General features: G+C 43.6%; 3 protein-coding genes, 2 long non-coding RNA genes and 2 pseudogenes across 12 annotated transcripts; 4 read left to right on the plus strand and 3 right to left on the minus strand.

Moving 5' to 3' along the window:
- The first annotated feature begins 311 nt into the window (after positions 1–311).
- On the plus strand, positions 312–9,985 carry LOC108351461 (uncharacterized). Of its 3 annotated transcripts, none has more exons than XR_001838857.3 (3): positions 312–708; positions 1,435–1,544; positions 8,144–9,985. It is a non-coding gene; the product is annotated as an uncharacterized LOC108351461 (long non-coding RNA). The 3 variants fall into 3 exon arrangements; XR_010053713.1 differs by lacking the exon at positions 1,435–1,544 and having other exon boundaries at positions 8,144–8,299; positions 8,406–9,985; XR_005486972.2 differs by lacking the exon at positions 1,435–1,544.
- Positions 5,060–18,120, minus strand: Slc35e3 (solute carrier family 35, member E3). The gene is made up of 5 exons (NM_001134687.1): positions 17,544–18,120; positions 16,609–16,719; positions 12,489–12,647; positions 10,621–10,703; positions 5,060–6,945 (listed from the first exon to the last, which is right to left on the minus strand). The coding sequence occupies exons 1-5, from the start codon at positions 17,943–17,945 to the stop codon at positions 6,759–6,761; spliced, it is 942 nt and encodes a 313-aa protein (NP_001128159.1). The 5' UTR covers positions 17,946–18,120; the 3' UTR covers positions 5,060–6,758.
- Positions 18,121–21,707: 3,587 nt separating this feature from the next.
- Nup107 (nucleoporin 107) lies at positions 21,708–67,148 on the minus strand. Of its 3 annotated transcripts, none has more exons than NM_053830.2 (28): positions 66,232–66,307; positions 64,172–64,263; positions 63,681–63,767; positions 62,463–62,578; positions 60,302–60,446; positions 57,119–57,222; positions 54,296–54,423; positions 53,626–53,674; positions 50,239–50,310; positions 49,760–49,848; positions 49,020–49,098; positions 47,499–47,612; positions 46,401–46,491; positions 45,538–45,614; positions 43,827–43,886; positions 43,157–43,302; positions 42,999–43,047; positions 39,508–39,577; positions 39,096–39,214; positions 37,912–37,950; positions 37,017–37,167; positions 35,384–35,496; positions 34,422–34,524; positions 31,757–31,917; positions 30,642–30,767; positions 30,140–30,253; positions 22,479–22,646; positions 21,708–22,053 (listed from the first exon to the last, which is right to left on the minus strand). In NM_053830.2, the coding sequence occupies exons 1-28, from the start codon at positions 66,237–66,239 to the stop codon at positions 21,946–21,948; spliced, it is 2,778 nt and encodes a 925-aa protein (NP_446282.2). In that variant the 5' UTR covers positions 66,240–66,307; the 3' UTR covers positions 21,708–21,945. The 3 variants fall into 3 exon arrangements, with proteins under 3 accessions (NP_446282.2, XP_063118937.1, XP_063118938.1); XM_063262867.1 differs by lacking the exon at positions 66,232–66,307 and adding an exon at positions 67,000–67,148 and having other exon boundaries at positions 21,710–22,053; XM_063262868.1 differs by lacking the exons at positions 64,172–64,263; positions 66,232–66,307 and having other exon boundaries at positions 21,710–22,053; positions 63,656–63,752.
- Positions 67,149–91,019: 23,871 nt separating this feature from the next.
- Rap1b (RAP1B, member of RAS oncogene family) lies at positions 91,020–124,315 on the minus strand. Of its 4 annotated transcripts, XM_039078357.2 has the most exons (10): positions 124,169–124,307; positions 119,537–119,735; positions 118,299–118,374; positions 101,548–101,629; positions 99,948–100,016; positions 98,526–98,582; positions 97,554–97,694; positions 95,602–95,745; positions 94,514–94,630; positions 91,614–92,930 (listed from the first exon to the last, which is right to left on the minus strand). In XM_039078357.2, the coding sequence occupies exons 4-9, from the start codon at positions 101,602–101,604 to the stop codon at positions 94,544–94,546; spliced, it is 555 nt and encodes a 184-aa protein (XP_038934285.1). In that variant the 5' UTR covers positions 101,605–101,629; positions 118,299–118,374; positions 119,537–119,735; positions 124,169–124,307; the 3' UTR covers positions 91,614–92,930; positions 94,514–94,543. The 4 variants fall into 4 exon arrangements, 3 of the variants coding, with proteins under 3 accessions (NP_001399529.1, NP_599173.2, XP_038934285.1); NM_001412600.1 differs by lacking the exon at positions 119,537–119,735 and having other exon boundaries at positions 91,020–92,930; positions 124,169–124,315; XR_010052940.1 differs by lacking the exons at positions 118,299–118,374; positions 119,537–119,735 and adding an exon at positions 94,170–94,282.
- On the plus strand, positions 108,898–109,351 carry Ndufa13-ps3 (NADH:ubiquinone oxidoreductase subunit A13, pseudogene 3; annotated as a pseudogene).
- A 1,756-nt stretch (positions 124,316–126,071) lies between the features above and the next one.
- On the plus strand, positions 126,072–129,382 carry Sfr1-ps1 (SWI5-dependent homologous recombination repair protein 1, pseudogene 1; annotated as a pseudogene).
- A 7,289-nt stretch (positions 129,383–136,671) lies between these two features.
- Positions 136,672–142,479, plus strand: LOC120093606 (uncharacterized). Its single transcript, XR_005486975.2, has 2 exons — positions 136,672–136,869; positions 142,188–142,479. It is a non-coding gene; the product is annotated as an uncharacterized LOC120093606 (long non-coding RNA).
- The last annotated feature ends 1,700 nt before the right edge of the window (positions 142,480–144,179 follow it).

A 144,179-nucleotide genomic window follows, 5' to 3' on the forward strand; every position in this document is an offset into this window, starting at 1 on the left:
AACTCTGAGTGTATGAACCCTGAGAGAGGTCCAGAGTGAACTCCGTTGTTGACTTGGGCACAGCAAACTAGAGACTCTGAGGCTCAGCTCCAAGCCGTTTCCCACGTGGCACAGGCTCCAGGGAAGCCTTTCTCAGGAGTCCATGAGTGCTTCTGAACGCTTGACCAGTGTGTAAAGTCCAGCGGCAACCACAGCATTCCCCCTCCTACATGATTACGGCCTGAGACTGCACATCCTCTTCCTGTTCCGTATGTAATAAACACACAGGTTCTGGGTTACACAGGTTTAGAACCCCCCCACCCCCACCCCCACCCCCACCCTCACCCCCGGGTTCTGGCTTTACTGTCTGTGTGTCTGGCCTTTCTCCCTTCCCTTGCCCATTTCCAAAGTTCCAGGACCCAAGCTACTGGGGATGCTGCATTCCAGAACAATATGGCGCTGCTGGTAATGAGCCTCAGGCTCGCCATCCCTGAGAGGAGTACTAGGAACAAGCACTGGATGTCTGCCTCACCAGATGCTCTTTAGGAATTCAAAGAATGGCTCTGTATGTGGCTGAAGAGTTCTCTATTCTGTCACTCTGTGACGAAGCAGGACCGCAGGACCCCCATCCCTTAAAGTTCCTCACCCACGCCTGCCGATGTGTGGTGTGTGGATTCTCAAAGAACATGGGCTTTGCGCATGAGGTCAGGCCCCAAGGCACCATGGGAGGTAAGGGGCAGATGGAGACGGAATTGCCTAGATTGTACTTTGTTACCAACAGAAGTACGGCTAAACCCAGTGGATTTCTGCGAATCTGGTTAGGAGGGGCCTCTGTATTAGTCAGGACGAAAGTGATTTTTATCAAAGCCAGAGTATACTCAGCTTATCTGGAGTCAACATCAAAGACAGCATGTGCACTCCTGGGGCTGAATGAACTGGGGTCTGCTCATAAAGATCCACATTCCAGTCTGATGGCTGTGCGTGCACAGTATGCTGGGAGAGGTGGAGTGGGAGGGGCAGATTACTTGGTGACAGTCAGGGAAGTTGTGACTCAAGATGGCTTTGGTCAGGCCAGGCAGGACCCTATAGTCTCCTCATGAAGCTCTTTCCTCCTGTGCTGTTACAGGAATCTAGAGGTCTACTACAATAGGAGCTTCTCCTAACCCCATGCTTCTCGACCTTGCCAGTGCTGCAACCCTTTAATACAGTTCCTCAGGCTGTGGTGACCTCCAGCCATAAAATTAATTTTCATTGCTATTTCATAACTGTCATTTTGCTACTGTTATGAGTTGTAATGTAAATGTCTGGTATGCAGGGAGAGCTGGCGGGCTGACCAACTCACTTACAACCCAGGTCCAGATAAAGGGCTGGACCACCCCAACATCTACCTCGTGAACTGCTAGAGTTCATGAAGGGGCCGGTACCCCAGAACCAAAGCGGACCTTGATGTCACAGGTCAACAACAGGATATCGGGGCAAAGCCCCGGTGAAGATCCAGTATTGATAGTGAAGCAAGCCAGAGGCCTCGAAACAAATCAGTGACTTGTTGGAATGAACATTTGTGAGTAAGTGAACAAAACACTGTAGCTTCCATGGTGCAATTTTCTTTTTTTGGTTTCCTTTTGGGGGGAGGTGGCAAGGGCAGCGGTTAGATACAGAGGGAAGGAGAAATGAGCGGGATTGGGGTGCATGGTGTGAAATTCACAGTAAAGTTTTAAAAATGTTTACGTAGACATTTAAAAAAAACTTATTAAAAACAAAACAAAGAAAACCGAACACAACACCCAGATGCTCAGGGATGTGCCCAAAGCTGCAGGTGACAACTACAGGCACACTCACTAGATAGGACCCTCCTTCCCAACCCGGAACAGGAAGCCTGCAGCCTGGTAGCTAGATGGCTGCCTCAGCCACACTCCTGTCCTGAGTCTTTTCACAGCTCCAGTGCTTCTGGACATCCACGGCTGGCCTGGATGTTTAAGAGTTGAAATGAGGGTTGGAGAGATGGCTCAGTGGTTAAGAGCACCGACTGCTCTTCCTGAGGTCCTGAGTTCAAATCCCAGCAACCACATGGTGGCTCACAACCATCTGTAATGGGATCTGATGCCCTCTTCTGGTGTGTCTGAAGACAGCTACAGTGTAGTTGAATATAACAAATAAATCTTTTTTTTTTTTTTTTTTTTTTTAAGAGTTGAAATGAGGCACAACCAGCCATCTCTGTCCCTTGGATCAAAAGATTCAAGAGTCTTCAACTAACTTTGCTCCTGTTTCACAGATGAGATGGTTCAGGGCCAGCCCTGACTGTAAGACAAGAGAGACTGGCTCACTTAAACTCTTAGAGTAGAATGAATGCTTCAGACAAAAACCCGTGTTTGTCTTTTTTTTTTTTCCCCTCCCTCCCACATTTTTGTTACATATCCCGAGGGCTGGAGATAAGCTCAGCAGCGAACCCTTGCTGCTCTTGAAGAGGACCCCGTTCTTCCCCCAGCATCCACAGGGTGGCTCACAACCCTCAGTAACTCTAGTCACAGGGTGTGGAATGCCCTCTTCCGGCCTCTGTGAGAATTAGCTGTGCTTGTGGTATAGACATCTGTGCGAGCAAAACACTATTGGAATGAACTTTTTTTTTTTTATTCTTACAATTGTGGTCAATGAGTCTCTCCATAATTCTCTAAGATGTGCAGGCTGTGAGGGTTGCCCTTGCTCTTCAGCTTCAGCCAGAGACAGATCTGGAGACCTGCCACTGCCATGGGGACTCCTAGTAGATCTGGGACTGATTTCTGTACCTCCCAGACTGACCGATCAGACCCACCCACCCCTATTCTGCAATGAATGTAGACCTGATTTCTGACTGAAGAAACAGGAAGCTGAAAATGCAGGAGCGGTGCAGGATATTAGGTTGGGAGAGGAAAACCTTAAAAGTTAAACTTTTAGCTGGGTGTTGTGCCTCAGACCTGTAAAGTCTGGAGGTAAAGGCAGGAAAACTGTATCAATCCCAGCTCCATATCGAGGCCAGCCTGGCTCTGTGAGGCCAGTCTCAAAACAAGCGAATTTACCGTGCTGAGTGACTAAGGTTGCTCTGAAATAAATGTTAAGGCATTAGTGATTTTACAACAGGGGGTCTTAAGAGGCATTTTAAAGGGGTTGGGGATTTAGCTCAGTGGTAGGGCGCTTGCCTAGCAAGCGCAAGGCCCTGGGTTCGGTCCCCAGCTCCGAAAAAAAGAAAAAAAAGAGGCATTTTAAAGAACAATGCCCAGGAAAGGCAGCGTTCGGAGAATGGTTTCTTTACAGTCATTACTATTGAGATAATAGTGCACAGAACACATACACAACATCCAGATGTTCACAGGCATGCACAAGGCTGCAGGTAACTAACATAACCCTCAACAACCAGGCTTCTTTCCAACCCAGAAGAGGCAGCCTGAGCTCAGTAGCAAGCGCTAGGTATCACTGGTCTCACTAGGCAGCCCTGAGTAGGTCTAAAATTCTGTATATAGATTAGGGGGACTTTCAATGAAAAGATCCACATTCCTCTGCTTCTGAGTGCTGTGATTAGAGGCATGCACTGCCACACCTGACTCCTACACTTTATCTTAAGGCTCTTTCTTCCTTTCTTTCTTCCTTTCTTTCTTCCTTTCTTTCTTCCTTTCTTTCCTTTCTTTCTCTCTCTCTCTCTCTCTCTCTCTCTCTCTCTCTCTCTCTCTCTGTGTGTGTGTGTGTACTTAGCATTGCAGGCAGACTTAGAGGAACCCAGTAGGTGTCCTCAGTCAAGCTGCCTTGTTGAGAGACCTCTCACAAAAACTGAAGCTAGGCTGGACCAGGGCTTGATGGGTGTTAGCATTCTAGGCTCCACCCCTAGTTACCTGGCAACAGCCCAGTATGTTCCGCCCCACAGGGATCCTCCTGCCTCTCCTTCCCACACAGTACTGGGTTTAAAGGTTTCCAGTCACACCTAGCTTCTATTTTTATATGGCCAGGCTGGACAGCACATGCCTTTAAGGAGGCAGAGTTCAAGGCCAACCTGGTCTGCATGGCTATTTTGCCTGCACTTCTGTCTGTCTGTGTACCATAACTGGTGCTTGTGGAGCCAGGACAGGACATCTATCTCCTGGAACCAGAGTTACGGATGCTTATGAGCTGTCATGTGGATGCTGGGAATTGAACTCAGGACCTCTGGAAGAGCAGCAAATGAGTGCTTTTACCCACTGAGCCATCCTCCAGTCTCCCACACCTGTTTGTTTTTTCCCTTTTTAATGTAGGTGCTAGGAAGTCAAATTTGTTGCTTGGGCAACAAGTATTTTAACCCACTGAACCATCTTCCTATGAGTCCTGCCCACACACTAGTGGCCAAAGGACTTGGAATTTTATTAGAGCTACGGCTTTGCAAGCAGAATGGACTTTGCCAAACACAGATGCCCACTTTCTTCATGGGCTCTAGTATGCAAGACAGAAATGAGAGCAAGGGGTCCTTATCGTTTTTTAGCAAGTTGAAGTTTAGTCATTTGACAAAGAACTACACCCAGCTCAGTTGGCAACAAAAGGACAGTGCTGTCCAGTGTCTGTCCTGGTGCTTGCTCCAGGGCATCGGTGCGTTTTCCTCAGCAATTTTCTTTTCAATTAGACGATAAGTCTTCAAGGTGCAAAAAATGCTTACCAGCCTGTATGGTTCTAATGGTACTGAGTTTATTCATGTATATAAACACACCTTTCCTCATCTTGCTCCCACTGTGTCCCTCATTCCTGCTGACACCAGCCATTTATTATGTCCCCGACACCTACCTACTCAAACCACCCCTGTCCCGGGGCTTATCTGCAGCTAGGATTTGTACCCAGCACAGAACTCAGCTGTTCTTAATGCACAGAAACCCGATGATCCTGTGCTGGAAATACTTTTCATTAGCTTCTGGGAAATTGTTAAACATTAAACACACACAGAAAATGTTCTTGAGCATAATACCGAAGGGCCACAGTGGTAAAGACAGCCACATTCTGCAGTTCTTAGCGTAATAACACAGCTCTGTAAACTGAGAACAATATTTAAGACCATGAGAGCACATGGACTGATACGCGACAGACAATGCCATTCTCCAAAAGTACACATTTAATGAGGCTTTGTACTTTAAATGGGCCAGGAAAAAGATCCTAAACCAGGCACATTTCCTTCCCCCTTAATTGGGTCTCAGTATGTAATTCAGGCTGCCCTGGAAGTCTGTGTGGTCTTCATGGCCAAGGGACTTTAGGCCCACTCAGCTGCCCAAATCCCAGGGTATAGGAGTGTCTCTCTTGCCAGCCTGTTTCCTGATTACTCAAAGAGGTTTTGTTTTGGCAGTGCTGGGGATACAACCCAGGCTTTTTTATTTGGTTAAAAAAAACCCTAAAAACTATCACTACAAAAACAAAACAAAACAAAAACAAAACAAAAAAACCCTAATATATTAAAAGCTACTTCTTTCTGTGAAAGAGAAAATTTGAAATTAAATTTGTTGTCACAAGATGAATCTTTGTCTTAAGCTGTTTTCTCACAGAAAGTGTATGTTTAGAAAACGTTATTATTCCAAGTGATCCGACTCTTCTGAGGTTATCAATGGCGAAACGTCAAGATACTTGAAGGCAGACACACACTTTTGCAATTAAATACCCAGCGCTCTATTGGCTGGAGTCCCCCGTATTCTGTCTGCATCTCAATTAAACATATTCTCAATTCCTCTAACCCTCCCACAACTAGCTAGGTATTAGCTAGTTTTCTACTTCTCTTTCATGTCTCTATTTTTCACCAAGTTTGTGCCCAGAATTTGGATAGCTTTTGCTAATTCAGTCCAGTTCCCAACGACATACAATGTGCCCCACCCACTGCTTTGGTGGACAGAAGGAGCATTGGGAGGGAGGGAGAGGCCGTATCAGGGATCCCTAAAATGAAATGATTGAGCAAGCTGGGGAGGCAGTTACAGGGACAAGAAGGGACCTGCGTGAGGGTGCAAGGCAGGCACCCACCTACCAACACTGTTCTTCCCGCCAGGAAACACTCACTCTCGCGCAGGCAGACTGCACTGTGGAGCTGGCTCTGGGCTCAAGCCAGCCCCACCCTGCCCCGTCTAAGAGGGAAGGGCGGCTTCTAGCAGTTTTCTACTGAAAAGGTGACACTTTCAGAGTCGTAGCTTGTTTTATGATCATGTCCATGACAGCTTGCTTTCTATAAATATTTCAGTTCTAGGCTGAAATAATAAAGAAGCTAGAGGCTAGACGTAGTGGTAGAGTTAAAAGCCAGTTTGGTCTGTGTAGGGAATTCCAGACCAGTCAGGGCGACACAGTGAGATCCAGTCTCAAAACAAGTATGACCACTACCCTGTCTGAAGGACGAAGAACTTCCCGATGGGAAGGCATGGGTGAGGCAGCGGTAGTTTGGCGTGCCCTTCCCCGGGAGGTCACGGACACCGACTGCCACAGCACAGCTGCAGCACTGGAGCGTCCACGTCATTCCAGGGGAACTGAGCTTTCCTGTACTTGAGCATTTCCTTGACGGTGCTGGGGTTTGAGGCCAGGGTCTCATGCGTGTGAGGCAAACACTCGACCACTGAGTGTCAGCTCCAGGTTCATAAAGCCTTTAAAGATAAGCCTGAACCATTTTGGTTTAAAAAAAAAATTAAATCTATAAAAGGTACTAAAAACTCATTATCTGTGAAGAAAATACTTCTTGTACATCAATGACTGAATTCTGCAGGGAGCTTTTCCACGCACTGCTGTTTCTCCTTCTTTTGGTGCCATTTTCTCTTCTCTGTCAAAGCTCAGGGCCGCTGGACCAGCTTACTCTTACTGCCTTCCTGTTCGCTGAGTTTAAAGTGGGTATAGGCGAGGATACCAAACAGTGTGCATAGGATGCCGAGCCCTTGGTTTACCGACAGTGGATCTTTAAATAAGATGTAGCCTCCACACAGGGTGATGCAGAACTTGAAATGTCCGAACATGTTGTAGCTGAGGTGTTCAGGTAAGGAAACAAAGGAGCAGCGAGCTGGACGTTAGGGTCACACAGGCACGCACAACCCTGCACACACACAGCAGCAGCTGCTCCCTGTGGCTGGGAAGAACTTCATACAACTCGGACTCAATGGCTCCCATGCACTTAGAGAATGGACACTTTGGTACGTGCTGGGTAGATCATACTCTCTTAAGGCACAGTTTCAGCAACTGACTGATGCGAAAATGGTGGCACTGCATTACAAATGTGTGTGTACATGTGAGAGTGACGCCATGGAGGCCAGAAGAGACTGCTGAATTCCCCGGGGTTGGAATTATACTCAGGTATGGCCATCCGAAGTGGGTGTTTGTAAGAGCAGGGTGACTGCTGAGCCGTCTCCCTAGCCCAACGCCGTACTTATTTTGTGCTGGACCTAAACTATGTATGCACACTCCAGAGACAAGAGACGGCCTCAAGTGTTCCTGGTGACCTCCAAAGAGGCAGTACAGGGGGAGAAAGGTGTGCAGAGCAAGGTTCAGAGGAAGCGCTTTGCAGATGAGTGTGTGGTTATACTACAGAATGGCATTCTTAATAAACTGTCAGCGGCAATGAGTTGAGGCGTGCCAGGTGGCAGGGAGCTGATGTGATGCGAACTTCCGGTATGCCTGAGATTAGGTGGGCGAGGGAGAGAGGGGCCGAGGGAGCAGCACTGCGCCAGCTGCTGTTAGGTGCTGTTAGGTGCTCTTCCATGAGCACCCTGCCCCCCTCCACTGCGTCCTCTGCGCACATGCACACACAGAGGGGCACAAGTGTGGAGGTCAGAAGACCACTTATGGACCCACCGTGTGGGCCCCAGGGACGGAACTCAGGTCAGGCTTGGTGGAAGGCACACACTTGCTGAGTCATCCTACCAGAGTAACAACAATGGCCAGATGACAGAGTTCAGTCTCTGGGAGCCCAAACGAAAGGGAACTTATTTAACTCCAAAGTTCAGGCTGTTATCTAATATACTACCAGCAATTCATTACTGGGCTAAAGTGTTTTCCCAAGTCACTGTTAATATCAAAAAATAAATCAAATCTCTCTCTCTCTCTCACACACACACACCCTCAGAAATTATTCTCTTGCCATGTTACAGATAATCATTTTTTATATCTAAACTAAAATTATTTTACTCTTCAGATGCATGTTAACAAACCTATGCGTTCTCCCTAGGAACAACTTAGAAGCAGCTACCACTCTGTACCTCAGATTCTCTGCCTCCGCCTATGAACGGGAGGATGATCTTGTGTCTACCTTGTACAGTTGATGTGGATCAAGAAGCAATACCTGCGAAGATTCTAGAATACAGCACGCACCGTCATGCTAATCGTAAGCTACAGGGTCTAACAAGCACCCGTGTGTGGCAGGACCAACCAGCCCTGCAGATGTCATTGCCTCTAATTTCTTAACTGCTTTCCTCTCACTCTCTTTGCAGTGATGGGGACAATGAGCTGACTGAGCCCAACCTTAGGTCCCCGAGTTCCAAAGTGACCTCCCATAACATACTCAGCTTCACAGGAATCAAGGCCCCGGGCGGAGGCCTGGCTGTGCATGACTTTTGTGCACAGGCTCGTTCCTTGGCTTTTATATCTGGGGATGGTGATGCAGGCTTGTGACCCCGGCTCCTGGGAGGATGGAGCAGGAGGACTGGAAGTCAAGGTCATCCTCAGCTACACAGTAAATGAGACCAGCGCAGGGCATAGGAGAGTTCCAGGAAACAAATACGCACCAGAGAGACCCACTCAGCAGCAGCCCTCTAGACAGCCCAGCGCGCCTGCTTGCTGCCTCTTTTCTTTCGCTGGCTTGATGCAGTGGAGTTGGTATCTGAGATCCAGGGGATGTTCCCAGGGATGGTTATCATAATGCAGTCACCACAGTGAGATACTTACTCCTTATCTCAGCTATCTGCTCACAGAAGAAAGGCAAGCAGCAGTGGGGAGGGGTGCTTAGCCCCAAAGACAACAGGTGGAGTGGGGAGTGTGGCTTTTTGCATAATAAAGAGCTGGGGCAGAAAGACCCAGGCAGGAGACTCAGGGTCACTGAAGGAAGGCACAAAGGAGATAGGACAGAGCTGAGAAGCAGGTGGTGGCACTCTTCAGTGGCTCCTCTTAGGAACTACAACAGTGGCAGCTCCAGTTCTCCCTTCTCCAGTCAGGTGTTGCCACACCAGGAAGTGCTCTGGTCAGAACTGTCAGTGGCCTTGCCTCACTAGGTCTGGAAGCGCTAACTGCCAAGTTTCCTCAAACCTGACCATCCGGCACCACTGGACAGTGGTTACTCCTCCTCCTCACATGGACTTCTACCACTCTCCTCTCTATGAATTCTGAAGGTGCAGTTCCCTTGGGTCAGTCTTTTTCCTGACTTGTCTGCGGTAACCTCACCCCTCATCACAGCACTACAGTCACTCAAGACCACCTGTCACTGAGGACGACCTGTGCCCGGACCGTGCTACCTCAACTCTAACTGTACGTCAGGCTTCCTCCAAACTGGCCTACCTCCCTAGACAGCCTCAGCAACACATACAGGACCCGAGCTTATTGCTTCTCAGTCACTGTTCAGGAAACCTGTTGGAGCTACTGGGAAATGTGTTCCGAAGACATCTCTCTCTCTCTCTCTCTCTCTCTGTGTGTGTGTGTGTGTGTGTGTGTGTGTGTGTGTGTGTGTGTGTGTGTGTGTAAGGACATTGCATCCCCTAGAGCCGGGCTTACAAGAACTATGAGCAGCCTATGGTGAATGTTGAGAACTGAATTCAGCTTCTCTGGATGAACAGTAAGCTCCTAACTGCTGGGCCACTCTGCATCTTCACAAACCAGCACTTATACATTAGAAACTGCAGTGGCTGTCTGATGCCTTCCTTCTTTCCACCTTTTCTCGTCCAGTTTTCTCTCATGAGCAAGTCTGCAGACATTTTGACAGTATCCAGCACAAAATTCGTTCTGAGTCCTGGGTTTCTGAGAGAAATTATGATTGTTGTTACTTACTGATATTTGGCAAATAGACTATTTATACTTTTGACTCTCAGTATTTACTTGTCTATATCAGCACAGGTTTTCTTCCCGTTTTTATGAGATCTCAGTCTGTAGCCCAGGCTTCAAACACATGGAGATGTGAAATTACCTGTCGTTATATAAGAGGACAACACTGAAAGTGACTCAAACCTAAGCCTCCACTCCTCCATGCATTCAATAGCTATCACTTGGACCCACTATCAGTAAGTCATGGCGCTAAGTCAGTTTTGATAAAAGAAAAGTCTGTACTACTTAAGAAAATTCCTTTACAAAAAGCAAACTCATTTTCTCAGTTAATGGATTCTGCAGACACTGGAAAGACATTCTTAAATAGCTAAAAACAGGTCTGGAGCGATCAAAGTCTCAGCAGTTAAGACCACCAGCTGCTCTTCCAAAGGACCCAGGTTAGATTCCCAACACCCTTGTGACTCAGTCTTCTATAAACTCAGTTCCAGGGAATCTGATGGCTTCTCTGGTCTCCAAAGGCATCAGGCATGCACATGTGCACAGACATTCATGCAAAACTACGCCCATACTAATGAAATATAACAATAAATAAGTTAAAATAACCAGGCTACTTAGCAAAGGCCATGTACGAGTGTCTCAGATGAGAAACGAAGATCGTATATATGGAAAGGATACGTGACTGGTGATGTGTTCCCAATGATCCAGTAAATCGATAAGTTCACCATGAAAGCGATTACTCCAGACAGCAGCACCATAAGCTGCAAATAAACCACAAGAATCATTGTAACCAGGAACAAATAAGTCTCAATAGGAGTTTCTAAAAATGCACACTTCAGCCATCAAAAACATGATACATGCTGATAATTCCACCCCCCCCCCCCCCCGACAGACACAGACACAAGTTTGAGGTCAGTGTGGCATACAGAGCTCCAGGCCAGTGAGAGACACGTAGTATGAGCATGTCTCAAAACATAAACAAACGAATGAACAAGTTTAGAAAATCAACTTGGAGCCAGGCAGTGGTGGTGCAGACCTTTAATCCCAGCATTTAGGAGGCAGAGACAGACGGATCTCTGAGTTTGAGGTCAGCCTGGTCTACAGAGTGAATTCCAGGACAGCCAGAGCTACAGAGAAAAAAGGAACTGTGCAACAAGCAGTGGGGAACTCTGCAGTGATGACCTGGCTTTAAGGTGGTGTTGGGTGCACATCTGTAATCCCAGCTCGTAGGAAGTACAGGCAGGAGGACCAAGATGCTTTGGCACTGAGTTTGAGGCCAGCCTGGCTATATGATATGCCATCTAAAACAACAAAAACCCCAAACCAAAACAGTGAACCAAAGGGCTAGGAGATGGGCAAGTAAGAGTGCTTCCTGTTCTTCTACAGGCCCAAGCTTACAACCACCTTGTAATTCCAGCTCCAGGGGATCTGAGACCACTGGCCTCCAAGGACCCAGAAACAGACACCAGACTGGAAAATAAATCTTTAAAAATCAAGCAAAGAAACCAGCAGACGGCAGGGCTTTTGGTTTTTTTTTGTTGTTGTTGTTTTTTTTCGGAGCTGGAGACCAAACCCAGGGCCTTGCACTTGCTAGGCAAGCGCTCTACCACTGAGCTAAATCCCCAACCCCAGACAGCAGGGCTTTCAATGTGAATTTCTAGGTTCACTTTTTTTCTTTTTTTTTTTTTTTTTTTTTTTGGTTCTTTTTTTTCGGAGCTGGGGACCGAACCCAGGGCCTTGCGCTTCCTAGGTAAGTGCTCTACCACTGAGCTAAATCCCCAGCCCCTCACTTTTTTTCTTATTCCCTTAAGAAAAGCTTTCTTTTTGTTCTTTCTTTCTTCTAGGTAGAGTTTCTCCTCTCTTGCTCATGCTGGCTTCAACCTCTTGGAGCCATGAACCCCTCTGGCCTCGGTTTTTGAATAGTGGAGACACAGGCACACATCACTGAGCTCAGCAGTAATGAGTTCCCATTAAAAGCAACACATGAACATTTTAGAACAGTCAGAAAACACGGGCAAGCAAACAGTCTGTGGAACAGCTACAATCCAAACCACCAAATCTGCTAATCCTAGGGCATGGATGCTTGCAGATTAATTTCTAATGAAATCATTCATGTTCACTCTTACTTAAACCAAAAATGTTTATTGGATAACTATAATACCAAGGCAGACTTTGTGAGGAATATTGTGTGTACAAAGCTCCTTCCCAGGGGCTGGGGATTTAGCTCAGTGGTTAGAGCGCTTACCTAGGAAGCGCAAGGCCCTGGGTTCGGTCCCCAGCTCCGAAAAAAAGAACCAAAAAAAAAAAAAAAAAAAAAAAAAAAATCAGCCAAAGCTCCTTCCCAGGTGTCCTGGTCTAGGCGACCCCTTCATTTCCACGCGCCTCAGTTCTCCATCTGGAAATAACCCTTGCCTTCCTTAGAGAGCAACCACGGGGATTAAATGTGAGAACAGACTTGAGGCTGTGCTCCCAAATCCACAAACTACACTAGGAAAGGAAAGATGACTGTACCAGTTCAATTAGATACCAGGACAATTAGAACTTACCAAAGCAGAAACTGACCAGGGACCAAATATTCCTCCCTCTGCAAACACTGGCTCAAAGCAGGGCACAGCCACCAGCAGCATGGCCGAAGACATGGGGGCCTGGTAGTAAAGCAGCTGCATGGAGTTCACCTGCAGTTCATGCTGCTTGGCTCCGACCCACTGACGACCGGGAGATAAAACAAGTCAGGTACAAAGAGAAGCATCCTTCGGTCAAAGCAACACAGGGTCAGCGTAGGGGAAGAGGACAAACCTCATGATTCTCTAAGATCTCAAAGGATGGGAGGCATGAGGGCCCTCGGATAAAGGAGCTCTGAACATGGAATGTGTTCATCTACTGACGCTTCTGTGCCTTAGAGAGGACAACAGTAGGTCCCTCCACTCTACTAAATAGCAGGAAGGTGCGGGAACCCATGTGTCAGGGACACCATGGAAACAAGGACGGAATGGAAATTTCCCTGACTCCCAGTGTGTGGCTTTAAAGGTATGCGGACCTCAGAGCCACTTTAAAAACCAATCGGGGCAGAAAACCTTTTTCTCTCCAGAGAACCTTTCTTTGGGTTTGGATTACCCATAAATACACCTGGGTACAATGGGGTAACTGAAAACCCTAGAATGCTGTCTCATTCAGTAAAAAACCTCAGAACTTTATATCCCACGTCCTTAAAAACACTTCACAAATGTGACTAGCGAGAGGCTCTGCCGAGTAGTCACCGACAGCTTCAATCAGGCTTGCCAGGAACAGCCTGGCTTTCGGGACAGCCTCCACAGGCCCATTTCTTAAACCTAGGATTCTGTAACCTACAGCAAGTCTACAGGAATTCACTAAGACCGAAATGCAAAACCAGGAAATGTGAGCCACACTCCTGCCAGCTTTCACTAGGAGTCTTCTGAGACTGTGAAGGACAAAGAACTGATTCTTCCCCAGACTGCTTACAGGAGTACGGCTGTGAGCAAAACCATGAAAGCTTCAGACAGTGCTGGCTCACCTTCTGCCTGTGGTAGCCCCCCTGACTGCCATACAACCATGCTTCTTCCCACACCTTATTTAAGCAGACCCACCCCAAGCCATATTGAAGTACCATCTGACTGACATCTTTTCCTATCTGCAGTCAGAGACAGCTCTGCCCTCTCTCTCCTTGAGCATTTTTAACAAATATTTCAGGTCCTGGGGATAGAACTTGGGGCCTTGTGCATGCTGGGCAGGTACCCCATCACCGACCTCCATCCCTGGTCTCATACCCCGAGTATCCCATAACATCTCAGCCAACACAGCTTCCTGCTTAGTCTGCAGGACCGTGCTTGAGATCAAGCTCCTCCTGACTATGAATGTGCTTCCCTTGTGCTGCCTCCATAGTACTGCTTTCCCCTAGGGACCCAGCTCCTTAACTCTGCCGGTTCCCAGTCAGTCGGGAACACCCCTGCCCCGGTTCTTCACCCTTCTTCTCTCATGTACCCTCCATCGCCGCTAGATTTTTCTTAAGTATGAATTATGATAAGGCCTCTTCCCAATCTAAATGTTCTCCTTTGCTGGCGTCTGCGGAATAAAGACACTTCCTCTGAGCGACAGCAAGACTGTCATCTGGCTTAGCCACTCAGTATGGCCTTCTCACAACACACCTATAGTCCAGCTTCACTAAACACATCAAGGGCTCCCTGATTTCGAACATATTAAAGGACAGGCCTCCAGACTTCACTGCTGAGCAAACTTCTGTGCCGCCCACTTAAATTAACTTCCCCTTTTGTCTAGCTTCCTCATTCCGCGTGCAGAACTGCCATCTCCTCCTCCGTGCTCCTCAGGACTCTCCTCAGCTTGGAGGGACACCACCTAGACTAGCGAGGGACGTGGGCGTCTGCACGAGTGCCTTGAAGGGTCGGGTTACAGCTGCTTTTCCTCACCCGTGAGTCCTCACAGGGAGCATAAAGGAAGCCTTGTCAATTTTTCCAGCCAAGAGCTAAAGATTCCTCTTTCACCTCATCTTACTGCTCCCAGTTGCAGAAAACAGAAAAACCTTAGAAACCCAGCTAGGATACAAGAGGCAGGATTAACTTTAAAAGGAATGTTTTGGTGGGTGTCCACCTGCTGTGACACAGGACCCTTGCCTGTTGGTCTTCAGTCTCTGTGATAAATTTCACTGCAAGCCTCGGGGATGTAAACTCTTTTGATTCTAAGCTTCAGCGATTTAGAAACACTCACGAACAAAAATGGCCACACACACACACCCCTCCCCAAACCACTGAGTGCTGAGAAATGATATTATGTATAAGGAGTAAAAGAAATTCTAATATTTGACAAGTAAATGAGGTGTGGTAACATGTGCCTATACTTTCTTAAAAAGTAAAAGGAGAGGGGTTGGGGATTTAGCTCAGTGGTAGAGCGCTTGCCTAGCAAGCGCAATGCCCTGGGTTTGGTCCCCAGCTCTGAAAAAAAAAAGAAAAAAAAAAAAAAAAGTAAAAGGAGAGGCTAGACATGGTGGCACATGCTCTTAAAGCTAACACTTGGAAGGCAGAAGGATCTCTCTGTGAGTTCAAGGCTAGTCTGGTCTACATAATGAGTTCCAGGCCAGTCAGAACAACATAGCCCTGTTTCAAGAAAAACAAAAACAAACCAAAAAAAAAAACAAAAAAAAAAAAAAAAACCAACAACGAAATAAATCCACAAAAGCAAAACAACTACAATAAAAAGTAAAAAGCAGATCAATGAGACAGCTCAGGGGAGAAAGGTCCCTGCTGCCAAACCTCGCACCCAAAGGTCAGGCCCAGAGACCCAGGTGTTAGGAAGAGAGAACAGGGGCTGGAGAGATGGCTCAGCGGTTAAAAGCACTGACTGCTCTTCCAGAGGTCCTGAGTTCAATTCTCAGCACCACATAGTGTCTCACAACCATTTGTAATGAGATCTGATGCCCTCTGGTGTGTCTGAAGACAGCTACAGTGTACTTATACATAATAAATAAATCTTAAAAAAAAAAAAAAAGAGAGAGAACAGACTCCGTCCCTGAAAGTTGCCTTCTGACCTCTCTGTGCACACAGTGACTGGCTTGTGCATGCACACATGTGTCCATGTGCGTATAAAATAAAGAGTAAAAAAAATAAAAGGTAAGGAGAGCTGGGCGGTATCTGAGTGGTGGCTACTTGGCTATGCAAGGTCTTCAGTTCAACTCTAGGATTGCAACAGCCACAGAAGGCTAAGAAAACGTGGTTGTTGTTTAAGTCGTTAGCTAGCTGGGTGAGGTTTAGCTCAGTATACAGTGCCTGCTTAGAATGCTAGGAGGTTGTGGGTCCGATCTTCAGCCCTCCAACCCCCACCCACCTCACCCAAAGTAGAGTAACAATGTTTCTGGGACAAGAAGACCAGCGAACAGTAAGGTGTTAGTACTGAGCTAACATTCCTAACTAGAACGCCTTCCTTTCTCACCAGTGGATATTTATGAAGCAGAGGTAACATTGGTTACCTGTTGATTCCTCATGCGGGTACACCCAGCATTTCTAGACTGAGGTTTCCAGCATAGAGAGAATACTGTTTCATTGCTCTCTACACCCTGCTATTTCTCCTCAGTACACAGGGCACAAAAAACAGCTTGTTGGCAACTTATGGTAATAAAGTGAATCCGTGAAAAAAAAAAAGTAACTGAATACTGGCTACAGGCAAGGCACTGTGCTTGCACAAGAAGTTAAAAACCTAGAAAATACTCTACTAACATTGACAAATTATCAGAAGCCAATAAGCAAGTTGTAACACCAACACTTCTGAGTTTAAAATATGCACATCACATCTGAATTTTGGAAGTGTGTGTGTTTCATCCGGGTGACTTTAGAATCAGTAAATGACAAGTGAGACCAATGAACTTAGGAAGCAAAACCTTACTGTTCATTTTGTAAAGACTTCCAAGAAGAAAATCCCAAACCCAGGTCTGCCATGAACTACGGGTATCATGCACTTACAAACGGACACTTGGTGAACATCGCACACCCGAGCTTCTGTCTCCTCTGTTCTCTTCACTTTATCAGTTACGCTTTCTTCCCATGTCTATTGCCTCTATACTGCATTTTCTAAACCTTGGGTTACAGCTTCAAAATTTACGAAATCTGATAAAAAGGCACATAAAGGAAAAAAGTTACCAACCACTTGATAAAGGGATGTGACTACCACACCAAGAGCGGCAAACACCATTCCAAGGGAATGAAACTTCACATCGTAATAAGAATTTAGGATTACACCTACAGTAATAGGAATCTGCAAAGAAAAAGAGACAAATGCTGTGAGATTGAATTCAAGAATGATGTCTTACCACACTATCGAAACACACCATGGGACCGGGAGAGGGAGGGGGCATGCGCGGGCGCGCGGGGGGGGGGGGGGGTGTCGGGAACGGGACACTGAATTGTATGTTTTCTTTGGGGAAAATTGCCAACCCTCTACAGACATTCACATATAACTCAACATTTGGAAGAAAATAACGAATCCACAAATTGTGATGTTTAAGGAATCACGACACAGGTAAGTAAATGGACCCCCAAACCAGTACTTAACACATGAACATAAACATGGAAGGAGGAAAGCATTTAAGACCTGAAATAATAAAAACTAGTAAGTGCTAATGTTATTTTAACGAATCTCCTTTTATTTAAACACAAGGCACCCCAGCAGTATGCCGCTGAAGGCATATTCAGAGATATTTTATGCTAAACCACTTCATGTTTATCACATATGGTTCGAATTCCGAAGGGTAGGACTCCTTTTTCCTTTCCAGGTTGAGCTTTCGCAGATATCCTGGCACACTGAACTGTTCCATCTAAGGCGGCTCCCCCTCATCAATCGCAGCTCTTAAAGATATCCTTCGGGAACACACCCTTTTACTAAGAACCGGCGGAGTGTCAAGATGGCTCCTTCCACCCCTCCCCAAATAAGCTAGCTACTTACAGAGCCTGCCTCTTGTGCGGAGTAAAGAATGGGAATGGGTTTCCGGCGCGCCAGACTATAAGCAAGGTGCATTCAATTTTCCCGGGGAGAAAGACAACCAGGCTAAGGGATGCGCTCGCGCAGCTGCAGCTACTCACCAGCGTGAGCTGTATTCTGATGGAGAATCGTTTCTGGTACCAGAAGGTCTGGATGGCTATGATCACCGGCGTCGTCATGGCCTTGGCCAGCTGATAGGTGCCTATGGTGTTGTTCTGCAGAGAAAGGTTGGTGAAGACCACAAAGCCACAGAAGCTGAGGGCCAGGAGGAGGAGCTTGGAGAGCGGCAGACTCTTGGGGGCAAAGATGTCCAGTTTCTGGCAGACGTACAAGCCCAGCCAGGTGACCACGAAGTGCACGAGGGTCAGGCTCATGTTGGGGAAGCCGTGGTGTACATAGATCCATTTGTTGAGGAACACGATGCAGATGGACACCAGCAGGTTGAACAGGAGCCCGGCGGCGATGCGCCCGTTGCCCCGGACCCGGTCGGCCAGCGATGCCATAACGCCCGACGGCTGCGGGGCAGCGCCCTCGGCGGAGCCCGGGCTGTCCAGCCTCCCCACGGGGCTCCCGGCTGCTCTCCGGCTACCCCGGCTCTCCGCCGCTGCGCGCCCGCAGCCTCCCGCCTCACAGTCCGGCCGGAGACAGGCATGCGCCAGCCGGGTCCAAGCCTGCAGCGCCGCGAGGTAAGAGGCCGCCGCCCTCGGAGCCAGTCCACGGCTGCTCCTCCCAGCCACGCCTCCGCGCGACCACGTAACCCCGCCCGTACTTCCGCCGCGCAGGCGCGCTGGGTGTCCCGCCCGGTTGCTTAACTGAGCTGGGAGGGGTCCTTTGGCCTCCCGGTGTGGCCATCTCCCAGCTAACTGGGCAGCATAGATTCCCCTCCAGTTTTACACTCCACGGTGCTGAGCTCTTTTAATCCTCTGCAGAGGGGGAAAGCATTACTTACGGAAAACATTTTAAAATGTCTTTAAAAGTCTAAACACGTAAGAGTGGATGGACAATTGCGGTATACTGTAGATTTAAACATATTTTGGCATATTTGCCTCGAAAAACCACAGAACTTTTTACCCACGAATTTTTTTTAAAAACCTAAGTACATTTTCCTGTATGACCAAGATATTAATTGCACTCCTAAGAAGCTCATTATAGGGGTTGGGGATTTAGCTCAGTGGTAGAGCGCTTGCCTAGCAATCGCAAGGCCCTGGGCTCAGTCCCCAGCTCCGAAACAAAACAAAACAAAACAAAACAAGAAGCTCATTATAGTAGCAAGTATGTAGTTCGGTTTCAAACTTATGGAGTTGGAGGGGACTTCTAAGTTTTGTATTATTATTTGGAAGTGAAAATTTATATTTTGTTTTGTTTTTCCAGACTGGGAACTCATTCTGTGGACCAGGATAGACTCGAACTCAGTATTCACACTGTTACAATATGAGAGGGACTTTTCTCATCTGCAAATGTCAAATACCTTTTGTCTTTCCACACCTATTGAAAACATGGACCCTGCTTTACTATTTACAGGGACCAAATAGAGCAGACTTGGAACTCTCTACAGAGCTAAGGATGACACTGAACAGATTCTCCTGCTCCCACCTGTCAAAGTGTCACATGCCTTGCAACTGGCCTTTTTATTTTGGACACTGTTTCACAGGTTTTTATGATCTATTTGCTTGAGTGTCCGTCCATTTTCTCCGGCGTGCCTGTTATTTCTAATCGGCACTGAAGGAAGCTCCTTGCTTCAGAGGCTCTGTAGATTCTTTGATGACTTTTCCAGTTAATTTTTCTATTAAGAAATTACTCTTTAAAAAAATCACATGTGTATGGATTCCCGTGAGGAGGTCAGAGGATAACTCGCAGGAGTCAGTTCTCTCCTTCCACTGTATGGACTGAATTCATGCTGGGAGCGAGCACCTTTACCAGATGAGTCATGTCAGCTGCCTTCCTCTTTTTTGAATTGTATTTTCTTAGAGAATTGCCCATTTACTTAAATGCCTTGTCTTAGTTGGTGAGGAAAGGGTTTAGTTGGCTTACACTTCCACACTGCTGTTCATCAGTGAAGGAAGTCAGGACAGGAACTCAAACAGGACAGGAACCTGGAGGCAGGAGCTGATGCAGAGGCCATGGAGGGGGTGCTGCTCACTGGCTTGCTCCTCATGGCTTGCTCAGCCTGCTTTCTTATAGAACCCAGGACCACCAGCCCAGGGATGGCACCACCCACAATGGGCTGGTCCCTCCCCCACCAATCACTTATTAAGAAAATGCCTTAAGGCGAATTTCATGGAGACATGTTCTCAGCTGAGGCTCCCCCTTTCAGAGAACTCTGGTTTGTGTGTCCAGTTGTCATAAGAACAGCAGTACCTTCCAACCATTCATCCATTTCATCTATTGTTACTTGAATTTATTTTAAACATTAGTTTTTCAATTTCCTTTGTTGCTTGTGCTGGCTGGTTTTATGTCTACTTGACACAAGCAGGAGCCCATTTGGGAAGAGAGAACCTCAATTAAGAAAATGCTGTCATCAAGTCAGCCAGAAGATAAGCCTGTGGTACATGTTTTTAGTTGATGATTCGTGTGGGAGGGCTCAGCTTCCTGGGAAGTATCATCCTTGGGTTGATGGTTCTGGGTTAGATAAAACAGGCTGACCAAACCATAGAAAGCAAGTAACTGCCAGTAAGCAGTTACTAGAGGGCCTCTGCTTCAGTTCCAGCCCTGAGTTGCCTCGGTGATGGACTGTTAACTAAACATGTAAGGTAAAATAAGCCCTTGGCTCCCCAAGTTTCTAACACAGTAGAAACTCTAGGGCTCTGCTTGCTTAGCCTCGGTCATTCCCTGTCTTCAAAGCTCAGCAGCCATTACTCTTTGCTAGAAAGTTCCACTGTCACCTTCCCCTGGACGTGTGGGTCACCCTCACCTGCTCCCTCAGGAAGAGTCCAGGAAGCCGTGTTTTGGCTAGGTGTGGAGTAGTTTAACTCCCAGCAGGTGGAGGGGAGAGGCCTGTGGATCTCTGCGAGTTCAAAGCCTGGTCTACAGAGTTCACGAGTTCCAGGACAGACAGCTAGGGCTGCAGAGTGATAGCCTGCCTCAGAGGGGTAAGGGAAAGGGCGAGGGTGAGGGTGAGGTGAGGGCTAGCAAGCCCCTGGGAAGTTTACCCTCCTCAGTTGAGTCTCTGTGCTTATGGTTATGGATTCCAGCTGAGAACCTTAGCGTGATTGATAAATGACATTTTTCTCTCAAGTCCCTCCGGCTTGACACATGCCAGGTAAATGTTCCAATTCCCTACATCTCAGGGGTCTTCACCATGACTGCAGTCCTCCTGTCTCAGCCTTTTGAGTGCTGGGGTTACAGACACCTGACAGCATGCCTGGCTTCTGTTTTTCTGAGCACATTCACTTTTACACGCGGGAAGGCCATCCATCTCTAGTGACTTTTGTCTGGGATAAGGTCAGAACCAAAGTTCTTCTGTTACCTACGTGTATACTCAGTTCTGCTACAGTTTTTTGAACACTACGCAAATCTTTTATCTTAAAAAAAATTTAATATAAGGGGAAGTTGAAGGATTAGTATTATAAACAATCCCGTTGTTTAGATTATCCCTATTTTACAACATTGCTTTGGATGTGTAGACTTTAATTTTAAAGCAAACTATTTCAACATGAAGTGCAGATTTTATGACTCTGAACCCTAAATATTTCAGCTTTTATCTCCTAAGAATGAGGGGGTACAGTTCCCACATTGACAGAACTCCAGTGATCACATCTAAGAAAACTAATACTCATTCAACAATGCTGAAAGATTTACACATCACATGTGTGTGACGTATGTGCACATGAGTGAAGCTCTTGCCAGAGGGCTCAGATCCTCTCTTCAGATGGGGTTAGAAGTCACTGGGTTTGCCTCCCATGAGAATGCTAGGCTGTCTGTTCATCCTGTGTGTGCCTGGTGCCCAGAAGCCAAAGGAGGGCACTGGACTTCTGAAACTGGAATTACCGATGGATGTGAACCAAGGTATGTGTGCTGGGGAATGAATCCTGACCCAGTGCTCTAACTGCTGAGCTACCCCTCCAGCTCCATGTTAAAACACTCTTGCTATTCATCCTGAACTTAATATTCAGAAAAATACCCAGTTTTATGATGAGAAATTACTTATCTGGATTGAAAACGAATCTATTCTTTCTTACCTACTCTCTTTAAACATTAATGTCAGGAATTTATGATTATAGGGAAAATATTTCACTTCTTTATTCTATTACATAAGAGAAAACGTATCTATAGAACAAAAAATTTATTTTGTATAATTTCTTTAAAAAATACATAAGGAAATACTGATATAATACAAAATTCAAAAGCCAAAATTTTACATTTTCCCCAAGAATGCCAAAGGAAACAAACAAACAAATAAACCAATAATTACAAATATGTATATCTGACCAAAACCAACCAACTAAGCAACACAGCCAAGCAAGCAGGCATCCTCTTGTAGTCACGGGCGCAGAGAATGGTGAATTATGACTGGATTTCATAGCCGAGCGGGTCAAGCCCCTGGTCTAGGAGCATCAGCGAGGACTCCCTTAACTTCTGCAGCAGTTTCCTTAGTTCTTCCTTAGAAAATACCTGACATTTAAAAAGGAGAAAAAAAAAAACATTAAAAATGAGAATATCGGGGTTGGGGACTTAGCTCAGTGGTAGAGCGCTTGCTTAGCAAGCACAAGGCCCTGGGTTCAGTCCTCAGCTCCGAAAAAAAAAAAAAAAGAGAGAATATTAACTTTTTAAAAAACCTAGTCAATCTTAAGAACCTTTCCTTGAAGCTCTATCTGTCTATGTGGCTCAGAGACCCACCTCCCGCTCCTTCACAGCAGGCTACTTACTTATCTATGCTCAAATGTATGGACACTTTTGAAACTAAGTACACTGAAACTAGAACATTATTTTCAGAAAACGCAAGAACTAAAATATGTAAACAGGGGTTTATTCACAAATATTACCATGCAAGCATATCAAGTGAGTAAAAGTTACACTGCAAATGGTCAGGGACTCACCAGATAGAGCTTGTGGCGCTCAGAGGACACCATGTCGGCCAGCTGCAGGCACTCCTGGTATTGCCCGGTGCTGTGCAGTATGGTGTGAAGCAGGAAGCACAGCATGGGGAGACAGAGCTTTCTCAGCAAAACCATCTGATGAGCTCGTTCCGGGTCTTCCTCAGCGTCCTGCAGACAAGCATCCAGGCTGCAGCTGAACAACTATACGCTATGTACGTTACCCACACAGAAGCCAAGTATAGCTGGCCGGTGTGGGAGCTGACACCTGCCACCCCAAACCTCAGCACCCAGGGAGCCACTGCAGGGGGCACGCGCAGGGTGAGGCAAGCCTGGTCTATACAGCATGCTAGAAAGATCCTGTCTCAAAAACATTAAAACAAAACCAACAAGTAATTAAGTAATTCCACTAGGAATCAACAGATTTAACCAACGGCAAATGAAAATGTCAAGGGAAAGCTGTATCTACATTAAACACGCACACTTTTTATTATTATTATTATTATTATTATTATTATTATTATTATTATTATTATTATTATATTAGCTAAGCAATCCAGTATACAACTGTTTAGATAGCATTTGTGGTAAAGTAGGTATCTGTGATCTGAAAGGAAGTTACAGACCAGGAGGATGTGTGAGGGATTCATGAAAACATCAAACACTCCATTTGCTATGATGAAAGGGAACAGTTTTGTCTCCACCAGGTCCTAGAGTGGCCTAGGCACGTTGAGGGTGGACTACTTAGTCAAAACCAGGAAACACTAAATTTCATTTTCCAAATCTTATCATGCCTATATTTTAAAATGTATGTGTACATTTGTATGTGAGTGGGTACAGGCATACATGTGTGTATAAGTACCAGAGAGTAACCTTGGGTGTCGTCCTCAGGAGCAGTGTCTGTCTCATTTGAGACAGGGACGCTCACTGCTCTGGAACCCACCAATTGGGTTGGACTGCCTTGCCGACAAACGCTGGGTTCCTCCTGTCTTTCCCTCCTTAGTGCTAGCTAGCACTGTAAGGAGAGCTTCTAGGGACCAGATCCAGGTTCTGGAGCTTGAAAGACATTATATACCTGAGCCATCACTCTAGCCTTCATCATACCTACTAAAATATAAAACTGGCAGTGTCAATCATATTATCTGGCCTATCAAACTAGATTTTTTAAAATATTTGTTTATTTTATGTATGTGAGTACACTGCTGCTTTCTTCAGATACACCAGAAGAGGCGTGGGATCCCACTAGAGATGGTTATGAGTGGTTGCTGGAAATTGAACTCAGGATCTGTGGAAGAGCAGCCAGTGCTTTTAACTGCTGAGCCACCTCTCCAGCCCTGATTGCTTTTTTTTTTTAGTAAAATTTTAGGGTCAAAGACATGAGGATGAAGAGAATGTGCCAGAGGAGACTGTGAAACACGACACTGCCAAAGGACCTGCAAATGCACCCAGACTAACGGCCCACAAAAGAACCAGAGGCCGAACATCGTAAGAGTAAAGCAGACAAAACTACCAGCTACTTCCTCAGTCCATTAATGCACGATAACTGTCGTACCCTCATCAGGCCAGCAAGGGTCAAGACAGGGATGGCCGTCTAAGGACTCGGAAGCTTCTAGGAGAATATTTCTTTGCACAGTTTTAAAAAAAATAGAAAATTTTAAAGCGTGAGGCCTTGAATAGTGGTGACTAAGAGAACAGAGACTGTGTCTTAGCTGTTAGGAGCACTGGAGGCTCTTCCAGAGGACCCTAGTGTGATTCCCAACATTCACATGGTGCCCAACAACTTTAACTCCTGTACCAAGGGATCCAATGCCCTCTTCTGTGCACAGGCATACATGCTGGCAACAGGTTCATAGACATGAGATAAAGACTAATTTTAGCAGGGACTGGTAGTGCATGCCTTTAATCCCAGCGATCAGGAGGCAGAAGCAGGAGGATCTCTGAGTTAGAAGCCAGCCTGGTCTACAGAGTAAGTTCTAGGACAGCCAGATCTACACAGGGAAATCTTTCCTTAAAAATAGAGATGGGGAAGGGGCTGGAGAGATGGCTCATTGGTTAAGAGCACTGGCTGGCTGCTGTTTTAGAGATTCTGAATTCAATTCCCAGCAACCACATGGTGGCTCACAACCATCTTTAGGAAGATCTGATGCCCTCTATAGGCAGGCAGGTATATATGCAGCAGAACACTCATACATTAAATAAATAAACTTAAAAAAAAAATCAATGACTATGATTCTTTTCTTTTTTTTTTTTTTGGTTCTTTTTTTCGGAGCTGGGGACCGAACCCAGGGCCTTGCGCTTCCTAGGTAAGCGCTCTACCACTGAGCTAAATCCCCAGCCCCAATGACTATGATTCTTAAAAAAAAAAAAAGAGAGAATGTCAGAGACAGAGAGATATCGGAAGACACTTTGTTACAGCAAAAAACAGTGTCTCCAAATTTTTTTTTTTTTTTTGGTTCTTTTTTTCGGAGCTGGGGACTGAACCCAGGGCCTTGCGCTTCCTAGGTAAGCGCTCTACCACTGAGCTAAATCCCCAGCCCCGTGTCTCCAAATATTAATGGAATCTTTCTAATGAATTATCTAGACAGTAAAATGCAGAAGAAAAAAAAAAAACCTGAAAACCCAACAAACCAGTAGTCTTTCTTTTTTTTTTTTTTGGTTCTTTTTTTCGGAGCTGGGGACCGAACCCAGGGCCTTGCACTTCCTAGGCAAGCGCTCTACCACTGAGTTAAATCCCCAACCCCACCAGTAGTCTTTCTATGCCTGTTGTATTTTCTTATAACAAGTTGGAAAATCAAAGTCATCAAAATCATTTTTTTCTTTTTGTTCTTTTTTTTCGGAGCTGGGGACCGAACCCAGGGCCTTGCGCTTCCAAAATCATTTTTTAAAAGGTACCTAAACACATTAAACTTCCTGAAATAATCTGTAAAGCAAAGAGGGAGGAGCTGGAGCAATGGCTTGGAGGCAGAGACAACATACTGGTGTTAGAGAGGACCCACCATGGAGGCTCACAAACACCTCAGCTCCAGGAATCTGATGCCATCCATCTCCACAGACAACCGCACTCAAACACACACAGCAGCATCACAGACAGGAACACACACACAAACAAATTTATTTTTAGGAACCGCTGGGAGTTGATTGAGTAGAGAACTTACTACCATTTAGTCCCTAGCAGCACAGGAAGCCAAATAAAATGGAGATCCACAGAAGAGCACACAGTGCAGGGTGTAGCTGGACAGCAGCAGCAAAACAAATGAGGAAGCTAACAGTAGCTGCTCCCTTGAGAAACCTCATAAATGAATTTAAGACAGGCACAGAGTAATGGCTGACACTGCGGCACCCCAAAGGCAGAGGGAGGGTAGAGAGTTGTGGTATCAAGGCATGGCTTGGCTGTGTAGACCCAGGGGCTGGGGCTTGGGGGATGGGCTCTCTTCCGATGTTAAGGCTGCACCACTAGGTTAGGAAGCATTTCTGAAGGGTGGACGCAGCAGGAGTGAGGCAACATGAAGGGTTTGGTGATTCTAGCAGTGACAGGGTACCCAGGAAAGGTTTCCACAAGAAAGCATCACTGCCTGTTACCTGCTAACACTGTGCTGAGATACAAATACATAAAACCAAGTATTAAGATGTATACTTAATATACTTCTTAGCTTTAAAATGAAAACACTTGTGTTTTCTCAAGAGAAGGTATCTTCAGAGGTAGACCTAACATGTAATCTAAACACCGGAAGACCTTTCTTATTTAGCTTGGGGACTCCTACATGGAGACCCTAAGGACAGTCTTTCCCTGTGCACAGTGCCTCTGGCTCCTTGACTCCTTTCCACCTCTGAACTGCAGCAGGCTCCCTAGTCTCATCTCACAACTCAGCCCAACAGAGACACAGTCACTCTGTAGTTACCCGCGGTGAAGTCATGCCAGTGTCTAATGCCAGGGATGTACTACAGTACGTAAGGACAGCTGGTCAAGGTGGTGGTGGGGCTGACAGACGTCTGAGCTGGGTTCCAGTCTACAGGTCATGTGCACATAACATGGAGTCTACCTGTGTAAGGGACGGGTGCACTTGTCTAATGCCTCTGTCAGTAACGAGCCTGCAGGAGTCCTACTAGCTTCCTCTTCTTACACATCTAAGAGTTGTGCACTAAACTCAGTACATTTACTGTTTGACCTTTAAAACATTCTCTTTTGGATTAGTTTTGAGGAAGTAAGGAAGACTAGATAATTTCCACTTATTCATATTTTTAAAGATGTATTTTTATTCGTGTGCATGTGCGTGTGTGCGCCACACGTGTACCGCTGCCTGAGGAAGATACGAAAGGGAGTCAGATCCCTGGGAGCTGGGTTTACAGTGGCCGTGAGCTGCCTGACATGAGTGTGGAGGTCCAAGATTGGATCTCAGGAAGGGCTCTGCCCTAACGACTGGGACATCACTCAGAATTCGAGTTCTGATATTTTGCAGCATTTAGATTTTACTTTACTAGCTTAAACATGAATCAGAAGAGAAAGGTGTGGCCTAAGGAACCCACTGAACACTTAAAAATTATGCTGGAAAGTTTTGTTATTAATTTTAGAATTATGAAGTAGACTCTGGCCAGTTGGTGGTCGAGTACGCCTTTAACCCTAACACATGGGAGGCAGAGGCAGGCAGATCTCTGGGCCAGACTGATCTACAGATAAGAGTTCTAGGACAGCCAAGAACACACAAAGAAACCCTGCCTCAAAACAAAACAAAAGAAAAAAAGAAAAGAAAAGAAAAAAGATGAAGTAGCAGGCTCTGAAGTTCTACAGTACTGTGTTTGCTAGCATGTGTAAGGCCTGTGCTCAATCCTCAGTACCACACACAAAAAACCAAAAAAGCTCAGCAGTCAACTCTAAACATAGTTATGAGTAGCAGCAGCAGCAGTCAGAGGCCCTCTCCCTATTAATATTCACTTCTTGTCAGAAGAAAAAAGCTGAAGCAGCAGGAAAATGTAGTGACTAATGAAAGAAAAGGCAATACAGATGCTGTGAGGGGCAGCAGAGGAAAAGTCGCCAGTGCACATGACCTGCAGAACTGAGCAATGTTGACAACTATGTACCAGCTACCTGACATGCAAGATTCCTAGTTCTCTTTAAGTCTGCAGAAGCAAAACTGAGTAACCATTCTGTCCCATCTCAGGATCAGGCCTTGTTGTGGTTTGAGTGTGAAATGTCCTGCTTAGGTTCCATGTGTTTGAGGACTGGTCCCAGTGGGTATAGCTGCTGAGGAATGTTCTGGAACATCTAGGGAGTGGAGGCTTGTTGAAATGTAAGAGGGCGGGTGAGGGCTATAGCCCGACCACACTTTTTTCTAACTACAGACACACCGGCTGCCGCTCCCTCCTGCTGTCATCCGTGCCCCTCAAACTGCAAGTCCAAACACTCTCATTGTCTCCTAGGCCGTCTCTAATTAGGTGTTTGGGCACACACTGGATACCAATGGAGCAAAGCCAGAGGGGAAATATTTAGTTTCCCAGAAAAGAGTCAGGTTTGTAGTATCTGCAGATAGGCCTGGGGTCTAAGAGAACACACCGATCTGACAATGGTGATCTCAGTGAGCAAGAAGGATCAGGGTGGGAGGAAGGGCCAGTCAGGAGAAGAAATGTATCATTTTCTCACCCAGTTAAAGAAATGGCAAACTGTATCAAGATGAGAGGCTGCCAAAGATAAGCAGAAAGACTCCCCCACAGGCCTCAGCACTTCTCCCACCGGCTCTGTACTAAGGTTCTGTCTGACCTCCCCACCCCCCCCACCCCCAGCATTTCTGCTATTTGACAAGACTCTTACACTCTGTCCTCTTGAGCACCCCATGCAGATCCTTCCCAGATAGAAGCAGCCTTGTCTCTCCTCACTGATAGGCTGTGGGTCTGACCCGGGGCCCCATGCCTGTCAAGTTGTTGCCAATGCACTACCCACAGCCCATAGCATCTGAACTGAAAATACAACTTAACTGTGGTTTTCTTCTGACGTTTACATCTCTTGGGGGAAAGGGACACCCTGGACTCCTAAGCCTCCCAAACGCTAGGGTTACAGGCATGTGCCACCAGCCCTGGTTTATGCCATTCAACACTTCTGTAGGCCACTCCTCCTCCAGAGGCGAAAGCCTGTATTTAAGGACGTGCTGAGACACATTCATGGGCAGCCGCCGAGGAGAAGGTACCACAGCTTTGTGTCTTATAGTGTCAGACTACCTGTTTCTAAGTCATGTTAAATACACACCATTAAAAATGTAGGCTCACAGGCTAAGCGCTCAGCGGCTAAGAGCACTGACTGATCTTCCAGAGGTACTGAGTTCAATTCCCAGCAACCACATGGTGGCTCACAACCATCTGTAAGGGATCCAATGCCCTCTTCTGGTGTGTCTGACGACAGCTACAGTGTACTTATATATAATAAATGAATAACTCTAAAAAAAAAAAAATGTAGGCTCAGGGGGGCTGGAGAGATGGCTCGGTGGGTAAGAGCATTTGCTGCTCTTGCAGACGACCCAGGTTCAGTTCCTAGCACCCACGTGGTGGTTCACAATGATCCCTTACTCTAGTTCCAGGAGATGTCTTCCCCTTCTGACCTCTGCACACAATATGAACATATGTGGTGCATATACAAATATGTAGGCAAAGTACTCCTATACAATAAAATAAATATAAATATATCTAATAAAAAATTTTAAAAGATACGTAGACTCAGATTAGGTGGCATTTACCTGTAAATAAGCAGTCAGAAGGATTTCAAGTCAGGGCACCCTGGCACATAGTGAGTTCAAGGCCTGCTTATACTGTATAATAAGACCCTAACTAACTCAACAACTAGGTAAATAAGTGAATAAAAACCAATGGTCTAGAATTTTAAAAACTAGACTCATTTAGTCCAAGTGAACACACTGAATATGAATAGTTTACTAAAGAATCAAATACTTAAGGTTGGAGAGATGGCTCAGCAGTTAAGAGCACGGACTGCTCTTCGGGTGGTAGTGAATTCAATTCCCAGCAACCACATGGTGGCTCACAACCATCTGTTTTGAGATCTGATGCTTTCTTCTGGTCTGTCCGAAGACAGTGACAGTATACTTCTATATAATAAATGAATAAATTTTTTAAAAAGGGGGGTGGAGGGTGCTGGAGATGTGGCTCAGTGGTCAGGAATACTTGCTGCTCTTTATAAGGCCCCAAGTTGAGGTTGGGGATTTAGCTCAGTGGTAGAGCGCTTGCCTAGCAAGCACAAGGCCCTGGGTTCAGTCCCCAGCTCCGAAAAAAAAGAAAAAAAAAAAAATAAGGCCCCAAGTTGGATTCCCAGCACCCACACGCTGTTCACAACCATTTCTAACTCTACTTCCAGGGATCCAATCCTCTTTTCTGGCTTCTGTGGGCACACATGTGGTGTACAGACATACACTTATACACATAAAGTACCTAATAATAAAATATTTAATAAACTTAATTGTGTGTATATTTTATACACATATACATTGATACCATATGAGTCTAATGTGGAGGTCAGAGGACAACTTGCAGAAGTCAGTTCTCTCCACCATTTGAACCCTGGGCGTCAAACTCATGTTGTCAGGCTTGGTGGCAAATGTCTTTACCAGCTGAACCAATCACACTGGCTTGTTAATATTTTTAAAGCTATAACAAAACACACAGCTTACCTCTCTGACATCCACCATCCATCCTCCATCAACAAACAATAAGACGTTGTACATTTTCTCCTTCACATCAGCAGTTAGAGCATCCAAATGTCCTTTCCAAATATTATGATCCATCTGCAGAACAAACACAAGCCAGTTATAATGGACCAAATCAACACATGATGCATGCTTAGAATGTAGACAAGAACATAATTCTTATGAGGTAAATGAATAAATACTATTGTCTAAAGGCGAGTTGCTTGCTTGGCTGCTTGCTCTTACTTTGGTTTTCTGAGTCAGGGTCACAGTGTAGCTCTGGCTGGCCTGGGATTCAGGACACAGAACAGGCTGGCCTTGAACTAGATCAGCCTGGATAAGGACGTGAGCCACATGCCCAGCAGTATTTCTCCTCTACAGCAGCCACGGAAGTCAGAAGGACTCAAAGCAGAAAGTGTAACACGAGTATCCCACTCCAGTCAGAGCACAAATGCTAAAGGCTCATCTCGGACCTGCATTAACTTACCTCGTACTTCTTTTCTTTGTGCTCGTGAGCCACTTTCTCTGTAAAAGTCGCCTGGGACAGCAGTGTAGGTTTCTGAGGAGCCGAATTCATATGTTTAAACCACTCATTGAAGGTTTCATGGGCTTCCTATAATGTGAAGATAAACAAAATGAAAACCATGGTTTTATACTTTGCCTTTTTCATACAGGGTTAGTCTCTAGGCCAGGTTGGTCTGTAACTCACTAGGAAGCCCAGACTGGCCTCAGATTTGTGGCAATGCTCCTGCTTCAGTTGGAGGCCTCCTGCCTGAATGTTGGAGATTACAGAATGATTTCACTTTTGCTGCTCAAAAGTACTAGATCTTAGAAATAATTCTTCCTCAAAAATCATGAATAAGCAAATGTTCTAGGCAGTGACAAATGGCGGCCAAGTGTTGTTTTCGGCATCTACTCTTATCCAGCATGACACTCACCTGTCCGTTCCACTCAAGGAGGTGTGTGCTTTATCTCCCTGTTTAGCCTATTGGCTGTTATAGTCAAAGACAGACGCTGTCCTCAAAAGTAGCCTGACCAGTTTGGTCCACAGCGATCACTTACGTGCTGCATGAACTTTGACTGTGAACACCGTGACTTTTACTCTAGTCCATATGAAGCAGCTGCCTCTGCAAGTCTCTGACAAAAAGCAGAAGCACTACAGTTGACATGATCACAGTCTTAAGACAGTAGCTGCAAGCCTCACATACAGTCCATCCCATTTGGTCAGCAATCAACAGATTCCTGCCATGATAACACCCACTATGAGTGAGTCAGCACTGACTTTAAAGGGGACCTCAGATGGATCTATCACCACCTTTGGAAAAAGTTCTGACTCCCAAGGGCTGGAGAGATGGCTCAGCGGTTTAGAGCCCTTGTTGAACTTCCAGAGGTCCTGAACAGTTCCAAGGACCCACATCAGGCAGCTCACAACTGTCTGTGAGTCCAGCTCTAGGGGATTAGATGCCTCTGGCCTCCAAAAGCACCTGCACATACCCATTTGCAGACATATACCGTTACATAATTAAAAGTAAAAAATTATACAATTTAGTTCAAGAGAGGATCGGGAAAATCACAAAGACTGTGGTTTCTTTTCAGGCTCACCAGATAAGCTCTGATACACAAGTGCTCTCGGATAGCGTTATCATCCTCGGCAGGAAGAGGGCTCTCCATGCCTTGCTCCTCCCACTGATTATAGATTTCTGCGATGGAATCCTGAGGAATTTTCACAAACACTTCTTTTGCAGCTTCATGTTTCTTTAATGCTGTGAAAAAAAATATATACACTTCTGTGTACTGGTAGTTTCTGTTTGTTCTAGTGTCTCTCTACAGAGTCCTGGCTGGCCTTGAACTCCCTAGTGCTGGGATTAAAGGTGTACACCGCCATACCTAGTCTTGTGCTCTGGCTGCTTCTTACTACACCAAGTCACTGATTACAAGTTCTGTTCCAAGTCTCAGACTTCTTCAAAGGTCTTAGTGATCTTTCTATTTAATGGGTTGGCTTTTTCCTAACTCAATGTGACAGGGACACAAAAGCAGTCACTTTCATAGACATCTATGTCTTCAAGAAAGAAATTATATTTCCCAAAGGCTGAGAGCTATGATATTATTTATAATACTACAATTTTACAGTATTATAGTTTTAGAATTTATAATCATTTTCCAGTACTATAATGGAAACTTACTATTAAATGGATTTGGTTTCATAATACAAAGCCTTACGGAGTAACTGGCTCTGCCCCCTGTGGTGGAACTATCAAAACCAAAATGAGCAGGTGATGGCATTCTGTCCGGAAAGCTGTCCACAGCAGGCAGCTGACTAGAAATGGCATCTTCTCACAGACGTGTGCCCTGCTACATAAGTCTTCTCAGCACCAACGGGGAGGCTCAGGATTAGCTAGCTTGTGATAGGACAAAGCCAGAGTTCTACCAGCACATCTTTTAGGAATAGAATCAGAGCAAATTTTATTCTGCTTCCATAATCAGTCAAATAGCTTTTGATCTATGCAACTTAAAAGTTCAAGTCTACCTGGCAAATATGTTTGGAGAGGCACACTAAGCCGTAGCCTCTCAGAGAGACAAAAAAAGCGAAGTTATCTGTGCAAAACCAGAAGGCTTTCTTGGCTGAAGGAACTGTTTTTCAGTCAGTATAAACAAGGGCCTGTGACTCTGAGATTGCAACCCAAGTGGTAAGTGTCCTAACTTCATCCTATTGCTATGACATAGTCTGACAAAAAGGGACACAGGGGAGAGAGGGCCTACGTTAGCTCATATACAAGGCTCATATCTCCAAACAGTCACATCCCAGCCACAGTCAGGAGCAGAGAGACTTGCTTCCCTCAGCTGCATTTCTCTACTGCACTATAGTTCAGGACAGCCTGCCTTTTAAGAGGTGAACTATGCAAATGCCTCTTGATCTCTAAACGACTACATTTGCTTTCTCTTAGTTCCTGTTCCTAGGTTTTCACAAAATTTGGTATCATGGTTTATAAGATGCAGTTTGTGAATTACTAAAATTATAATGCCCTAAGATTAAAATTATAATGGAGTCTCTGATTGTTCATAAAGGAAATTCACTGAAAGTGAGTGACTAGAGGAAACCTCTATAGAGTGTATCTGGATAGGATTCCTGCAGAGCGTGCTCATGTCAGCACCTGAGGTCCAATGCTATACCCTTCTTCGTGGGACCTCTCAGCCTTTTATCTGCACATGTGTGGCCCCCTGGTGCCTGTTTCTCTTTGGAGATATACATAGCAGTTTCTGCTAAAGAACTACTGACTTGGGGCTGTGGCAGTGGCTCAGCGGTTGGGAGCTCTGGCTGCTCCTTTAGAAGATCCAGGTTCAATTTTCAGCACCCACAGGGCAGCTCCCAATTGTCTGTGACTGCAGTCTCAGGTGATCCATGGCAACAGGCATGCATATGCTGCACATATATGCAGGCAAATGTCCATGCACATAAAATAATCTTAAAAACCAACCAAACCAAAAGAACTATTGACTTGAGATCAAGGTGACCTGTGCTTTATAAGTCAAGGAGCTAGCTGAGGGGATGTGTCAGTAGGTAAAGTGCTTTACCCAAAGACCAGAATTCATTACTGGGACCAACATGGTGGAGAGAGAGAAGCTGTAAGTGGTGGGGATAGGTAAGTAAGCTGTCCTCTGCTCTCCATACACGCACCATGGCACGTGCACACTCCCCAACTCGAAACAGTAAGTAAATTAAGAATAAGCTCCTGTCACTGTGATGGGTGAAGGTTAAAACTGTACTCCAATCTCAGGGACTGCGCATGCTGGGGACAACCAGCGCAGGCCTGTAATTATCAACCTGTTCAGTGTTTACTTAATTATTTTCTACCACATGTACGTATGTTCTGCCTACATGTATGCATGCGTACCAGGTATGCACCTGGTGCTCACAGGGGCCAGAAGATCCCCTGGTATTGGAATTATGGATGGTTGTCATCTGCCGTGTGGGTGCTGGGAATTGAACTTGGTTCCTCTCTAAGAGCAACAAACTCTCTTAACTGTGAGTCATCTCCTCCATCCCAGTCAATATTTCCTGAATGAGTGCATGACCATTCTAAAGCTAACTCAGATGGTTTCTCTATGGATCACTGTGGAGGCAACTGCCTGTCCAAGATCAGCCTGAGCCCTGGTCCTGAGGTTGAGCTTACAGTCCTCACCAACTGTTCTACCTTCCCAATAGGTGAAATAAGTGAAAAGTCAAACTCATGAGGATCAGATCAGAAGCTATAAGAGGAAAACCCACCTAAGAACTTCCTCATGATGGCGTTGCCTTGTCTCAGGGCTTCGGCTCTCTGCGCTGGGTCAAACACCAGCCAGTCAATCACATCGATCTTCAAACGGTCCTCCTAGACATTGAAAGTCGAGAAAACCCAGTTTCCTTCAAAGATATTTGCAAATGAGTGGAGCTTATGATGCACTCTAATGAAAACCATGTCCCATATTATACAAAATTATGAGAGGACCAGGCTTCCCTAAGTCTGTTCCCTACTAAACTACAGAAGACAACCTCATTGGCCTACAAGTCTGGAATTAATCACCAGTGTCCCACCAACCTAACTCATCTGGTATGGGGTGCAGGAAACAACCCAGGGCTCACAAACACTAGGCAAGCACTCCAACACCGAGTCACACTCCTGAGCTCTCCAGCATGAAGCCACAGTCCCAGCCCCCGATTGTGTTCCTTCTCAGAGTTCATCTTCCTTCCTAAAGGCTGAAGTCAGCGGCTTTTACAGCACCAGGCAGATACTGATGATCAAAAGTCAACATCAGGTCTGTGCTGAAAAGAAGCCTTCCTTAACACAACTCAGTGTTTCAATAAAACCTTAAAACTGTTGCCAATTTTTGTCACTTAAAAGAGATTGAGGATAGAGAGATGGCTCAGTAGTTGAGAGCACTGGATTGTTTTCCAGAGGTCATGGGTTTGATTCCCAGAATCCACATGGTGACTCACAACTGTCTGTAACTCCCATTCCAAAGGATCTGGTGCCCTCTTCTGGCCCCCTTGGGTACCAACCATGCATAAGTGCACAGACATATGCATGCAAAACACCAATGCACATAAAATATATATTAAAAAAATTTAAAGGCCTTTATGTTCTTTAAAAAGGCGGGCAGAAACCAGTGTTTAAAAGGAAGAAGTTCACCAAGAAACAAGATGATAGACTTAAGTTTCATTAAACTTTCATTTTTCCTCGCTCAAATTACCTCAGTAGTGGCAGTATCCAGGGATGGAGCCAGGTCATGGTGACTGAATTCACCATTATCTTTCTTCCGAATATTTTCAACTACAGTTTTTGTTATAGTCGCAACATCCAAATCTAAGGAATTTTTGGAAACGGCAAAAACCAGAGTAATTATTAATATGAATATTCTTTGAACAGTTATAATATTTGGTAAATTTGGAGTGATTCTTTTTCATATTCTTGGCACTGATGACTGAACAAGCTTTACAGATATTGAATAAGTATTCTGCCACTGAGCTATGTCCCCAGCCCTAAAACAACTTCTTTTTTTTTTTTTAACGATTTATTTATTTATTGTATGTATGTGAGTACACTGTAGCTGTCTTCAGACACATCAGAAGAGGGCATCAGATCCCATTACAGATGGCTGTGAGCCACCATGTGGTTACTGGGAATTGAACTCAGGACCTCTGGAAGAGCAGTCAGTGCTCTTAACCACTGAGCCATCTCTCCAGCCCCTAAAATAACTTCTTAAAGACACATTCCATTAAAGACACATTACATAGGGCCAGTGAGACGGCTCAGCAAGGGAAGTGGCTGGCTCCATCGAGTCTGGTGATTTGAGTTCAATTCCCAGGACCCACGTGCTGGGAGGAGGGCATCACTCCTGTGGGCTATTTTCTAATCTCCACATAGGGACCTTGGAACTTGAACATGTGTGCACTGCTAAAAATTTATTTTAAATATAATACGTATTTTAAGAACACTGCAGAAAATATCACAATTTAAAAATATTCTAGACTGGGTGAGGTGACTGATGCCTGTAATCCCAGCACTTGGTAGGTGAGGAAGGACTACTGAATCTGAGGCTAGCCTGGGCAAATTCCAGGCCAACTTAGGCTACAGAGTAAGACCTTTTCTCTAAAAACAAAAGCAAAAATATAAAATATTTACACAAGTAAAAGTTATTTTCATTTTCTAAAAGAATTTCACTGAGATATTCACTCCTGTTTTTCCCCCTCAAAAGAAATAAGACTTAATACAGGCAAATGCCAAGCGCAAAACGAAAACCTGCCCACAAAGGTCAACTGGGGAGCTGAGAAGACGGCTTAGTGGATAGAGCCTGTGCTACACAAGCATGAGGACCAGAGTTCAAAACCCCAAAGAATGAAAAGCTGGATGCTATAGCCTGAGTGTGAAACAGAACGTCTATGGGCAGATAGAGGCAGAGGCAAGAGAACCCCCAGAAGCCCCTGGGCCAGCTAGCCTGTCTCATCAGCAGGAAAACAACAGAGTTCCCACTTCAAAGCATAGTGGAAGATGGGGGCCAATATCAGAAGTCATTCTCTGACCTTCACCCTTGTGTCAGGACCTCTGGAAGAGCAGCCAGTGCTCTTCACTGCTGAGCCATCTCTCCAGCCCCAAACATAACTTTTTTTTTTTTCTTTTTCTTTTTTTCGGAGCTGGGGACCGAACCCAGGGCTCTACCACTGAGCTAAATCCCCAGCCCCAAACATAACTTTTCACGTGAATAGATATAGGGGATAAATATCACAGAAGTAACTATAAATATTCATTTGAAAAACGATGTAAGATAACTCACTATTTCATGCAATATACACATAAAAAGAGATAACACATAAAACTCTGCTTACCTGCCTCCTTAGCCAGCTCCAGGCACTGGTGCCGCTGCTCACACTCCGTAACACCCTCCAAAAACAAGGCGTATTGGGCAACCGCAAGGTCTTGAGGCAGATGACAGGTATAGAACGCTATGAGGTTTGTGTGCTTCTCATTGATTAACAGCTAAGAAACACAGACAATAAATTAGCAGTGTTTTGAGAAAACCCTGCTTCAAAATTACAACTATATTTAGGAAAGATTCATAGATGTATGCTTCAGATCATAATACTTTTTCTAGAAACAAAGATCTCTATGGGGGTTGGGGATTTAGCTCAGTGGTAGAGCGCTTGCCTAGCAACCGCAAGGCCCTGGGTTCAGTCCTCAGCTCCGAAAAAAACAAACAAACAAACAAACAAACAAACAAACAAACAAACATCTCTATGAAGTCCAGTGGCTTCCAGAGTCCATAGTATTAAAATAGAATCACTTGGGGGCTGGAGATGCTGTGATATTGAGAGCACTTGTGGCTCTCGTAAAGGACCCAGGATTGGTCCCCAGCATCCACACGATGGTCCATAGTCATTCATTACTCCAGGGTTCTCTGTGACCTCTAGTACCATGTACACACACACACACACACACACACACACACACACACACACACATGTGAGCATGTACAAACACACTGCACATACGAACATGCAGGCCTAATACTATACATATAAAATAAATCCATGTTAAAAAAAAAAGTACCATTTTGTTTTTGTTTTCATTAAAATAAAAAAAAATCAAGTTGAGGATTCTAAAAGCTTACCTGGGGGATGGGGATTTAGCTCAGTGGTAGAGTGCTTGCCTAGCAAGCGCAAGACCCTGGGTTCGGTCCCCAGCTCCAAAAAAAAGAAAAGAAAAAAAAAAAAAAAAGCTTACCTGTATATACGTCTTTAGAACTTCAATGGAAACTTCTTCCTTCATAGGAAAGACACAATCCAGTTATTAACATCACTACTTATAGGTACAATAATACAATTTCTAATAAAAGTCTTACTTTTAAATGCATGAAGAAATTTAATATTTACACTACGCGGTAACTGCCCAAACTAAATGCTTATGAATTGCACATACTGCTTCAGTTCACCTACAGAAACAAACAAACAAACAACCAGCTCTTTTAAAACATTTATCTATTATGTTTGCAACTGTGTGTGTGGGGGGTGGAGTCAGTTCTCGTGTTCCATTATGTGGGTTCCAGAGACTGAACTCAAGTCGTGGGGCTTGGTGGCAACCAGTTTTTACCTGCTAAGAGGTCAATGGTCTCATAGCATGCCTCTGTGTGAGGCAGTCCTGTCTGTTTGATGGAGGAAGAAGTCTTAGATACCTAGTATTGCCCAGCAAGCAGTTACTGAGCAAGGATCTGAACTCAAGATCCTCAGTCCAAAGCTACAGCATTCCACTTTCTGTCACTGTGCTTCCTTCCATATGTGCTCTACCACAATGTTATCAAACAATTAGAAAAAGGAAACACAGAAAGGAAAAAGAAAACTATTTCATTCTCACACAGCATTTATTTCGGTTCCATTAGCTTAGCTGGATACCAAGGAGGACTATTTTCTTTAAATCTGGGCAAACCACAGCACTCTCTGGCCATAGACTAGAATCTACAAATCCCTCGAAATGAGTTATCAACAGGTGACCAAATGAGGTGGTCCTGATTGTCAGACGCCATCTAGAAAAGGCCGAAGCACACAAGTGAGTGTTCTGGAGATAGCCCACTGTCCTGCATGGCTGTGATGAGGGAGCTCTGAGAGACTAGGGAGGGCTCAGAGACTTGGTCCCAAGATTGCTTCCTGCTGCTAATACATCCTTTCCTGTCCTGTCACTATTACACAGCTAGCTCTAGCCACAGAATAACGAGAGAGAGCGTGCTAAGTTTCCAGAAGCCTTCAGTTTCTGACTCCAAAACAATAAGAGAGAGTTACAAGACCAGAGACAGCAGTCGTCGGCCTTAGTCCTTCCTCGGCAGTGCCTGTGAAGGCCAGGGCAGGTCTTGGTACCTGATGACAGGTGGCTAACTGCAAGCAGGGAGAGCAGGGAGAGAGGCCCACCGTACTTACTTTGGTCTGCAGTCCCAGGGTGCGGAAAAACAGAATGAGGTGAGTCATAAAACGGAGGAGGTGTCCAGGTAGACTGCTTCTGCTCTTGGACAGCCATTTGCTAAATTCATCCATCAAACCTACAAAGCCATCAAAGCAAAGGTTTGACAGTAAGAAACAATCAGGGGAGCAAGAAGTGTCACCAAGGACACCCCAGGTCATCTACAGTATGAGAATCTCACTGCCAACTCCCAACACAAAGAAGGGTTCAACCCAGATGTGGCCTCCCAGGAACAAGTAAACCTGGTTACATGTTAGGGCGATGTCAGTAAAGGACTAACAGATGTAGTGAGTCTTGTGTGCCACTTCAAGAACGGCTATTCAAAGAGACAAATGAAGAACTCAAGCAAAGTAAAATAAGCCTGTATCTTACCATCAATGTCTCCCAGGATAAGGAATTTCTGGACTACATGGTAATGTTCTTGATTCTCTTCCAGAACTCTCTGAAAAAGAGGTTTACATCGCCATTAGTCTTCTGTGTCCATTCTGAAGAAGGTATTCATTGCTAAATGTCAAATTGTAATGGACATATACAGAGCTGGAAATGAAGGCTTTAGGCAGGTCAAAGAATGGGAAGGGTGATCCTTTAGGACATATACTCACGGCACCCAGACCAGAACAGAGTGATCTAATCTTAGGGACTGTAGTCCTACTTACTTCCTTTTTAAGATGCCCATCTATTTATCCTTTGTGTGCATATACATGTGTATATAGGCACGCATGCCACAGTGCTACTGGAGGTCAGAATACAGCTTGTGGGAGTCCACTGTACCCAAATACATGTGGGTCCTAGAGAGGAAACTCAGTGGTCAGGCTCAGCCCGGAGTCTTCCCATACTGAGCCACGTGTGGGCACAAACTTACTATTCTTTACATTTTATTCCTGTTCATCTTGGCATACCATGGCCAACTAGAATAGAAGGATCTGAGGCCAAAGGCAAAATACATTACAAGATAATCTTTCACACAAGGAGCACCATACAAAATCATTTTGAGGTGATTTTCTGCTACACCTGTCACTGAGAGGAACCAAACACAGTAGTGACCAGACACAGGTGAGTGACGTAGGCAACTGCCGTGCTTCTTTTGAAAAATAGGTCAATTTTTGTGTGCCAAATAAATTTTCTTAGTAGCCAATTGTCTTTTAATGTTTATTTTTGTACATTCAAAGCATTTGCTCTGGCATTTAGCTCTATTAATGGCATAGTTAAGGCTCTAACTCTGCTTCTTCACGCACACGTGCTTGTTCTCATTGCAGCTGGGGCCTGTTTCCCCACACCCACTCCACCTGTGCAGCTGGTCCTTAAGGCATGAGGAAGCACCCTGCTGCTTTTTAGATGGTTGTCATTCCTATTTATGCTTCTACTCAGATTTTTCCCTCAAACACAATCTCCTCAAAGTATTAGGGCTCTTTATTAATTTTATGACTGATATTTTCAAATCGCCTCATTCAAAATTATGTTTTATTTTCCTCATGTCTTTCTGTCTCCCAACAAAGTTCTATTATTGGCTTTATGAGAGTCCTGAAACCCTTGATGAAGTTTATTTCTAGCCTTGTCTGTTGAGCCATTCACTTAAACGAGACTCCTGGGAACAGGGTGCTGCACCCTCTTCTAAGTGGTTATAGCAAGTTCAGATGGCTCTATAACCTGTAAGTTTACCTAGCGACTCTAACACAGTATCTGTAACTCCCTTAGCGTTACCTCATCAGATATATACTGTTGTGTGTCATGTCCCCTATCCCGAGACACTTACTTGTATTTCTGACTTGGTTTTCCCTACTCATACTTTCCAAAAAAATTTATACAGCAGTCATAAACCCTTGGCAGAAAACAGTAATTTCTGTACTGTACAAAGTATATTCATGCAATAATAAAGAAAAATAAAACCCAACAGAAAATAGTTATAGGATATGAACATAGAATTTATAAACAAACAGGGTCTGTAGAGGCAGATCAGCAGTTAAGAGCAATGGCTGCTCTTTCAGAGGACCTGGGTTTGATTCCCAGCATAAGATGGCAGCTAGCAACTATTTACTTTATTTAATTCCAAGGGCTCTGATGCCCTCTCTGACCATCATGGGTGCCGCACAAACGTGGTGCACAGATATACATGCAGGGAAAACACCCACTGATATAAAATACAAAATTAAAACAAAATCTCTTAAAGGTAAGCTTACAAATAGACACAGAGAAACAAGCTCAGCCCCATTCCCTACCCACACCGACGGGCTGGCAGAAGTACAAAGTCGCCATTCAAGACTGGAACGAATGCACAGTTTAATTAACTGCTTGTGGTAGTGTCCATTACTGCAATCTGATGCTTTTCCTGTCTTTCTTTCTTTTAGCTTTAGTTTTAATTGTACAGCATGAAGGCACACTCACTCACACTCTAAGTTATATGTCGTTAACTTAGAAAGCTGAGCCATGGAACCACACACCCGAAGGGAACGTCGGTGTTCTCTAACCCAGCAACACTGTCAGCAGTTTAGAACCAAGTCTTAGGAGACAGCACCAGCAGGAAGCTGACACATCTTCACACAAATACATGTTCTTTACGGTACCAGAATCAATGTGAAAACCTTCTAAAGGGAAACAAAACAAACACACACTTGTTCACCTGATTTGCCATCAGAGAGAGTGGTGGAGGGAGAATGGCTGACAAAGAAGAGTGTATATAGACTGTGAGGAGACCCATCCTGAGAGCTAACTGAAGGAAAAAGCTTTAAAAAAATCAAAAATAAAATGAACATTAAAGCCAGGTATGATGGCACACCTGAAATTTCAGCACCCAGGAGTCTGGGGCAGGAGGATTATCAGGAGTCTGAGGCTAGGTTGGGCTTACAAGTAAGTGCCAGGTAGTTGGAGCTACTCAGTAAGAATACTCAGTTATCTCGGTTTGGGGATTTAGCTCAGTGGTAGAGCGCTTGCCTAGCAAGCGCAAGGCCCTAGGTTCGGTCCTCAGCTCTGGAGAAAAAAAAAAAGAAGAATACTCAGGTATCTCTTAAAAAAAGAAAGAACTAAACAAAAAAGTTGGTTAAAATATAGTAATTAAATTGGAGAGATTACCATTAAATGAAAACATGATCTGAACCTTTCCAGTACTGTACTGCAGCAACCACAGCGCCTAACACTGCACCACAGCACCTAAAACTGCACCCACAGCACCTAACACTGCACCACAGCGCCTAACACTGCACCACAGCGCCTAACACTGCACCACAGCACCTAACACTGCACCACAGCGCCTAACACTGCACCACAGCGCCCTGCAGCACTTACTTGGACTTGAAGGCCATGGAGAAAGATGCAGTGTGTATAAAGATGCAGTGTGGGGGTTGGGGATTTAGCTCAGTGGTAGAGCGCTTGCCTAGCAAGCACAAGGCCCTGGGTTCGGTCCCCAGCTCCGGAAACAAACAAACAAACAAACAAAAAATGATGCAGTGTGTATAAAGATGCAGTGTGTATGTGTTGGTATGGTTACTGTCTGAGGAAATAGGACGAGGGGCTTGGAAGGAGTTACCCAGACCTCACTGGCACACATTAAAATTATTTTATCATTATATACATATAAGTACATATACACATTAGTTACTGGGAAAAAAAAAAACACTAAAAAATGTTTTTCATTGCTTTGAGACATGGTCTCACTACACAGCCCAGCCACTGTAGAAATCATGGCGAGGATCCTGTCAGCCCACTGTGTGCTCGGATTACAACATGGACGGACCACCAGGTCTTGTTCAATAAATGCTCTTTCTGAGGCCTCTTATTTGATAGCAGTGAGGATCCCTTTCAGCTGCACTGTACAACCAGGCAACACTAACTTCATATGCTACATGTAATGGGGTTATGTTAGCATTTACCTTCTTATCAGTGGCTTGAAGCTCTTCAAAAACTTTTTCTAAGGTCCAACTGCAAAGGAGGAAAAAACAAAAAGGGACAGAAATGACAATGTGAAGAGTGCCGTGCAACCAAACTCCCCACAGTGACCACCACTGTGCCCACGCCGAGCTCCACTCACTTCGCTTCCATGTACTCCCGAGGGAGCTCCTCAGTTTCATCTAGGGTCATGACTGAGGTGCGAATCTCCTGCTCCACCAGGCTGTCCACCATCACCCGGAAATAGGCCCACACTGTGTCTTCCCAGGTGTCACAGACCGGAAGGAGCTTGTCATCCATACCAAAAGAGAAACAGATACAGTCAGCAAAAAGAAAGGGAAACCAATTACCCACTGACTACAAACTTTAAACACCATCTTCTGATCACAGGGGACACTGAGAGGTTTAAAGATATATACCAAATAACCTTCACCCCAAAGTAGAACTTTTGAGAAGTTTGTGTGATTAAGACTTTTTCCATATCAAATTCATAGTCACAGGTGTTCTAACATCAAATTCTTGAATCATCGGAGCATGTGTAACAACAGCCGATGAACCGGGAGAATAGAGGGGCTCTGGGGAACATGTGAATGGCCTTGAGCCCAAGCAGCACTGCGCCTCAGCACGGCATTTCTAGACGGACTCTGGGTACAGGAGTCGTCAGGAAATAGGTGCTGTGATTCTTCATGTAAGAGCCAAGCCTACAATCCCAGCATGGAGGAGGCGGGGGTGATAGGGTCATGAGTTCAACCCTACCTGTATTTGATTTTATTCCATAGAAAGACACAGAAAAACATCACCACATTGCATACCTGCTTGAGATTCCCACTGAGTGCTGCATAAATCGCTCTTTCGTATTTATTAAAAAGTTCCTAAAACACAACGAATAAAAAGATTTGAGGTCACTACTCTCCCCAGTGTGTGAGTCTCTTCATAATTCTTCTGGATGGATGCGAGTCCCTTAGTTCTTAAGTGACACTCAGTGAATAGAAATTCATTTGGTGACAGATCTAGGGCGGCAGGAAAGACATTTTATTTTGATAAAATAATCCCAAAATCTTCAGGGAAAGAAATCAACACTAAATCTTAAAAACAGAGAGCACACAGGCTAGTGCAATGGAGGCCCTGGTGACACAGCAGAATTTAACCCACAGAGGCTAGGCAGGAGCTCGCTCTCCTCCAGAGATCTCAGGAGCAGTGCCTTCCCACACTGGCCTGGGGACAGTGCCCAGCTCAGGAGTCCCTGCTTCTCATCCATTCCTCAGCACGGCGGCAGCCGTCACCTCATCCCACTGGAATCTAACAGGCTCCTCGCTGCCTCTGTGACTTCAGTTACTCCATGTTCTTAAACACTCTCACTCTCGATTTTCCGACACCCAATTCAACAAGCAAATTCCAGGTCTTTAAAAAAAAAGTGCCTAGTTTATTATATGACTACATTTATCAACTATTTGACAGATGTAAAAGTCTGCTTTCACTGCCTTTAAAAAACTTTAGTGTGGGGGTTGGGGATTTAGCTCAGTGGTAGAGCGCTTGCCTAGCAAGCACAAGGCCCTGGGTTCGGTCCTCAGCTCCCAGGGGACGGAAAAAAAAAAAAAAAAACAACTTTAGTGTGGAGGGTACGTATGTGCGCCCATGTGCAGAGGTCAGAGGAAAGCTCTGGAGTGCACCCTCTCCCTCCTCCAGTAAGGGCCACCAAGCCTGTGCAACAGTGCTTTTCCTTAGTAAGAGCCACCTCTGGTTCCCATTTTTATTCACTCTCTGCATCACTGATGGCATCTTGAAGCGTTTTCTCGTGACCCACTCGCCCACAAACCTTGAGCCTTCCTGCATTCTGTGGCAACTTTAGGAATATGTTCCTCGTGTCACGCAGGACTGGTGCTTCATCCTGAGCTTTCTTTTTTTTTTTTTTTTTTTTTGGTTCTTTTTTTCGGAGCTGGGGACCGAACCCAGGGCCTTGCGCGCTTCCTAGGTAAGCGCTCTACCACTGAGCTAAATCCCCAGCCCCCATCCTGAGCTTTCTAAGAAGCCTCGCAGGCAGGGGCTGGGGATTTAGCTCAGTGGTGGAGCGCTTACCTAGGAAGCGCAAGGCCCTGGGTTCAGTCCCCAGCTCCGGAAAAAAAAGAACCAAAAAAAAAAAAAAAAAAAAAAAGGAAGCCTTGCAGGCTTCCCACAGCCCTAGCTTCCCAACCTAGGTGTGCACCTTTACCCCTTGAAGTTTCATTCTCAACATCCCAAATGTATTAAGTTCTAATGCGTTCAGTGTGATGTCTTCTGAGAAGCCAGTTGTAAGCTGCGATCCTGGTCTTCTCTAGGCTCATATGCTTCATGCTCAGTGCTTCTGCCTCACAGTGCCATTTAACTCTTAGTAGCTGGTACGTGAGCAATTCTGCTAAGTCATCGAGCCTACTCCCAACCTGATTACAGCCTCTCCCTATGCTACACTGAACACGCACAGCTCCTAGCACACCGTCATTTAATTAAACTGGATGGAAAATAAGTCTCAGTATTTCATCCTCTTACATCTTCAGCCATTCTCCAGCAACTAATCTTCCAGATCCGTCTATATGGATTCCCTTCGACAGGCTCTAGCTCTGTCCCTACAAAACAGAAAAGAGAGAGGCACGGTTTAAATTGAAGCATTTCAGCCCCTTCTAGAAGGCCAGTCTACCAGTCACTGACAGCACACAGAGTCGACTCCAGCTCTCAGACTCAACCCCAGTGAGCACACCTCCATTCACACTGGGGTCGTGGTGCAGCGTGCACACCTCCATTCACACTGGGGTCACGGTGCAGCGTGCATACCTTCAGTCACATTGGGGTCACGGTGCACCGTGCATACCTCCATTCACACTGGGGTCACGGTGCAGCGTGCATACCTCCATTCACACAGGGTCACGGTGCTGCGTGCATACCTTCAGTCATACTCACACTGGGGTCATGGTGCTTCGTGCATACCTCCATTCGCACTGGGTCACAGTGCAGCGTGCATACCTCCATTCACATTCACACTGGGGTCATGGTGCAGCTTGCATACCTCCATTCACACAGGGTCACGGTGCTGCGTGCATACTTTCAGTCATACTCACACTGGGGTCACAGTGCAGCGTGCATACCTCCATTCACATTCACACTGGGGTCATGGTGCAGCGTGCATACCTCCATTCACACTGGGGTCATGGTGCAGCGTGCATACCTCCATTCACACTGGGGTCATGGTGCAGCGTGCATACCTCCATTCACACTGGGGTCATGGTGCAGCTTGCATACCTCCATTCACATTCACACTGGGGTAATGGTCCAGCGTGCAAACCTCCATTCACACTGGGCCACGGTGCAGTGTGCATACCTCCATTCACACTGGGGTCATGGTGCAGCGTGCATACCTCCATTCACGTTGGGGTCGTGGTGCAGCTTCCATCCTTCCAGGGTTGCAGCTCTCCATGCTTGCCCGCACCGTTTACAGAGCCTCTGTGCCTTCAGAAAGCAGAAGGGACTGTCAGTTATATCACTGCTGCAAACTGAAACACACCTGCTTTGTCATGAGGCAAACCCAGTATGACAAGCCTGGCTACCAAGTGGCAGCAACGTCACAGTGGGTAATGGAGGCAACTGGCAATGGTATCCCACTTTTCGGACAAATGCGTGTGGCTGAGGCTGTTCGCTTTCTGTCATGGCTGGGGATCAAACCTGGGCTTCACATGTGTAAGGTGAGCACTTTACCAGCTGAGCTATATCCTGAGCATCTTACTTTTCTAGTAGTTCCTTCTCATGCTAGGCTTGCCATACTTGCTCACTAACATGGCATTTTACTAAAAATAAATGGATTCGATAGACCCTTACTTATGGAATAATAAGTTCTTATAAAAAAATCTGTGGGGTTGGGGATTTAGCTCAGTGGTAGAGCGCTTGCCTAGCAAACCCAAGGCCCTGGGTTCGGTCCCCAGCTCCGAAAAAAAGAAAAAGGAAAAAGAAAAAAAAAACTCTGTAAGTCAGGCAGTAGTGGCGCATGCCTTTGATATTAGCACTCAGGAGGCAGAGAAGCCAGCCTGGTCTACAGAGTGAGTTCCAGGACAGCCAGGATTACACAGAGAAACACTGTCTTAAAAAACAAACAAACAAACAAACAAACAAACAAAACCCCCAAACCAAACAAAACCCCACCTCTATAATTAATCTATTGACACTTTTTAAATCCAACACCCAGGAAATGTGGGAGGCACTGCAGTCCTAAGTGTGTAAGGAGCATCACCAGTGCCAAGCCTAACTAAGCACGAGAAGGAAGGCGGCTGTGACTGGAGTGTCCAGTGCAGTTCTCTATGGAGTAAGGCAGGATCTGCACTGCTGAAGAGCTTGCGAAGAGCTCGGACGTCCCAGCCGTGTGCTCTACTTGGATGTGCCAGGAGAGTAGAGCAGGACACTGGAGACAAGTGCAGCCGCCACAGCTGTACCTGGAAGCCAGTCAGCAGAGTGATACTACTTACCTCCTCGGTCATCCCAGCACGGATTAGAGTGAAGAGGTACTTCAGCAGTCTGACTTCATCTTCTCTGTCCAGATCATCCAGCGGCATTTTCTGTCTAATGGGAGCATCTGGGTCCTGTGGAAACAATCCCCAATAACAACAATTTTTGTTTGATCATTATTTTCTACCTGAGTGGGTCATGCACATGGGGCTAGGGATCCAGTTGGCACAGCTCTACTGCTGAGATCAGAAGCTCGAATGCCAGCCCTACACACTCCTACACACACCATAAAACCACGTGACACGATGAATCTAACTGGTATGGACATATAGAAGTACATGACTTTAATAGTAAAGAGAATGAAGGGTTCCTAACAGGCACATCTGTCTGCTGATCCCCCACCTCAAATAGATTTTGTTGGGCCAACATAGTGCTTGGCTAGTCAAGACGCTAAGCTCAGGTTACCATTACCCGAGCCCAGCAGGTCAGGTCACACTGCTTATTTGAGCTTATTCCCTCACTGTACTTAGACTAGACCTAGAAAATGAACAAATACAAAGGAAAACCCGCAGGACTGTGACTAGAAAACATGGCCCTTCTGAGAACACAAGGCAGGGAAGCTCACTAGGTTCTCAGTTTGAAATTACTCCACAAATAGAGCTGGAAGTATACCTCAGTGGTAGAGAGGCTGTGCAGCACACACATGGGCTCAGTCCTCAGGAGTAAAACACAACCAAACAAATACAACACCCAGCCCTTCAAAGACAACCAAAACAACAAAGCCAACTACACACTAGTCACTAACAAACAAGTAAAAATGTCCCCCCCCAATCCACACACACACACACACACACACACACACACACACACACACACACTAACCAGAAGTTCTGTTCTTACAGAAAACCTGAGTTGGGTTCCCAGCACCCAGGATGGGTGGCTCACACTGCCTGTAACTCCAGGTGGCTCAGTGGCCTCTTCTATTTTGTGCACTCACAAGTGCTCATGTCCCCACATAAATACAAATTAATCTTGAAAAACACATATTTCCACAGAATTTCTAAAACCATTAGTCTTACATACAACTTTTGTGTGTTTTTGAACATTTAGTGACAAATTCACACACACAATCACAATGAATTTCAAACAAAACAATTTTAATGTGACTAAAGGAAAGGATATCACTTATCTTTAAAGTCAACCTTTATTTCCAAGAACACTTACTGTCCTGGCTAGTTTTATGTTAATTGACACAATCTCTAGTCATCTGAAAGGAGGGAGCCTCAGTTGAGGAAAGGCCTCTGTAAGACCCAGCTGTAGGACATTTTCTTAATTAGTGATTAATGGGGAGGACACAACCCAATGTGGGTGGGGCCATCCCTGGGCTGATGTCCTGGGGTTCTATAAGAAAGCAGGCTGAGCAAGCCATGAGGAGCAAGCCAGTGAGCAGCACCCCTCCATGGCCTCTGCACCAGCTGCTGCCTCCAGGATCCTGCCCTGGTGTCTCATCGCAGCAACAGTCACCCTAACTAGGAACTTACCAGCTCAGTGACAAGAGGACGGGTACTTCCTATATAAGACAGCAGCTGCCGCTGTTTTAAGGAGTGGAGTGTATTTTCCCTGAAAAAAAGAAATACAAATTTCCTAAAGGGACAATCTGACTACTTTTTCTAGATAACAAACAACAAAAGAAAACGCACCCCACAAAGTAAACCTGTGTGTTCAAAATAAGGAAAAAACAACAAACAGACAAACAACAACAAAAAACCAAAAAACAACAAATGTAGAATAAAGCACAAAGTCCTAAACCCAGAAAGGCAGTTTGTCTCAGATGAAGGAAGATGGTGAACTTGTTTTCATGCTTTGGTGGCCAATTATAAGCCTGCATCTGTTTTAAGTCTTAGCCTTTCACTGTGTTATTATGTAGTCCTGGATGGTCCGGATCTCACTCTGTAGACCGGCTGGCCTAGACATGAGACTCACTCGCCTCGCCTCCTGGTGCGGGAACTAAAGGTACCAGGTACCACATCTGTCGGCTCCAGCCTGGAAGATGGAGCTGGAGCTCCAGGAGGTTATAAACATCCAACCTGGGTACTGAGAACTGAGCGCAGGGCCTCTGGAGGAGCACAGGTGCTCTGAACCACTGAGCATCTCTCCGGATGCCCACCATCTTCTCAACAGCGTCTCTCTAAGTAGCCCTGGCTAGCCTGGGGTCTCAGGTGTGCACACCACCTCCCGGTATAAAAGTATTCTTAAATAATACAAAGGCTCAGTAACTTACCAATATACTGATTTTGCATAAAACTCAATATTGTCTGAGAAATCTCCAATTTCATCTTTGGCAATGCTCTCTAGCCAATCTACCACCAACTAGGAAAGAAACAAAATAAGAAAGATCACTTTAATTCGGAAATGTCTTATTTTTGGCAGTCCTTCCACCCTTAATCTGAAGTTTCTGATAGCAATAACTTTTTCCAACCATGATGCTTACTTTTTTTTTTTTTTTTGGTTCTTTTTTTTCGGAGCTGGGGACCGAACCCAGGGCCTTGCGCTTCCTAGGTAAGCGCTCTACCACTGAGCTAAATCCCCAGCCCCATGATGCTTACTTTTTAAGATAAACAATGAACAGCATCTCCTTTAGGACTGATGCTGTTTTTAATAGTCTATCCTTGGAGACACAAAGGTTGCTATTTAAAAGTTAAATTAATGACAAATAAGAAAAAAAAATCAGGTGAAGTAATTTAAGAATGCCAGCCGCACCTGGCTCTGTCGGACCAGCGTGTCCCTCTGAAACAGCGCTTCCACAACCGTCTTCTCACTGGCATTGATACCCTGTGACAGAGACAGGAAAGAGAAGAGGACACTCTTAGATGACTTCAAAACCAAGGCCAGCTACAAATGAGCACCTTTAACAACCTGTGTATTCATTTACCCTTTGCTTTATGGGACCTTCTCTAATGATTTTAGACAGAGTCTCACTGGGTAGCCTTGGCTGGCCTGGAGCCCACACAGACCTGCTTGCCTCTGTCTCCCAACTCCTACATTAAAGGTGTGTATCACCATGCCTGGTTGTGTATGTATTCTTTTTTTTTTTTTTTTGGTTCTTTTTTTTTTCAGAGCTGGGGACCGAACCCAGGGCCTTGCGCTTCCTAGGCAAGCGCTCTACCACTGAGCTAAATCCCCAGCCCCATGTGTATGTATTGTTAAAAAAATTTACAGGGGCTGGAGAGATGCCTCAGTGGTTAAGAACACTAACTGCTCTTCCAGCAGACTCAGGTCCAAATCCCAGCACTCACATGACAGCTCACAACTCTCTGTAACTCAAGATCTGACACTCCACACAGACATATGTGCAGGCAAAACACCAATGCACATTAAAAAACAACACCAGAGTTGGGGAGATGGCTCAGTGGTTAAGAGCACTGACTGCTCTTCCAGAGGTCCTGAGTTAAATTCCCAGCAACCACATGGTGGCTCTCAACCATTTGTTATGGGATCCAATGCCCTCTTCTGGTGTGTCTGAAGACAGTGACAGTATACGTAAACAAACCTTTAAAAACAAACAACCCAACACCAACCAAAAAACACACAAGGCACAAAACAAACAAACAACAAAAATCAAGAATAAAAATGATTTATAAAGCTAGGTAGGTGGTGGTGCACTTTCACCATAGCATTTGTGGGGCAGAGACAGGCAGATAGAGCTCTCGAGATTGAGGCCAGCATGGTCTACAGATTGAGCTGCAGGACAGCCGGGGCTACACAGAGAAACCCTCTATTGAAAAACCTAAATAAGTAAATAAAATTTAAACTATACACTGTTTAATAATTTTACCTGACAGATTAGTTTGGATTTTTAAAATTCTGTCTGTGAGCTGGGACACAGCCTAGCATAGTGTTGGCCTGACATGAACGCACCTGCCCAGCACTGTGTGAAAATAACATCTCCCGTTTCCACAGACATTCGAGGGAAATCCACACACGCACATAGAAAGAAGGGAAAGACTGCAGGTTATGGTATGGAGGTTTATGCCTATGGTCTCGGCAGGAAGGCTGATGCAGTAGGAGTGCCAAGAATTCCAGCCACCCAGGCTTACAAGACAAGACCTAGTCCCAAACAAACACACCTCCATCTCCAAATTATACAACAGGTGGTTGTAGTCATGTTACCATGTCAGAAATGAGTATTTCAGAACTTTATTTTCATTTAAAACAGCAGAGGTTAATAGGCAATAAAACCTAAGTGCTACCCAAGGTGTTTGAAACTGACTTTAAAGCAAGGTCAGGGGTACACACCTATAATCCCAGTATTACAGAGTATGAAGTCAGTGTAGGCTACACAGTAACTCCTGGCTAAAATCAAAAGCAGTGGCTGGAGAGATGGCTCAGCAATAAGGAGCACATGCTGCTCTTCCAGAGGACCAGGCATCCTCATGAGGCTCACACCCTAACTCCAGTCCCAGGGCATCCAGCGCCCTCCTCTGACCTCAGCAAGCACCAGACACACATGGTACAGAGCCATACATGCAGGCCAACACATAAATCTCAAAAAATTTTTATTTACAGAAAAATATGAGACCAGTGTAACAGAGTACTTGCTTAACTCTTTAGTAATACTGTGCCTTATGAGTGGGATATATGCTTTATATCCAGAACACTGGGTCTGGAGGGAGGGCTCAGCAGTTAAGCTGCTCTTCTAAAGGACACTGAGTTTGATTTCCACCATCCACCCACACTTGGCTCTTAACTGTCCACCAGAACTCCAGGTCTAGGGAATTCCCGGGAAAACCCCATATGTGGTACACAGACATATATGCCGGTAAAACACTTCCATAAGATGATAGAATAATTTTAAAATTTTGGATCTGGGGTTACACTAGACCTTATTTCAGAAACTAAAACCAAACCAGAAAGGGGTCAGGGGTGTATCTCTGGGGTAGGCGAGAGAAGCCAGTGGCAGTAAGGACAAGTCTGACCCTTGAAGGCATTGCTTTTGGACATTTTTGCTCTTCCTTCAGTGAACAAGTTAATCTGCACATTCTTCAACAAAAAACATACATCAAAAATAAGTTTTTTCTGAACTTGTTTTGTAGAAGTTGCACAATCTTACATACCCAGATTACGAGGATGTTACAGAAATAGATCGAAGTCCTTAAAGTCCTAGATATGTGTGCCTAATAGACCGAGAGGTCCTTATAGAGGTGCACACGACCCATCTTAACGGACACAATGCAGCATTAGGAAAGCTAGCACTGAGATCCATGATGACAATCAATTACAGAAAGCTGTTAACTAAACTAGTTAAAACAACCAAAAACCAAAAATACCACTAACTGCTTCCAGTCCTCTTCCAACTGTCAGCAGACAGAAAACTTCAGTCTCACCAGTGACAAAGAATTTACGTATGAAAATGAGATAGTTGCCTCAGAAATAGAGAAGTAAAATAGTCTGAGACAGTTAAGATGCAATTATATTTTCACATACACATAAAAATAAGGTTGGGGGACAGGAAAAGATAAAATTACAATTGCCCACACACAGATTCATTACTAATGAATTTTTAAAAAGCAAAACAAAAGTCATGTGCTGGGATGCAGCTCTGCCGGTGGGGTTGCCTGGCACTCCTGAGGCCCTTACCGTCCCGGCAGTTTCTGACCAACAGACAGTCTAGGCCAGTTTATACTTCAGCAGACTGTCTCAAAAATGCCCAATAGTAAATAAATTCACAAAAACAATACAAGGCTGTGTGGTGTGCTGGTGTACACCTTATAATCTCATCACTCAAGATGGAAAGACAGAAGGGTGGTGGTGACTTTGAGGCCAGCTGGACTACAAAAAAACCACACCCTGCCTCAAAAAATGCAAACAAAAACAGAACAAATTATTTGAGAGAAGTTTGATTATGTGTGTATGTATAAAATGCACAGAAAACATCTGATAGGATGTAAAAAGTTATTACATTAAATAATTAGAGGGATAAAAGGAACTATTACCTTTACCCATAAATATAAATATTTGATTACTTTGAGCGTCATTTCTTTACTTGTAAATTTTTTAATGGGGAAATACAAATGGAAGGTTGAAAAATCAAATCTCCAAACTGTAATGAAAGAAATCTGTGATGGAAAAAATTAATAGGGAACTTACAGCAATTGCAAACATATTTTCCTCTTCTAATGAAGACTGTATTCTGTCTCTGGGGAAAACAATACAAAATGAAAAAGCTTTACTTTACACAATGAATGAAAGAACCTTTTAAAATGAAAGCACCTTTTAAGCTGTTCCTCACTCTACTAGGAGAAACCAATGAGATGCAGTGAACTCCATCACCACATTTAATTAGGAAGTAAGTAGTAACTACGTCATCACCCTAGTACCGTAGCCCTAATGGTACACAAGGTCACACACCTTTTTCATACGGCAAAATTGATCATGGTTTTCTTTCAGTATTCCATAATAAACCCAACCACCCAGTCTCTTTCTTCCCTACCTTCTGCAGCCCAGGCTTGCCTCGGCCTCCTGGGGTTTCAGGGCTACTGTACTTTGTCTGGCTATAGACTGATACATTAGTAGATTACAGGGCTACTGTACTTTGTCTGGCTACAGACTGATACATTAGTAGCTACCAGCTTTATACCTGATAGTCCCTTCCTCATAACCCGTTCTCCACACCCGAAGTATTAGAAATGATAAATCCCAAGATTAGCAAGACCTATCCTAAGCCTACCCCTTGTGAACATTGAATTAATTTGCCTAACTGCCTTGATACCTTCTGTTCATCTCACTTACAAGCCATGTGAGTTCTACACAGCATTACCTATACAAAGAGGCAAGCAGCCTCCACGTGACCATCTCCTGCTGGAGAAGCCAGAGCATGCTGGCTGTCTTGGAGAACTTCTGCAGTCCAGGCGTTGCTCGGCTCACGATTTTACTCAGGATGTTCACCTACATGAAAACACAGATGTGAAGAGCTGCTGCTTGTCTGCAATGCTGAGTTACTCGCATCTCTGCATTGAGCAGAGTGCTAACAGAAATTCTGTACAGTATACAAACACAAGCATGGACATTTTCCTGACTACCTATGTTCTTAATAGAATGCAGTATAACATCCTCACAAGAAATGATGCTAATGTGAGCAGGATGTATTTACATGAATATACATAAAAGCTTATATGCTTTAATCTTCAGATTCAACAACACTAGCCACCAGTATAAATTTTTTCTCCCCACATATCTACCCATAAGATAAGTTAAATTTACCTTACAAAATTGTATAAACCAATAACAATAACTATCTTAAAATTATGTCTGAAAAATGCGTGACCTCAACAAACCAAGAAAATAAAATTCTTAAATACTGGTGCCAAAACATATTATTTCTAAACAAAGTGTCAACAAAGTTCCTCCTTTCTCTAATTTAGTGATCTAGAATCCTTTTGGGGACTGATCACTAAATTTTGGGCACATAAGAATCTAATGAAGGGCTGGAGAGATGGCTCAGTGGTTAAGAGCACTGACTGCTCTTATAGAGGTCCTGAGTTCAATTCCCAGCAACCACATGGTTGCTCACAACCATCTGCAATGGGATCTGATGCCCTCTTCTGGTGTGTCTGAAGACAGCTACAATGTACTCATATACATAAAATAAGTAAATAAATCTTTAAAAAAAATAATCTAATGAGAACTAGTCAAATATTTCCCTTGAAACATATACAAGACTGTTTAGCGGAGGCTTAGGGACTGGAGGCAAAGGAAATCTGTTTGAGGTCCAGAGTAGCACACCTAAGGGGACTGAGACATCGTCATCCTCATTAGAATACAAGACTCACACTCACCACCCACCGTCAGAAAGCACCCACAAAAGATGTGCTCTATCTGAAGACCAGTGCTTAGGAAAAGTGACATCTGTCCATCAGTCATTTATGGAAGGAATCCTCAGTTGAGGGCTGACAAGATGGTCCAGTGGGAAAGGCACATCATGTCAAGCCTGTGGACCTGATCACATGGTGTGTGTGTGTGTGTGTGTGTGTGTGTGTGTGTGTGTGTGTGTGTGTGTCTCCTACAAGTTGTCCTCTGACCTCCACACAAATGCCCCCTTCATACATTAAAGAAATGTTTAGGGGTTGGGGATTTAGCTCAGTGGTAGAGTGCTTGCCTAGCAAGCGCAAGGCCCTGGGTTCGGTCCCCAGCTCCGAAAAAAAAGAACCAAAAAAAAAAAAAAAAAAAAAAAAAAAAAAAAAAAAAAAAACCAAAAAAAAAAAAAAAACAAAACTATAAAACATTAGAAGAGGGAGATTCGGCTCAGTGGTTAAGAGCATTGACTGCTCTTCCATAGGACTTGAGTTCAAATCCCAGCACCCACATAAGCAAGCAGTTCATATTATCTGTACTTTGGTTCCAGAAGACCTGACACTTTTAAGGTTTATTTTTTAATTAATTACATGTTTGTGCGTGTCTGTGTTAAGAAATGTTTGCAGGGATGGAGTTGTGAACAGAGGCTGGAGGAGTTGGGTCCCTCTGCAATTTCAGGTGGTTGAGCCCTACTCAGCATGGATGCTAGAAATTGAAGTCAGGTCCTCTGAAAGAGCGGTCTGTGATCTAAACACCCGAGTCACAGTGCAGCCCAGACCTCACACTCATACAGTACAGACATAGGCAGGGAAACCAATAAAACAAACAAGCAAGTCCAGGACAGCCAGCCAGGGCTCTGTTACACAAAGAAACCCTATCTTGAAAAACAAAAACAAAACGTGTGTGTGTGTGTGTGTGTGTGTGTGTGTGTGTGTGTGTGTGTGTGTGTGTGTGTGTTCATTCTGCCGTCTGGGATGCATGTATTGTATATTTGTATATCTGTGAGGGTGTGTAAGGGTGTGTGCATGCATGTGGTGGTCAGCGGTCTCCTCCTTATTTGTTTATACAGACTGTGTCTCAGTATACAGCTGACTGGCCTTGAGCTCACAGAGACCACCTTGCCACTACCTCTCAAGTGCTGGAATTAAAGGCATATGCCACTAGACCTAGTTTGCCACCATAATTTTTGAGACAGTGTCTTTCCTGAACCTCAAGCTCACTGATAGGCTAGGCTGGCCAGCCAATAAGCAATTCACCTGCCTCTACCCTGACATCCTCTTAATACCACTCCTCCCCAAGCCTCTCTACCCCTCACCCCTGCCATGTACTGAAGTCAAGCCCTCATACTTGTGTGGCAAAAACTTTGTTTGCCTGGCTGTTTCCCAAGCCAATTTTCTGGTTATTCTCATGTGACCATTTTCCGAAGTTCTGCTTCTTGTTTTATAAATAGCAGTTTGAGGTTCACAGCAAAACTGACTGAAAGTTAGAAAACCCATTATTCCTGCTCCCACATATGCACAAACCCCATCCTTGTCAATATCTTCCAATAAGGAGGTGCCTCTGCTACTGACAGTGACTGGCCTTCTGGATCTGTCTTGTTGCTCCCCACAGGTATGTGGCTCTGGTGTGCTATAAGAATCTGAACTCAGGCCCCCATGCTTGCGGAGTAAGACTTTTTCTCTCTAGCCTCAGACTTTCTTTTCTAAGGAGCAGATTCCTTTTTTTCTCCAAAGAGACAAGAAAACTCCAAGCACTTAAGTTGACCAACCATGGGACAAAATTAACTTACCTGACTAGCACAAATATTTTCATACTCTTCTACAAGATCAAAGACTGTGGTTGAAGAGTGCTTCAAGAAAGACTGCAGGAAATCAGAGAACATACTCATGGATGCTAAAATTCAGGAAACAAAGGGAACACAAAGTCAGTAACACACATTCAGAAATTAATTGGGTTAAAACCACAAAGATAACTACAAATTTTTTCCCTCCTTCCACAACTGTATTTTTAAGAACTAGTGACTTGGGGCTCGGGAGAGCGATGGCTCAGTGGTCAAGGGGCTTGGGAGAGCGATGGCTCAGTGGTCAAGGGGCTCGGGAGAGCGATGGCTCAGTGGTCAAGGGGCTCGGGAGAGCGATGGCTCAGTGGTCAAGGGGCTCGGGACGTTCTTTTCAGGAAGCCAGGTTTGGTTCGCAGTACCCACACCACACAGAAGCTCAGAACCATCCACAGTCACTCCAGTTCTAGGAGAGCTGAAGCACCAGGCACTTGTGGTACCAGGCACTTGTGGTGCACATCCATACGTGCAGGCAAAGTATTCACACACAAGATTTTTTTTTTTAATTTTAAAAACTTTTAGTCATGCAATGGTGGTGCACACCTTTAATCCCAGCTCCTGGGAGGCAGAGGCAAGTGGATCTCTGAATCAAGGGGTCAGCCTGATCTACAGAGTGAGTTCCATGACAGCCAGGACTACACAGAGAAATCCTGTCTCAAAAACAGAACCTAACAAGAAACAAACACAATGGTACACATTTTAAACAATCTGTGTGTTCAGTGGCAATAGATGCATGTGCCACATTGTGGTGCTGCCTGCAAAGCTGACATTCTGTAACATTTATTCTAATTTTAGTCGGTACCCTCTAGCCCACACTTTCCTCACCCCTGCCAACTGTGATCCTTCTTTATGTCTCTGCAAGCTAATCACTTAAGTACCTCACAAAGATTGAGGGATACAGTATTTTCCCCAAGGCAGCATTTCAGTGGCCGGAGCTGGCCTCACACATAGATGAAGATTCTCCTGCCTCCACATCTGAAGTGCTGGGATTACAGGAGTGTGCTATTGTGCTATGGGCCTCCTCAGCATGTTTAAATCTCTCTCACACACACACACACACACACACACACACACACACACACACACACACACACACACACACATTTTTGAGAGGCTTACTAGATGACTTTGGTTGGCCTAGAACTTTCTATATCGACTAGTTGCTCTGAGACCTCAGAGATCTGCCTCTGCTTCTGCCTGCTGAGTGCTGGGACTGAATGCATGTGCCTCCACAGGCAACAGTGGTTTACTGCACATTGTTTGATGGTGTTTTGTTTCTTTAAGTCTCATATGGCCCAGGCTGTCATGATTTTTCTACATAGCCAAGGCTAGCCTTGAACTTATATTTTTGCTTGTACTTCAGATGTTGAGGTTCCTGTATGGGCCACCAGCTTGACTTAGACAGTCTGCCCAGCCTGGCAATGTTGGACCGCTTTCCTGTGTGGATTGCCACTGTCTATCTTCATTGGAGAAATAGCCTTTGCTTGTTTTTCATTAAGCTGATGATGATGACTTGTTGAGTTATAAAAACTGTTTTCTCTGTGGTGCTTTAAGACAAAGTCTCACTCTGTAGCTCAAGATAACCTTGAACTCACAGTGAAGCTCCCGCCTCAGCATCCACATTTATATATTGGGATTTATAGGCATGAGCCACACCTACTTAGGAATTTTTTTATATATTTTAAATATTAACTCCATACTAGTTGTAAACATTTGCATCAATTACCTTTTTTACTATTAATTTTATAGTGATATACAAATTAAAATTTATATATTCCAGCTTGCATATTTTTAATTTTCTTATGTCTTTTTAAAGAACCAAAAGTATGTACTTGTTAGAATTTTTTGTATTATTGATTACTACGGGGAGGCAAATTTAGACTATCTGAATTATATTTTAAGTGTGTTACAATAAGGTAACAGAGTTAGAATGGGTATCAAATAGCTTGGGCTACAGGGGTTGGGGCCAGACATTCTATTCTCACCCGTATAATACTTAGGGCTGTCTCTCTAAAGGGAACTGCTGTATCTATGGACTGACTGGAGAGCATTCCCAAGTCACTCAGCACACATTACTTAGGAATGCTACACGGCACACACCGACTAACTGCTCATTATCTGCACCCGGTTATGAGGACGGTAAGAATGCCGCACAGTGACACACAGTACAGACCTACAAGCAAATGACGCTTCCCACAGGGAAGAGGGACAACTACTCAAACCAGCAGGTCAGAATACTGTCTGAAAAAAATCAAGTGAAAAATCAAGATCACTGCATATCAAGAATGTTAGATTCAAATCTAAACAAAGAAACAGGAGCTCTCAAGTGGAGAAAAACTAAAGATGAGAGTTGGCTAACAACCTGACCGTCTGCTGTCTACATTAAAATGGCAAGATTTGTTCAAAATTAGTGCTAAGACAAAGCTCTCGATCTTCTCAAGACATGTTGTAAAACAAAAATATTTTAAAGCTAACATAACAGTCCTCAGATATTGGGGCTGGAGAGGTGGCTCAGCAGTTACGAGCACTGGCTGCTTTTCCACAGACTCCAACTCAGTTCCAGCATCCACACAGCTCACACCCATCTGTAACTCCAGGAGATATAATGCCCTTTTCTGGTCTCCACAAGTAGTAGGCATGCAATGGGTGCACAGACATCCACATAGGCAAAACATCCATCCAAACAGACTGAAAAAATGGTCATGACTAACAGCTTAACAAAACTATATTATAGGAGGAAGACCAAGCAGGAATGGGGGAGGAAGTGGGTGACCTGCAAGTCAAGCAGAGAGGCAGACCTCAAAAGACCTAACCTGGAACGCCTTCATCTTAGATTTCTAGAATCTAAAATTTTGAAATAAAAGTATTTTTTAACTTACATCACTCAACACACACACACACACACATACACACACACACGCACGCATGCACACAATTGTTGGAACAGAGTTCCACTAGGTAACCCTGGCTGTCAGGAAATTACTAGGATGATGAGGCCAATGGCAAACCCACAGCGATCCATCTGCCTTTACCTCCCAAGTGCCGGGTTACAAGCCTGTACCACTATGCCCAGGAAAATCACATTTTGACGATGTGCAGGAACAACTAAGCTACTTAAATCTCAAAGCCGTTTACCAGCCTCTCCAGGGTCATCCTCCCGTAGCATGACAGTACTTAGGTTTATGTCCTCAGTCATACTATGGTGCTCCGTGTTTGTGTAGAACCCTAAACGCTGGGATGAGAATGCAGCTGCCCAGTTGCTGTCATCAAGGTTAGTCACCTGAAAAAAAAAAAAAAAAAAAAAAAAAAAGGAAAGCAATAAAGCCATTGTCATTAAATAGGTAAATTACTGCTGAATAAAGTTTTTTTTCCCGGGGTTGGGGATTTAGCTCAGTGGCAGAGTGCTTGCCTAGCAAGCGCAAGGCCCTGGGTTCGGTACCCAGCTCCGAAAAAAAGAAAAAAGAAAAAAAAAAGGTTTTTTTCCCACCTTATCTGGTTTTCATTTTTAAAATATGTGAGCTACAGTCTTCTTTAACTTTTATGTGTTTGTTTTGCCTGATTGTGTCTATGCACCACATATGTGCAGGGTGCTTACAGAGGCCAAGAGAGAACACTGGACCCCCAAGGGTGCAGTGGTTGCAAGCCACCATGTGGTGCTGGGAATCAAACCAAGATCCTCTAGACAAGAAGTCAGAGCTCTTCACCACCAGCCCTAATATCTGAGAATTATTCTTTCAGCTTTAAAATGTTTTTGTTTTACAACAGGTCTTGTGCAGCCCAAGCATGCCTCCAATGTCCTATGCTGCTGAGAATGACCTGGAACTCCTGATCCTCCTGCCTCTATCTATCCCGAGTGCTGGGATACCAGGCAAATACCACCACTGAGACCCTGGCTTCGAGTCCCCAAAGGAAAAAAAGATGGGTTTAAGCACTAACAAAGCAAGGATAAAAGGCAAAACTATGTCCAGAAGATATCTACTTTAGATAACTTCATATATGCATCGAAATCTCCCTGAGTATTTAATAAACCACAATGTCAAAGACAGAATCATTTTGATTTATAATTCAATATGCCTTAAGAGTTACTAATATGGCACAATGTGTTTCCTTCCTCAATAGGATCCATTTTCCCTAGTTGGTATTCTTTGAGTAATCAGATAAAGCCCCTGTGCACTGTAGCGCATATGATGTTTCCTCTGCTGTTTTCAGTACTATGCCACAGTGGTTCCTAGAGTGTCTCATCCTTTCCTAAAATGTTCTCTTCTGTCTTGAGGGAAAACCCATCATAGAGTCTCCAGTACGTTCATACCACAGACACATCAAATGTGGAGAAGAGGGTTTCCTTACAACAGCAAAGAATCAATTGAGAGCAGACACAGGCGGGGTCCTCCACTCAATCCAGTGGATGCTCTCCTGGTCAGACCCCACAGGCAGGCAGTCCTACTCGTCCTGACAATGTCTGACATCCCCTAGCAGTCACTTTCTGCTCTGCTGTGTGGAGGGTGCAGAGGCCAGGGCGGGTGGCAGGCATCCTGCTCACTTACCTCTTCACTTTGGGTTTGAGGGAAGGGTTCTTACAGAATCTGGGCTCATTCTTCCACCCATCTCTCCCCAGGCCCCAGCTCTAGGGTTACAGTGTTGCCATATCCAGCTTTTACTTTACTGCTGGGATCTGAACTAGGGTCCACATGTTTGTGAGACAAGCAGTTTAATCCTCCCGCCTTCTTTATACTTTAAAACAGCGGCGCGCTGTGGCACCTGCCTTTAACCCCAGCACTCAGGAGGCAACCAGGCCTACAGAGCAAGTTCCAGGACAGCCAGGGCTGCACAGAGAAACCCTGTCTTGAAAAAACAAAAACAAAACAAACCAACCAACCAACAAGCAAAACAAAAACAAGGATTGGCGTTAACAGTCATCCACGGGGGGTTGGGGATTTAGCTCAGTGGTAGAGCGCTTGCCTAGCAAGCGCAAGGCCCTGGGTTCGGTCCCCAGCTCCGAAAAAAAGGAAAAAAAAAAAAAAAAAAAAAAAACCAAACAGTCATCCACGGTTATAGGATGCATTTCATTTGGTCAGTAAACTGCTAGACTCTGGTATCTGACCAGTATCTAGATGTTACTGCTGTCATTTTCCTTTTGTGACATGACATATTCTAACATTTGGTTTTTTTTCAAATGTCTAACCAAAGATATCACTCCACACAACCTGAAATTATTCTCATGATGAATATAACTTTAACTTTCATTGAACGGCTTTCAAGTGCCTTTAAGTGTCAAACTGCATTTATTTATACATACCATGGAAAGATTTCCCAAATACCCAGAAGACTGTATATGCCGGGGAGACCTCCCTTCCGTCCCAAAAATGTAGGATATATCTGGGTGTCTTAGTAAACTTCGGCTTGGTGGAGTAACTGTAAGTGGAAAGAACACTGTCAACATAAAGCAAGTAAGCCAGCAACAAAATATTAAGTTTTCAGAAAGCAGGGCCAATGGCTCACTTGGTAAAGTCCTCACTGCACAGCATGCACCCATGTAGAAAACTCAGGCATGGTGGTGCATGGTTGCAACCACAGTGTTGGGGAGAAGACAGGAGAACCAGAGGTCACTAGGCAGCCAGTCTAGACTAATCAGAAAAGCCCCAGGTCCCAATGGAGGACCCTGTCTGAAAACACTGGATAGCTCCTGAGGAACAATACTCAAGGTTCACCTCTGGACTCACACATGCCTATCTATCTATGTGCATGTATGTTTGCATGAACACATACAACACCCCAGACATGCACACAAGAACATGCATATATACGTATATGCACATCTATATATACATGAACATGAAACACCCACATATACCCACAATTTCTCAGTTTTCAATTATTTAGATTCTAATCAAACAGTTTAAATATTAACATTTTTATATTATGAAGAATTAACTTATTTTTCTAAGATTGAGCTTACCACGCTGACTATTAATTTTTTTTAGCTACAAAGGGCACTTTTAACTTTTTTTTTTTTTTTTTTTTTCGGAGCTGGGGACCGAACCCAGGGCCTTGCGCTTGCTAGGCAAGTGCTCTACCACTGAGCCAAATCCCCAACCCCAAAGGGCACTTTTTATCTAGGTGTAACTGAGTAGACATCAAATGAGCACAGGTGACACAGCTGGCAGATGTTCATCATCTAAATTCAGAGAGCACACTGGGGCGTGCCCGGCAGTGGCCAGAGCTCTGAATCTGGTTTCCACTGTCATCTAAATAACAGACAGCACCAGCTCACTCACGCTGGCTTCTTCAAGTCTGCCTTCCGGTTTGGAAAAGCAGATAACAGTATGTTACAGCCACTATGTGTTGATGTAAAGTACAGTTCCTTGTTCATAAGCGTTTGGATAACTGGAACTGTTATTATTTATGCTTAACTCCTCATACTGTAGCTAAATATTCTATTAGGAAATTGTATAAATGCCAGCTGGAATTATGACTACTATTATTAAATACTTTCAAAGCATAAATGAAATCTTACAAGGTTGTCGAAATGAGCTTGGAGTTCGAGGAATAATCTGGCTTCTTGGTGTAGTAGTACCAAAATTTTCATCTTGGTTGGCCTGAACTTAGGAAGAATTAAGGAAAGTTTTCCATGCAGAGAAAAAAAAGTCGTTAAAGTTAAGCACAGATTTACTACACAATATACATGAATACATTTCTCCAAGAACAAAGCATTTTATGGGTACCACCTTTTCTGTACACCGTTGTTAAATCCATCTATCATTTAAGTTCTCAGGTGGGTGTTAGATAATAAGTTTTGACTCTAGTTGACTACTAGGACATACTGGTAGTGAAGCAGAACATGCTTTTCAGAGAAACAGGCATCTTGAACTCACGGACGATCACGGAGAGCATGGATGTAGCAAGTAAAACACCAGTGGAGGTGAGCCAGTTTTGTCACAGATAATGTTTAATGACTGGAAGATCCCAGGCACTCTGCAATCTGCATAATTCTTACGTGAAGGATACTTAAAACTCTTTTGTGAGCACTATGCTTCCGTGCAGTCCTCGTAACCTCTGGGTCTCGGATCACAGGGGATGACATTCCCCCGAAGCCACTCCTACAATAGTATAAATAATCTCTTAGATGGCATCTTCAAAGGACTATCGTTACAGTTAGAGCAAAGGATCTGAATCAGTCAGAGGACAGCTCACCCCAACAGGCAAGTCTTCTATATTTTCCCAACAATATCCTCTTGTTTCTAAGTCCTGTTTATTCCCCAAAATCCCACCCAGTGTTCAGCTACGAACCCTTCAAGTAATTTTTTTCCATGTAGACTAAGGATGTCTCCAACACTGTCATCTGATGGTTTAAAAACTAAACCGTGGGGGTTGGGGATTTAGCTCAGTGGTAGAGCGCTTGCCTAGCAAGTGCAAGGCCCTAGGTTTGGTCCCAGCTCCGAAAAAAAAAAAAAGAAAAAAAAAAGAAAAAAAAAAAAAAAAACTAAACCATGGGGGTTGGGGATTTAGCTCAGTGGTAGAGCGCTTGCCTAGCAAGTGCAAGGCCCTAGGTTTGGTCCCAGCTCCGAAAAAAAAGAAAAGAAAAAAAAAAAAAAGAAAAAAAACTAAACCATGGGGGTTGGGGATTTAGCTCAGTGGTAGAGCGCTTGCCTAGCAAGTGCAAGGCCCTAGGTTTGGTCCCCAGCTCCGAAAAAAAAGAAAAGAAAAAAAAAAAAAAAAAAACTAAACCATGTAGCTTTTTTTCTAGTATACCTTTCTTCCACCTGAAATCTCCCGCTAGCTTCCTCTGCCTTACAGACTGAAACTCACACTTTCCAGTGTAATATTTACAATTCCATCCCAATTTAGCCTGGCCCACGATGTTCGTCCAGACATACGGCTGTGAGCATTCAGCCACACAAGCATGAACATTTTTCATGACTTTATATCTGAGTATGTTTCTTTTACAGAGGTCTATATTTGTTCCCCTGTCACCTGATGTACATCTACTTAAGTTAAATAACAGCTTTATGGAGATATAACATTCCCAGCTGGTAATCTGTTTCTCTCTTGCTCTTTGCTCTTTTTTTTTTTTCTCCCCAGAACCTAAGGCTTACTATGCAAGCACTTAACCACTGAGCCACCACTGAGCAGTATTCCCAGTCCCATAACTTGGTACCTTAATCTCTCACAGGCTTACTGCTCTCTAACAAAAGAATGACACTATATCCCTAGCCGCATAACTTGGCTCTATTTAACTATGTAGTTCCTTAAATCTCTTACAGGCTCACTGTTCTGAATAGATAAAATCCTCAGGGGATTGTTTAAAACTAAATGTGCTACTTAAAGCTTAAGGAACACACATAAGATTAAACCCTAGCACAATGTTTTCAGTGTCAATATGCTATTATTACTCCAAAGACCAGCTAGCAAGTTACTTTACAGGTTTCCCTGAAACTCCCACGACAGGGGGAATTTAACGTCTCCTTCATTTATTTTCCCCGCAGTACAGCATAATACATCGTATTACATTGCTTGGCTGTCTTCACTACACGATCTACTCTCCAATGCCAAGTGCCTTGAACAACCCATCTTTGTCTCAGGCGGGCACAAATCACCTGATCACATAAGAAATTTAACTACCTGGTGGTGGCACTTTAAAAGTCTAGGCTGACCACCATGATACCCAATAATGTACAACTGATACGAAATAATAACCACAATAAAACCACTCAGAAAATCTGGAGACTGAGCTGTCAAGAGTGGCTGATGGCTGTGACCTCGGACTGCTCACTTAGCATTTCGAATGCCGGACCACCACCGACCCCGCACACTTCGGAGCGAACGGCGAGGAGCGAGCGCCGACGAGACCCCGGAGGCGCGGGGTGGAACGCGGGGATACGCATTCTCTGCGTCCCCGCTCCAGTCACGTCAAGCGCCCATCCCTCCACCAGGGGCCAAATCCTGGCAGGGTGAAGGAATGACTGAATGGGCAGACCTCGGCTCCTCCTCCGCTTCCAGCAGAGGTAGTTAGGTCGCTAACAGGCGAGAGCCACAGTCTTGGCCGAGGCGTCCCCATCAGGACTGACCTGTCCATGGCCGCAGCCGTCTCCACCTAGATAGAACCTTGCAACTTTGATTACAGTCCAGCCACCGCGTTTCAGCCTTCCCGCTCTCCGGAAGCAAACCCTTCGACCCGGAAGCACCGCTCTGGCTAAGCCAGCCCCAAAGAACGAATTTTTCTTATTCGGCGCATGCGCAACTTTCGTCTACTGTCGCAGGTCCAGTGGCGCAGGCGCGGAAGTGTGCCAGTGCGTGACTGCGTGGCTGGGCGGTGTTGCCAGGCAGGAAGGGGGCGGGAACGAGGGCGGAGTCTGAGTGTGGTGAGGAGAGGGAGTTGTGGGCGTGGTCTGGGTGGGGGCGTCCTTCTGGGAAGCCGGAAATCTGTAACCTGGACTGAGGAATTTGTTGTAAAGAGTCTGGCCTCAGCGTTCCGGTTTGCGGTTCTGCGCCACTCTACAGGATCTGGCCTGGCTCGTGGCGCTCGTCTCTTTCCCTAAACTGTGGTGTAGCCTCACTGGACGGGTTTTGAGGTTGTTTCCTATTGTAATTTATTTCTCTTTTACAGTATCAGCCGTTTTTTTAAAAGAAATCCAAAAAGAGCAAAGCATAAAAAAACCACATGGGTTCACGGCCTGTAATACCAACATTTGGGGAAGTTGAGGCAGGAGGATCACCATGATTTTGAAGCAAGCCTGCACTAAGAAAGCCTGACTATTACTATTATTATTATTATTATTATTATTATTATTATTATTATTTTAAATTTTAAAAGTTTTGGGGGTGAGGATACTTACTCATTCCAGCACCTCAGAGTGTTAGGTCTCAGGCCCTCCAAATGTCTAGAAATGAGCTCTAGCTGAACCATAGGATTTCTGGCAGTTAGATAAAAGCCAGCATTACTCAGGACTTTGTGAAACGCGTTTTCCATTGGTCTTCTTAGCTATTGACCTCACAATCCCGACTCTGCACTAATTTCTATGTTCTGTTCTCTCATCTCGATCACAAAACTATCTTGAAGTGCTCTAACAGGCCCAGGCATTGCAGACACAACACCAGCAGGTGTGACCCTCTCCCATAGCCTCTCCCTTGCTAAACCGTTAGATTACATTCCTAAACCTACCCACCAAGGTCTCTTCCCTTATTTGGCCCCTTATGCCTGACTAAAACTCCAAGGTCCAACTATCAAAATCCACTAACTGGCTAATGTGTCCACTCAGGACTTACCAACTCACCCTAACAGAGTCTTTTCTCCTTAAAGACCACTCCTGCAGAGGAACCTGCTGCTTTCTTTGGCAGACCTGGAGGGAACACCTTTTCCTTTGTGCTGAGAATTTGGTGTCCTGGTGTGTTCTGTGCTGACCCCCAGGCTACTTCCTATCTCCTGCTAATGAGACTTTTCCTATCTCTGGCTTCCCCAGCCCTGGCTGTGTCCAGTTTGTTTCTCTTTTCTCTGTTCTGGACACTTCCAGGTGCCTCTGGATCTTTGCGCTCTCACTCACATTAAAACCCTTGTCCCTAATGGAGCAGTCATGGCCGCAGTTTCTTGACTGTGCCCTCTCCCATGCACAGAGTAAAGTAGAGGCAGGAATCAAGGTCATCGTAGGCTCCTACTAAGCCAGCGGGGTTTTATTGTTGTTGTTTGATACTCTGTCTCAAAAGAAAAGAAAGAAGTAGTAATATAGTATCCCCTCTAATGCAAAGTGCTGGCTGAGTAAAAAGCAGTACATCCAGCACCTGAAGAATCCAGTTCAGCTACTTTTTTTTTTCCACTTTGAAAGCAGTCATTCTTTTTTTTTTTTTTTTTTTCTCTTTTCTTTTTTTCCGGAGCTGGGGACCGAACCCAGGGCCTTGCACTTGCTAGGCAAGCGCTCTACCACTGAGCTAAATCCCCAACCCCTCAGTCATTCTTTATTAAGTGACCAGATGACAAAAATAATGTTGGAAGGGCCAGCCAGCAAGCAGTTTGTCCTGCAAGCCTGATGTTCTAAGTTCTGTCCCTGGACCCCTGGTAAAGGTCAAAGGGGCAAACCAGCTACACAAAGTTGTCCTCTAGCCTCCAAACTCAGCCCCACCCCACGCGTGCTACATTCACAAACACAAATGTGCACATACACATATAAACACATGCACATACACACCACATCATACACACACACCAATATGCCACACCACACACATACACCACACACACACACACACACACACACACACACACACACACACACACCATGTAATACACATACACATACATGCACACACACACCACACACATACAGGCACACACATGTGTACACATGCATGCACACACAGATAGCTCTCTATTAAATAAACCCGTTGATACAATATTTCCTGTTTCATTTACTAAATAAAAATTCTTTGGGGGTTGGGGATTTAGCTCAGTGGTAGAGCGCTTGCCTAGCAAGCGCAAGGCCCTGGGTTCGGTCCCCAGCTCCAAAAAAAAAAGAAAAGAAAAAAAAATTCTTTGATGTGGATGAGCTCCTGCATTTGGCCACAAGTTAGATTCATCAAGATAGAGTCACTCATGAGGGCTGGAGAGATGGTTCAGTGGTTAATAGCACTGATTGCTCTGCCAGAGGTCCTCAATTCGATTTCTAGCACTCACATGGTGGCTCACAACCATCTGTAATGGGATCTAATACCTCTTTTTGGTGTGTTTGAAGACAGCTACAATGTATTCATATTCATTAAAAAAAATGTCACTCATGAAAGTTCCACCTTACTAAATAAAGCAAGGCTAAATTATCTGATGTCCAGGGAATTAAAGACAGAGTGATAACCAGAATTTCCACATAGATCATTTTTTTAAAGATTTATTGGGGTTGGGGATTTAGCTCAGCGGTAGAGCACTTGCCTAGCAAGCTCAAGGCCCTGGGTTCGGTCCCCAACTCCGAAAAAAAAAAAAGATTTATTTATTATATATAAGTATACTGTTGTTGTCTTCAAACACATCAGAAGAGGGTATCAGATCCCATTACAGATGGCTGTAGCCACCACGTGGTTGCTAGGAATTGAACTCAGGACCTCTGGAAGAGCAAAGTAGTCAGTGCTCTTAACTGCGGAGCCATCTCTCCAGTTCACATAGACCATTTTTGATTGGCACAGTCAAATTTTACAAGAAAAGTAACCCAGTGTTAACTACGTAGTTTTCAGTTGTCTTGCCTTGCTGTCCCTGCCTTATGTAGAAGCTCACTTTGAGACTCCCAACCCATTTGTTGTTGTTTTGTCCTTGGACACATTCTGTTACCTAGCCTAGGCTGGCCTAGGTTGTAGGCCCTCTTGTCTTAGCCTCTGATCGCTGTTCTTTCTTTCCCCAAGCTTCTCTTTTTTTGACCTCAGAGGAGATTTATTAGTAGAGTTGCGGCATACCATCATAGACAGCTGTGGTGGGGCCCTGGTGGGAGAGCCTGCAGCTTCCTGTTCCTGCTATTCTTGGTCCTTCTGTGCTGGTAGACCAAACCTCTTCTGCTCAGCTCACTGGAACTCTTTACTTCTATGGGCTGGAGTGTTGTCTGACTCTAGGATCCTAAATAGGGCTAATTTAGACTTCTAATTTAAATGTATGTATGTTTCTCCTTTGACGGAGGCATTTCTACTTTCTGTAAAATAGATGATCTTCATTCGCTCTCCTGGAGAGTATTATTTGAAGGGTCACAGGAAGTTTGTTAGTTGGGTCACTTAGTATTTATTAAGATAGCTAGGTTGACTGACCATCATCCTGGCATCTGCTTATCTTCACCTGGCAGTGCCAGTGCCATGGCCATGTGTAGTTATTTTACACGGTGTGATGGTTTGTATATGATCGGTCCAGAGAGGGACACTATTAGGGGGTGTGTGCCCTTGTGGGAGTAGGTGTGTCACTGTGGGCTTTAAGACCCTCATCCTAGCTGCCTGGGAGCCAATATTTTGCTAGCAACTTCAGATGAAGCTGTAGAACTCTTAAGCTCCTGCACCATGCCTGCCTGGATACTGCCATGTTCCCGCCTTGATGATAATGGACTATATATATGTATGTGTATGTGTGTATACATAAATATATAAACATATATGTACACATATACATGAACACACACACACATAAAATCATATGAGTTTTTAGCAAGAAATTAACCTTATGTTTAAAGAAATAAATTGTTAGGAAATGCACTGGAATCCAGCTAAAATGTTTTTTCAATTTAAATTTTATATTTGATGTGTCTGAGTGTTTGCCGCCATGTATGAAAGTGCGTCATGGACATGCAGTGCTGGCAGAGGCCAGCGGGAACATTGGATTCCCCTGGAGCTGGAGTTGCGGCCAGTACCACGTGAGTGTTAGGATCCTGGTCCTTTACAAGTGGTCCTAACCACTGAACCATCTCTCCAGACCCTCTTACTTTTTAAATTACAGGGGAAAGAGCACATGACATGTAGGGACTGTGGAGGTCAGAGGACACTTGGGGGACAATTGGTTCTTTCCTTCTACCACATGAGTTTTGGAGATTGAACTCACGTCGTCCAGCCTGGTAGCAAACACCTTCACCTATCGGCCATCCTGAAGATGCTCATTTACATTTTTTTATTTAAAATGTATTATTGTTGTTGCTGCTGCTGTTGTTATTGTGGTGGTGATGATGATGGTGATGATGATGATGATGGTGTGTGTGTGTGTGTGTGTGTGTGTGTGTTTACCTTGGCGTAAATATGGAGATCAGAGGATCAAATTTAGTTCTATAGATACACAGAAAGATACTATATCTAAAAAGAAAAAAAAAAAAAAAAGAAACCCAAACCCAAACTTAGTTCTATCCCCTGGACATCTAGCCCACTGAACCACATCATGACACTTTTAACTTGTAGATGCTTCCACCACAAAGTCCCCTAAAATAATTATGCCATAAACATTTGATTACTTTAAAATTCTGTGAAATAAACTCTTTGTGCAGTGTATATTGTATTCATGCTAACTTTTTGTTTGGGGGTGTTTAGACATATCTAACTTAAGCAAAAAGCATGCACTGAAAGGGTATCAAGGGCTCATGGAATTGAGAGATGGGAGAGGGCAGGGAGCTGGAAACACAGCTCCTCTGAGTGGCCAGCCCGTAGACACAGAACCAGAAGTTTCTGACTTAACATACTCCTTATTTTATCCTCTTCAGCCTCAGATATAAAATACAAGGACACTTCACACCTAAATAAATACTTCTAAATATCACCTGTTAAATATAGTTGATGGGATGCCACTGTTTGGGGGTAAACAATTACACTAAACTCCAATAGACTGGATCGAACCAGAAAGAAGTCATTTTCATGCCATGGTCATGGAGTCACACTGTATCTAAAAACAGCCGAGAGGCTGGAGAGATGGCTCAGTGGTTAAGAGCACTTTCTGCTTTTCCAGAAAACCTAAGTTCCTAGCACTTAGATCATGCAGGTCATAACTGCCTGTAACTTTAGGAGATCTCATACTGTCTTTGCGTCTTAAAGACACCGTGAAGACACACAGAGACACAAACACACATAAATAAAAACCCAAGTCCTCAAAACAAAACAGAGCAGGCCAGGAGTTTTACAGTGACAACCAGGAGTTAGCCAGGTTGTCCAAGCCAGTAAGGTAGTCTCTTCCATTTTAAACCTACAACAAAAGTAACTTTAAAATGATCTGTGTTTTCTATTTCTGCTCTGTTCAGCCCTTTTCAGCTTGTTTAAAAGGCCAACACCTCAGTAGGGCTTTGAGCCTCCATTTTGTGCTGCCCAACTCATGAATCTGATAAAAGTCAATCAGATGTTTAATATTTGTCTTAGTTAGGGTTTCTATTTCTGGGAAGAGACGCCATGACCACAGAGACTCTTAAAGGGAAAGCATTTCATTGGGGCTGGTCTATACAGTTCAGAGGTTCAGTCCATTATCACCATGGTGGGAAGCATGGCAGTGTGCAGCCGGGCCTGGTGCACAAGGAGCTGAGAGTTCTCCATCCAGATCAGCATGCAGCAGGATGAGGGGCACACTGGGCCTGGCTTGAGCATCTAAACCTCAAAGTTCACTCTCAGTGACACACTTCCTCCAACAAAGCCACGCCTACCCCAACAAGGCCCCACCTCCTAATAGAGCCACTCCCTATGGGCCTATGGGGGCCTAGCATTCAAACCAGCACACTATTCTTGCTGAAATTCTAAAACCAGTTGTTCTACTAGTCACAATAATCATTCAGAATATCAATATTGACAGAATGACTTAATTAGAGCTAGTTTTGGTGGCATGTGTCTGTAATTTAAAGAACCCAGGAGGCAGAGGAAAAAAGACAGCCGAGAAGTTGAGACCAGTATGGTCTACTTAGTGAGTTACAGGCCAGCCAAAGCTGTGAGTAGTGTTTACACACACATGTACACACACACACACACACACACACACACGTGCACACACATATGCACAAACACACACACGAACATATGTACATACACATACTCAGGCACATGTACATGCACAAATGCACACATGCACACATAAGCATACACACACACATAAGCACACTTATCCACACACCCACACACACACCCACACACAAAGGAGAAGTTACTGAAATCAGTAAGAGTGTGCTTGACTTGTGTGGCAGCCCCTGTTATAAAGGGTTTAGTTTTTCTGGCCTTTGTGGTCTACTTTGCCTTTGAGTGTGTTCCTGCGGCTTTTGATACACTTCCTGTAGCCCTACTTTGTGATGCTTGATCCCTGTCAAGTTATGCTCTGTGACAAGATCTGCACCAGTGAGAGGCCTGTGCTTTCGGTGCCCCTGGGTCTTCAGCAGAGGGCATTTCCACCAATGAGCAAGCCATGAATATTACTGTCTGTTTGACTGACCACCTTGCCATCCACCTTGAAGCTCTGTCCTCTTTGATCTCCAAGATCTTGTAGAGTCTGAGGTCTGGGTAGATGTTTATCATGGTGGCTGTGGATCCTAGCAGAAGCCAGAAACTAGGGCTGAACCTAGTGTAATCAGAACTATCTTTCCCCTCTTCTCTTTTTAGCAACTTTTTGCTGAAATGGTAATTGCTACTACAGGTTTTCTTTTTTAAATGATTCATTTATTTTTACTTATGTGTATATGTATGAGTTTATGTATTTATGTGCTTTTGTTTTGTTTTGAGTTTATGTAGCTCTGCCTGTCCTGGAACTTGCTATGTAGATCAGGCTGGCCTCAAACTCACAGAGATCTGCCTACCTTTGTCTCCTGAGCACTGAGAGTAAAGGTATGGACCACTGCTGCCTATTGCCTGTGTGAGTTTGTGTTTGCCACATGTATGGAGGCCAAAGGGCCTCCGATCCCTGGCAGCTGGAGTTACAGACAGCTGTGAGATACCTCATGTGGGTGCTGGGAGCCCAAGTGGGGTGCCCTGGGAGAACCGTATTAACTTCTTAACCACTAAGCCATTCCTCCAGTCACCACATAGTTTTTTTTTTTTCTTTTTTCTTTTTTTCGGAGCTGGGGACCGAACTCAGGGCCTTGAATTTGCTAGGCAAGCGCTCTACCACTGAGCTAAATCTCCAACCCCACCACATAGTTTTCTTAAGATGAGTATGTGTCTCTTAGAAAAGTAAGGAAATATACAGGAACAGGAGAGAGCTAATGAGAGGATCTCCACGATTCATTTAGCACTCTGTGACTATAATCCCAGGAGATAAAGCTGGGTGTGGTAGGATGCACTGTGATCCCAACATTTAGAAAGAGTCGAGAAGATCGAAACTTCCAGGCAAGCCTGTGGCACATAGTGAGTCCCTGTCTCAAGAATAAGCTGTTGGGACGTAGGTAAAGTAGTAAGGCCTGAATGGAATGTTAAGGCCTAGGTAACAGATACCTGGCTAGCCTGCCATTATAAGGAAACTTTCTCACGTGGCTGAGCTGTTACTAGGAAAGTTTCTAATGCCAAGATGGATTACATACATACAATTACATGATTGATTTTTATGTTCTGTGCCCTTGGAAACCAATCACGATAGGAGCCAGTAGAAATGTTTTGTATAGTTACCCACAATACGTTTAGACCCAAACCAAGCACCCAATAGTACTTCCTGCACCTATATGTAAGCTTTTAAGGTATAAGCTGCCTCTGGGATGGACCCCACCGTTAAGAGAGACACCTGCACCAATATAAGAAACCGTTTGGAGTAAGACTTTACCCCCTATCCCTAAATCCTGATTGGTGAAATAACTTGGCACAGATGTTTGTGGATTTGGGGCTTAAAAATCCTGTAAGATCTTAAGTTGGGGTCACGGTTCAGTTCCTGAATCTGGACCATGGCCCTGGTCAACCAGCCCTGGGGCATATGTTCAGTAAACTATCCTCGCCTGACTGAAATCAGTGTTTGTGTGATTTGTGAGGTGATTCCTGGACCCCAACAAAACCCAGCCACTTGAATGCAGCTAACTGACAGAATTAGTTATTGTTTTTGCCAGCACATTTTGTGTTGGCTTTTTATGCAGTGAAAACAAACAGTAGAGGTTGTATCGCACAGTTTCATAAGCTGTTTATTCAATTAACATGAACATCTCATGTGACAAACATTCATCTTCATCTCTGGTAACTGCGCTGAATACTTTGGATAACACAGTCCCTTGGATTTAATTTCTCTACCTCCATGCCTTACCACACTTCGACTTCACTCCAGGAATGGAAGCGGTTCTGTTGCCGGATATTTGATCACATTGTGAACCCAAGACTGTACTATTTACTGGAAAAACCTGTTTTTAGTTGTGGTGTGGCTGGGCCTTAGCACACACCCTCAATCCAAGAGCTTTCAGCTTGAACATTGAAACAGGATTACATAAAGTCGAGAGGTAGAGCAAGCAAACAGTTGACAGGAAGTAAATACAGGATTATTAAGAAAAACCATAGAGAGTAAGAGGGGGCTGGGAGGACAGATTGAGAGACATACAGCAAGTAGAAGGGACGAACACTGGGTTTGAAGATGGCAAGAGGGGACAATGCTGCTGGGACATCGGCTGAGGAGGAAGGTCAGCTGGGGACTTTCTCTACCTCTCTGAGCTAGCAGGCTTTCACCCCAGCATCTGGCTCCTGAGTCTTCATTGGTAAAATGAGATTTTGTGAAAAAAACGACACCGTTCTAGACAAGGTCACCAACAGGCTCTGCAGGTTTCACTCCCTTTCTCCATGATGACATTGTTGCCAATCTGCCTACTTCCTCTCCTGTCTGAAGAGTTCAGCATAACCAACTCGTTACATTTACATGTTTGCAGACTCTCCCTTTGTCCTCCATATAGAGTCAGTGCTTCAGAAGAACCCTTTGCTATCCATTCATAACTATTTAACTGTCTGCTAAGAGCCAGGCTGTGCGTTTGGATCTGGGCAGCAGAGACTCGGGGGAAATGGTCTGTTCACTCTTAAATCCCCTGCAGCCAAGTAAAACAGCCAGGCACGGATATGTGTGGTTGACTTAAAAACAACAAACAAAATGAAAAACGACCACCTTCCCCCACATACCAAATAGTTAGCCATCAATCGGTTACCTGAAACAAAATGGAGCTGAGCTGTGATGCATTCTCAGAGGAACCTACAAAACCCATATTGTAACTGGTCCCCAGACCTTAGCATATCTGATGCCATGATGGAGGCACCATTCAGGCCGTAAAACTCAGCGTGTAGACAGAGTCATCTGCCAAAATGAAGACAAAGACCTAATCCACAGAAGTCCATAGTTCTGGGAAAGTTTCTAAGTGTACTAACCTTGTTTTTCACTTCTATGGTTCTGATTCTGGCTAACTGTTTTTCTTAACTGAGGTCTATCAAACTGGAATGGGACTCCTGTGCTTAGAAGCTCACCCTCGGGGTACACTGGGATCCTAAACATCCAGCAATTAAAGCTAAAGACTTTAATTGGCTTAAACCCATGTCCAAGCAGTACACACACACACACACACACACACACACACACACACACACACACACACACACGTTAAATTCTGAGAAGCTCATGATCAGGAGAGGGGGAAAATACTTGCACATGGACTGTGAACTGCGTATGTCCTGAAACTCGGGTGTTTTATTTGAACTTCGTGTAGAAGAGGAAACGCTATCAGACGATGAGACCTGGCAGGTTTTGGGAAGGATGAGCCCACAGAGATGGGAGCAGGAAGCTATTGATCATGTGTGAATTCCATCTTCTCAAATGCCACTTTCTGGTTTATTCAATGGACACTGACTGAAAGTGGAATCTTCCTGGATAACAACATAGTTCAGGATACAATCACTGCTACGTTGCCCTTCTTTCTTTTCTACTTTCTGCCTTCTTGATGGGGGAGCCTAGGATGGTCTCAGACTTGCTGTGTAGTGGGAATCTCTTTTTTTTTTCCTTTTTTTTTTTTTTCTTTTTCTTTTTTTCGGAGCTGGGGGCTGAACCCAGGGCCTTGCGTTTGCTAGGCAAGCGCTCTACCACTGAGCTAAATCCCCAACCCCAGTGGGAATCTCTTAAACTTATCTTCCAGTCCCCAGTTCTCAAGGGCTGGGGTTATAACCCCGAGTCGCCACACGAAGTTCATCCTACTTTTCGTGAACTGTTTCACTTTTTGACATTCGAGGAATGACCCTGTAATCCACGTAATCCTAAAGAGTCTGCACTGAGGAGTAATGGTTCACTAGCAGCCGAGATGGGACAGAATAGACTCACTGGTTTGAGTTCTAGGTTTCCCCCATCTAATGGAATTTTGGACAAATTACATTTCTTTTTTTTCCGGAGCTGGGGACCAAACCCAGGGCCTTATGCTTGTTAGGCAAGTGCTCTACGGCTGAGCTAAATCCCCAACCCGACAAATTACATTTCTATGTAAACAAGCAAACCAAAACAGCTATTTAGAATGGTGCTGGTAGGGGGCTGGGGATTTAGCTCAGTGGTAGAGCGCTTACCTAGGAAGCGCAAGGCCCTGGGTTCGGTCCCCAGCTCCGAAAAAAAAGAACCAAAAAAAAAAAAAAAAAAAAAAAAAAAAAAAGAATGGTGCTGGTATACAGTATGCACCCAGTGACCACTGGCTCTTATTACATGACATGAAGAAATGTCAATTCCTCCTCTTCCTGCTCTCTTCCTTCCCCCTCCTCCTCTTCTTCCCCCTCCTTCTCTGCCTCCTCTTCCCCGTTCCTTCCCCTCCCCCGCCTTTTCCCTCATAGAATCTGGCCTATAATTTCCTAGGTGAGACACACAGTCCTTGAGCTCCTACCAATCCTCTAACCTCCATCTCCTCAGTGAAGGGATCACGGAGTAAGTCACCGCACCCGGCAGTTTCAAAAGCTTCTTAAGTCTTTTAAACTGTGCTCACTTTGAAGAGGAAAGCAGAGTGGAGAAACGTGAAGTGTTCTGACTTCAAGTAACTCTTTTAGGAGTGAATTGTGCTTTAAATACTCATCTCTGGATGCCAGGATGGTGGTGCACACCTTTAGCACTCGGGAGGCAGAGGCAGGGAGCGCTCTGGGTTCAAGACCAGCCTGGTCTTCAGATCTATTTCTAAGATAGGCGGGGCTACAGAGAAACCAACCGACCAATCAGGAGACCCACTGATATCAGTACCGTGAGAGAGCAAGATGCTCTGCTTCAATATGGCGGACAGGCACGACCCCAGATGATAGTACACATTTCAAAACGCTAGAAGAGCTAAGTGTTTCACGAGGGTCTGTGGCCCCAGCTACTCGAGATGCTGAGTCAGCAGGACAAGTTCAAGGCCAGTCTGGAATTTAGCTGTCTCAAATTTAAAAAAAATTTTTTTTTATTTTAAAAAAAGATCTGGGAATGTAGCACAGTTACAGAGTGTTTGCCTATATACGCAAGGTTCTGTACCTCTAAGTCAGTGGTTCTCAACCTTCCTAATGCTGTGACCCTTTAATACAGTTCCTCATGCTGTGTTCACCCCAACTGTAAGATTATTTTCATTGCCACTTCATAACTGCAATCTTGATACTGTTATGAATTGTAACGTAAACATCTGCATTTTCTGACGGTGTTAGATGACAACTGTGAAAAGGTCAAGTAATCCCCAAAATGGTCATGACCCACAGGTTAAGAATCACTGCGTTAAAGAACCCTGACCAGTGCAGATGTGTACATGTTTTTTTTGTTTTTTTTTTTTGTTTTTTTTCTCGGAGCTGGGGACCAAACCCAGGGCCTTGCGCTTGCTACGCAAGTGCTCTACCACTGAGCTAAATCCCCAACCCCGATGTGTACATGTTTAATCCGACTTAAATACTATATAACACATGCATATATTGAAGGCTCACTCAAGCTAGGTGTGGTAGCCAAGGTCTTTAATCTCAGAACTGAGGAGGATGAGGCAGGGGACTGCCATGAATCCAAGGCCAGCATGAGCTACATTGTGACTTACTAGCTGTCTTGGCCTACAGTAGCAACAACTCTAGAAGATAAAATAGAAACATCGCATGGTACTCCATTACTATGTATAACAATGTTTTTACTCATCAGTTAAGAAAGGCCTGGCTTGGGAACGCACACCTATCATCCCAATTATCAGGAGGCTGGGGTAAAACAAGAAAAAAAACTTGTAAGTTTTATAGCAGCCTGGACTATAGCAGACCCTTCCAAAATTAAAGATAAAAGCAAAGCAGCTTGTTTTTGTGGCACATGCCTGTGATCCCAGTGTTTAAAAGGATGAAACAGGAGGATTACAGTGATGGAGGTCAATCCCAGCTACTCAGCTACTTTCTGTTAAGATAAATATATATATATATATATATATATATATATGCAGTTAAAGATGGTTGGTTGTAAGCCACCATGTGGGAGCTGGGAACCAAACCTAAGTCCTCTGCTAGAACAGCAAATGCTCTTGACCACTGAACCATCTCTCCTGCTACCTCAACTTATATTAAGAAAGCATATGCATGCATATTCTATGTGCGTGTATGTGTAAATGTGTGGATGTGCATGGAGGCTGTAGGACAACCTCAGATGTCACCCCGAGGAACACCATGTACTCCAGAGACAGGGTTTCCTATTGGCTTGGAGTTTACCTGCAGGCTAAGACCCACAGCAAGCCCCAAAGGTTCTCCTATTTTCCCAGCCCTGGGTTACAGATGCCCACTGGACCTCCTTTCCCCAAGGCTCTGGGACTGAATTCAAGTCTTTGGGTTTGCAAGACAAAATTACTTTATCAGCTGAGCCATCCCCCATCTTCCTCAAGCTTGTGGCCATCTTCCTGTCTCAGCCTCTTAAAGGCGAGGATTACATACCCTGAATCAAAAGGCATTTAAAATACCAGTGAACATTAAGTACAAAACAAATGTAAAAAAAATACATCTGTGCTGAAGTTTTTATCAACTTGACACAAACCTAGGCATCTCCGGGAGGAAGGATCATCAGCTGAGGAACGAACTGCCTCTATCAGATTGGCTTGTGGGCAAGGTGAGGGTGAGGCACCAACTAGATTCATAGCAATAGTAACCCTAACTAGGACATCTTTCCTCCCCAAGTTGCTTTTGATCAGTGTTTGATCACAGCAACAGAAACCAAACTAGGACAACTTCTGATAGACTTTTAATATGAAATAATAAATAGGAGAATGCTTCTTAGAATTCTACTATTAATCCAATGTAATGTTTTTCAACATAGGCCCTTTTAAGCCAAGCATGTGTGTGTGCCTGTGTGTGCACGGGTGTGGGGGTTGGGGGCATAGGACAACTTTTGGAGTCAGGTCTCTCTCACTGTAGGTTCCTGAGACTGAACTCAGGTTGTCAGAAGCACGGTCAACCTTTAGGCTGTGCTGCCAGCCCCGTATTGTGTTTTACTACACTTTTTCACTGTGCTTTTGCCTCTAGTACCTTAAGCACAGTGTATTTGGTGACATTTCCAAAGCAGTGGGGATTTGCTGACAAAAGACTAGCCAGACAAGGAAATCAATCGCAGCGACTCCTCTCTCCAGACACCGAGGGCCTCATCAATAGTGGAAATGATCTTAGGAGCAACTGAAAAACTAAAATCGTTATCACAGGCCATTCTCTACCTAAACCACAAAACCATTACTGCATGTTCAGCATCTGCGTTCCCGTCTTTACATCTCTGCAGACGCGGACATCCTGTGAGCCCTGCGCACATCCACACTCTTAGATGATTTATTAGAAAACACTCCGGCTGTTTAATTAGGCTGTTTTATTCTGTTAGGATGGTATTCTGTGAATGCAGCCAGTATGATCTTTACTCATTGGGAAATGAAAGTCACACTCAGGTTTTCTTCTTCTCTGGTCTTCAATGTTACCACACCCTTACTCTGCCTGTTTTGAAGGTCTGGGGACTGTGCTGGGGGCATCTCTCCAGAGTCCAGAGGGTTCTCTCCTCTGCTCTTAAGAACACAGTGAATCTGGGCATGGTGACTATGCCTTGAATGCCAGCATTTAAGAGGCAGATCTCTCTGAATTCAAGGCCAGCCTGAACTACACAGCAAGTTCTAGGCCAGCCAGGGCTACAGTGAGATCCCATCTCAAACAAACACAAAAGGAGCATAAAACAACAACAACAACAACAACAACAACAACAACAACAACAAAAAAACCACATGTGAAGGCAGAGTAGTGGCTCAAGCCAGTCATCTCAGTACTCGGGAGGCTGTGGCAGTACGGTTACAAGTTCAAGGTCAGCCTGGGCTACATCTTAAAACCCCACCACCACTTGTGAGTGAGATTTCTCATCTCTGGAGACTCCAGGCCTCAGAGGCACAGGCTGGACCGAGACAGAGGTGCAAAGAGACAGCAAACACTCATTGTCGCCTGAAAAAATGCTATAACTTCAGAGAAGAGTTAATCTTATTTATGTGTGGTGTGCATGCACATGTGTTTTCGGGTGCCTTTGGAGGCCAGAAGAGTGTCCGATCCCCTGGAGCTGGAGTTACAGGTGGTTTATGGGTGCTGGGAACTGAACTTGGGTCTTCTGCAAGAGGAGCGAGCTCTCTTACCTGGTGACCCTTACCCTTCCAGACCCTGGATAATACCTTTGAAAAACAATGTAACAGATACCGTGAAAAGATGATGTCATATAACATGATTAACTTTGTCAACAGTAAAATACCTCCTAGAGCAGTGAGCTTTTCTATAGGGGTTCGCATATCAGACACCTACTTTGCCACACAGTAGTGAAATTATAGTTAGGAGGTAGCAATAAAATAATTTTATGGTTGGGGTTCACCACCCCATGAGGAACTGTATTAAAGGGTCCAGCATTAAGAAGGTTGAAACCACTCTTCTAGAGAATTCAGAAGGGTGTACTCTTAAGGGCTGAGGTTATAGTTCAGTGGCATAGTGCATTGTCTGGTTCAATCCCCTGACACAAACACAAAGAAAAGTCAATTTAACTCACAAATCAAGAGCAGACATTGACTTGAAAAATACCTTGTGAGTGCAAATTTATTGACATCTAAAAGAAAATTATGTGGTTCTAAAAATAGAAGTATATTCCAAAGCTTGGAAAGATGGGTCCTGAATCTTGGCCATTCAAGGAATGCCCTTGAAGAATGCTTAGAAGCTTGAATCGCTCAGCAAAGGACAGTGAGTAAATCTGTGCTTCAAGATCCAGCTTGGCTCCCCATTTGCAATTTAAAACGTTTAATCTTTAGGAAAAGCTGACAATCCTAGGGGAATGGTTTTGCTTCTTTGTCCTTCAAGATTGACCTGAGTTAGCTGTATCATAAGACTGAATTTCAGGTAATATCAGAAAGCTAAACTCTTAAAAAAAATTGTGAAGTTACCATGCTGACTTTATTCTTTGTGAAACTTAAAAGTATCTTTACATAAGGATAACATAAGACTGTCAAGGAGGGGTTGGGGATTTGGCTCAGTGGTAGAGCGCTTGCCTAGCAAGCGCAAGGCCCTGGGTTCGGTCCCCAGCTCCGAAGGGAAAAAAAAAAAAAAAAAAAAAAAAAGACCGTCAAGGAAGGATATATTCTAGTTACCCATAATACTGATTTGCTACTACGTGTCACCCTCCATGTATCCATATTTACATGTAATAATGACGTTTAGATATACATGTAACTCATCTCAAATAGAACACTTGCCAATACAACTTTTAAAACATCTCATGTCCAAAGACAGCTTTCACCTTTGTCCTCCCAATTTTAAACTCCTAATACCTCCCAAATCTTTTTTTTTTTCGGGGCTGGGGATCGAACCCAGGACCTTGCGCTTCCTAGGCAAGCGCTCTACCACTGAGCCAAATCCCCAGCCCCCCCAAATCTTACAAATCAAACATTTCTGTAAAGACAAAGTGTTGCCAGGTACTCACTTTGTGGACCAGACTGCTTCCAACTTATAGTAATCCTCTTCTGCCTCGAAGATGCTGGGATCACAGGCAAGTGCCACCACTCACTTGAAAACACCCTCCCCCCAAGACAGGGGTGTGTGTGTGTGTGTGTGTGTGTGTGTGTGTGTGTGTGTGTGTGTGTCTGTATCTATCTCTAGGCTGGTCTTGAATTTACCATCCTCCTACCTGAGCCTCTGGAGGGCTGGGATGAAAGGCATGATCCACCACTAAACTCACGGTTTATATACTTGGATACAGATATATGTATGCTATGTACCAATCAATCATAGTTTGTTCAATTATTCTTATTGATAGGCACACAGTGGCCAGTGTTTAATCAACTTGGCATATAACCTTTTTTCTTTAGGTAGAGACATTAGGGTCACCTAGTGAAATAGGTGTAGTTTGAATTTGAATAAATATTTGCAGATAGTTCCTGGTTTTTGACTTACCTAAAGTTTCCACCAGTAATATCTTATGTTCTAACCCTGGGACTGTGCAGTTTTTCACCCACATGTTAAGCTCTTGAGTACTATGTTGATTTCTATAGCTATTATCTAAAACCCGTTTATGGGCTAATTAAATTTGTCTTGTGTTTCTGTCTTAGGCTCACTTATGTGTAAGAATGCTTTCCTGCACGTATTCCATGTGTGTACCTGTTGCCAACAGAGCCCAAAAGATGTTCCATCCCCTCCTTCTGGAGCAACAGTTGTGAGCTGTCGTGTAAGCACAGGGAATCGAACCTGCGTCCTTTGGAAAACCTCTGGGTACTCTTAGTTGCTAGCCCAGTTTGTGTTTTTAGACAGGGTCTACGTAGTCCACATTAAAACTCACTGTGGGGGTTGGGGATTTAGCTCAGTGGTAGAGCACTTGCCTAGCAAGCGCAAGGCCCTGGGTTCGGTCCCCAGCTCCGGGGGGGTGGGGGGGGAACTCACTGTGATGCCCAAGCTCTCTTAGCCTGCCCAGGGCTGAGATTGTCAGTCGTATGTCCCTATAACTGATAGAGATGTGTTGCTTTCAAATGTCTAGTCATCTTTTATACATTTCTTTTGGATTGTTTTTTGATAGTTCTTATTTTTCTTTTGTGTGTGTGTGGTAATCAAGAGGACAATTTTGCTCTACTACAGGAGTCTAGGGGATCCTCCCCTTCTTGAGAGTGGGTGTTTGCTCCACTGGGGCAGACACTTCCCATCCTTTCTCACATCAGAATCTAGCTTCTTAGCCAGGCTAACCCCAGCACTCAGGATGCAGAGGCAGGCAGCTCTAGGGGGTTCAAAGTCTACATCACCTACAGAGCAGCCAGGGCTACACAGACAAACGGAACCAAGCTCCTTCAACCTTCCATATACACTGAGGACCAGTGATTTCCCAGGGATCTCCAGGCCATTAGCACATCAGGGCTGCTGACCATTAGCACATCAGAGCTGCTGAGACATCTGGCTTCACCGTCTGAGTGGCCACTGGGTTCCGGAAGACCTTGTTGGAGGTAGTTCCCCGGCTCTATTGAGCTCACCAGCCTCATACGACTTCCTTTGAAACACCTGCCATTGCCAGCTGTTTCTCTAAGGATAGCAGCTAATAACAATGTCATCAAAAACTTTGGTTCCTAAAACTAATTACCTTTCCCTTTCAGAGTACAATAAAGCAGTAAAAACATCGATGGTTAATTCCACTGTTCTAGAAGACTTAGGAGTGACTGAGCTTGAAACAGCAAAACCTACCCTTCCCTGTAACTACCTTGGGAAGATGGACAGTATGCAACCGATAATCCTGACAGGTGGAGAAGCTTGCATTGAAAACATGTCAACTTTCCAGGGCTGACACGCTTGGTTTATTATTATATCCATCCTGTTTGAATGACATCCCGAGGGCAACCAAGTCGGTACTTGTCATCAGCCACATCCTGTCTAGAGGCCCTGGCTAGAATATCCTGTACTGGTTAAGAGGGAGTAGGAGGGCACCACTTCCTCCTGAGGAAGTCCTTTAAATATTGGTACAATTCATGGCATGTTAATGGCTGACAGTATTAAAGTCTCTAATGGATTTTTTATTTTTAAAGACATGGTCTCACTCTGGGGCCTAGGCTGAGATGAGCCTGCTTCTGCAGTGCTGGGAGTAAAGGTGTGCACCAACACATCTGATTCCAGTTCAAAAATTAGACCCACATCATGCTTTACTAGAGTCTAAATATTCAGGAAAGAAGCAAAAATTTTTTTTTTTTACAATAAGTGATGATGTTTGAATCAAATCTTTGGTGATAACATACCACTACTTGGAGGAATCAGAGTTCCTTTTCAAGATTTGATTATAAAAGCAGGTATCCCAGCCCTAATGTTGGGATGCACAGCCCGCCCCAACCAGTGGTTGAATTAATCTGAACTTGTTCAAATATTCATGGTGTTAGGGATCAAACCCAAGGGCTCATACAAACTTGGAAAGTGCTTTATTAATAATGAACTTCACATAACCCACCAGTGGAGGTCATTTAATCATTTTTTCCCCTAGCTCAAGGATAATTTCATCAGCTTAAGAGAAAAATATAGAGCTCAAGAAGAAGGGCGACCAAAGTGTGGATACTTCAGTCCTTCTTAGAAGGGGGAACGAAAATATTCACAGGAGGAAATACCGAGACAAATTGTGGAGCAGAGACTGAAGTAAAGGCCATCCAGAGACTGCCCCACCTGGGGATCCAGCCCATATGCATACAGCCACCAAACCCAGACAATATTGCTGATGCCAAGAAGTATATGCTGACAGGAGCCTGATATAGCTGTCTCCTGAGAGGCTCTGCCAGAGCGTGACAAATGCAGAGGCGAAAGCTGGCAGTCAACCATTGAACTGAGAACGGGGTCCCCATTGGACGAGTTAAGAGAAAGGATTGAAGGAGTTGAAGGGGTTTGCAACCCCATAAGAACAACAATACCAACCAACCAGAGCTCCCAGGGACTAAACCACCATCCAAAGACTACACATGGACAGACCCATGGCTCCAGCTCCATATGTAGCAGATGGCCTTGTTGGACACCATGGGTGGAGATGCCCTTGGTCCTTCCAAGGCTTGACCCCCCCAGTGTACGGGAATGTCAGGGTGGGGAGGCAGGAAGGTGTGGGTGGATGGGGGAACACCCTCATAGAAGCAGGGGGAGTGAGGATGGGATAGGGGGTTTACAGAGGACGGGAAACCAGGAAAGGGGGATAACATTTAAAATGTAAATAAAAATATACAATAAGGGTTGGGGATTTAGCTCAGCGGTAGAGCACTTACCTAGCAAGCGCAAGGCCCTGGGTTCGGTCCCCAGCTCCGAAAAAAAAAAAAAAAGAAAAAAAAAAAAAGAAAAATATACAATAAAAAAGAACCAATTGGAAAACAAGACAAAATAAATTTTAAAAAGAGAGAAAAATATAGCACGGAGAAATGGAGGAAAAGCCACGTGTTTTTTTTTTTTTGGTTCTTTTTTTTGGAGCTGGGGACCGAACCCAGGGCCTTGCGCTTCCTAGGTAAGCGCTCTACCACTGAGCTAAATCCCCAGCCCCAAGCCACGTGTTTTATATCAGGCATGGAACAGAAATATGATTAGGGAAGAAAAGAATATTGAGAATATAAGTAGGCTGAGGAAAGATCCCCGAAGTCATTAATCCCCCCACACCCATCCCCCTTTGGAGTAAGTATGTAGTGAGGACCAATCCTATTGTCTTGAGCAAAGCCTTCACTAAGGAGCCACACCCATAGCTTCCTTCCTCTCCAGACCGGTTTCTCAGTCAGGGCAGGTGTCCTTCGGTCTCCTCCTCCTGAGCACGAAGATTTTAGGAGTGTGTCATCATACCCAGTTTACCTATCATTTCTGGAAATAAGCCCCTACCCAGGTAGCAGGACTAGGCAGAATTAAGATCTCTCTAAATAACACCATCCAGACGCCTTTTCTTTATTACAGAATGTCTCATGGGGTAGTGACTCATGGATGTCTCCCCTAATCCTAGATTTGCTCAGAATCCCCACAGAGCACTTTAAATCCAGGACTGCCTGAGGTGCTTCTGACCTTTACTGAGGTCTGAGGATTTAGACTCTGGCAGACAATGGCCCCCAAAGGTTATGCTGACATCCCAAATGGAAAACCTTTGATGCTACCTTCAACTGAAAAAAAGGGCACCTGCAGATGCAATTAAAGGTTTGGCAAATTACACTGGTTTATCCAGGGGGACTCTGAATGCCATCACAAGTATCTTTAAATGCCAAAGAATGGGCTCTCTTCCAGCCTAGCAAGTATGCAGTCCTGTTTTGATTTGGGGATGTGAGAATGCACCTCTACGGCTTTAAATCACATCTGTTAGAACATCCCTGTTTAGGACACAAATATCTCCCAGGAGAATTAGATAAATAGATCTCATTATGAAAACAGATCATAATTTATCTTTCAAACATTTGTGGCAAAGTACCAAAATATTGTTTAAGTAAAATGAGGATAAAGAAGTGTGGCCACTGTTGGGAAGGCATGTGGGAGAACTGCTATGTCACATCTGATGGTGGCCTGGTGCCTCGCATCAGCAGCCAGTTCCTCCACCAGGAAGTGGTGTATGAGGTGAGAGGTGTATGGTGAGAAATGATTACCACGCTCTGCCCTACTCCAATCTTGTAATTTAACCCTGTCCATCCTACGTCTGCTTATACCAGGTTTCCATGCTTAGTTCTTACGAAAACAAATGCCACCCACAATGATCAGTAAAGACAACTGTTCAAGTGCAGCTATCTGGAAAGACAGTCACTGCTTCCCATTGTACCTTCATTGGTGCCCAATGCCTTGGTTCGTCATCGACCTCAGGCATTCTTTCCCCAGCCTTGGCACCTAAGCTGTTCTCCAGTGGTTCTCAACCCATGGCTCTTGACCCCATCGGAGAAACCTGTCTCCAAAAATACTTACATTACAAATCGTAACAGTAACAAAAGTTTAAGTAGCAAGTGTTGGTATTCTACGTAAGCTGTGCCTGACTATCCCTCCCTCTTGTTCTCTGTTCTTCTCTTGCCCTCTGTCCCTTCTCTCCCCATCCCCTCTGACCCCCACGTGCCCATAGCCGGTCTCCTTTCCTCTCTCTACCCTTCTTCTCTCATTAAACCTCTCCACGTGGAACCATGTTGGCTTGGTGTGCTTTGTCCAGGCGCAGGCCAAGATTTAAACCCCAACAGGGAGGAAAATAACTTTATGGTTGGGGGTCATTATACCATGAGGAACTGAAGGGTAAAGCATCAGGAAGGTTGAGAACCAACTGGTTAACAGTTAACCAGTCCTCTAGTCATGCTTAAGTTTTTTGGGTTTCTCTTTTACCAGAACAACATGCCCAACTCTCTTCAGGGTTCAGTCTGGTTCTTCACCATCCCTGGAGTAACTGCCTTCTCTGTAGCATGCTCACGTGACTGCCAGTCTTCTACTTGGCCGTGTATCTGACTAGTCCCTTCCCACTGATGAGGAACTCATTAAGTTGTCAGCAGACACGTTTACTTTACACTTCTTCCCCAGACCTGGAGCACATTACAGGTTTGACAGTAATAGTTTCTTGTTCTGAAATCACTCCTCATAAGGGACATAGACTACCACACTATAAATAGAAATCCGAATGGTTAATAGGCGGATGATAAAACCATGAAAGACTTTGTATTCTCTGCCTGATTTAAAAACGGCTGTGACCTTTTAACTTAGGTTGGTACATTACTCATACAGAAAGCCTCTAAGGTAAGTGTGTACTTGCCAGAGAGTTGAAGGCCACAGGTGGACAATTACCTCATTACCTCGCCTACCAGCAACGGTGAGGAAGACAGGTTAGCCTAGGTCCAAGCAGTCATCAGGCCAAACAAACAGTGACAGTTCTGTCCACTCCTTCCCAACAGATGAGACGGCTGACAGCAAATGAGAAAAAGCCTTTGCACTTGTGAAGCTTGTCAGCAGGTTTCTCTGAACTAACCAGACTATAGAGGCGTAGGCTCTGTGCAGGTTTACGTTGACAGAGCTTTCTCTTCGTGGGGAGCGTTTCTCCACATAGGTGGAACACCCGCTTCATCTTCAGCACCAATGAGCAGTGCCTGGAATAGGCAGACGCTTGCTCTTGGGAGGTGGCAATCAGGTGGCCATCTCAAATTCTAGATAAAACCTTTAATTCCTAAGATCAGTAACTTACAAGCTACTAAAAGGGGCCGTAAGGAAAACAGGCTTAAAATGTAGGATATATTAAAAACCCCAGGAGTCAGAAAACAGACCTGGTTCGTAACAGTCATTTTGTGTCTACTTTTTCAGAATAAATTAAGGTTAGCCAGGTGTGGTGGGGAGTGCCTGTAGCTTCACCATTCACCTCTCAGCAAACACAGCCTGGATGAGGTCAAGGTTGTCCCTGACTACATACAGCAGGTCTGAAATCAGCCTGGACCAAGACCTTGTCTCAAAACCAAAGCTCAGCAAATAAAAATCAGTAATAACATAAGGACAGACTTATATGGAACCTCAGCCCAAATAAACTACCAGGTTAAGGGTCTGGGAGGTGGGCTTCAGCAAGTGTCAGCCTTGGTACTAGTCTCCAACGTACTTGTGCATTTTCATGTCTGTAAAAGGAACTCGTTCTGCTTGACATGCTTGTCAAGTATGATGTACTGTAAAGCTACAACAGATTTTAAAAATGTATTTGTCGGGGATGGAGAGATAGCTCAGTGGTTAGGAGCACTGACTGCTCTTCCTGAGGTCCTGAGTTCAGTTCCCAGCAACCACATGGTGGCTCCCAACCATCTGTAGTGGGATCTGATGCCCTCTTCTGGTGTGTCTGACAGTGACATTGTACCCACATACATGAAACAAATAAATAAATCTTTAAAAAAAAAAAAAAAAAAGAAAAAATGTATTTGTCTTCTAAGCCACCAAGTTAAGGCACATGACAGTTTAAGAGAGACAAACTGGCAAACACTTATTTTTAAGGCAGTAGGAATATTAATTATAAAATCCATCTCCGCTTCCCAGCGCTTCTTTGTACGCGCTAGTCAAGCACACTGAGGTTCACACTCAATGAACACACATCGTGACGTAGCTAAACAGAACACCTGTAGCCATGTCTTATGTTTGTAATCCACACCTAAGATGAGATGATTAAAAGAAAGCAAAACCTAATTTTGCAATGGAATCTTTCATGTCAATTTATGGTAAACAGTCTTAATTGGGGGGAAAAACCTGAACCTAGAAACTGAACAGCTGCGCAGGCACCGACGGGAGGGCTCGGTAGGAGGCACAATGCTCACCATGCAGTTGCATGGCTGTGGGAAAGCTCAGTGCACAGGAGGTACAAAGGGGACCCGGACAGCATAGCTAGCTAGCTAAACCAGCAGAACCTGCAGGCTTTGGTTTCAATTGAGAGATGGTGGCCTGATATGTAAGGAGGGAGGATTTCAGAAAACACCTGATATAAATCTCAGCCTCCACACATACTGGAACACAGCATATGCACCCACACATGCAAACATGCATTACACACAACTCACACACATGCAAAAAGCAAAACCTGTAAGTTTTTAGCATTCTTACACAGATATGTCTCTTAAGAGTCCAGCTTCTCTACCTACTCGTGAGACATGAACAAGGACTTGTCCTTTTTTTAAATCTTCCTATTATTCACTCAGGGAAATTCACCTGCATGTTACTTCCATACCTCTACGTGGCTTCTACTTCTGTCTAAGAGAAATGGTGTTTGTTATAAAGTGCAGCCGGTTAGGATTAAGCAACGGGACATGGGAACCTACAGGGCTGCACCAGCATTAATGAATGCTGTCAGCATCCTCATTTAGCACAAGACATAGCACAGGCCATGAGGCTTTGCCTACCGTTCATGAGGCCCTGGGTCTGCTCAACATACTGAGGGACACTGGGTGTGGACAGCTAGCCATGGTCACACGGAAGGAATGAGAGCGGTAGGTAGGATTAGAACTCCAGAAGACCTAGCTGTGGCTCTGGGTCCCACACAGTGACTTACTATATAAAGTGATCACGCTGTGCTCCTGATCCTTGTCCCAGCTCCGTTCTCTCTACATCCTACCTAGGGCGGTCTCTAGGCCAGCACAACTGCGGCACATCTGATGTCTGGAGTCCTTTTATTCACCATAACTGGGAGTGGGAGGTTATCATATCTAGTGGGTGCTAGTTTAGGATTCTACATGCATAAGGCAGCCCCACAATATGTTGCCCACCACAGCGTATCAAGTGTCCCAGGTTACATCTTACAGGCATGGATCTGATAGGGAGGCATTTGGTTGGTCTGGGTCGCTGCACGTACGCCACTTACTGCACCAAGTCAGTGGATGAGAACAGTGACCTAACATGATTTTAGTGTCCCAGTTTCGAGGGCATCCCCAGATAATTATAAAAAACCCCACGCTTTACTAAAACATGTGTCTCGAGGACAAAAAAAAAAAAAATGAGAGCATGCAGAACATCATTTACTTTAGGCTTTTCAGTGCCTGGAACTCTGTAATTTAAATACATAACGAGTAAGACCGTCTTAAAATGAAAGCCTTTAATGTCCCATTTCAAACAGCACGTGTTGATTGGCACACACCTGCAAACTAGAAGGTACCACTAAGTAAGTGCTCCAGCAGTTGGTCAGTACTATGAAAATGTTTAAGAGCTTCTTTATAAATTTCACAGAATTCAATTATAGCACACATAAGACAAAGATAAATCTATTATCTAAAAAGAAAAGTAGCATGAATCCACATCAAAAATTGTATAACCATATTAATATTTTAAGCATAAATGGTGGAAATTTCTGTGTATTAATTCTCCAAAGATTTGCATTCTATTGAAAAAAAATTATAGTGCAGTACCCAAAGTATTTGAGTCCTTCCTCCTATCTCCACCCCAAAGAGTTACTGAATCCTAGCCAAAGGCATTTGTTCCTAAGTAATACTGCTTGATTTCTAACATTCTTTCTCAAGAAAGTTCAAAGGGTCGTTTTATGTGGATAGTCAAACAATTCTAGAAAAGAAAACAAAAACAAAACCGAACCCTATCTTTCATTCATCATTCTTGGAATTCAGAGTTTGGTTTACCTGTGCTATAAATTAAGAAATCACACTGTGTAAAATAACACCTATTACATTTAAAAAGGTAAACCCATATTTATTTACTAGCACTGTTAAAACATTACACAAAACACATTCAAGTGGCAAGTAATTATAATGCAAGCCCTTGCACGGCAATCCAAATTTATTGAACTACGGATGCTAAGTTATACAAAATTGCACCACTTTAATTAAGGCTTTTAGTTTACATTTGGCCACCTCAAAGTTGTAACATCAGGTTGGTCAATTTAAATACTGTGGCTCCCTGTTGGATGGACACACAATCTTTACACCCAAACGTTAATGCATACAAAGCAACAAGGCATTGTTAAATAGAACAGCAAGAGTTACTGCAGATTAGCCTTGTGACCAATTACACATGATTAAAATTACTTCCCACATTCACATCCACAGTACTCGTCCACCATTTAACATCTCAACCAAAACGTTACACATGGAAACAGTCACTAACAGGCGAAGATACTAAACCTGTGTATTTGGTATTGCAGACACACGTGTGCACGAGCAAGCAAGGGAGGCACAGTGAGAATCTACAGCTGCAGAAGCCTGAAAATGATTTACAAAGTTGTTAAATCATTAAAAAACTGTTTGAAAATATACACTTCTTGTTGTAGACCCCCACTGTACACACAACTATAAACATTGTTCCCTATGTAAACAAAAAAGGAAACATAATAATAAGGAGATTTGAAAAGTCTGGACATTTCCTTCCCAACAGATATTAAAGGCAACGTCTTTAATCTAAGACATTATACTGAAAGGACTATCATATTTTAAAGACAAGATCACTGTCTCCACAGGTTTTTGAAAAATTAAAAAAACTATATAGCTGTGTTAATCAAAGCGCTTATTTTGTATAATACAATGATAATGACCTTGAATTTAAAAAAAATTACAGTAAGCTACAAGTATCAAAGAAGCAAAGTTATCTGGAGTAGTCTATATAGGAGCTCTTTGGACTTTCTTTTATTATGCTAAAATAGTGGTGCTTTTAGGATTTACATTATTGTACTCTCCAATACAAAGTATGGGTGTGTTAAAGTATACAGTACACCATTTTCATACATGTACAACATTGGTGGATGAAGAATGTCTCTTAGCAGTAATACTGGATGTAGCCTCTGGTTTTACCAGCTGCATACTCTAGAACTATCATATAAGTCAAAACCTCTCGTGATACTGGAAAGTGATTAGAATGTGCAAACTGATAGAGTAGCTTTCGTCCGCCTCTTACAGGGTACCACCACGGGAAAGTCCATTTAAGATGTTGGTAGGTTTAACAAAGTTGGAATGCTGGCACTGCTGAATTGGGCAACAGTTCTTCAGACCTGTGGAAGGGGAAAAAATAAACACATTAACAGAAACAGTACAATAAAGAATGAAAGGAAACACTAAGATAAAGGTTCTTTTTTTAATCTTTATATTTAATGACAGCAAAGACATTTTTGTATCTTTTTCCAAAAAAGATGGTAGTCCTAAAAGCCAGACCAATGAAAACTCTAGGCCAAAAAAAGAAGGGGAAAAACAGCTCTGCACAAGTCAGGTGTGGTGGCACCTGCCTTTAATCCCAGCTTTAGGGAGGCAGGGGCAGGAGGATCGGAGTTCAAGGCCAGTCTGGTCTACAGAGTAAGTTTCCAGGACAGTGAAACCCTGTCTTGAAAAAACCAAGTCAACCAAACAAAAAGCTCTGTGCAAATTTCTGTATTACTTTCCAAAGACTAAAAAGCCAAAGAACTTGGGAGCGAGAGACAGCACAATGGTAAAGAGCACTGGATGCCTTTCCCGGGACTCAGGCCCCATTCTCAGCACTTACAAGGCAGTTTACTACTGCCTTTAACTCCAAGTCCAGGGGGTCCAATACTCTCTTCTGGCCTCCCTGGACGTTGGGCCACGTGGTAATCATACATACATGCAGGCAAAATACTTACACACACACACATACACACACACACCCTCCCCCAGAAATAATCAATCTTAAAAAAAAAAAAGGAAAAAATTACATTAAAATTTATGGTCAAGTCATCTTACTAGAAGAATTAGGGCTAACAGACAATAGCAGTATTAACTGAAAAACAAACAAACAAACAAACAAAAAAACCTTCATTTCCTTTTTTTTTTTTTGGAGACAGTTTCTCTGTGGCTGTCCTGGAACTCAGATCTGCCTCCCTCTGCTCAGTGAGTGGGATTAGAGCTGTGCCCCACTGCTGCCATCACCACCACCAGGTCTCATTACCCGCTTGTATAATCTATAAAGTGTCTGCTTAGTCTCCCTTTGCTTCTCCTTGTTCTCCCTGCTGGGGATCCTTCCTCCAGCACTGCTGACTTGCACCTCAAAGCTCAACGCTTCCAACTCTGACAGACTTGCCCTAAGCTCTGATTTCACAGCAGCTGGTGCTCCTCAGAGCTCACGGCAGCACAGCAGTGAGCATGGACTCAGACGCTGGGCAACCTGTTGACATTCTGGCTCTGCCGGTGTCACCAACTGCAGGGCTCAGCACTGTTTACCATCCTGAGTAAGGAAAGCCTGACCGTCCCAACTGTAATCTGGGAATACTGAGAGCTCTTGCCTGGAAGGCTTGTTGCAGACGTCCTCCTGAGTGAGCAGAGACCACAAGCCCTAGTCGGCACACCGTGCACATCTTAAAACAGTTTGTCGATCTCTTCTATATGTCTCAATCATCTAAATGCAATTAAGAGGGACGAGAAGTTGGCTCTGATCAGCAGCTTCAGAGCCCCACCGGGATATAAGCATGCACTGAACAAACATAAGATATTCACTTATGCAAAGCACCTTCCTTCTGATGATAGGTAAATGAAATATAGAATGAGTTACTAGGATTACCACACCAAGTCATGATATCTACCTGTAAGGATTAACTTCACTCAGTGAGATGAACGTAATGTAACGTACCTGGCTCAGAGCTACAATGCATTCAGTACATTAAAGCAGCTGACATGATGACTTTTTGCGGGCCTTCCCAGGCACTGGGGTTTTTCTGTTAATTTGCCGCACTAGGTCATAAAAGATCTGCAAACACATTATTATTATTATTATTATTATTATTATTATTATTATTATTATTATTACCATCACTACTATTACTATTACTGTTTTAAAGAGGAAAAACAAACTCAAAACCCAAAACTCTTCAGAACACAAACTCTTTTACAGAATGAGTATAAAGCCAGGGCTCTTACAAGTACCAAGTTTTTTGTTTTAAGAAAATTAAAACTGTTTCCCTTCAAGTAAGTTCTTTAAAAGCCACAGAATTCTACTTAATTCAGTTAGATCTCCTACAAAAAAGGAAGTCCCTTACTGTCTCATACTGCTCTGTTCGCCTCTGTGCCTTTGCTCGACAGGGCTTCACCTACTTCAAGAACCATGCTATCTTTCTGAGGTTTGGCCTTTTACATAAACTCCCTCAAATACTCAATGAAATTATGGGTTTCTAAATTTGGCTTTCTGTCTAACTTTCCCTTTAAAATAATTTCACTTTATATGCATTACAAAGAAACTGAAATATTGTTACTCATTTATATGCATATGCTGGACAAGATTTTTTTTTGGCCTATAGGAGCACATATTAATTTGAAGTTCTTTGCAACACGCTTCTTTAATTAATTAATTAATTTTTGGAAACAGGGTTTTTCTGTATAGCCCTGGCTATCTTGGAACTTACATAGTAGATCAGACTGGTCTCCAACTCAGAGATCTAACCGCCTCTGCCTCCTGAGTGCTGGGATTAAAGGTGTGTGCCACCATCATGTGGCAAAAATTTATTATTTTTATTTATGTGTGTGTTTGTGTCATGAATTTATGTGCATGATGTACATGCAGGCTCCCAGAAGAATCAGAAGAGGGTGTTTGGATTCCCTGGAGTAAGGTTTCCAGATGGTTATGAGTCACCATGTCAGTCCTGGGAACTAACCCAAGGTTCTCATAACAGTGAGTCCCTCAATGATGAGCATAAAACGTTATTCTAGCACGCGTGCACGCACCTCGTTAACATTTATCTTGGACTTGGCGGAGGACTCTAAGAAAGCGCAGTTGCTCCACTGTCTTGCCAGGTTCTGACCTTGTTCCTTCCCGACAACTCTTTCGTCTTCCAGGTCGCATTTGTTACCAACCAGAATCATTGGGACCTGCGGAGACAGTCACGGGGTACACACAGTTACAGACAATAAAGACCAAGCTATACAGTGCTTACACAAGAGGGAAATGTTATACCACACAGACCCCATCGCAGGAATCAAAGTAACTTTTTAAACAGGAAGTACAAAGGGTGTCACCATGAAAAGCTGGCAGATTTCAACACTTCAAAATGTTTAAGGGTGTGAACCAACTTCACGTTTTTTGGTTTCTGACACACATTTAATGAATTGCACAATACAAAAAGGAGAAATTAAGAAGACTCCTAAAGTAGCAACTTCAGCTTCTCACGGTCCTAGATGTAGCCTCTCATTTCCATATGCTATGATGAAATAAATCAACTTAGTAAAAATAAAGGAAGAAAGAAAGAAAGAAAGAAAGAAAGAGAGAAAGAAAGAAATCAACCCTTATTAATGGCCTTGAGTTTGGACATATCTAATGTTCGTAATTTTAAAAGAGCAGTACAAGGAAAAGTGGTGCAAACCACTAATGGCCATTTAAAAAAATAAAAATAAATTTCTAAAAAATTCAAATAAGGAAAATAAGAATTTAAGCTTTTTTGGGGGGGTTGGGGATTTAGCTCAGTGGTAGAGTGCTTGCCTAGCAAGCGCAAGGCCCTGGGTTCAGTCCCCAGCTCCGGGGGCAAAAAAAAAGGATTTAAGCTTTTAGAAGAGATTAATTTTAAAAAATATATCTGATTAATGAAATTGTAGAAAATGACAGCATCTACCACTAAGATTCTTAGCTCTTTCAATATTAGTGTCAGTAAAGTATATGACTAGTCCTCCTCATGCCCCCAGGCTCACTATAAAGCTCTGGTGTCCTGGAACTTGCTACTTAAGCCTGAACTTGAAATCAAAGAGATTTGCTTGCTTCTGCCTCTTGTGTACATCCATACGTCCAGTACTACTATGGTCATTAAAGTGTAGTGCTCCCACCCAAACATCACCTACAAACTTGTCAGAAATGCAAAGTCTTAGGCCCTACACTAGCTTTACTGGGTCAAAAGTTATGTAGCAATTCCTACCGTAATTCTGATACAAGATCAAAGAATCTTAAGAATCAATGCCACAGGTAATAGGGAATTAAAGCCATCTTTCTGAAATGTATAGATTTCAGACTCTATTATGCTTCATTCTGCAGGGACCCCTAAATCAATGTTTTAGAGTTGAACATATTGGCTCTTTTCCTTTAACATTATGTTCCTTTTTCAATAGAGACATAATATAGACATATGGTCAGAGATAAATGTGGCTAGATATTCCTTTAAAAGGCTGTGTCCATCGACCCAGCACTCGGGAGAAGGCAGGAGGCCTGCTCCAAGTTCAAGGCCAGCCTGGACTATAGGGAGAGTCCGTTAAGTCTACCGTGAATGTAGCCACACACAGCCTGCTCTATTAATATCTCTCTCCCACATCCTTGCTGCATCTCCACAAATGCATGGTCTAAAAATAGGCAATACAAAGCTAGGAGGTAGTAGTTCTAGTATCCGGAGATCAGACAGGATATCTCGCCTGAGCAACAAACACTTAGACTATTTAAAAAAAAATAGGAAAAAAAAAGGCAAGTTGGATGTTGGTCATAGACACCTTTAATCCCAGCGCTTGGAGGACTGAGGCAGGCAAATCTCTCAATTCAAGGCCAGTCTGGTCTACAGAGTGAGTTCTAGGATAGCCAGGGCTACACCAAGAAACTCTTGTCTCAAAAAACCAATTAAGCTGAGTGAATATTTAAATTTTAAAATGGAATATTAACTAGAGGTTTGGAATAAATCTAAGTATTCATTGTGGAGTCTGCTTACATCGTCAGTGTCTTTAACCCGAAGAATCTGCTCTCTTAGATCCTGTAAGTCATTAAATGTCGACTGTGCTGTGATGGAGTAAACCAACGCAAAGCCTTGTCCGTTCTTCATGTACAGATCTCTCATGGCTGTAAACTGCTCCTGTAGTAGGAAGAGTGAAAGACTTGTTTTCATACCAAGTTAGATCATTGAAAACCTACACTAACGGCCTAATGAAGAATACTGTAGCATCACCAAACACTTCTTACAGCTATTTTTTTCTACAGGTCTTCACTAGGGTGTGGGCATTTGTGGAGAAGAACTGTGTATGGCATTTTTGTACCCGGAATCCTTCCCTTACTTTTGGATACTTACAAACCTAATTGGTTGTTATGGTCTCAATGACTGAGTAGCCCCAAAGGCTTCAAAATTTAACCCTCATTCTGAGGTATCCAGAGGGCAGAAAGTAATCCCATGGATGTAGCATGTGAGGTCTTTGGGAAGCAAAAAGTTGTTAGGTGAAACGGCTTCTTATACGAGGGGAGAGACACAGGTATGTATGTTCCTATGTCTTGCCATTTGTTATGAACTATCTTGGGGTTCTGTCAGGAACAAAGCCTCACGAGATTCAGTTCTTAGACCTTGCACCTCCAGAAAAACCAAAACAAACCTATATTTACAAAGTTAGTTGGCTACAGGCATTTCATTACAGAATTGATAGTTACTTCAAAGTTCTTCCCAGGATAGCTACCAAACATAACAATTTCATAATAGCCATCAAAGAATAAATGTGCACCCAAACATTATCAACATTATCTGAAATATGTAATAGACGGTCTTAAATGAACTAGTACCACCACAGACCATGAAAATCTCCACTCTAGCATTTAAACAATCTTTGTTACTGATATACTGCATTTAGAAAGTGCAACATTTAAAAACCTTATGTATGTACTATACACTGCATATCTTTGATAATTTTATTTTACATACCGTTCCTGCAGTATCCAGGATTTCAAGCATACACTGCTGTGCATCTACTTCAACTTGCTGAAGAAAAAATAATTAAAATATTCCTTTATTTTTAATGCATGTAAAACTACTTTAAAATATCCACAACAATAAAGAGCACAACAGAAAAGAAGTTATGGGAACTCCGTTACAGGGCAATACCAAACAGTACTTAAAGACTACTCAGTCACCACAGCAGTTCTTAGTAAGAACCGCCCAGTTTATGGCTCCCACTTGTGCTGCTGTCTGGGAGGGCTGGGGCGGTGAGATGAGTGCAGCGCTGAGGACCAGCTTGCTCTCTGCTTTGCTCTGTTCTGCATGCTGCTATGACAGTGGCCTGCTGTCATGATGGACTGTAACCCATGGAACAGTAGGCCCAAATAAATGCTTCCTTCCTTTAATTTCCTTGTTCATAGTGTTTTATCACAGCAATAGAAAAGCAACCAATGCAGTCATCCAACTTCAAAGCACCCCAAATTCTAGTGAGATACCAACTCCAAGTCCCAATAAGTCACGAAGATTCAGCCACAATGAGACTGGCTCAACACTAATTTTGGAATAGAAATGGCTTCAAAACAGGTAAGTAGGAAAACAAGAGTTGTAACAGTGCAGCGTGACTTTGCCCACTAGCTCTCCTCTAGCACTCTGGATATGCCTTTATTTCCCTAGACATCTACTGTCTCATCATACTGGAACACAAATTTCTGGAGGCAAGGAAGCAGTGTCAGAATTATGAAATGAAGTACATACCCGTGTTATCCCTTCTAACATTTTCTAGGAATGAAATTTATTTCGAATTAGATACAGAAGGAAACGACTACTTCTGCTTTACAGCTAGGTTGTAGGAAAGAGTTTCCAGTTTTGTGGTAGGCAAGTGGTAAAATGGAAATGCTGATCTTCACAATGGAGGGCCAGGTGCTTCAGAAAGGTAGAGGGACAACTCTCACACTGTTAAATTTAAAATGTCTACACACTGTTTTATTAACATGTGCTGTGTTAGCAAACACCAGGACTCACTTTTTTTGCGGTAGCAGTCTTAAGGAGGCATTAAGTAGCAAGGAAGGGAAGCCCACTGGAGGCCGCCTCCAGAAGAGTAAGAGAGCCGAGGCTTTGTCTCTCCAGCGACTGAAGCGAGGCCTGGGAATATGGGACTGCTGTGTTAAGTGACACTGTGAAGTCACAGTTCTGAGGTCAGAATAAACTTAGAAGGTCTATGCACTCATGTGTATAAATGCTTATGAATCGCTGACAGTAGTAGGCAGGCAATGACAAGAAATAGCACATGAATTTTCTACTAGCAAACATCTTTTCATTTTAATTTATATAAAACATTTGATAATTGAAAACTAAAAATAAATCTAAACATTTGTATTAAAATCAAAAGGCCTTTAAAAAGTAACATACCTTTCTATAAGAATCTTCTATCGTAGGATCATATTTTTCAACAAAAATTCCTTGAACAAACTGTACAGTCTGGAAAAAAATTAAAATAGCATTACATTCCAAAAGGAAGAGCAAATCTGAGTCTGTAAACTCTACCTATCTGATGTTTTGAGACAGGGTCTCACCATGATCTCGGGCTAATCTGGAACTCAATGATATATACAGCACACTGGTCTCTCCTACCTGAGTGTTGGATTATAGCCCCGCACCACTATGCCCAGCTTAAATCTGTAGATAAGGATGCATAGCATTAGGTGGCCATTTAAAATGACCAAATAAGATGGTTTATCTTATTAACAGTAAAGTGAAAGTCAATCTACGTTTGTTTTGAAACACAGTCCCATGTAGCCCAGGCAGGCTGTTAACTGGATCTCGCTTCAGCCTCAGGTGCTGGGATTGCAGGATGCACCACCACTCTCTTATTGTCCCATGTCTTGTGGTTCTTTGCTAAATTCTGATTTACTTAGGCTGATTCTTTCTGTCTTCTCCATTCTCCAACCTTTATCACATCAAACCGTTTCTTCTAAAGCTAATCCTTGCTAGGAAAAATATACCCATTAAAACAATATAAAATGGGGTTGGGGATTTAGCTCAGTGGTAGAGCGCTTGCCTAGCAAGCGCAAGGCCCTGGGTTCGGTCCCCAGCTCCGAAAAAAAAGAAAGAAAGAAAGAAAAAACAAAGCAAAACAAAAAAAAAAAATAAAATTAGATAGTCAAAGGTTTAGAAAAAAACTAATTGTAAATATATATATACACAGAACATTTTACAAGTTAAAAAACTTAATTTCTCTAAATCACACTAACATGCAAATATACACACATGTATAGGCTGCTACTCTCTGGAAAGCCTAAACTTAATTCTCATATAACATGCTACCTATCCAGACACACTTAATAACTGTCTAAATTACAAGAAAAATCTTAGACTTCTCGTAAAGTTACGGGATCTTACCTTAATCAGACCAAAACAGATAACCACAAGCATATTTTAAAAGAGCTGGGCGTGGTGTACACACCTAAAATTCCAGCACAAGTGAGGATTGTCACATGTTTAGGGCCAGTCTAGTGTACCTGGCAAAAAAGGTCTCGGGAAACAAAAACCATAAACAACAGAAGCTGAGCTGTCGTCCAATTGGAGGGCTCAAGCCCTAGATTCTAGTCCATCACTACATAAATGGGTGTGGCCTTGAAAGCTATAACTTAAACATTCCTGGAATTATGTAAAGGCAGGAGAATTAGGAATTCCAAGTCAAGATTTCCATTTGACTACTAAATATGAGAACAAGACAAGGGGCTGGAGAGATGGCTCAGAGGTTAAGAGCACTGACTGTTCTTCCAGAGGTTCTGAGTTCAAATCCCAGCTCCACACAGTGGCTCACAACCAACTGTAATGGGATCTGATACCCTCTTCTGGTGTGTCTGAAGGCAGTTACAGTGTACTCACATACATGAAATAAATAAAATAAATCTTAAAAAAAAAAAAGAGAGAACAAAACAAAAACCACTTCAGTAGAAAAGAACATCTTGAAGGAAAAAGCTTATATTGAGCAAGAATGACTTACCAGAGCCGACTTCCCAACACCTCCTGAGCCAAGAACGACTAGCTTATATTCACGCATGATGCACACTTGTTACACTTAGTACCTTGTTAAAGAAGAAGAAAAACAATCTTAAGTCTTGGCATTTATGTGCTTTTTGTAAGACAGCCAGACCAGCAGATTTACATAAAATGATTACTAGACTAGACTTCCATGGGAGCACTGTGCAAGTTTACTACAGATTTAAGTTAAACGTGTCTGTGATGGCTTGGTATAGCACTTGTTGTCAATGTCTTGCAACCGAGTTTGATAATCAGAATCCATGTAAAGGTGGACAGCCAGCTACAAAGCTGTCCTCTGATATTGATGCATGTAACACACATGGTACATATACTCACACATGCATGTCTTACACACAATAGTAATATGGTAAGATACAAAGAATTGCAGACAATACTTTTTACTCTATCTTATTGGGGCAATGAAGTATAATAGATTATCCCTTGTGACACCACTTTGTTTGGACAATGCATATATCTTTCTTGACCTGCACCAGCAGGCACTAGTCACACAAATGGTGAGAATCCTAAGACACCCTCCTGAATCCCCCCAGCCCCACCCCAAACTGTGAGCATCCTAAGACCCCCAACTTTCATCCAACTACAATCACACTCCACCACAAGCAATGGAATGTTTCTAACTCTCCCCTAGAGCGTCTCAAGCCCTGTTTCAGGGACAAAATATAGTCCTAGATACATTAGGAATTGAATGAGAGGGCAGATCTGGCCTGAACCAGTTTTGGTACATTGTGTGGTAAGGCAAACTGTGCTCAATGAACTTTTAGAGAGAATTCCTAAATACTATCTTATGCCTACCCATAGCTGGGCGTTGTTTATGATTAAAAGTGGACATATCAAGTAAGGCGATGAGCAAAGCCTGTCAAACAAAACAGAGGCCCCACCCCAACCCCTCGTATTCCCTTTGTAGTCAAACACCTCCTCTTCCTCCTAGAGCCCATAAAGCAAGGCCCGAGACAACAACCCTGGAGCCCTGAGTCCTCCTGACTCAAAGAGCCCACTCATGTCTCTGGCAGCACCTGTACTATTGCTTTGCTTTCTCCCTTGCTAGCGTGCAATCTGTGTGCACGTCCTTCAATTTACTGACTAAGACCCAAGAATCCGGAAGCTCGCATTCACAATAACAATAATTCAATCAGAATATCCAAAGAAAATGGAAGAAGATAAAAAGAGGGTTGGGATGGTGGTAGCTGAGAAACATCACTAAGGGCATCCAACCACTTAAAAGATAACATGACATACCTACCCCACTTTTCTCAGACCGTCTTAAGACAACAGGAAACAAACAACCCAAACCCCACATCTATCAACTGTAAGCAGTTGAGAACAGACATATATACTCAACGAAGAAAGAAAAATCCCTGTTCACTGGGACAATGTTCTGGAAGAATGAGTGTGACAGATAGGGACTGGAAACACCATCCAGGTATAGCAGTGCGTCCCTAAATCCCAGAACTCAGAAGACCCAGGCTTGAGGCTAACCTGAGCTACACTGCAAGACTCCAGCTCTGCGGCGTTCCCAGTTCTTCAGTCCACATTCACTCACTCACTCCTGCCAAGTTTGCCAATCTTTAAGTTTCATAATTCCCCTCAAATCATAAAAGCAGCAGTTTGCTCTGCCCAAGGGAGGCAGTTTTCTAATATAGTCAGTCTTTTGCTTAAAGTAACTAATAATTGCATGTTTATAATTCCTGCCCTCTCATGCTGAAAGTCCTCACATAGCATCATTTCAAAAAGCTCCTCAGGTTGAATTCTTTCGCCTTGTAGCAACACTGTTGGTTTCCATTTGACTCCTTGAGCTCATCTCCCCGACTGCTCCGGTAGGCCTTGTAACCAAGTAGGCCTAGGTAGGAGGCAACTGGCTTTTTGATTCTCACTGAGTTATATCATTTGGTAAATACTTTTTGTCATTAGTTTGATTCTTCAGCTAATTACTTTAACTTCTGTTTGCCTACTTGTGAAGGTTTGTCTCAAGTTTGTTTTGGCCTGGATGGTCCTGCTTTCACTTGTTACAGAGAATGGAGGGAAACTGAGGCCCCACAAGCTTTTCAGGCTTGCCCACTGAGGACTGAGGTTAAGTTACACCACCGATCTGTTCAGGCAGACACGATGGACTTAGCTCAAACTTCACCTGCATCACCTACAAACCCTGCTGATGACAATCATTTTATCAGTTTGTATTTATTTTGTCAGGGAACCTCACAATGTATCAGGAAACATTTTTTTTTCCTGTTTGTTTTTTAGTGGTAAAGTCTCATTCCAGACCAGGATGGCTTTGAACTCTTGGTGATTCTCAGCTTCCTCAGTGCTGGGTGGGATTAGAGATGTATGTGCTAAAGAAAGACACATTTATTTTTTTAAAGTGTACGCATTCAAAACATTTTAATTTACAGGAATATATTATATCCCGTGAACCGTGTAGCTTTTAAGTATGAGGTTAAGTCCTGCCGTATGCCAACATCCGAGTAACCTATACCCCTACTAAGGTTTAGAGCATTTAATTGTCACAAGGCACTTTTTCTTTTTTCTTTTTCTTTTTTTTTAAGACATTTTATTTTTTTTTTTTTTATTAACTTGAGTATTACTTATATACATTTCGAGTGTTATTCCCTTTCCCGGTTTCCGGGCAAACATCCCCCTCCCCCCTCCCCTTCCTTATGGGTGTTCCCCTCCCAACCCTCCCCCCATTGCCGCCCTCCCCCCATAGACTAGTTCACTGGGGGTTCAGTCTTAGCAGGACCCAGGGCTTCCCCTTCCACTGGTGCTCTTACTAGAATATTCATTGCTACCTATGGGGTCAGAGTCCAGGGTCAGTCCATGTATAGTCTTTAGGTAGTGACAAGGCACTTTTTCTTGATGGACGGTGGTAAATCTTCATTTTTCATAAAGAGACTACCGCAGCTACATTATCTTCTGCCTCAGAAATGGGCTGCACATTTGAGGGAATCTGTTGAGACCCGTTGTAGAACTGTAACTATACCAACTTAACTACCTGTCACACAGGAAAGCAGTTAAAAGCACCAAGAGAGAGATGTAAATAACCCAACATACTCTGAAAATGGAAACCATTAAGAAATCTTCCCGGGGGCTGGGGATTTAGCTCAGTGGTAGAGCGCTTACCTAGGAAGCGCAAGGCCCTGGGTTCGGTCCCCAGCTCCGAAAAAAAGAACCAAAAAAAAAAAAAAAAAATCTTCCTTATGGATACACTGGTCACAGTTCAAAACTGCACACAAAAATGACCTTTCTATGTCAGCTAGGCTAACCCTGAATTTACTGCCTCAGCTGAATGATAGGCCCAAGCCCGTTTGTCACATTTTAATTATTTATTCATTAATGCTTGTTTGTATAAACTCTACAGGTATCCACACCCATATGCATACATTCACACCACATGGGCATACAATTAAAATAAGATGCCTAATAAGATGCCCTTTTAAAAAGAGGCTAGAGGGGTTGGGGATTTGGCTCAGTGGCTGAGCGCTTGCCTAGGAAGCGCAAGGTCCTGGGTTCGGTCCCCAGCTCCGGAAAAAAAAGAACCAAAAGAAGAGGCTAGAAAGATGGCTCAGTGGTTGAGAACACTGCTGCTTTCCCAAAGGACCTGACCCAGGTACACTTCCCAGCACCCTTAGCAGCTGGTTTACAACTGCCTATAATCCAGTTTCGGGAGATTTGACATTCTCTTCTGGCTTTTCAAGCGCACACACACAAACACACATACAAATGTGGGCCTCACATTACATATTGAGACCCTATCTGAAAGCACCTCCTCAATATATTTTTTTTATATTTTTCAAATGTGATACAGACTTTTGCCCATATATATATACTGCCCATAACTAGGAAACCTATCAGCATTATTGGGTATTCAACCAAAGGAAGATATAAAGATCTATATTTTCTTCTTTGTGGTTTGGTAGTCCCCAAATCCCCAAGATGCTTCATACAGTGAAAATCCTTTTTTTCTAATTTCAAAATATGGCAATGGCACCCAGGGCTTTCTCTCCAACTATCACCCTGAGAGAGAGTCAGTCAGGCAAATAGACAGACAGATGGACAGATGGATGGACAGCGACAGAGATAGAGAGACGGTCATGAGAATTAAGCTTGGAAAGTATAAAAAGCAGAACAAAATGGGGTACAGTGCTGGAATTGAACTCAGGTTCAGGTCTTCTTGTGTATGTTAACTTACAGAGTCATCTCTCCATCCCTGAAATGCAAGATTTTAAAGGCCTGATTATTGTTCCAGTAAAATTCTATGCCAAAGAGTATACAAGTAGCTACAGAAACTTTTCCCCTTTAGAACGTTGGTAACAAGCAGTTTTCTTATCCTCAAAGTTGTTTAGTTTTAACTCTCCTCCCTCAATTGGAATTCTGCGATGTTAAATTACAAAGGGCTATGTAACACCCCCTAACTACTAGTTCCTGATGTCAAGTGATGTTACTTCTCCCACTAAACTCAATCTGGAAGTGAGATGCCTGACTTCTTTCCGCCTCCAAGTCCCAAAGTAGCAGCCTAACAGTTTCAGATGATTACCAAGTTCTCGGTCTTGCTTCCAAAAAACTTTAACTAATTCAAGTCAGGACACATCCTAACCTGCTGGGTACAGTAACAGAATTCAGAATGGAGCAGATTTTTAAAATTATCTTTCAAGAAAAAAAAAAAAAAGAGGCCCAGATTCCTGTCAAAAATAAGACTCTTGGCCAGGTGTAGAGCAACCTCTGCCCTTGGAGACTGAGGCAGGAGGAATGATGAGTTTGGGCTATAGTGACGCAGCCTCACTAACCAAATACAACAAACAAAAGAACAAACCAATATGAAGCTGCATATAGCATTCTGCCATTCTGAACAGATTTAATACCTCAAATAGGGAAAAGGGCTCTCCTACCATTTTCTCGGGTTAGTGTTAATAGTTCCAGTAAATAGAGCTAATCTCTCAGTCCTGCCAAATGTTTCACTGAAGTATCCAGTAACAAAAGCTGGCCTGTAACTGAAGATGTCTTCCAGTTTAACTACACTCGTCACCTTTCAGTTCCGTACCTGACTGACTCAGTACCTGAATATACTAAGTGTACTACAGATTTCTCAGCTGAGTGACCAGACAAACAAGGTAGTGACCCAAAACAAACAAAAACCAAAACAACCACAAACCAAAGCCTTTTTTTCTTATTTGACTCGGTTGTAAACTACAGACAAGCACACTTACTTGACTTGCTGTCTGTGTAGTATAGTTCAGAACTGGATTATGGATATTAATTTACTACTTGCTATAGACAGAATATGACAAGAAGGGTTTTAGTTAATTTTATGGTAAACTAGAAAAACAGTAAAAGTTAAGACTGGACTGGGCATGCCCTTTGTCTTATTTGACCTTTCTGTATATGTCATTTCCTTATCTAAAAATAGAATTAGCAGAATTTCTTCAGAGTTTTAAAGATCAAATGAAACGCACTGTCCAAAATGTTAAGCGACTGAGCAGCACAGTAAGCAAACAGTTGGTAAATGTTAATCTGCGTGTTCTAAAGGTCCTATCTACCCAGCTGTTTATAGTGCTTGAACTCCAGACACCCAAGGAACTGTAAAAGCAACACTGAGGAGACAGACATATGGGTAAAGCACCTCAGTCAGGTGTCACAGGCAAAGGCTGGGGGCTGCAACCACTATTTGTCACTCCAGTGCTCTTACAGCAGGATAAAAGCAGACAGGCTCCCCAGAGGTTGTGGGTCAATTAGTCTGGGAAAGGCAGTGGCAAACAACAAAAGGTCCTCGTCTCAAACAAGGGTGAAGGTGAAGACTCACATGTCAAGGTGCCCACACTCGCACCTGCACTCACACATCTTAGCTATGAACCCAGGCCCTACAAGAGCAGCAAGTGCTTTTAACTGCTGACCTCTCTCTAGCCCTAATTTTATCTGCTGATACAATCTACAATGGTTAGTAGCCAATTTACTCAGTTGTATATCAGCTATTACAGAAAGACATTAACTTTAACATCCTATGACTTATACAACAGAAACACATAAACACCAAGTGTAAGGAATAAGGAGCTGCAGACTTTCCTATGCACACATTGATACGTCATACACGTCTGTGGCCAATAGTTAAACTACTGGGGAAAGAAAGAGAGGACTTTTCAGGCTGCTTCATACTAAGTATCACCTGATAAAGTATATAGTTTCCAGCCAAAGTTTGTGAATCAGAACACCTTCTAGTAAAGCCAAAATATTACATTAGGCATTTAAAAGCCAGAGTGCCCTAGTGTTCTCCACTCAGCACTACTTACTGGCATTGTAATGCTTTGCAAATACACTAACAATGACATGTGCAAATGATGGCAACAGAGTAAAATCAATTTTGACAGGCATTTGCTTGTCTTACATGCCTGAATTATAAAGGGGAGCAGAGTGCACTTGCTCGCAAGAAACTGACCTCAAATGGAAATCAGGAACTGATTTATAGAGAAGGAGTATCAAGAAAAATTACAGCGTTTCAATTAGAAAAGAATATACCGGGGTCAAAGGAACAAAGGTGTCAAAGGAAGTCTCACATGGAAGTAGAACTCTTCAGGAAGAGGCATGAAACAACGTGTATTTACAGAAGACAGGAAAGCTCTTCTCTGAGAGCTGCTCAATGGCCTTGACTCAGTGAGCAACACACCAGACAACCTGAAGGGTATGTTATATTGAGAAACAGAAGATACTTAAAAATCAACAAAAGGAATTCGAATAGTGTAGTGGCTAGTAGTAATTTAAAAGCAGGCAACAAAACGACACATCTAATTTATTATGCAATTATAATATACAGCCCACTTTAAAACACATGAGTCCTGGTTTGCAACAAAAACCCATTTTATAATAATGAAAATCAGAATGAAAGGGCCAGAAATAATAAACCACAAACAATATACCATATGGAAGAAACTGCAAAAAACTGACCAAAGGACCTTTAAGAAAGCTGGTGTTTCAATTTTATTCCACAGCATTATTTGGATATAAGTGCCTACTGTGTGCAATGACCACAGATCCCAGATGCACACTTAGGCTATCTTCCTACCTAGATGCTAATGGCTGACTGATAACACACACACACACACACACACCCCTCAGGCTACCTTCCTACCTAGATGCTAATGGCTGACTGATTGAGTAGAACACTGGATAAAATTTCCTCCAGGCTGTGTGAAGTGCAGAAATTGTCTTGAGTCTGTCCCAGTGCACTTTAACAATTAAAGTTAAGACAATTAAATATCCTGCGGACTAGGATCTATGTGTTATGTTCATTGTCATTAAAACTTAATGCAGAGATCCTGAAAGTATGGAGGCATTGAAGGTGAAGCAGGACATGCCCCCACCAGGGGGCTACGGCCCCATCGACTACAAGCAGAACCTGCCCCGCCGGGGACTGTCGCCGGGGACTGTCAGGATACAGCATGTTTGCTTTGGGCATGGGGCCTTGATCTTTAGCTACTGGAGAATAATGAGGTGGAACCGGGAGCTTAGGCGCCTACTGATCGAAGACTTGGAGGCCAGGATCGCCCTCATGCCACTCCTCCAGGCAGAGAAGGACCGCAGGACCCTGCAGATTCTTCGGGAGAACCTGGAGGAGGAGGCCATCATCATGAAAGATGTGCCCAACTGGAAGGGAGTCTATGTTCTATACCACACGATGGGTGCCACCCCTCATCGGCGAGCTTTATGGGTTATGCACCAAGGAGATGGAGAACGCCAACTTCAGCTTCACCCGGTACACTTAGGGCCTGAGCCGACGTGCATAATAAAGAATAGTCAAAAAAAAAACAAAAAACAAAAAACAAAAAAAAAAAAACAAAAAAACAAAAAACCTTAAGCAGAGCCTGGAACAGAAAAGATACTCAGGGATCAAACCTGGTATATCCTAGGCCAGCATTTGGTCACTAACTGCATTTCCAGTAACTGCTGGCTGTGTCTGGAACAGTCATTGCCCATTCAATGAGCCTCATCTTTAATTGTCACCAGGTTAAAATGGCAGAACTGAATGGCCCCCGATAAGGATGTCAACAAAGTCTAAATTATTATCCTGCCTTTTACAGAGGCTTGCCAGACCTATGTCCTATAGACTAGACCCTCAAAGAGAAGAGGGAAGATTCTGCATATTACTTTACTGGAGACAAATTGGTTTTGAGATCAAACAACAACTCAAGATATTAGTTAGCTGCCTGTCTATCTGTGGTAATGAGAATAGTGTAAGAGCAGTTCCAATCCAAGGGACTCAAAGGGGAAGGGGGACTGATTTTCCCTACTTAGCACTGTCTACTGCACGGATTAGTAACAGGAACAGCAGACTTGAAACTTCTGCAAAGAAAGATGAACACTTGTCCAAGAGACAGCATGAACTATCTTTTTGCCTTGCAAAGATTTCCTCAACTTAACAGAAAAAGATGTCCTAATTCTTCAGCTCTCCATCTGCCAATTCTTCAGTAGTTTAAATAACCACTCATACTTAAGCTCATGTAAGTCATGGGTGGTAGCGGAAAAACTCAAAAGGAATATTTGCTGGGGGTGGGGAGAGAAGAGGAAGGCAACCCATAATGTCCTTGGTTTCCATAATTTAATGCAACTATTAAAAGTGTATGTTTGCCAAGCAGAGTGTGTATGTGAGTGTGTGTGTTTCCCCTACTTAACAGAGTTGAAACTTCTACAAAGAAAGATGAAAACTTTCCAAGAGACAGCATGAACTATCTTTATAAGTAACTACTCATGAACCACAAAGACATCTCCACGACACTGATGGAAAAAATGTGCACTTACATATTTAAGCAAGTACTAAATCTAGTTTGGAGTACTGGAGCAAAGAAATCAGAAATCAGGCTATCAGTATTAACAGATTAATATTATTTAAGAGTGGGTTGGGGATTTGGCTCAGTGGTAGAGCGCTTGCCTAGTAAGCGCAAGGCCCTGGGTTCGGTCCCCAGCTCCGAAAAAAAAGAAAAGAAAAAAAAGGGTAGGGATTTTTTAACAAATCACACCCATTTCTGTGAGTGGATAAATACCACACATATTTTTTAATATAAACATCTAGTTTTCACAACATACTACCTCACACAAGGATGGTTAAACTTTAAAAACATCATTTATAGCCTATTTCAGCAAAAGGCTGAATTCAGGAATATATATATACATATATGTATATATATGTATATATGTATATATATGTATATGTATGTATGTGTATGTATATATATATATATATATATATATATATATATATATATATATATATATATATATCTCCTGTCTTCCACAAGTCTAGGAACAATGGCTATAGAAATTTCATTTCTCATTACCACATAACTGGGACAAAATGACATGTTTAATATGACTGTCCCCCAAATGCACCAAGAAGCTAAGAGAATGCCTTAGTTTTAGGCTGTGGACTCGTATATGCACAATTACATATATACACATTCTAAAAGGAACTTCAAGACCAAGATGTTCCTAATGTTAACTCACTAGTAAATCTGCCAAAAGTACAAGAGAAAACTAATCATGAAACAAAAGCAGTGGAAGCAAAAGTGCTCCCCATAGTTTTCTACTAATTTAATATTCCAATCTAATCCGTAGCTTATGCTAGCCACTTATCGACATTGGCCTGATTAATTTAACAGTTCTTTTATATTTCTTGGTTTATTCAAAGATGCCTTTGATATTCAGTAAAGGCCACTTAGAAAAAGAAAGGGGGGCTGGAGAGATGGCTCAGAGGTTAAGAGCACTGACTGCTCTTCAAGAGGTCCTGAGTTCAAATCCCAGCATCCACATGGTGGCTCGCAACCATCTATAATGGGATCTGATGCCCTCTTCTGGTGTGTCTGAAGACAGCGACAGTGTACTCATACATAAAACAAATAAATCTTAAAGAAAGAAAGAAAAAGGGGTTGCCATAAACTGTTTCCCTAAATGAACACACATAAAACACTTCATTTACCTGCATAATTGCTAGGTTAGCAAAATGTGTGAGGGATGGAGAACTAGCTCAGTGAAGAGCTCTTGCTGTACTTGGGAAGATGGGGTTCATCTTCCAGCACTCAACACAGTGGCTTACAAGCATCTCCAACTCCCTTTCCAGATCAGAGGCTCTGATTCCTTCTCTGGTGTCTGAGAGCATCAGTCACATACACAGGTAGGCAAATACACATGAAATAAAAGCAGAGGAACCTTTTAAAAGCTTTCTTTAAAACATTCATTTCCTTCTAAGTCTATTCACCCCCAAGTCCCATAGACTCAGGTTACCATTTTTTAACATTAGCATATATATCAAGTGAAAAGTATGGATGGTAGTCTTTCACAATCAACAGAGCACAGAGACAAAGGAAATGTGGACAGACACTTCCTGTTAACAATTCTGAGTTTCAAACAATACACTTCAGCTATTTACTTCTTGTCCCTATACATGGTGGTTCTGACAGGGATTTAAAAACTAAAATCCTTTAGATTTTATTTTATGGTCACAAGTGTTTGCTGACATAATGTATTGAACCACTTGCATGCCTGGTGCCCAAGGGTGTCAGAGAAGGGTAGGTGTCAGATGCCCATGTGAATGCTGGGAGTTGAACCTGGGTCCTCTACAAGAGCAATAAGTGATCTCAACTGCCAAGCCCCACATGAAGGATTTTAAAAAATTCTTTTACTGCTTGTATATTCATGTATGCACGCATACATATACATACGAGTGCATATGCAGCAAGGTTTGCATGTGGGAAATGGAGGACAACTTTAGGGAACTGGGTCTCCTAGCACATGGATCCTTCCTGGGGGACTGTCTTGCCAGCTCTCCATTGTAGGTTTTTAAACAGAATTGTGTTTGTGTTTTTTTTTTTTTTTTTCTGGAGCTGGGGACTGAACCCAGGGCCTTGCGCTTGCTAGGCAAGAGCTCTACCACTGAGCTAAATCCCCAACCCCATCTTACAATATTCTTATTCTAATCTTACACTGAGTTCTTATTTATAACTAAATGGATTTTATAACCTTATGGACATGGTTTCTAAGGAAATAAATGACATGATATGGTAGTTTATAAGACTTAAAAACTGTTTCAATTTTAAACTAAAACAACAACAACCCACAAATGACAGGCACTAATATACACATGTTAGCCTTAATTATCTCTAAATGGACTCTTGTTAACTATGGCATCGGGAGGTTCTTCAACACTAAGAACCCTGAAGACTCACCGACAAACTGTGCCTTGCAGCCTATGTCAGCTTTAAATATTCCTTGGGAGTGCTGGGGAAATGGCTAGTCAGTACACTGTGGTATGAGCATAGTAACCTGGGCTTGAACCCCAGCCTCCTCCTCATAAAAGCCTGAGTAAGCCCAGTATGGGAGTGGGAGGGGAGACAGGAGCATCCCTGTGTCTTTCTGGCCATTCAGATTAGCAGAATGTACAGGCTCGCTTCAGCGAAGCCTCTTCCTGAGAACTTAAGGTGCAGAGGGAATGAGGAGATACCCACTGCTGATCTCCAGGCAGTCTGTGAGTTTCTAGTAGACTGTTTTCAAGGTGCTTGAAAGTAACATCTTCATAACCTAATAATGTCTTTTTCAAAGAAGACATCATTAACAAAAGTTTTCTAATCCATCTCAAAACTAATTCTAAATTTCTAAACAATCCTAAATATACCAGGCTTCACATCTGCTTTGATGGCAAACCCTGCACTGTTATAAATGGCTTTTACTTTACCTAAGCCCCAATGTGAGTCTAGTTCTGCTGTATTTAGTGCAACCACTCATGCTTCATATGCACAGTACTTTGACATCCTCACTACACTAGAAAACAGTCACCCCCCAAGTCTCAGAATGAAAATACCTATCAACAATCCAGGGATGGAGGAGGTCTGAGTTCTAGGCCAACCTGGTCTATATAGAAAGTTTTAGGCCAATCAAGGTTATAAACTGAGAAACCCCATCTCAGGAAAAAAACAACCGAAAGCAATAGTTAAATATAATCAGTCTTAACACTTTCAAAAGAGGAGTGCGAGTGAGTAGCGGCTTATGATGATCCTCAATAAAGAAAAAGTGTTCAATTCTTTATATAGCTTTTTATTTTCAAAAAGTTTTAAGAATGGAGGACTGGAGACAGACAGGTCAGTAATTAGGAGCATGTATCACTATCACTCCAGCAAATGACCTAAGCCCCAGCACCACCACCGGGTGGCTAGCAACTCCCTGTGATTCAGCTCCAGGGCTCTGCTCATCTCTTCTGACATCTGCAGACACCTATACCAACATGGTTCACACACACACACACACCCAGGCACATCCATATCAGTAAATATTAAAACAAGAAAATCAGATATGATTGGCACAGAAACTGTACCATAAGACTCCAAGAACCCCGAAAAGCCTCAATTATTAAAGCTGAACCTTTCCCCTAGAAAGATAAGCACCTGAAGAGTCACAGACATTACCAGGGAGAGAACTGAAATCCAGAACACCACTAAACCCCAAATAATCAGACTATAGGACTGCACACAGCAGAAAAACTGTCTCAAAATGAAGTGCAGCCTAGCCTGGGTTACACAGTATGTTCTAGAGCACTCTGGGCTAATAGAAGAAGGCCTTAGCTCAGCCAAAACATGAAATCCACCCAAACCCAAAACTGTAACAATAAAAACAAAAGGCTGTAAGACAGAAATCAAAGTTTAACAACTACTTGAAATAACTAACATTTCTGTAATGCCAATTCAGAGGGCTCAGAGGCAGGAGGATGAAAAGTTACAGTTCAGCCTGGGCTTTGGCTACACAACCAGACCTAATTTTAAGAATCAAAACCAGGGGGGCTGGGGATTTAGCTCAGTGGTAGAGCGCTTACCTAGGAAGCGCAAGGCCCTGGGTTCGGTCCCCAGCTCCGAAAAAAAGAACAAAAAAAAAAAAAAAAAAAAAAAAAAAAAAAAAAAGAATCAAAACCAGGTAAGAGCACCAATGGAAGGGGAAGCCCTTCGTCCTGCCAAGACTGAACCCCCAGTGAATGTGATTGTTGGGGGAAGGGTGGTAATGGGGGGGGGGAGGATGGGGAGGGAAACACCATAGAGAAGGGAAGAGGGATTAGGGGGATGTTGGCCCAGAAACCGGGAAAGGGAATAACAATCGAAATGTAAATAAGAAATACTCAAGTTAATAAAGATGAAAAAAAAAAAAAAGAAAAAAAGGAACAAAACTGCTAAGTATATCATTTCTGATTCATCCTTATTTTCCAAGGAGTTGATAAAACATGAAGGACAATGAAATGGGTGCCTATTGTAAACATCTAATGTGCAATTACAGCAGGTTCTGTTGGGAACCAATGCAGTGTCACCTCCACCAGTCGTGAGTGACAAAGGCCTCAATACCAGACTTTTAAGGTGGCAGAGAGTGCAGAGTAAATCTTTGCATAGGATCCTAGAGGGGTGGGGGTGGGGGAATCAAGGCTTTCACTCTCCTGTAGGTCTGAAGTGCTTACTCACAGCCCTGCACCTTTGAACCGGAACTCTTCCGCACCCTCTCATCTGCCCCACTTCCTGCTCGTCTGACCTTCTTGGCTACTGTCAAGGCCACCACTTTCTTATAAACAGCAAACGCAGTCCTGGTGACAGTTCCTGTAATATCAGGACTCAGGAGGCTGAGGCAGGACTGCCAGAAACTCAAGGTCAGTAAAAGACTCACCAACGGACAGGAGCACTACACCCTCCAGGGAAGGGTATACGTTTTTTGTCACTAAAAGCTTGCAAAAGGCCTGCCATGGTGTACACACCTGTAATCCCATCAGGAAGCAGATGCAGGAGGATTTTCAGTTTAAGGCTAGCCTCTGGTACAGAAGGAAGCTCCAAAAGTTCAACAACAACAACCACAACACTGCTACCAGGAAGGCCTATGATTCAAGTGATAGTGCTTACCTGAAGGGGGAAAGCACAAATTATAAAACTGGCTAAAATGGAACAAATCTCATGTTTGTTTTTTAAGTTAGTAACCAGGACTGCATAAATAGTATGTAGTGGCAGCCTGTGATGAATGTCCTGGACATAAAATTTGATATCAGTATGTTCTATAATTGAGAACTGTTAGAACACCTGAGCACTTAATACAAGCAGCAGCAGAGTGTTTCCCTATGTCTCCTCCCAAACTGGGGTCAGCTCAGGTAGGCAGAAGTTCTTTAGTACTTAACCCTGTTCTCAGTGTCAACTGTCCTCCTGAGAGCACTCTCTTCGGGTCACACGGACCTCTGCCTTTTACTAAAGGTTTCAGTGGAAAGGAACAAGTCTGGGTTTTTAACCAACTTATTTTTTATTTTTAATTATGTATGTGTGTAGGTAGGTATGTGCATGAGAGTGCTTTGTGCTCAAATCATCAGACTCCTAAAGCTTGAGTTGTATATAGCAGCAATGAACCAAGCCCAGGTCCTCTGCAAGAGCAATCCCAGATCCCAATAGCTGAGCAGCTTTAACTAAATTTTAAATTGTGTGTGTGCATGCATGCACAAGAGCATGCGATGCTGTGTACGGGAAGTCAGAGAACAACCGATGGGAGTCAGTTGTCTCCACCACATGGGCTCTAAGCATCCTACTCAGGCTCCGTAGAAGGTGCCTTTATCCCTGCTGAACTACCTTGTTGGGTGTCTTTAACCCTGCTTTTTTTCAGGTCCTGCTTTGGCAAGGCTAATCATGTGAAAAAAAAAAAAAAAAAAGACGCCACTTTCTATAAAAGTATGTAGAATAGGTCAATCTGTTCCTTCGTAGTTTAAATAGATTCCAAGAGGTTATGGGTTAGGGTCTTTTTCTATCTGTAAGTTTCCCAGGTGGCCCACCTTGGTAGTTACTACTGGACTAGCTACAATTCATGGCCATTCTTTCTCCTTCCACTCTAAGACGAGAGCTGAAGGCCCGGGAAATTTTGGATTCCTCCTATCTTAGACCCTTAGTTTTGACCCCTGGACTAAAACGTAAGTTAGGACGACTTACGACTTAATAGGGCTCCCACAATTTGCTCTTTCACTTTCCTAGCTGCCTTCACAACCTGAAGCTAGTTAATAGATCTAGATCTAGATTATTCTAATCTTTTAAAACTTCTCACAGTTTAAATAAATTTAAAAAACAAACAACTTCTCACTGTTAACAAGGTTGCCACAACTGTTCCTAATCATAAGCACAGAAAAGAAATAGCAGTTTTTCAAAAGGAAAAATACTGCCATCCTGAAGCCTCTTTTAAAAAATATCTGTTTTATATAGATATACCAAAATTTCTCATGCCAAAGAAACAAAACTAAAACCAATATAAAGCTGGTATAGTGGAAGCTTGTCAGTAGCCACAGCTGCTCAGACCACAAAAGCTCAGGAGTCGGAGGCCAGAGGCAAAAGAAGTGACAAGCCAAACCAGAAATAAGCTTAAAGAAGTAATTATCTAAGTTTATGTGACCAAAAATGTAACGGACTGCCCAGAGAAGACTGCAAAGAAACTCCACTAAGCCAATTACAGATCAGTAAGGATTCTGAAACACAGTCCCAGCACTCAAGACTTCTTGTTCTATCTTGTACTGGTCATTTTACATACATCTCTAGTAATGGCTAATTTCATTGTGAACTTTCTTCAAATGTCCCTTAGTTTCACAGAAAGATGTTTCCCTCAACACTAAGACTATCAAGTATCAAGGGCCTAATGCTGAGAAAGCTTTCCAAGACCCCAATTTTTGCTTAAGAGCTATTTAAAATCATCCATTGATACTGTTATTACGTGCCCTAAGACAACAAGCAGGTGTGTTGTTTTCAACAATGTCAGGGTTGGAGTAATGCCTCAGCAGTTGAGAACTCTGGCTGCCCTCCCAGAGGACCAGGGTTCTATTCCCAGCATTCTCACAAGACAGTCCGACTCCAGTCCAAGGAAATCCAACGCCATCTTCTGGCAGCCAAGGGCACTGCACTCATAGTGCACAGACCTTCAGACACTCGTACATAGATGGGCAGTTCAGGGAACAGGGGAGATGAGTCAGGAGTTAAAAGCACTTGCTGCTCTTGCAGAGGACAGTTCAACTCCTAGCAACCAGGTGGTGGCTCGCAATCATCCATTTCAACTCCAGTTACAGAAGATTCAACACCCTCTCTGACCTCTGAGGGCACACATACACAAACGTGCAGGCAAAATACTCACATGTACAAAATAAAAGTAAACCTAAAAACAAATGGCTGGTTCAGCTCCTGAGACTTAATCACTTTTTCTGGAGTCATATTAAAAAGACCTGTACACAGGGAGAGTTCACTTTTCAAACAACTTCAAGAACATTTAGTTGGAACTTTTTTCTTTCTTCTAAACAATCAGGGCAGTAAAGAATATACCAGAGCTCTAATCCAGTTCATTAAGTCATAAGCTCACTGCTGGCCTTGCAACGTAGAAACAAATGCTAATACAGTAAAAAAAAGGCCAAGGGTATCTTAGAGTCGTCATCACCATCATCACCAATAGCAGCCCTGTACCTGCAAACTAAGCTATCTGCAGGATTTCTTGGATTATAATTTGAAAATCAATGAGCAAAATGATTCATATTTAAAGTTCAAGTATGGGGATACAAATGTTATGTCAGCACATTCAAAGCTGAAGCAGGAGGATGGCAGGGTTGAGGCCAGCTTGGGCAACACAATCATACCTTTTCTCAAAAACAAATTAACTGCTCCAAAACAACTCCTCAAGCCACTGTTCACTGACCTGTGCTTTTCAAGGATCCTACGAAATGCTGGAGAAGAGATGCTCTAGAGTGAGAATTATGAGGATGTCTGATGATCTGTAAAAACATTTACAAATGAGACTTAATCCTCAAGTTCAACATCTCCATGTCATCTTGCCAAGGAAAGCAAGAAAGAACAAACTTCAGAGAGGAAAGGACATGTTTTCCCCAAGCATTAGTTCAGCGGAGAGAAGAGACTCTTTCTCCTTACCTTCCATATTGCAAATATTTTAACAAAAAGGTAAAGCCAAACACCTGAAAACTCAGCTAAATTCCAATGCAGAATTTGTGCAGTATCTCCAAATTAGGGAAATTCTAAGATTAATAAAAACTAGTAATAGGGAAGCATATATTTTGTCCTTGTCCGTTTTTTTATCTGTATAATACAAAATTTAAGATTTCACAGAGTGCTGGAGTTGTATTACTGAGAAGTTAACCCATTACCTAAAAATCACAGGTTGTATCTGTATCTAATACATTAAGATAATGTCCGGGATTCGGGGTTGGGGATTTAGCTTAGTGGTAGAGCGCTTGCCTAGGAAGCGCAAGGCCCTGGGTTCCATCCCCAGCTCCGAAAAAAAGAATCAAAAAAAAAAAAAAAAAAAAAAAAAAAAGATAATGTCCGGGGCTGGAGAGATGGCTCAGAGGTTAAGCGCACTGACTGCTCTTCCAGAGGTCCTGAGTTCAAATCCCAGCAACCACATGGTGATTCACAATCACTTGTAATGGAATCTGATGCCCTCTTCTGGTGTGTCTGAAGACAGCAGCAGTGTACTCATATAAATAAAATAAATAAATTAAAAAAAAAAAGATAATGTCCTACTAGCACACCAAGCTAACTTAAAACACAGGGTACTGAATGGAACGTACAGGGTATTTACTGTCTAAAACTACTAAGTGATTAGTTTGCATTTTTTTAACTGAAACCTCTAGTTTCATTATGAGAACTTAGAAAGTCCCCCAATTTACTATGGTGCTTAGTACTTTGTCTAACAAGTACCAAGCCCCATGTTTGAGTCCTTCTCATTGCATATCATCACTGTGAGCACAGGAAATACATTCTAATGTGAGGATGACCTTCAGAAGACAATCAGAGCCCAACTTTCTACTTCTTCCCCAAGCTCCACGTGAAACTGCTAAGTGGACAGAACATGGCTTTTATCTTTTTTCCTATCACACAAGGCAATGAGGAAAACCACAGGAGGGAGAGAGAACCTACCAACGAAGCAATCAAGTCCCTTTTTATTTTCAAAATAGGCATGGTTTAAGTAAAAAAAGAAAAAGAAAAAGTGTAGAGACACAAGTCTCATGTAGCCTAGGCTGGCCTGGAACTTGCTGTGCAGCAAAGGCTGACAGAAGGGTGTTCTTTCTTTGCCTCCTCAGATGCTGGGATTACAGGTACAGACCACCACACACGGCTGGAAGAAAAAAATTACAGAGTTGCTGCAATACATTTTAGATCTTCTACTTAAAACCCCTTTAACTCTGCAATGTTTGTAATAGTTGCTCTCTTCCTTTAACATCTCCTACTGGCTATCTGCAGGGGGGCCAGAGGCAAGTTCAGGGCAATCCCAACCCTGGAAGAGTTACCCATCCAGTTACCTCGGGAAGGCCTGACCTTGCTTGGACTGAACAGCCTCACCGATATAAGGTGGCACAATGGTATGAAACAGTAGCTAATAACCAGTTGATTACGTAAGAATTCAAACCCACTGTAGTTAGAGAAGATACTCTTAATCTAGAAATGAGTGTATTTCTACTCAAGCATCTCCAATGAAACCAATCTTAAGTACAATATTCCAGAATATTACCACTCTGTATAATAAAAAACAGATGGGGATTTTGTTACTGTGTTACACATATTTTTAGAAAATTTAAGTATACTTTTAAAACCTTGTAAATACTCCTAAATTTTCATTTCTTTCTTTGTAAGTTTTAGGGCTTTAATCAACTGCTGTGTACCCTCAATTTGAGCATTAGGAGTAAGCATAGCAGTGTTTATGAAGTGTGGAAAATAAGTAAAAAATTTTTTCTTGGTGAATTTTTAAATTGTGCTATTTTTAAGGTGACAGAAAATCCCCAATTAACTTTTTCAAAATATAAAATTGTATTGCAAAAATCTATTGCTAAAGGGATCAATCTTTGAATCCAGTCAAGTGGTTTCAAACAAAGGACAATAGATTACCCAGCAAGTCAAACTTTTACTATAAATGGATAAATTCCTTCTAGTCTCTCTCATTCATGTGTACCAGAGTATATCTGTGTGTGAGTAAGGGCGCCTGCCTGTGGGTATCTGAGAAGTCCAGAAGAGAGGCTAGTGGATCCCTGGAGTTAGACTTAAAAGTGGTTGTGAAGAAACTGGTATAGGTGTTGGGAACCTAATTCAAGGTGGGAACCCTCTTCAGGAACCATAAGCACTCTTAACCCCTGAGCCATCTCCATCTCCAGCCTTTTAGTCTATTCTTTGTAATTACTGTTCCCAGTAAATTCTTTAGATTTCTAAGGAATTAATTTCAAGACTTTAGTCTTCAAGTGGTAATCAGAACCTTTCAACACCACTGCAAAATATCTACAAGTACTATAAAGATTAGCTTTCAGTATGAGACGGCATAACGCTGCTTGTAGACAGGTGAATAAAAATCGTACTTAGTGTTACAATGCACCGAGCCATCACTAAAGACATTGTTCTTGTTCAAGATAAATAAAACACAAACAAATATAAAAACAACACACACACACACCACATATGAACCAACCAAATCAAACTCACAAAGTATATTTAGTCACAACTAAAAAGCCTTAGAAAATTGAGTTTTTTTCCAGTGAGGTGACTGAACCTACAACTTGGACAAGAGAGGCAAACACTGACCACTGAGCCACATCCCCAGTCAGAGAGATGAGTTTTTACAGACGTTTTAGTGACCACATATGTTATTGCTAAAGAGAAATAGCCTTTGACTATTTAGTGCATAAATACTAAATAACCTAGTTCAGTATTTCAATCTAAGCACTTCAGATCATCGCCCACCCCTTAAAATGTATTTTCTGGGAATGACACATGTAAATCCAGGAGATCTCCTTGATATTCAATTATAAAATGCTAAATGTAAGCTATACTTGGGAGGTGGATGTAAGATCAGCTAAGTTCTCTCAGTTTGTTCTCAAAGGTTAATTTCCTTCCATAACTATGAAGTGCTTAAACAAACAGCAAAGAACCAGGCATGGGCTCTCCATGCCAATCCTAAGACTTCACACTGAAAACAGCAAGCAGAGTTATATCTTATCAATCTCTGCTTGCCCACGAAGGCCTTCAAAGACCTTCACAGACACAGCTCAAGTTATTCATGTATTTATTTACAGACTGGGTTTCATTAGCCCAGGCTAGTCTTGAATATATGGTAATCCTCCTGCTTCAATTTTTTAACTTCTGGGATTACAGCTGCAAAACACCATGCCTGGCACCATCTTAAAAAAAATTCTTTATTTCAACTTGGTAGACCTTATAGGCTTTTTGGTGAGAGGGCTCACTTCCTGTGTATAGATCAAAAGAAAATACTGCAGTTATTATAAATGATCAATGACAAAAATGATCATCTTGTAAAGTGAGAGACTGCCGAAGAAAGTGTATAATTCTTTTTAAAACGATTATACTGTTCTCTTTAGTTTCTGAATTTAAGTCCCAAACATCACTATGTGCCCGGGTAAAATGCTAGTAACTAAGAATACAGTAGAATTCCCGTTCTCATGGTGTTTTCATTTAACTTAACTTTTACCCATTGAGTGTCTATGTAATAGCGACATGCTAGTCTGAGGCATGCAGAAGAAATCTAGTCCATCCTTGGACCTTACAATTTGGTAGAACAGATAAACACACACAACAGTAACAGAAGACAGGAAGTGATACAAGCCACGGAAAGAACAGTGGTGAGAGAGACAGAAAAAGGAGAAAGACGTGTCCATCATCTGGTGCCCCAGATCACAGACTAAAAATTAAGCCGGCTTAGCATCAGGCCCTTCAGCTGTTACTCTGATAGGAGGCACATTACAACCCAAACAACTCTATGTCCTTCTGATTTTCCTTTGCAGCTTCCACAGATAAGGTTGTTGAACTTTGTGTCAAACAAGAAAGTACAAGGGAATATAATGTACTAAGAGATTAAAAGTATGGATCATATCAAACAAGAGTGTCATTCCGGATTCTGTGTCTTTAAGTAAAATTATTTTCTACCCAGAGTATTAACTTCCTCTAACCAAAACCAAGGAATGACACTACCCAGTGGTTATTCCATACCGTTTAGCTAACTAAGGCACTCTTGGAGAAGAGAACATAATGGGACCAATCACCTCTATGAGATGTAATTCATTTAAAAAAAAAAATCACACACATTTTGTCCTGTGGATTGTCCTTTATGGATAGCCTACTGCCTTACAAACCATCAGACTCAGGTAACTGGTTATCTAATCTATTTTAGGCCTTAGTTTCCTCCTCCATGACAGGACAGGGTGGGACTAGATGATTTTAAAGAGTCTCTTTCCGGTCCTTAAAAAGACCCATGGCTCTAGTATGACTGAATACACAGACTTCAAATCAGGTTTTGAGAATGGTAAGAGCTTTAAATTAAAAGAATTTCTCCATTCAATTAAGTTACTTCTTGCTAAGATAAACTCCTTTTAGGCAAGTCTCAACAACGTTCAAATTATACAAAAGAAAACAAAAATGAATTTACAAGCTAGAGGCACTCGGTATATATTAATACACACTGCCAGCAAAGCAAACATTTCAACGAGACTCAATTGATTTTAAAATATTAAAAGTCCAGCCTTCATTGTAATGTCAACTTTCAACTCAGTAAAAAAATGTGAGTTCCTATTACTGTAATAAAGAAGTGCTTGTATTCACACGAGTGGGGAGAGTCGCGGGGCCAAAATATCTTTCTAAAGCATTGGAGGGTGGGAGGGGGCAATCGAAAGGAAAGCAAACCCATCTGCTCAAAACTCTGAAGCGAAGATGTTTCTTCCAAAGGCATCTCCTCCCCCCCCAACTCCGCCCCAAGGAAAATCCCGAGGGCCTAGTTCCCAAATTCACGGCGCTGATAAGTCAGTTTCAGAATCAGACACATCGAGACAGCGAAAAAAGGAGAAGAGGACAAACTTCCTGGATTTTTCTCTCTGCAAGAGAAAAAAGAGATTTCCTCTTGCTGACGAAGGGAAAGGCCCCTTTAACATTTTTTTTTCCTCTGCACGGTGGCGACTGCCAGACTAGGTGGGGCTCGCTCCGCTGCCTTCCTCCTGCCACTTCCCGCAACAAATGAAGCAAGCCAGCCCCGATCCGGGCAAACTTTTTCCCTGTCAGGCTCGAGCCCGCGGGGCGCCGGGGAGTGGTTCCCCCCTCGCAACGCTGCTCCGCCCGGCCCCGGGCCGGGAGAAGCCTGGGTGTCTGCAGAGGACAACTTTCTGGTTTCCGCTCTAACTTCCACCCACCCCGCAGCAGGCGCCCAGGCGGGGAGCGGGGCGCGGCGGGGAAGGCTGCGGGGCCGCGGGCAGGCGGGTGGGGGTTCCTCGGGCGCTCACTTCCTCCGCCATATTTCAGACATTTGACCCCTTCCGCAAAGCGCGCTGCTCCCCCGCCGCGGCCGCGGATCCTCCCCGGCCGCCCGGAGGCGGCGCGCCCGCCGAAGCGAGCGAGGGGCGCGGGGGCCTCCCGCAGCCACCTGCCGCACGCCCGGGCCACCCTCGCCGCCGCGGGGGCCCCCCGGCTGCCCCGCCCGGCCCGCGCCGCACCCCACCGCTCCACTCAGCCGGCGCCCGGCCCCCCGCCAGCCTCGCAGCCACGCATGCACTCCGCGCTAACCTCTCGCGCTGTCACCGGGTCGCCGCCGTCGCCGTCGCCCCGCGTTCCCTTCGGGTTTCAGCTCCCGGCGCCACGGCGGTCTCTGCCGCTGCCGCCGCCGTCGCCGCCGCTCAGGCTGCTTTCCACGCCTGACTCTGGGCGAGGTTTGGCGGTGTCGCCTTGACGTCAGGCGTTCAGCCTCGCTCTCGCTTCCGCCCGCGGGCGGGGCGCGCAGGAGCGCAGCCCGGGAAGGGGCGGTACGGGAGGCGGGTCCTAGCTGAGGGGGCGGGGTCTCGGCGTGCTAGCCTCGCAGTGGGCCTTGCCCGGGCTCTCGCCGGCCCGCTCTGGCCCTGGCCCACCCTTCCCTCCATGCACCTCCGTGCTGCGGTCAGCTTCGCCCCCACTGGCTGACTGTCCGACAGAATCGGTGTCAGCCTCAACGGACCGCATCTGTCTCGACCCCAGCGGATAAGGAAGAGCTCAGGGCTTGGAAACCTCTGAAGCCTTCGCGGGGCCTCCAAGTGCACACAGGAATTCAGTCGCCAACGCCCCCAGACCGTCCGTGTTCGCGTGGTCCTTTGTGCTGGGGAAAGTAGCTGGAGAAGTAACAGAGCAGCAGTTCCCACTCCCAGAGCGCAGTGAAAGAGCCTGCGCGAGGGCAGCTTTTCATTTTTTAAATGGCCTTTCTTTGGGTTTGACAAGTATTTCAGCCTGTGGTTAAGCAGGGCGAGCTGTCCAAATTACCCTGCCAGACACAGTTCGCGAATGAATGATTCCAAAGCATGCTTATGGCCTGTACCTAAATGAACAGTTTATAGAATTAAAATATGTAGTTCATTGAAAAGCACGCCTGGGGCACTTTCGTGACTTTATAGATTACTCATAGGTGTAAGTCTATGATGTGACTCCGAAAAGCACTGTCCAAAAATGGCTTGTTCTAAAGAGCACAAGAATTTACATAGACTTAGATAATTAGAATATTTTCACACCGCCACCTTTAGTATGAGAATCATACTATCAGAGCTTTGTTTTGAAGACTTTGTTTCTGCTCTGATTATGCTCTCTCTTCATTGTGTAGTCCTTCTGGGTGGCCCGACCTTGCTACATTATGTAGACCAGGTTGGCTTTCAACTCAGAGAGATACACCTGCCTCTCCATATGGAGTGCTGGGATTAAAGGCATGAGCTACCACTGCCAGCTATTGAAAAGGTTTTGATGAGCAAAACGACTTGAGAGGGAAGCTTGGACAGAAGTAGGCGATTTAGCTGGCCCTGTAGGGAAATTTTACGAACCCTAGAAGAGAAACGGAGAAGTGACAACTACGTTAACCTGAGCTAAGTGAGCGAATAAGAAAGAATTATAGCTGGGCCTCAGGACACAAGTCTGTAAGAGCTCACCTCTTCTGGAGGTTGAGCATGAGGTGGCCCGTGGCAAATTCTAGGTTGGCTGGTGCCACAGAGTAAGTAAAAGCCAACCTAAATGGGCTTGTGAGATTCTCAAAAAGTAAAAAAAAAAGGGGGGGGGGGTACTAGGGATGTAGCTCAATGGTTCAATGCTTGTCTAACAAGAGTGTAGTAGGTTCAACCTTTAGAACAACAAAAAAAGAAAACAACAACAAAAAAACCCCAAAACCCCACAAAATTAACAGTTGTGTGTACTTCTGCATGCTGTGTACTCGTGTGTAGGCACATAGAAGCCAGAGGTGAACATGTTATTTTCTACCACTCCCCAATTTGTAATTTTGAAACAGGGTCTCTCACTGAACCTCACCAATTTGGCTTGAGTGTCTGGCCACCGATCTCCAGGGAGTCTCCTGTCTCTATCCCCCTATTGCAGGTCACCATTCTGGATTCTTATGTGACTATTGGGGAATGGAAGTGGATGGAACTTGGAACTCCCAGTTCTCCTGCCTGGGTAACAAGCATTTTGCCCCACTGAGCCATCCTCCTACCCCTACAACAGTTTTTGATCACAGTGTTTTCTAACTGTTTTACAGTTTATATTAATTACTTAAGTAAATGAGCTACCTATTTCAATAATTGTTATTTATTATATTTATTAATAATTGTTGTTTATTATATTTATTTATATAATTGTTAAAGGCAAGTTTGAGAATAATCTGTTGGAATTATCAACTATGAATGAATAAATTGAAAATCTGATTATATATATAAAATCTGACTTCAGACACATCAGAAGAGGGCATCAGATCCCATTACAGATGGTTGTGAGCCACCATGTGGTTGCTGGGAATTGAACTCCGGACCTCTGGAAGAGCAGTCAGTGCTCTTAACCACTGAGCCATCTCTCCAGCCCCCTATCTTATCAATTATTGAATCAAAAATTGACAAGTCTGAAAGACTGACATTTTAAGCAAGAGTACTGATTAACCATGGGTTGTTTTGTCTTTATTTTTTCTCTGTTTTTGTTGTTTTTAAACACTTTGACATTTGGCTGATTGCTTTTTTCCTTTGAGAGAAGAGTGAAGCCAGAATTTGTAGAGTTGTTTAAGCTAATGCACTTTTATCATCTCTGTAGGCTGATAACCATTGCAGCGTGTAATAAATCGGGATCGGTGCATAGAGAACTGTAGGATTCTGCATCTTGTAGCCCTGGACTCACTTTGGAATTTGAACCCTTTGTCCTATTTACCTGACAGACCAGGATAACTTCCACAGGCAGCTTTCAGTTTAACTTGTGTGCAAACCAAACTCATTACCATTGTCACCAAACCTGTTTTCTCTCCCTTTCCTTTGCTAATTGTATCACCTTCTTTTAAATTGCCCACTCTTCCAGACTGTCACCCTCCCCTATCCCCCCATCCCTACTCCCACTCTCATGGTCCCTCAACTGCTGTATCTATGAGCCGCAGTTGGACAAAGTCTTCCAGGCTCCTCTTGATACAACTTGGCTCCTGAAACTTTGCCGCCTGGTAGCTTCCAGCTGCCTACTGTGACCCATTTTACACATTGTTGCTAGATAAATTATCTTAAAGTCCGCCCAGTAAGTCACTCCCTTCCTTAAGAGTCCTTCAAGTACTCTTTACAAAGAAACAAGTCATGTTACCCTTTTCTTCACTTCCAACTGCCTGGACAAGATGGACTTGTCTCCTTTGGCTCAAATGAGTAACTCTCCCACCCTCTGTTGGGTTCTGGTGACTTCCTGTGTTTGAAAGGCCTTTGCCCAGACCATCTCATCACTCCAGGCTCATCTATTTTCTCTAGGAAAGAGAATCTTTCTCCTCCAGATACGTCAACCTAAATGTGTTTCTTTTTCTTTCTTCCTTCTTTCCTTCCTTCCTTCCTTTCTTTCTTTTTTTGAATCTCATAATACAGTATTGTTTTTCTTTTGTCTTTGGTGTCCCTCTAAACAGGGGTTTGCAAACTGTTTCTGCCAAGGGCCAAGTAGAAAATATTTAAGTCTTTGGAACAGAGGGTCTGTGTTGTAGCTTCTAAAGTGAACAGCTATTCAGCTTTCCAACAGTAATGTGAAGGCAGCCAATAAACAACACAGAGGAGCCTGCAAGATGACTCACTGCTTCAAAGGGCTTGCTACCGAACCTGATAACCTAAGACCCACAAGGTGGAAGAAGAGAATTGACTCCCACCCACAACAATTGATTTACCCTTTGACCTCCATACTCATAGCACAAGTACACACACACACACACACACACACACACACACACACAAGTTAATGTAAATAATTACAAAGAATGGATATAACTGTAGTTCAATGAAACTTTACTTATGGTGGGGGATGTAGCGATGGCTTAAGCTATCTTAAACCTTAAGAAAGCTTGTTGCTGTTGTAGGGGAGCAAGGGTCAATTCCCAGCACCCACATGGTGGCTCACAACCATCTACAACTCCCGTTCCAGGTTCAAAGCCCCTCTCTGACTTCTACAAACAATAGGCATGTGTGTAGTACACATACATATATACATTCAGGGAAAAGTCATACACAATTCACACACAAAAGTTTAATCTAAAAAAAACAAAACCAAAAACCTTTACTCATGGACCTAGAATGTACCTTCCATATAATTTTTATCTGTCATAGAGTAATGTTCTTTTTTTTTTTAAACCACTGCTGAACCAGGATCATGGGTATGAAAAGTATGTAGTAGCCCTGGCACTTAAAAGAAGCCTACGGCTGGTTTAACAATGTTACGAGTGTACTGTGGGCGCTATGCTGGTTGTGTGTACACCGTATCTCTGCTGTGAGCATGACTGAGGAAGAAGGAAATCAGGAGATCCCTTCCAAGATGGAAACCCCATCAGATTCAGCATCCACTTCACCTGACACCCCTCAGACCAGTGAGAATCCACCATCACCCCATTCGAATAGTTCAGGAAAACAACCTATGAGTGGAACACTTAAAGAAAGATTAAAGAAAGCAAGATCTTCATATCTTTTTTTTTTTTGTAGTGTGATGAAGCATATTAATGTGGAGAATGAAGAAAATGATCAGACCCCTTCAGAGCCAGGAGAAATCTTCAAAAGAAGAAAGTTGTTCAAAAGCCCAAGAAAGCCTGGAAAACAAAGACAATGAACCTGAAAAAAGAGAGCTCAGAGAATAAGAATGCAAGTGAATCTAAGTCACTTGATACTGGGCCACCTAGTGCCCTCCAAAAAGATTGTGCATATAAGACTACTAAACAAAGTTTAAAGGAAGAAAAAGCAAAATTGACTAGGCGGGTTTAGAAGGAAGACCTTCTCCAGAGCTTAAAGTTAGTCAAAATGTATAAAGAATGACATGAGTGAGTTAGAGGATTTAATTAAGAAGTGGAAATGTGGCCAGCGGCCATTGATCATCGAGGATGAGGACGAGGAACTGACCTCACTGAGTTGATCCACTACTGTGGGACAGATGTCAAATTGCTGCATTATGATAAACGTGAAGAAGAATTTACAGGGGTTTGATGCTGTTATTTTTTTTCAGGCTTTTGTCCCCCTCTCTTCTTGGGGTAATGGGATCATACCCAGGGCCTCAAAAAATGTGCTCTGTTTCTGAGCTGTACAGTTGGCCCCTTGACAGACTATCTTTGAGAATGGCAATGAAAAGAGAAATGTTTTAAAGGGAAAAAAGCACTACCTAAAGACTATACATGGACTGACCCTGGACTCTGACCTCATAGGTAGCAATGAATATCCTAGTAAGAGCACCAGTGGAAGGGGAAGCCCTGGGTCCTGCTAAGACTGAACCCCCAGTGAACTAGACTGTTGGGGGGAGGGCGGCAATGGGGGGAGGATGGGGAGGGGAACAACCATAAGGAAGGGGAGGGGGGAGGGGGATGTTTGCCCGGAAACCGGGAAAGGGAATAACACTCGAAATGTATATAAGAAATACTCAAGTTAATAATAAAAAAAAAAAGGGAAAAAAGATCTAAGCTGTTGTTGTGACTTAGAGGGAGGAATGTTGAACAATTTGGGATATTCTGACACAAAATTATAAAGCAAAGCTTAGTATTTTGGATATGTTTGCTAAAGAAAATATTTAAATATAAAAAAGTTAAAATTGTGTTTAAAACAAAGTTTGGATAATTCTAGAAACCAGGGTTAATACATTGATTTTGGGGGGCAAAAGGGTTTATATTCAGTATAAAAAGAAGTCTGTTGAATGTCTAAACGTCACGTGGCATAAATGTGACCTGCCTCTCCTAAGTTTGTGGACCTATCCTCATCTGCTTAACATCTGTCTGCTAATTAAACTTACATGCGTACAGTTAAAAAAAAAAAAAACCAATGTAATGTTACTGCGTTGATATTTTAAAGATTTTAGTTTTAATTAATTAATTAGGTCTTTTGATACAGAGTTTTTCTCTGTGTAGCCCTGGCTGTCCTGGAACTTGCTCTGTAGACCAGGCTGGCCTCCTGTTCACAGGAGTCCACTTGGCCTGCCTCCCGAGTCCTGAGATTGAGAGTGTGTGCCACCACTGCCCAGTGCGTGTTTTTTATTTTGTTACTGTTGGCATCTGGCATGACGCTAATCATGTAACAGGCTTTCAAGATACATTTGCTGGAACGTTCTGTTTCTAAAGTAGTGTGGAACAGTGGGAGACTCTAAATAAAGTTCGCTCAGCTTCATTTGTGAGCTGAGGGGTCCTGGGTAAATTCTGTAACCAAAAATTCTGTAATTTTTGTCTTCTACCTGTCCCAGAGGGGATATTATCATCTGCCTTTTAGAACTGTTAGATAAGGGGTAGCAAGTAGCCAGGCCTCAGCCCTCAGGACAAGCGGAAACTTAAAGCTAGATTTTCCTCATTTAGGAAAAACAAAATCAGCAGGGTGCTCACCTATAGACATTGCTGTGTTTAACCTGACACAATATTTCTAATCCTTTATGCTTTTTGCTTCCTTAAAGTTTGACTTTAACATCTACACTTACTTTAGCTTCATTTCAAAAGCACACAAAAATATTAGGGTGGGTTTGTTGTTGTTTTGTTTTGTTTTGAGGCAGGGGTCTTGCTATGCAGCTCAGCCTGGCTTTGATCTCACGACATTCCTACTAACTTTAGCCTCCTACAGGTTTGGATAACGGACATGTATTCACATCTGGCTCAGATTAGTAGATTTCAAACTAAGAAATCTCAGCTAAAAGTGGTCATCCCGAGTGCTCCAGGCAGAGGCAGAAGGGTGGCGAGTCCCAGACTAGCCGGAGCTGTACAGCAAGGCGCTGACTAAAATGGGAAAAGAAAGCGAGAACCGTAAGTGTATTACTTTCGTGACAGCTGTGATCATCAGCCCAGAAAAGGCTCATACTGTTTAGCTTCCCACCAAGCTTGTTCATCAGGAGCATTAACATTTCTTGACATCGGTCGGGTATCATTATGTTATTTCATTCACAAATGAAAATACTGAAAACGGAGCCTTTCAATAGTTCGATGTTGGCTGTTCCCATGCATGCATGTGTCTGTTTGTGGGGTGTGTGTGTGTGTGTGTGTGTGTGTGTGTGTGTGTGTAACATATATACCTTGTTCTGCACCTTTGTAACCATTCTCCTTGGCAGGAGTTGGAAGCTGAGGAGAATAAGCAGATTTCTTATTCAATGCAAAAATGGGGAGGGGGGATTGTCTTAAGTCCCCAGTCGGTTTCACATTGTGTTTTTGGTCAAAGATTGCATTTCAAAGACTACATAGTTATTTTATAAATTCTGTCGTCAGGTAATTACACAGGAGGCCAGGTAAGGGCATCGGAGGCTCTGCTACTGGGGGAAAACAGTTCAGAACTTACTCTCCTAGGGTACTTTGTGTGCCTCTACAATTTCTGTTTGGGGGAAACCATGTACTTATGTGAAAGGAAAATGAAGCCTGGCACATTCTACTTTGTGTAATAACTATAATAACTGCTTACTTGTCTCCAGATATATTTCAAATTGTGCCTGCACTCTGCTCCAGCAGTTGTGGGTTTGACCAACAAACCTGCCTACGCCACATTAAATAAATCTAACGGTTGCGTCATTTTGTCATCGCTAATGTCTATGATATAAAGTACAGATTACTTAAAATTCCTAAAATTTCCTCCGCTCAAGCCTTAGCTGAGGAAAAAAAACCATAAAAATGAAAATGACATTCTGAGAGCCGTCGGAAAACCACCGCAGAAGCCAACTTCATAAAATACACTTGGTCATGAAAATTTCATAAGCAATTTAAAGAGCTGGGCATGTCGCTCCAAGGAAAACTGTTTGCCTTCCCTGTGTGTAAGGCCCCATGTTTCATCCTCAGAACACAATGGGGGGAAAAGAAGATTAAATTAGGAGAAATTCAAAAGCCATATGTAAAGGCCTTCCTTGCAGAACCTAGGCTGTCCTTGACTGGGTTATTATGCAAAAGATGCTTAAGAATCAGACGCGTCCTGGAACTTCTATCATCGGGATGGTAATTACTTACCAGTCTAAATTTTCTCCAAGTCTTGTAGATGGGTTTTAATGGCCCATCCTACAGACGAGGAACCAAAACTTAATCATCCTAAGCCGTATAGATTACGTGGTGGGATTAAAGTCTGTATCCTGGTTTACCTGCTGCCTTCTGGCATCAGGCAACCCCCGGTCCCTTTACGAATATCACATTTCAGCCAGAGAAAAAAATTTTCATGTCTCTTTGATGCTCATCTGTTTTTCCAACGTGGGCTCTTTCTCCAAGGCACAGTGGTCTCTTCTGCGAATTTCTTCAATTACCGCTGTGCTACTCACTCGATTCTATTCATTGACTGCCCCAAGTTACTTCTGTGTCCCCTCTCTCCTGTGACCCCTGAGGAATGGGACTACATCTCACGCTTGTTTGTAGGCATTATATTGCCTATTGCTGGGGCCATAAGTAAGAAGTTAATGTCATTTCAGAAGACTTGCCAATCCTGGTAATAGGCTCTAAAGCAGTCCTGGTGGGCCTGTGACCTGGGGGCATTATTTAACTGTTTTTGTTTCTTTCTAATTATTAAGCTTTAAAATATAGGACTTTAAAGAAACATTTAAAGTAGGGGGTCAGGGTTCCCGTTTGGGAGGCCCTGCGGTTGCTCCAGCACTGCAACAGTAAATGAATAAATAAAGAAGAAAGGAAGAAGGTAGCATAGAGAAGCGGCTGGGTGGGCTGGTTTTGCAGTCATTGCACATGTTGGCATATGAACCCCTCTCGCCTTGAGTTGTTTTCTTGTAGTTCTTTGATGAGTAAGGACCGCAGAAGCTGTGTGACAGGGTAGTGTGTGATCAAATAATGCAAAGAAGACAGTGCCCACCGCAGAAGGGGCACACCACAGCTATTAGCTACCATCCTGAGGAAGAGCTCAGTAAATGTGGCTTCCTGCTGCCCGCTGTATGCACTTTGTGCAAAACCGTAGGAGTTCAACAAGTCCTTAGATAGTCACTGTCTTTGTTTTTGACAGTCCTCCATCGAGGATTGCTTCTGTTCTGCATTTGTTTCTTTGTGTGTGTGTATGTAATGTGTATATGTGTGTGTTTTGTGTGTGTGTGTGTGTGTGTGTGTGAGTGTGGATGCACAAGCGCCTGTGTGTATGTGTGTGTGGAGGTCATAGGTCAACCCTGGATGTCTTCCTCAATACCTTTCCCCATCTTCTTTTGCAGACAGGATGTCTTATGGAACCCGAAGCTCACCGGTTTGCCCAGACTGACGGGCTACCAAGCCCCAGGGCTCTTTTGGTCTCTGCTTCCAAAGTGCTGGATTTCAGGCACCACTACTACACCCAGACTTTCTTTTATTGTGGATGCTGGGGATGTAAACTCAGCTGGTCTGGAACCAGAGAACTCATGCCTAGCTGCTGAGATGACGGCTGTACATCACCATCAATAGCAGATGACAGTAGCACACCACCATCAACGGCTTCTGTGGATTCCTTTTGTCAGGAGTCTGTTACCCAAAATTATGCAGTCATTGGAAACAGTTCCTTGATACTTAGGGCATGTGTTCACTAGTTTGACTTTGTTTGTTGTTGAGATGGGGTCTCACTATGTCGCTTTGGATGGCCTCAAGCTCCTCATCAGGCCGGCCTTGACCGCAGAGAGATCAGTCTTTGCTTCCCTAGTGCTGTGTCAAAGGCATATCTGCTACCCTACCCGGCTCAGTGTGACTTCAAGGAAGCTCGGAAAGGAAGCTGATTTTAATCCACACACACACTGAAAGCAAGGTTTTAAGCGTCCTCTGTCATGACCGTTCAGCATTTGTATTATAGCTCTCTTGGTTTTCCACAGTGCATTCTCATGTCATCTGTCTTTTGCCAACTCATTTGCTTGTTCTACCTCAGTCTCACTTTGGGTTATACCTTCCTCAAAGCTTATTCCTGGGCCCTTTTCTTGATGACTTTTTTTCTTCCTGGGCAATTCCATAATTCTACCCTGATTTTCTGTGCCATCTAAACACGGTGACTTGCTCCAGATACACTGCCAGTTGTCTCCTGGAAAGCTTACCCTGGTTGACCTCTCCAAACCTGCCTTCCTCCTGGAGTCCACAAGGACAGGGCATCAGCTCCCTAAGCAGAATATGATGCTTCCTTCTACTTGGTCCATGTATCAAATCTGTCAGTGCCTACTGATTCTACCTCCGAGCTCACTCGAATCTGGGCCCTCGTTCCCCTTTCCATGGATGGCTTAGTCTATATATTTTGTCACGTTTGTCACCTTTTTATCCATTCTCTAGTCATATTTTGTGTATGTGGTACATGTATGTATATATGATTTTGTGTGTTTTATTGTTTTTGTGTGTATGTGGTGCATGTATATTATATATGTTTATGTGTATTTATGTGTATGTGGTGCATATATGTATATATGTTTATGTGTATTTGTGTGTATGTTGTGCATATATGTATATATGTTTAAATGTATGTACATGTATGAGTGTATGTCCATGGAGTTCAGAGGTCAACATTAGGTGTCCTCCTGTGTTGCTCTCCATCTTTATTTCTTTTTGAGACAAGATTTCCTCACTAATCCTGTAGCTCAGCGATTGGCTAGACCAGGGGACAGTAATCCTCCTGTCTCCACACTACGCAAAGCTCTGGAGTTAGAGTAAACTTTTTACTTTGGTGCGGGAGATCTGAAATTGGACTCAGGCATGTGCTGGACCCACTGAATCATCTTTGCAGAGTCCTCTAGTCAAAATTCTAAAAAAATTTATTATAGAAATGTGCAAGAATACGTAAATAGAAAAGACCAATGAACCAGTTTGGTGTCCTCCATCCATTTTGATGTTTAATTTCATTTTGTTAATCTCAGAGTAAAGGACAGTCATGGCATTATTTTATTTCACTTGTAAGTCATTCAGTGTCATCTCTCACAGACAAGAATAACTAAGGAATGCGAACACAAGCTGGACATAGTGGCACATGCCTTGGGAAATTGAGGCCGGAGGATTGGGAGTTTAAGGACAGCTTGTGTAACATATGAGGACAGCAACAGCATTTCACAGCAAACAAACACATGCATTTAACAAAATTAAAAATGATTTTTGAACACAGCCTATTTTCTAGTCCATATTTAAAATTTCCTAACTGCACCAAAGATGACCTTGACTCGTTAGCTCATGATCCAAACAAGTAGAAATATTTCACATAACTGTTGTGTCTGTTAAATATTTTTTAATCCTCTGTTAAACAGGGGTGTGTGTGTGTGTGTGAGAGAGAGAGAGAGAGAGAGAGAGAGAGAGAGAGAGAGAGAGAGAGATAGAGAGAGAGAGAGAGAAAGGCATCTTTCCAGATTTTATACAAATGGCAGCGCTTCAGGTCAATCCCTTCATGAGCATTTGGTGATTAAAAAGCTGGTACCTGGGGGCTGGAGAGATGGCTCAGTGGTTAGAGCACTGACTGCTCTTCCAGAGGTCCTGAGTTCAATTCCCAGCCACCACATGGTGGATCACAACCATCTATAGTGGGGATCTGATGCCCTCTTCTGGTGTCTGAAGACAGTGACTGTGTACTCATATAAATAAAAACAAATCTTAGAGTAGAAAAGAAGGGCGGTTTATTAAAAAAAAATAGCTGGTAACTTTGACACGGTGTGTTGTATCTCAATGAAGCCAAGAGTAAGAAAGTAAGGTTCCCCACCCCCCAAAATACACACATCCCATGTGGATGTTATCTTATGTGGAGAAAATACTCAACAGGAAACAATCCCTGAACTCCAGAGAAGATGTCACTAGTTACTGACCACCGTTACGTGAAACGGCCGCTGGTCCTTTCACAAACCTCGTTTCCGATTGATGAGGCAGAAGCTGGAGAGGCTCCTGCCCTTTCCATCTGGCAGGGGTTCTGGCAGGGGTGCTAGAGAAATGAACAATTTGGTGACTGCTGATGAATAATATGGTGGTTTAAATAGGAAAAAAAACCTACCAAAAGGTGATTCTGGGAGACACCGTATCAGATTCAAAAAGCATCCCGCCCACACCTGTTGGGGGACTCGGCTCTTCTGGTTGGAGATAATATAGTTAAGAAACCAGTTACTCGGGGTTGGGGATTTAGCTCAGTGGTAGAGCGCTTGCCTAGGAAGCGCAAGGCCCTGGGTTCGGTCCCCAGCTCAGAAAAAAAGAACCAAAAAAAAAAAAAAAAAAAAAAAAAAAAAAAAAAAAAAAAGGAAGAAACCAGTTACTCAGTAGGGTTCTGATAAAAGTTTTAGAAATTTTCTTAAGACAGGATTTCTCTGTGATCTGACTGACCCAGACTCACTTGGTAGACCAGGCTGGCCTTGAACTAACAGAGATCTGCTTGCCTCTGCCTCCCAAATGCTGAAATCAAAGGACTGTGCTGCCAAGACCTGCAAGTTTCAACAATTTTAACAGGAGTACCCCCCCCATCATCTAAAGATACATATTACCAAGACCTGCCCTAGCTGATGCTTCCCCTGCTGATGCTGCCCAGGTTGCTGCTGCCCCCTTTTTTGCTTTTTCTACATCCTTTTGCTTTTCCTTCAGACCAGCATGTACATCACTAACTGCCTATACATTTCCTTCCTGCTTTGCAGCAGACCTCAGAACCACAACTTTTTTTCTAGCACCCCCTTTCTTCTGTAACTGACTTTATCCAAATTCTTTTGTGGCTGTTACATCCTTAATGCTTAAAAAGGGGAAATAAAGTGTCAGAAGATCTTGGTAGCCAAGGGAAGGAAGTCATGTTTAAAATATCTTTGGGCAGCAAAACTTATCTGTTTATTACATGCCTGCCTGCCTGTAGCTGTATCATCCAAGCTGTGAGCTGCCCCAGCCTCCTGCTGCTCTCCAGGTAGGTAGCTTAGGAGGACGGATAAGAATCCCCTTTCCCCATGCTGGAGATGTGCATGGCCACGATTGCGTCATAAATGGAACGTTCCTCAACAAGCACAGAGACGGAGGGTGGCAGTCTTTGTAGAGCATAAGAATGCACTTAATGCCACGCCCAGTTGTGCACTTCAAAGTGGACAAATTACTTATTTGGTTACATATGTCTTACCCAAATTAAAAAAAAAAGGTCTAAGGGCCTTGGCATCCCCACTGGCATGGGAGCTCAGTGGGGATGGCACTTGCCTGGTGATCTGAATCGTATCCCCAGTTTCCAATTGACGGAAAGAGAGAACTAACTTCAAAAAAGTTGTCCTCTGACCTCCACAGAGGGTATGTGTGTGTTGTATATAAATTTATGTATACTATATTGCGTGTAGTACATATTATACTATTTATATATAGATTTGTAAATCTATATATCAGATATTTAGATTCTAGAAAGCTAGGCTCGAGGACACTCCAGAATTGCCTGTGAGACCTCACGCTACCTTCTTAACTTTGAGTTTCTTTGCCGAAAATAAGGGGAGGGATGACAAAGTTGAGCGCGTTACCCCATAGTTATCTATACTCCCAGCATTCGGCTTGGGACATATGGGGAAGGTGTTTCTTAAGAAACAAAATCAAACAAGAAAGAGCCACCCATCTCATAAACGGGAAGAGTGGGAGTCTCTGTGCCTCAGCCATCTCTGGGGCCAAGTCTGCCCAGTGCACTGGTCCAGTTGCAGCTGCCCCAAGCTTTTGAACCTGAAATCCGTCTTCTTGCCTGCCCTTGGTCTGATCAAGCACCAGGGGCACAATGACACTGGTGGGAGTGTACATGCAGGAGACGGACCACACGACACTAATGGAGGTCTGATTCGAGTTTGCTGTGGCTAAGACACGACATGTATAGACGTTGCTCAGCAGGACAAGTCCCTCCTGAAGGAGGCGGCTAGACAGCTCATCACTGTTGCAACTGAAGCCAACGAAGCATCCTTCCAGCTCTGTAAGCCAGCCATTCACTGAGTGAGACTATGATGTTTGGAGGTGAATGGTCCCCCGTAGCTTTATATGTTTGAATGTTGGGTCCCCACTTGCTGATACTGTTTGGGAAGGACTAGGAGATCTGGTCTTGAAGAGGAGTCTCAGTGGGACCAGGCTTTGAGCGCTCTCTGCCTCCGGTTTGCAGCTTGAGGTGTGAGCTCTCAGCAGTTGTTGTGGCTGTGCCTTTGCTCTGTCATCGTGGACTCTAACTCTTTGAAACCGTCCCCCCCAACTAAACCTGTTCTTTAACACACTGCCTCGGTCATGGTGCCTTTCCCCAGTAACGGAAAAGTAACCAAGACACGGTGAGGAGCGGCACAACTCGGTTCTATCAGTTAGCTATGGATTTGCAGGATTAAATGTAGATATCAATAAAAGTTCGTTTGTCAAGAGCATCTGGGGTCCTGATCAGGTTACCGAAGGCTACCTTAAAATAACCTCAAGGACAGGGACAAGCACTGTGGAAATGCCACGGCGCCAGCCATCACACTGTGAACCGAGGAGGGATGGTGATCATAAAGGACCCAAGGACAGCATGTCTAGGGGACTCTTATCTTCACACTGGCCAAAACCTTAACTGAGTGAGACAAAATACTTGAATCATGTGGAATCCAAGTTGTTGTCTGAATTCTGTGACAACGGTAAAACCTTACAGTATTATATGATGTTACTATTTTAACACTTGTAATAAGCAGCTTTAGCATATTGAAGACTTATGGCTTCATTCTAAGCATGGGCTTTCATTTTAGCGAAGGATGTATAAAAGTTTCTTGACCTTTAAAAAAATTGTGTTCCGTTAGTAAGGAAAATACTCCATACTCAGGAGGCAGAAGCAGGCTGAACTCTGTGACCTGTGAGTTCCAGGGTAGCCAGGGATATGTAATGATATCCTGTCTATAAAAGGAGAGAGGGGTATCAGGGGGATATGGTATAGAGGAGGACAAGAATAGAATGCACTGGATGAGCATGTGAATACCAAATAAAACAGCCCCTTGATAATTATTTGCACATCGCTTTACCAACAGTTATAGTCAACGAATGCTAGCTACTATGATTTCATTGTAATTTGCTTCTGTGAGTTTAAAAAAAATCCTCTATTATTTTAAAAGGTTGATTATTATTATTATTATTGTTTTCAATGGAGTGTATGCGTGTGTCTTTGTGACTATGAGTACAGGAGGGCATTGGGCCTCCAGATCTGGAACTACACTGGCTGTGAGCTGGTTGATACGGGTGCTGGGAACCAGACTCTGGCTCTCTCCAAGAGCAACCTTTGTTCTTAGTCACTGAGACCCGGTGGGATTCCGTGCCCACATTTATATCTCTTAGTGATGTTGTTGCTGAGGGTGACTTCTGAATCCACCACAGCCGTGAAGGTGTCTGATCCCGAGGTTCCTGAGGAACTGGACATTCCAATGAGCTGACTGTGACGGAAACTATAAAGGTGTTAGAACAGCCATACAAACACCGTGCCTTGCTTGGCAAGCAACTGTTCAAAGAGAAACAGCAAGACAAACAGTGTTGATTTCTGAATGCTCTGAAGGTTCAGGCTTGTTTTCGGTTGCTTGAAACCGTTTGCAGCTACCGGAGAATTTCCTCTAGACAAACTCATGGTTTTTAGTAGAAAGCAGGTGGCAAGTACACATCTGCTGACTCAAGCACTTTCCAGACAATAACTGAGAAACGTCTCTGTTGAGTACTCAGAAGTATGATCCACTTGACAATCATTTGTGTGTGAGAGAGAAATGCTAGGCTAGAAAGAGCTGCCGCCTTTGGAAAAAGCTAAAGCAGCTAACACGGGGGTGGGGGTTGGGGGAGTCCGTGTGTTCATCGTCTTACAAATGAACTTCCCACCTCAAGGCTGCTGCCACCAATGGGTCCCGTCTCAGACTGGACAGGCTCACAGACTGCCTGCGTGCGCAGCAAGCCAGAACCTGGAGAGAAGGGGACTTTGCTTTGACGGCAGTCTGCAACTCTTCTCTCGGACTGCATATCCCAAACCAGAACTCCTTGCCACATTAGCTCCTGGCACTGCGTCTGGCGTCACTTTCTCAGCTGCTGAGTGTTCTGAAGTCACCCTTTGGAATTCCTGTTGTCACTGTTAGGATCTAGCAGTGCCTCTTTGCTCTCGGCTAAGGGGAAGTGAATCACAGTGGCACAACAAGGCCCCCATTGCCCAGAAAAATTCCTTCCTCTCTCTTGGCTAACCTGAAATGGCACTGTTGAAACCGGTCTGGGTTAGGAAGACAAAAGTGCCCTTGTCATCAGAAAACCCTGGTTACAGTATACCCTTGCTACCAGAGCTGGAGAGGAGGGACTGAGTTCCCTCCAGCTCTCTCATTAGCACAGGTTAGTGTGTCAGATAAGGTAAGTTGTCCCTGGACAGCCTTGAGCAGGTGCCACCAGTACTCACGGGGAAGGTTTAGTGAGGTCTGAAGGATCCTGAAGTTTTGCGGGGGCAAGGCTGTGTTTGGACAGAGTGAATCTCAGCCATACTTCCTGTAGTAAGGATGGTTTGCTGCAAGTAACAGATTGGTCAGAGATACCTTACACAGACCACGGATGTGCTGGAAGGAAACAGAGACATCCAGGGAGCCCCAGGAAGGAAAGTCCCAGGACTGTGGTCATAGTTCATGGAGGTTCCAGCCTGTGGCAATACAGTGGCCTGACTTGTTTCAGAATTTAAGTAACAGTGAAAGTATGACATGTCTAGTTTACAGTGTGCTTGCTGTGAGATTCCTCAGCTGAGGAGGAGAGGGAGGGGGCCGGTGGAAGTTGTTGCAATAGAAACCGGAACCTCCTGTATTTGGACAGTGGCTGGAATGACTCTATACTAGAGAAGCTGCCGTGTGCCCCATGGTGGCTGATCTTATCTGGCAGTCCTTCCTAGGGGACATCGCTCAGAGGTAGCACATGTGAAGTGGCTAGGTCTGCATCCTCTGAGCTGGATTGCCTGAGCTGAAATCCCAGCTCTGCCACTTTCTGGGTAACTGAACTGTGTTTGCTCCATTACCTGGGGTGCGGATAATCACAGCAACTGTCACATGAGAGCCTTCATCTAAAATGAGTTAATTCCAGGAGAGAGCTGACAGCAATGCCTGGCGGATGGTATACCTCTGACCAATAACTAGTGTTTGGCTTCCGGCGCATCAGGCTATTTACAGACCTCATCAGACAGATTCACTTAAAAGACAACATTATAACATGGAGTTTTACAAAAGAAGGGGGCCACACACACAAACGCTTTGCAGGGAGATGTCTGTTTAGTTAGCAAGCACAAATAAGAATGTAATACACTTTAAAAGGTACATGAAGGTCTATTAAGATGCAGAACCAAAGAACAGAAAGAAAAATAACCGTAACCCCAAAAGGAACAGCCCATACAAGAAACCATTGATAAATATGGCTGCATTAAATTTTAAAGCATTTGTTCTTCAAAAAGGTACCGTTAAAGGAAAGAAAACACATGCTACAGATTAGAAGAAAGAACTTTGCTGGGCTTGTGAGATGGCTCAGTGGATAACGGCGCTTGCCACCAAGGCCAAGGACCTAAGTTCAAGTCCCAGGATACACATGATGGAAGGGGAGAACCCGTTCTTGCAAATTGTCCTCTGACCTGTGACATGTGTGCATCCCATACCATAAATAAATAAATATAATAAAAAGGTCAAAAAGAAGGTATTTGCTATTCACATATATGGTTAAAGACTTCTATCCAGAAAAAGGAAAGAAAGCTCACTGCAACTCAAACAAACAAACAAACGGCCCCCAGACATGAGCACAGAGCTGGGGGTGTGGCTCAGTCGTAGAGTACTTGCTTACCTTGTACATGGTCCTAGGTTGAATCCCAGTACCATAAATGTGACAAGAAAAGAAAAAAAAATGAGCCCAAGGTTTGAAGGACATCTACCAAAGAATATTAATGATGAATAGAAACACGAAAAGATATGACCTTGACAAGGATATGCAAGTTAAAACTCCTATGGGAAAAATCATTCGTTCACTAAAGCTCAGCAGGCTGGCTTTGATCCCCATACTATGAGCACAGCGAGTACGCCCACCTCTGCGGAGAGAATGCAAAATGCTACTTACAGCCGCTTCGTACTGGCCAAGTCACAGTCTGCTGGGGCATTTATTTATTTACTTAGAATGTTTTGTATTTATCCATTGACAATCTCATATATATATAATGTACCTTGATCAAATCCTTCGCACCTTACTCAGGGTCCCCTAATACTTCCTCCTCCCATCTTTCAGGTCCTCCTCCTCCCTCAGCTCCTCCTCCTCCTTTCAGAGTTCACCGAGTCCCGTTTAATGCTGCCTTCACCGGCATAGGTGTGTGGCCATCCACTGGAGCATGGGCAGCCTACAGTGCCACACCCTTCCTTCAGCAGCCATCTGTTGCCAACAGCTCCTCAGCTGGAGGCGGGGCCTCAGGAGCGCAGATCCCGCAGATCCCGTGCAGACAAGAATGTTGACTGGCTTGCTCTTCTGCAGGTTGTCAGTAGGTAGTAGCCACAGCTGCTCTGGGTGCTGAGTGTGACAGCCCTGTTACGTCCAGAAGACTCGTGTTACAACACTCCTCTTCCCTAATGTTCCCTAGCCTTGGAGGTGTGTGTGTGCGTGTGTGTGTGTGTGTGTGTGTGTGTGTGTGTGTGCGCGCGCGCACCAGGGTGTGGTGGGGTAGTGGGAGGTTGGGAAGGTGGGACAATGGGGGAGTGGTGGTGGTGGGGTGGGGTGGGGTGGGCCAGTGATTCAGGTTGGGGGTAGGGGACGGAGGTGGGGAAGGAGGTAGTCACCCGTGCTCTGAACTTAAACTAGCTACAAGTCTCTATGTTAACTGCTGCCCATTGCAAAAAGGAGTTTCACTCACTGAGATTTCAAACACCAATACTCTAGGTGTATAATTATAGATATTTAGAAGGCAGTTTGACAGCTTGTCCGTTTAAGCAAAACAACAGTAGTAGGTTCCATCGTGGGTGTCGAGATCGTTAAAGGTTCATTGTAAACTGGACAGAGAGCAGTGGGTCTCAGCCACCCTGATGCTGCGACCTTACAACACAGTTCTGTATGCTGTGCTAGGCCCCAACCATAAAATGATTCTCGTTGCTCCTTCATAGCTGCACTGTTGCTACTGTTATGGATTGTTGTGTAGACATCGGAGGTGCAGGATACCTGATATCTGACCTCTACGAAAGGGTCGTTTATCCCCAAAGGGGTCTCTACCCACAAGTTCAGAACTGCTGGTGTTGTTGATCATGCCCGTTACCCTAGTACTTAGGAAGCTAAAGGAGGAGAATTTTGAATTTGAGGCTAGCCTGGGGTACACAGAATTCCAAGACAGACTAAAGTACACAGCAAGATCGTATCTAAAGAACACAAACGGGGCTGGGGATTTAGCTCAGTGGTAGAGCGCTTACCTAGGAAGTGCAAGGCCCTGGGTTCGGTCCCCAGCTCCGGAAAAAAAGAACAAAAAAAAAAAAAAAAAAAAAAAAAAGAACACAAACAAACAAAAAAAAAACCTAACCAAATCAAAACACCGAATACTGGAATTGTAGTCCTTAGTGGAACACTGGCTCTTGCGAGTCTGTTCCTTAAAAAAAGTTAAACATAAATTTAGCATATGACCCAGAAATTCATTACTAGATACTCCCACCACAAGAAACATGAAAATATATGCTTGTATAAAATGCTTATAAAAGTCACTATATATAATGGCTATAAAGGGGACATAATCTCAATGCTTGCTGATTAGTTAAACACAGTGTGGTTTTACTTAATGGCATATTATTCGGCAATATAAAGAAATGAATCAGGGTTGGGGATTTGGCTCAGTGGTAGAGCGCTTGCCTAGCAAGAGCAAGGCCCTGGGTTCGGTCCCCAGCTCTGAAAAAAGAAGAGAAAAAAAAAAAAAAAGAAATGAATCTTTCTCTCACACACATGCATGCACGCCCATGTGCACACACACACACACACACACACACACACACGCACACACACGCACACACACACACAGTCAAATCTCAAAAATAGCCCATGAGATCCTGTCTTTAAAAAACAACTAACAAATACAAGACAAAACCAACCAACTAGAAAAGACCCAACCCAACAAAACCAAATTAAAAAAACAAAAACAGGGCTTTGGGGATTTAGCTCAGTGGTAGAACGCTTGCCTAGCAAGCACAAGGCCCTGGGTTTGGTCCTCAGCTCCGGAAAAACAAACAAAAACAAAAAACCCTCCAGACAAAA

Source organism: Rattus norvegicus, chromosome 7 (assembly GCF_036323735.1).
Source record: "Rattus norvegicus strain BN/NHsdMcwi chromosome 7, GRCr8, whole genome shotgun sequence".
Lineage (NCBI taxonomy): Eukaryota > Metazoa > Chordata > Mammalia > Rodentia > Muridae > Rattus > Rattus norvegicus.

Excerpts from the sequence above, each read along its gene's own strand:
- Nup107 (XM_063262867.1), bottom strand. The coding sequence starts at position 67,133 with ATGGAAAACGCGTTTCACAAAGTCCTGAGTAATGCTGGCTTTTATCTA. Across the intron at positions 49,099-49,759 it reads TATGCAAAATCAGTATATTG|GGAAAATACACTCCACTCCT; the intron begins GTAAGTTACTGA and ends TCTTTTTTTCAG. Across the intron at positions 35,497-37,016 it reads GGAGCTGGCTAAGGAGGCAG|ATTTGGATGTTGCGACTATA; the intron begins GTAAGCAGAGTT and ends AAAATTCCTTAG.
- Rap1b (NM_134346.4), bottom strand. The coding sequence starts at position 101,604 with ATGCGTGAATATAAGCTAGTCGTTCTTGGCTCAGGAGGTGTTGGGAAG. Across the intron at positions 98,583-99,947 it reads TAGAAGATTCTTATAGAAAG|CAAGTTGAAGTAGATGCACA; the intron begins GTATGTTACTTT and ends TTTTTTCTTCAG. Across the intron at positions 95,746-97,553 it reads GGGTTAAAGACACTGACGAT|GTCCCAATGATTCTGGTTGG; the intron begins GTAAGCAGACTC and ends CTGTCTCCGCAG.
- Slc35e3 (NM_001134687.1), bottom strand. The coding sequence starts at position 17,945 with ATGGCATCGCTGGCCGACCGGGTCCGGGGCAACGGGCGCATCGCCGCC. Across the intron at positions 16,720-17,543 it reads TCAGAATACAGCTCACGCTG|ATTCCTATTACTGTAGGTGT; the intron begins GTGAGTAGCTGC and ends TTTTCTTTGCAG. Across the intron at positions 12,648-16,608 it reads TCACATCCCTTTATCAAGTG|TGGGTCGGAGCCAAGCAGCA; the intron begins GTTGGTAACTTT and ends CCCGGTCGTCAG.